Source organism: Somniosus microcephalus, chromosome 28, assembly GCF_052327205.1.
Source record: "Somniosus microcephalus isolate GS21.2 chromosome 28, FLI_Smic_1.0, whole genome shotgun sequence".
In the NCBI taxonomy this organism is placed as follows: Eukaryota; Metazoa; Chordata; class Chondrichthyes; order Squaliformes; family Somniosidae; genus Somniosus; species Somniosus microcephalus.
The window spans coordinates 26,344,578-26,488,756 of record NC_141014.1 but is presented as its reverse complement, the minus strand read 5'-3'; the positions used below and the strand labels follow the sequence as shown (position 1 = coordinate 26,488,756).

The 144,179-nt window shown below is 48.0% G+C and overlaps 1 long non-coding RNA gene across 1 annotated transcript; it reads right to left on the bottom strand.

Annotated features, from left to right (window-relative positions):
* Positions 1-51,694: 51,694 nt before the first annotated feature.
* On the bottom strand, positions 51,695-141,979 carry LOC147099465 (uncharacterized). The gene is made up of 3 exons (XR_015073913.1): positions 141,913-141,979; positions 53,149-53,248; positions 51,695-51,926 (listed from the first exon to the last, which is right to left on the bottom strand). It is a non-coding gene; the product is annotated as an uncharacterized LOC147099465 (long non-coding RNA).
* Between the last annotated feature and the right edge of the window lie 2,200 nt (positions 141,980-144,179).

The window sequence follows — 144,179 nt, the reverse complement described above, 5'->3', positions numbered from 1 at the left end:
CCAATTCTGGGCACCGCACTTTAGGAAGGATGTGAAGGCCTTAGAGAGGGTGCAGAAAAGATTTACGAGAGTGATTCCAGGGATGAGGGACTTCAGTTACGTGGATGGACTGGAGAAGCTGGGGTTGATCTCCTTGGAGCAGAGAAGGTCGAGAGGAGATTTGATCAAGGAGTTCAATATCATGAGGGGTCTAGGCAGTGTAGATAGAGAGAAACTGTTCCCATTGGCGGAAAGGTCGAGAACCAGAGGACACGGATTTAAGGTGATTGGCAGAAAAACCAAAGGCAACATGAGGAAAATCTTTTCATGCAGCGAGTGGTTAGGATCTGGAATGCGCTGCCTGAAAGGGTGGTGGAGGCAGATTCAATCGTGGCTTTCAAGAGGGAATTGGATAAGTACCTGAAGGAAAAAAATTTGCAGGGCTACGAGGAAAGGGTGGGGGAGTGGGACTAGCTGAAGTGCTCTTGCAGAGAGCCGGCACGGGCTTGACGGGCCGAATGGCCTCCTTCTGTGCTGTAGCCATTCTATGAGTCTATCTTTTGGTCCAGAAATCTATTGAATTGCTTCTTGAACCCATTTATATGCCTGGTTCAATGACTTTTCCTGGGAACCTATTCCCCAATTGTATTAGCGTTAGGATGATAACGACACAGCATCCCCTTCTTACTCCTAACGTTTAACCTTGTGTCTATACACTACCAGACTGGATTCCACCTCTACACAAGCAATAACAGCCTCGTTTTTCACTCAAATGAAAAGTGATTATCTCCGTGAAAGGGGGGAAAGAAGACAGAAGAGACTCTGAAAAGAGAAGGGGTTAATTGAGGTTGCCGAGTGGATAAGTTATTTGAAAGTGCAATGTTTGAGTGCCTTATGTAGCCTAACTATTCCGGGTGGACAGGGATGGTTGTAAGGAGCACTTGTGAATTGTGAATGACAGTTTAATCAGCATGTATACAGCAATCTCAAAAATGGAATGTCACACGCTGATACATTGCTCATGTTGATAGGGTGGATGGTAACTGCCTTTGAAATTAATGACCTCTTTTATAACCCTCCGTTAGACACAGACATTGCTTGTGAAATGCCAACCAGGGACCAGATGCAACACATTAAAAAGATGTCATCTTGTGCCATCCTCAGTAGAAATGAACTGTTGGGAAAATTTGAAGCATTTATTTTCCAATCAGGCTATGTAAACAAAAGAAAAAGAAGGTGTTTGCAATGTAAGAACGGCCAGCAATTGGACCATCCGGTTTCCCCCGACTTGCGCTGCCGCTAATTTTAATCGGTGAAGGGAAATTGTGCGACGCAGTAGACTAGAAACATAGGAACATAGAAAAACAGCAGCAGGAGTAGGCCATTTGGCCCTTCGAGCCTGCTCCGCCATTCAATATGATCATGGCTGATCCTCTCTCCCCATACCCCTTGATACCCCTTGTGTCTAGAAATCTATCTATCTCCTTCTTAAATATATTCAGTGACTTGTCCTCCGCAGCCTTTTGTGGTAGAGAATTCCACAGGTTCACCACCCTCTGAGTGAAGACATTTCTCCTCATCTCAGTCCTAAATGTCCTACCCCGTATCCTGAGACTGTGCCCCCTCGTTCTAGACCGCCCCCTCCGCCCGCCCGCCCTCCCGCCAGCCAGACCTTTCACCTCTGGGGACTTGGCTTCACATCTAGCTCAAACTAATGGGATGAAAGTGTCCTTTGTCTACTTCTTGGAAATAATGGCCCTACGCGAAAAGGATTCGGGTTCCCTAGCTTAGGTAGTTAACAGGCAGTTTTTAGCCTAATCCCTATTTTTATCCCTGAAGTGTGGGATTCCCGACAGCTCCAAACCATGCCAAGTTAGCGAGGCGGGCCGTCGGGCTGAAGGGCTTGGAGATGTCCAGTGTTCAGGTGAGTGATGGGTGCATGAGTGCAGAGATAAGTGTGTTTGGTGTGTTTAAAGTGTTTAAAGAAGTTTTACTTACCTTTACAGCCTTCCTTCCTTCAGGTCTCGGGAGTCCCTCATCTTACCGGCACAGAAAGCAGAATGGCCGCGATCTGTCAAAAATTGCAGCATTCAGCTTTCTGTTCCGGGCAGATCTCTAAATCATCCTGAGAGGAAGGAATTAACTTAGAGTATCGATTGTCAGTGTTTGACAGCTTCAAACAGCTGTGAAACGCTGATATTTCATCTGTCAAAAGGTCTTGACAGATGAAATGTCAATCTGTGACGTCACCTGTTGCCGGGTGGCCCTTAATTGGCCTGCTGAGCCCGCTGGGCGGGCTCAACAAGGTCAATCAAGTCAAAATCGTGTGGGTTGGCTAGAACTCGATGGAGGCGGGACTACAACCCCGAAAGTTGTAGTCCTGCCTCCTACCCGCCTCCTCAATGAAAATCCAGCCCTATGAGTGTCCAGGGTAATCACAAATGTCTCCATCTGGACTCACTTAAGATGAAAATCTTTAGGTTTGAACAGGAGCTGGAGACACTCCACAAGATACATGAGGAGGAGAGCTTCTGCACTGTACACTCTCAGCATTAACTTTCTCCTTACACCAATGTCTAAGGTTGCAATCCTCCAGGAAGTGAAGATTAATCTCCAGAGCACTTCTGCGAACAAACCTAGGAGAAAAATCACAGGGGGGGTTGCATTTAAAAAAATTGTGTTTTTTTTCAGTTTCTTTGAACATTTATTCAGTTATTAATGATAAAAATATTGGCAATGGGAGAGAAAAAAATGACGGTTTGACTGAGAGTCAAAAGTCATCCAATCGCGTAATGAGGCAACTGTTCGCTTCCCAATTGACCGTGGAAAGGCGGGGTGGGGGCACCGTGAGGATGGACATGTTGGTGGACCAATGGTGGGGGGGGGGAGCAGGGCAGTTAGAGACAGGAAGTCATGCGATGACTCCTCCAGGAATACATCAACCAGAGTTGGCAACCCAACCCCTCTGAAGAAGTGTCTTATATTTCAATGTTAAAAGCACTATGTAACAACAACAACTTGCATTTATATAGGGCCTTTAATGCAGTAAATCGCCCCAAGACGCTTCAGAGGAGCATTATCAAACAAAATTTGACACTGAGACACACAAGGAGATATTAAGGCAAGTGAGCAAAAGCTTGGTCAAAGAGGTAGGCTTTAAGGAGCATCTTAAAGGAGGAGAGAGAGGTAGAGAGGCAATTCCAGGGAGGGAATTCCAGAGCTTAGGGCCTTGGCAGCTGAAGGCATGGCCGCCAATGGTGGAGCGGTGAAAATCGGGGATGGGCAATAGGCCAGAGTTGGAGGAGCGCAGAAATCTCGGAGGGTTGTAGGGCTGGGTATAAATGCAAGTTGCTGTTGTTAAATCTATGGTCCACCAGTCAAATTGTTCGAGAAGGTGATTCGTGATCAGAAATCGAATATAGAACCTAAAAAACGCGCAAGGGGATATACTTCAAGGATGGTCTACGGGAGCAGCTCAGCAAAAAGAGGCTGATGGTAGAGGAAGCAATAGTGGCGTGAATGAGGACTGGATTATTGGAAGCCACAAAACAGAAACCATGAAAACAACAGGGCGGGCTAAAAGCAGGTATGCAAAAAAACACTTGCAGCTGGTGTCAAGGGTAACAGCAAAGGTGTTATAAGCGCAGCAAGGAAAATAGAGTAGGAAAGGAAGAGATCGGCTCATTAAAAGTGGATTTAAGTATGACAATGGATCAGCATAGCGACACAGAGCGAGTGCTAAATGAATATTTTACTTCTTTCTTCGCAGTGGCAAAGCCAAAAAAAAAGGAAAGACTTGCATTTCTATAGCGCCTTTTATGACCTCAGGATGTTCCAAAGCACTTTGCAGCCAATGAAGTACCTTTGAAACGTAGGGCGCGATTTTCCCATTGGAGGCGGGTTGGAGGCGTGTTTCGGTTTGGGTGGGTTCCAAATACGCTTCCACTGAGAGGTGGTAAAAAATTGGGATTTTCCCCGAATTGGCCAGTTGCTTTCAGAGGTGTGGGTTCCCCTGGGCCAATTAGTCTTTTGGGACTGAAACTCGCCTCTGCTGACATCACTTATCCAGCTTCATTTAAGGGCTGCTTGCTGCCTTGGCTCATTCTACTGGTTTTTGGTCGATGGTGCACCACCTCCAAACTTTTTCTGCTTCAACAATGGCCAACTCCAAGGTAAGGGCTTCCCCGAGGTTCTCAGATGAGGCGCTGGGTATGCTGGTTGAGGGGGCGAGAGCCAGCAGGGAGGTGCTCTTCCCCTCATCTGGGAGGAAGAGGCCTCCCAAAGAAACCAAGGCTGTGTGGGTACAGCTGGCAAGGGACAACACCTCCAGATCAGTGTGCAGCAGAACATGGCTGCAGTGCCGTAAAAGGTTCAATGACCTTGTAAGATCAGGCAAAGTGAGTATACCATCAGCTTGACCCTCCTTCTGCTCCCCTTCTCCTCTCATCACCAGCACTCTGCATTGTCAACCTCCTCTTCCACATCCCACTTTATCCTTACAACCCTTGCACCCTTCACCATCCCTCTCACTCTATGTCACTGTTGCAATGCAGGATACAATATACAGATACAGGGAAGACTACAGATTAGTGAAGTGGAGAAATGTAGAGGTCAATGTTATAAATCTCATCATCATGAAGAAACTACTCATGAAATAACACTGGATGGCCAGCTGGTGGCGCTGTCCAAGGAGTATAAATACTCGGGCGTGGGCCCAGCTTGCTCAGGGACATTTTGTAAGACAGGAACTAGTGAAGGACAACTAGACCTCCATGTTCTGAAACAAGTTGATTAAAGCCTTGCTTTATACTCAAACCAAGTGCGTAGTGAGTGTTATTAAATCAGTCAATATAAATAGAACATTCTGTAATGAAGAACAGAATGGAATTGAAGCCAGAACAATACCCTTCCACCCAAGGGAACGGCAAGAAATAGATGCGGAAACTGGCAAAAGCATTAGTTATAATCTGCCATACGTCACTGGATTTGGAGAGAATATCAGAGGATTGGACAGCAGCAAAGAAACTACAGAACAAAGAGTTCAATATTGGTGCAGAAATTGCTCAAATCCACCATCAGTGAGACTTGGAAAGATACATGCTGTTTAGGGAGAGTCAGGATGGTTTTGTGACAGGTTCTAACTAACTCAATAGAGTTCTTTTGAAAAACAAGAAAGTCTTGCGTTTATACAGCATCTTTCATGTCCTCAGGACGCCCTAAAGTGCTTTACAGCCAATGAAGTAGTTTTTTGAAGTGGAATCACTGTTGTAATGTAGGAATCGTAGCAACCAATTTGCGCACAGCAAGCTCCCACAAACAGCAATGTGATAATGACCAGATAATCTGTTTTAATGATGTTGGTTGAGGAATAAATATTGGCCCAGGACACCAGGGATAACTCCCCTGCTCCTCTACAAAATAGTGCCATAGGATCTTTTATGGCCACCTGAGAGAGCAGACAGGGCTTCGAATTAAGTAGTCACTGAGTCACTGTTGTAATGTAGGAAACGCGGTTGTCAATTTGCGCAGACACTGAGGTGGTGGGCAGAGCATCAATAGATATTACGTACATCGATTTTCAGAAGGCATTTGATAAGATTCTGCACAAGAGACTGCCAGCCAAAGTGAAAGCTGTTGTGTATGTACCTTTAAGAGAAGAACTGATTCTATACTGCAGTGCCAGCAGTGACCACCCCTGTATATAAAGCCATAGCAGGCTTCTGTACTTCAGTCTTAAGTTACCCTCTGTTCAGTAAATAGCTGTTTTATTGTTCTCCTGCAGTCCGTGTATTATTAAGGCGCGGACACTACAGTGACGACGAACAGGTTCGAACTCACCTGCAGTACTGCATCACCTCACGGGGATCTTTCCCTGAGAAGAAGCTTCTTGGAGGTCGAAGTCAGAGCAACGGGCGTCGACCGCGGGCATCCGCCCAAGGATCCCTCGGAGTTCGGAGAGTTGCAGGAGGGGCTGTGGAGAGCTGGGCTTGGCTCCCCAGTCAAGGTGTTCCAGCAAATCATGCTGGTAGCAGGTAGTGCGCTGACCCTTCCGGACTGCGGCGGGCTCGAGCTCGATCGAGCGGCTCTGCAAAGGGGCCGTGCAGCGTCGTCGGGAGGAAAAGAGAGAGAGAGAGGGTGGAGTGCACAGGGCGCGGTCGGTGCTCAAGAACCGGGCAGCGTAGAGAAAATAAAACAAGGGGAAGGAAAAGTGAGACGCGCCGAAGCCGCGGGTCGCCGCCATTACCCTGCAGAACGCTAGGAGCAGTGTGGCAGCAAGGGGAAGAAGGAAAAGCATGGGAGGCGCCATTTTATTCCATTGGGGAAGAAAGAAAAGCGCGGGAAGCGCCATTTTAAATCACCCAAGATGCCGAAAAGTGGCAGTATCACTGCTTTCGACAACGAGGTAGAAGACTGGACCACGTATGTGGAAAGAATTGAAGTGTACTGCAAGGCAAATGAGGTGGCCGATGGAAAGAAGGCGTCGGTATTATTAAATTTCATGGGCGCGAGAACGTATGGCCTATTGCGGAATTTAATTACCCCAGCTAAACCAATGGAGAAAAATTTTGAAGAGGTTGTTAATATCTTACAGGAACACCTAAACCCTACACCGCTGCTGATAGCAGAAAGATTCAAGTTCCATAAAAGAAACCAGCACAAAGATGAGAGCAATGCTGACTATCTTACGGAACTACGCAAGTTATCGAAGCACTGCCAGTTTGGAGCAGGACTGGCAGACACCTTACGGGATAAGTTTGTCTGCGGGCTCCAGAGTGAAGGAACCCAGAAACGACTACTTTCGGAAAAGGACCTGACGCTAGAACAGGCTTTCAGCGTGGCAGTACCCTACGAAGCAGCAGCACGGGGAGCTGCAGAAATACAACAGAAACCACAAGAATACAGCGCTAACGAAATGGCGTATGGAGCAGAAAAGTGCTATCGCTGCGGCAGAACAACCCATGAACAGAAGGACTGCTGGTTTAAGGACAAAGTATGCAGGCAATGTGGGAAAATGGGACACATAGCAAGAGTCTGCAGGTCAGGAAAGAAAACCAACACTACAAGAACTACTAAGGAAAAGTACAAGAAAGTAAAGAAATTGACAGACAGTAGTTCGGAAGATCAGGGGAGTGATAAGGACTCCGGGAGCAGGAGACTAAGTTGTCTAAAGTTACACAACATGATCGCAAAGGAGGATCACCGAACCATTTGGGTCACCCTCATGATAGCAGGGTCCCCAGTAAAGATGGAATTGGACACAGGATCAGCCCTAACTGTCATGAATCGACGAGACTATGAGCGGCTATTCTCACACATACCCTTGAAGGACACGTCCATTGTATTGAAGACATACACGGGGCAAAAAGTCTACCCCAGAGGAAAAATAAGGGTGCCAGTTGAATACAATGGCAAGGAAACACAGAAACTGTATCTATATATACTACCAGATGGAGGACCACCATTATTGGGACGTGAATGGATCCGAAAAATACAATTGGATTGGCATTCCATTCAGGCGCTAACTGTGACTGACAAAAAGGATGATGACGTCACACCTGGACGACTGTCAAAAATTCTAACTGACGCGAAAGAGGTGTTCCAACAAGGACTTGGGACTCTAAAAGGAGTAACGGCAACGATAAAAATCGAAGATAACGCAAACCCAAAATTTTTTAAGGCCCCTTACGCGATCCGCCCAGCCGTTGAAGCAGAGCTGGAGAGTCTGGAGCGTTCGGGTGTGCTGTCCAAGGTGGACTGGAGCGAGTGGGCCACACCCATCGTTCCTGTAATGAAGAAATCACTGAGCAGCACACCTGGGGAGCCGAAGAAGGTTCGCATCTGTGGGGACTTCAAGATAACTGTGAACCCAGTCCTGCACACAGTACAATATCCACTTCCACGGATAGACGATATTTTCACCGCACTATCTGGAGGGAAACGCTTTACAAAGATTGATCTGGCCCAAGCGTATCTACAAATGGAGCTGGAAGAAGCATCTAGGAAATACCTCACGATAAACACTCACAAAGGCCTTTACCAGTACAATCGACTGGTATTCGGGGTAGCATCAGCCCCGGCTATTTGGCAGAGGGCGATGGAACAAGTCCTGCAAGGGATCCCGGGGACCCAGTGTTATTTGGACGACATCCTGGTTACGGGCGAAAATGACAGTGAACACCTTGCCAACCTGGAGCAGGTGCTCACGAGATTACAGGAATATGGGCTACAAGTCAACCACCCCAAATGCGAGTTCTTCAGGAGACAAATCTTGTATTGTGGCCATATGATTGATGAGGAAGGGTTGCATAAGTCGCCGGACAAGATTAAGGCTGTAGTCGAGGCTCCAGCACCGGAAAATGTGTCGCAACTGAGGTCGTTCCTCGGGTTGGTGAACTACTACCATAAGTTCTTGCTGAATTTATCTACAATTCTGCACCCACTGAATGCCCTGCTGCAAACTGGAGTAACATGGAAATGGAGTGATGAGTGTAAGCGTGCCTTTCAGAAATGCAAATGCCTAATCACTTCAAAAGAAGTATTGGCCCACTACAATCCAACACTACCAATTCGGTTAGCATGTGATGCGTCTTCCTACGGCATCGGAGCGGTGCTGTCACACAAATTCCTTGACGGTTCAGAGAGGCCAATAGCCTCTGCGTCGCGCTCGTTAACCTCAGCCGAGCGTAACTACGCCCAGATTGACAGGGAGGCCTTCAGCCTGGTGTGGGGGGTGAAGAAGTTCAATCACTATCTCTACGGGCAGAAATTCACCCTACTGACTGATCATCAGCCCCTGGTCTCCATTTTTAACCCGAAGAAGGGCGTTCCGGTGTTGACGGCGCAACGGCTGCAAAGATGGTCACTTTTTCTAGGGGCACATCAGTACGACATAGAGTACAAGGGTACGAAACAGCATGGAAACGCTGGTAGGCTGTCGCGCCTACCGTTGCCTACAGCAGAGGAAGCACCTGCAGTGGACCCTGTTGAGATATTCCATGTGACCATAGTCGAATGTCTACCTGTTACAAACTCAAGTATAGAGAAGGAAACCCGAAATGACCCGACACTCTCTCGGGTCCATGATTTGACGGTGAAGGGATGGCCAGCACATGGCGACTCACTGTTGCCAGCATTCTCGCCAAGGAGAGAACAGCTGTCAGTGTGCCGGGGGACCTTGATGTGTGGATCCTGAGTGGTAATTCCACCCAAGTTGAGAGATAGAGCGCTCAATGAGCTTCATGAGGGTCATCTGGGAGGGGTAAAAATGAAGAGCCTAGCCAGGGCGTTTGTGTGGTGGCCGGGAATCGATAAAGAAATCGAGGATATGACCAAGAGATACACAGGATGCCAGAAGGTCCAAAACGCTCCACCACAGGCCCCACTACATCCATGGGAGTGGCCCTCATCTCCATGGCAATGGGTACACATTGATTTTGCTGGTCCATTTATGGACTCAATGTTCCTAATTGCCGTGGACGCCCATTTGAAATGGCCAGAGGTCATCAAAATGTCCTCCACCACCACGGAGAAAACTATTGCAGTCCTACGGACCATCTTCACCAGGAATGGCTTGCCAGAACGGATTTGCTCCGACAATGGGCCACAATTTGTGTCTGAGGATTTCCGGAGGTTTCTGAGGAATAATGGGGTGAAACATTACACATCTGCCCCATATCATCCAGCCACAAATGGATTGGCTGAGAGGTTTGTTCAGAACTTTAAAAATGCAATAAAGGCAATGTATAACGACGACATACCATTACAACACAAGGTGGATAATTTCTTGTTTGCTTACTGGAATGCGACACAGGCAGTCGCCAACCAAACTCCAGCCATAATGTTCTTCAACCGAAGGCTGAGATGTCGCCTGGATTTGCTCAAACCAAACATAAGACGAGATGTTGAGGATAAGCAATTCCAGCACATAAATGAGAAGCCAACCAGGAGCTTCAAGATAGGGCAACCAGTCTTGGCCCGTGACTACCAAACAGAAAAATGGCAGCCAGGAACGATATGCACACAGCAGGGACCACTAATGTACACAGTGGACGTTGGAGAGAGCATCGTGAGATGCCATGCTGACCAGATTCTAGAGTCACAGGAACAAGCCAAACCTGTACCACGAGCAGGTGCACCTGGTAATGAACCCGAAGTACAGATTGCGTCTACCTCAGAAGCAGTGGTATTGGAAGCTGACGAACCAACCAATGACAATGAGCCAGAATCAACTCCGCCGCAAGAACAGGATACTCGAGAAAGGCGCTATCCAGTCAGGATCAGGAAGCCTCCTCAAAGACTGAACTTATAAATGATTATTTCAGTTGATGTATATAGTACAGAGAAAATTGTAATTGTAATTAGTTATTATTTAGTTGTTAAATGAATGTTATGTACTGTTTATCTAAAAGGGGAGGAATTGTTGTGTATGTACCTTTAAGAGAAGAACTGATTCTATACTGCAGTACCGGCAGTGACCACCCCTGTATATAAAGCCATAGCAGGCTTCTGTACTTCAGTCTTAAGTTACCCTCTGTTCAGTAAATACCTTTCTTATTGTTCTCCTGCAGTCCGTGTATTATTAAGGCGCGGACACTACAAAAGCACTTAGAATCGGAGATAGCTCTTGGTGTGGATAGGGAACAGGTTGGAAAATAGGGGAGGGTGTGGGGGTTGATCTTAAATCTGCGATCGAAACAGGCACGAAGTGGACGACTGCACGGCCCACCCGCTCATGCCACTGTGAGGCCTGAGCCACGTTGAGGCCTAGGCCTCATTAGCATGCCGCTGATGAGCTCTAGCGCCTCACGTACACCTTGTCGCAGCTGCCTGGTTCTGGAAGGGTGGAAAATTGAACAAACTCCATGTTGGTTGGGCCTGTGGTGGGGGGAGGTGGGTGGAGGCAATCCTAGAGGGGCCCTTGAATGTTGTAGCCTTATCTCCAAACCACGCTCCCTGTGAGCACAGAGCATGGGACTGTAGAATGTTTCTTTATACCTCTTTACTTTGCATCGCCATCTTGTGATTCACAAATTGTGTAAAGAGCCAAGCCTGTTGCTTGAGCCCAAATCTACGCTGGCACTCCCAGTGTAGTGCTGAGGGAGTGCTGCACTGTTGGAGGTGCCGTCTTTCAGATGAGACGTTAAACCGAGGCTCCATCTACCCTCTCAGGTGGACGTAAAAGATCCCGCGGCACTATTTTGAAGACGAGCAGGGGAGTTCTCCCCGGTGTCCTGGGTCAATATTTATCCCTCTATCAACATCACTAAAACAGATTTTCTGGCCGTTATCACATTGCTGTTTGTGGGAGCTTGCTGTGTGCAAATTGGCTGCCGCGTTTCCTACATTACAACAGTGACTACACTTCAAAAGTACTTCATTGGCTGTAAAGCACTTTGGGACATCCTGAGGTCATGAAAGGTTCTATAGAAATGAAAATTATATCTTTTTCTTTTGCCCGTCAATAACAGATTCATAGGGCTCGATTTTCCAAGCCCTGAGGAGGCGGGTTTGGAGGCGGGAGTAGTGGGAAAATTGCAGAATCGGGGGTCAGGAACCCATCCCGCCGCTCCAAACCACGCCAAGTTAGCAAGGCGGGCCGTCGGACTGAAAGGCTTGGAGAGGTCGAGATGTCCGGTGTTCAGGTGAGTGATGGGTGCATGAGTGCAGAGGTAAGTGTGTTTGGTGTGTGTAAAGTGTTTAAATAAGTTTAATTACCTTTACTTACCTTTACAGCCTTCCTTCCTTCAGGTCTCGGGAGTCCCTCATCTCATCGGCACAGAAAGCAGAATGGCCGCCAGCTGTCAAAAGCTGCAGCCTCTGCTTTCTGGTCTGGAGAGATCTCTAACTGAGTCTGAGTAGAAGGACTCAAGTTAGAAGACAGATTGTCAGTGTTTGACAGCTTCACAGAGCTGTCAAATGCTGATTTTTCATCTGTCAAAAGTAATAAACAGTTCACATCATAGACTGTTAACAGCGACATACTAACTACTTCGCAGTGTATGGGAGGCTAATGGTTCTTGTAGTGGGCGATCGCCCCAGAGAAGATGAGTTCAAATCACACAATGGTAAGTTGGGATACTGAATTCCATGAAGTTAACATAGTGTAGGCTGGCACCAGAGAATCGACCAAGAAAACTACAGGATTGTTGTAAAAACCAAACCATTTTACTCATATCCTTCAGGAAAGGGGCCTGCCCCTATCCAGTCTGGACTACATGTGACTCCTGGAATTTTTTGAGGATGTAACTGGTAAAATAGATAAGGGAGAACCAGTGGATGTGGTGTATTTGGACTTTCAGAAGGCTTTCGAGAAGGTCCCACATAAGAGATTAGCGTGTAAAGTTAATGCACATGGGATTGGGGGCAAGGTACTGACTTGGATAGAGAACTGGTTGGCGGACAGAAAGCAAAGAGTTGGAATAAACAGGTCGTTTTCTGAGTGGCAGGCAGTGACTAGTGGGGTAGCGCAAGGATCGGTCCTAGGACCCCAGCTGTTCACAATATATATTAATGATCTGGACGAGGGAATTGGATGTAATATCTCCAAATTTGCAGATGGCACAAAGCTGGGTGGGAGGGTAAGCTGTGAGGAGGATGTCGTGAAACTCCAGTACGATTTGGACAGGTTGGGTGATTGGGCAGAAACATGGCAAATGCACTATAATGTGGATAAATGTGAGGTTATCCACTTTGGTGGCAAAAACAGGAAGGCAGATTATTATTTGAATGGCAATAGATTGGGAGAAGGGGAAGTGCAAAGAGACCTGGGTGTCCTTGTGCACCAGTCGCTGAAGGTAAGCATGCAGGTGCAGCAGGCGGTTAAGAAGGCAAATGGTATGTTGGCCTTCGTAGCAAGAGGGTTCGAGTACAGGAACAAGGATGTCTTGCTACAGTTGTACAGGGCCTTGGTGGGACCACACCTTGAGTATTGTGTGCAGTTTTGGTCACCTTACCTGAGGAAGGACGTTCTTGCCATGGAGGGAGTACAGCGAAGATGCACCAGGCTGATACCTGGGATGGCAGGAATGACGTACGAGGAGAGATTGTGTCGATTGGGCTTATACTCACTGGAGTTTAGAAGATTGAGAGGGGATCTCATTGAAACCTATAAAATTCTGTCAGGTCTGGACAGACTAGATGCAGGAAGGATGTTTCTGATGGCCGGGGAGTCCAGAACCAGGGGTCATAGTCTTCTATGTTTCTATGTCCCACATTATGGGGTGAATTGTAATGGGGGAGATTCTCCAGCTTGTCAGCCTATAACTTAGAATCATCGATGTTTCCGGCACAGAAGGAGGCCTTTCAGCCCATCGTGTCCGTGCCGGTATCTTCACCGGAAGAGCACTGGATAAATGGTTTCTGCACCATTTTCCCAGTTTTCCAATTGCTTTTCCGATGAACTTATGATGGCCAAACGGGAGGACCTCGGAAGAAATTCACCTCTTAAGTGGTCGCCCCTTAATACTTTCACGGTAACTGGGGTTGGGCAATAAATGTAGTTTTGCCAGTGTTGCCCACATCCCAAGAACAAATAATAAAAAAGTGCATGCACTTACCCTGAAGTAATGATGCTAAGAGGTGGGTCTTGACTTGGTAATCAGGGAGTTTATGGGGGTGCAAAGTTTTCTTGACCCAGAGATCAGATGAGATGATTGACTAGCTGCTATGGGGATAAATAGCTTCAGTTGGGCTTCCCTATAATGGCTCGCCTGGTACATTTCTGACCGGGCAGAAAATTTATCATTTCAGCCATTGGGGAAGCCCAGTTGTTATGGTTCTTGTGTGCGTCTGTTGCAAATTCAAGTTTCAGGAGATGCCTCCTCAGGTTCAGTAGCTCCCCTTGAGCTTTTGTGAGATTTCACTAACGCTGCTCCATATCTACTTGTACGATAGCATGACCCGGAAGTGTAATCCTCTGTGACCTGACCCAGATATTCGTGTCTTTGGCACGTGTACTTCTCCAACTCTCCAAAGGTGGACCAAGTAGACACTCGGTGAGGCCAGGCCTGTTATGTTTTTTTAAATTCGCTTATGGGATCTCAGCGTTGCTGGCAAGGCCCAGCATTTATTACCCATCCCTAATTGCCCTTGAGAAGGTGGTGGTGATCCACCTTCTTGAACCGCTGCAGTCCGTGTGGTGAAGGTACTCCCACAGTGCTGCTAAGGAGGGAGTTCCAGGATTTTGACCCAGCGACGATGAAGGATCAGCGATATACTTCTAAGTCAGGATGGTGTGTGACTTTGAGGGGAACTTGGAGGTGGTGGTGTTCCCATGCGCCTGCTGCCCTTGCCCTTCTAGGTGGAAGAGGTCACGGGTTTGGGAGGTGCTGCCAAAGAAACATTGGCGAGTTGCTGCTGTGCATCTTGTAGATGGTATACACTGCAGCCATGGTACACCGGTGGTGGAGGGAGTGAATGTTTAAGGTGGTGGATGGGTTGCCAATCAAGCGGGCTGCTTTGTCCTGGATGAGTGTTGTTGCAGCTGCACTCATCCAGGCAAGTGGAGAGTATTCCATCACACTCCTTACTTGTGCGTTGTAGATGGTGGAAAGGCTTTGGGGATTCAGGAGGTGAGACACTCGCCACAGAATACCTAGCCTCTGACTCGCTCTTGTTGCCACAGTATTTATATGGTAGCAGTATTTATATGTTTCAATAAGTGTGCAGCAAGATGAACATATAAAGCAACTATTATGACCAGGCCCATTTCATTCAATCCGTACAACTTATCCTCACATAAAGATACAAAATAAAGAACATGCCATGCTCACTCACATTACTTAACCTTAACAAGATATCTTCTTATTATCCTTTAGGATTTCTAACCTCCTTGGCTCAGTGAAGGCCTTACAGGTAAAGACTGACCTCCAAGCCTATCTGCCTGTTTCTGTGACTCTCTTTTTATCTTCTCCTTCATCGTCACACAGGGATCAAAGGACTTTCCAACACAATGGGCATGAGGTATTTTTCAATTGTCCAAAAAAGCTAACAATGACTGGGTGACCGCTCTGCAGGACAACTCAGTTCAGTCCACAAGCGTGACCCTGAGCTGCCGATCACCTGTCACTTTAATTCTCCGCTCCACTCCCACTCTGACCTCTCCGTCCTTGGCCTCTTACACTGTTCCAATGGAGCTTAACATAAGCTCGAAGAACAGCACCTCATCTTTTTATTAGGCACTTTACAGCCTTCTGGACTCAACATTGATTTCAACAATTTCAGACCATAACCTCTGCCCCTATTTCTTTGGATGAAAGCTGTTGCTGATGATTTCTGATATCCCAATTTACACCTCCTCTCGACCAATCTTTTGTTTCTTAACTTGCCCCATTACCATCTCCTTTTGCCTTGCACCATCATCCCTTTTGTCTCTTAATCTCTCCTGCCACCCTATCACAGACCTTCCCTTTTGTTCTTTCCTCCCCTCCCCACCTTTGCACTTGTTTAAAACCTGTTCCATCTCTAACTTTTTCCAGCTGTGACGAAAGGTCATCGACCTGAAACATTGGGCTGGATTTTCTCAGCCCCGAGGAGGCGGGCATGGAGGCGACACTACCGGTAAAGTAGCAGAAAGTGGGGGTGGATGGCAAACCCGACTCCATGCCCTTTTGCCAGGATGTGGGAAGATGTGCTGCTGTGGGTCCCATCTCCTGGAGGCGGGAAAGGGATTAAATCCTTTTAACTGCCTGTTAACAGGTAGTTAACAGGCAGAAAAAAGGATTGGTGCCATTTTACCTTCACAGGTGAAGGCTTCCCGACCTCAGAGAACCCCGACGGGTTGGAGGAGATGTGAAGGAGGTCTGCGGTGGTCGGAGGCACCTGGAAGTAAGATGTAGAGGTGAGTGATGGGTGCAAGTATGGAGTGGTAAGTATGTAAGGTGAGTGATAAGTGTTAAAAAATGTTCACTTACCTTGTTTTCTTCCTACAGCCTTCATCCACCCTGGATCGGGAGACATGACATCCTCCTTGTCGATTTCACAGACTGGCTGTTGGATCCTCCGACCCAACAGCCATGTGAAATTTACAAATTTGAAAGGTTTGATGAGTCCTGAACACAAGGACTCATCAAACTACAGAGAATGTCAGTGTTTGACAGCTTCACAGAGCTGTCAAACACTGACGTTTCTTCTTTCAAGAAGTCTTGACAGATAGCACGTCTGACGTTGACGTGCTCTGTCAGTGACTTCCTCCCTAATTGGCCTGCTGAGCCCCAGGGCGGGCTTAACAAGGTCAATCAGGGGAAAATCCCTCTGATTGGTCAGATGAGGATGGAGGCGGGACATTGACATGACAAGCAGCAGTCCCGCCTCCAACTTGTCTCCATTCACAAAATCCAGCCCATTAACTCTGTTTCTCTCTCCACAGATGCTGCCTGACCTGCTGAGTGTTTCCGGCATTTTCTTTTTTTATAACAAATTATTTACTGTTTGATCTCTGGGAGAAAGAACTTACATTTTAGTGCATCAACCACCTTTTTCTAAACTTGTGAGGATACACCTTGCTCAAAATAAATTAAACATAGCTCTTACTTGCAATCTCTTTCTATGGAGAAAGGATCAGTGAATCCTGAAATATGACGTATCTCCCTTCCCTTGGGTAGATCACTCAGGGCGCGATCTTGCCATCGCTGGGGAGGCGGGTTTGGAGGCGGGACTGCCAGGAAAATGCCAGAATCTGGGGGTGGGTGCCCATCCCGCCCCCAACCCGCCTCCATGCCATCTTCCCAGGAGGTGAGTAGCCGACCTGCGCCAGGTCCCATCTCCTGGAGGCGGGAAGGAGATTACAGTCACTTAACTGCCTGTTAACAGGTAGTTAACAGGCAGGTAAGAGGATTATCCTCATTTTTCCAACAGAGGTGCGAGCTTCCCGACGTCGGGAAACCCCACCAGGGTCAGTGAGGCGAGCAGTGGATCTGCGGGGGTCTGCAGGGTGCAAAAGTGAGATGTGGAGGTGAATGATGGGTGCAAGTGTGGAGAAGTGATTATGTGAGGTGAGTGGAAAGTGATAGAAAATGTTTACTTACATTTGTTTCTTCCTGCAGGCTTCAATCATTGGGGCTGCGGAGAGTCTCGCATCTCCGCGGCAGAGATGACAGATGGCTGCTGCATTCTCCGATGCAACAGCCATCTAATTTCTGCTCACAAAAGAGGTTTGATGAGTCTTGAATAAAAGAACTCATCAAATAACAGAGAATGTCAGTGTCTGACAGCTTCACAGAACTGTCAAATGATGACAATTCATCTGTCAAGAATTTTTGACAGATGAAACATCACTCGCTGACGTTCTCTGTAACCGGCTTCCCCTTAATTGGCCAGCTAAGCCCGCTGGGCGGACTCAACAAGGTCAATCAAGGGAAAATAGCGTGGGTTGGCCAAAATTCAATGGAGGCGGGACTAAAGCCCGACAAGCAGAAGTCCCTCCTCCAACACGCCCCCATTGGCAAAATCGCCCCCCTCAATGTGTAAGCCCTACAGCATACCTGTGAGGACCATGTGGTCCGCACTAGGTGCACCAGTAAGGCTGTCATCCTCCTGGGCCTCAAGTGCCCATGAACTACACGAAAAACTGCCTGGGAGCTATGGATCACTCCCCTGCCACCCCTTATTGCCTGCTACTTTCCTTACATTACGGCATTGAAGTCAACGGAAGTGAAAGTTGGGAGAGATGGATAACGGGCGACAGATCCGACATCGTCCATTTTCCACCATCGCACAAAGTCACAAAAATGCCCCCAGCACCTCCACACTCCCTCAGTACTTGCATTGAAATGTCAGCCTAGTTATTGTAGACTTGAACCCAGAACTTTCAGCCTTCAAGCCAAGAGTGCTACCAACTGAGCCAAGTTGATACCGTGGCTTCAACAGCACCTTCCAAACCCACGGCCTCCACCACCTAGAAGGACAAGGGCAGCAGTCGCTTGATCGGCACCCCATCCACCACCTTAAACATTCACTCCCTCCACCACCGGTGTACCGTGGCTGCAGTGTGTACCATCTACAAGATGCACTGCAGCAACTCGCCAAGGCTTCTTCAGCAGCACCTCCCAAACCCGCGACCTCTTCCACCTAGAAGGACAAGGGCAGCAGGCGCATGGGAACACCACCACCTCCAAGATCCCCTCCAAGTCACACACCATCCTGACTTGGAAATATATCGGCCGATCCTTCATCGTCGCTGGGTCAAAATCCTGGAACTCCCTCCCTAACAGCACTGTGGGAGCACCTTCACCACACGGACTGCAGCGGTTCAAGAAGGCGGCTCACCACCACCTTCTCAAGGGGCAACTAGGGATGGGCAATAAATGCTGGCATTGCCAGCGATGCCCACATCCCATGAATGAATTTAAAAAAAGGTTGGGTATATGAATCGCAGGACTAACTATATCACAGCCACGTGTTAAGGGAACAGTTGAAGTTCTCTGATGCATAAAGCAATGTACTTAAGTAAATTTGTACTCCTTTGAATCGTGATCTTTTTGGGTTCCTGCTGTCTGTACTCCCTCAGCCTTTCTCTTGCAATGTCTTTTTTCTCTTTCTCGCCAGCTGCTGTATCCAATTCAGTCTGAAGACTCCCTCTCCTCATTACTGAGCCGCCGAATGTCTTATCTCCAACTCAGTAATAAGTGAACCAGTGCTGATGGGAGTAATCTCTCTGCGGAGACTGCATTACCATTTATTAAGAGTAATGAATCTGTCGAGGGAGACAAGCAAAGTGACGGAGGCCTGCTCCGTCGCCCACTTTCCAAATCTCCTCAAATAATATCTCAGCATTTCAAGAGCAAATGAAAAAAAAAAGTCACTTCTAATTGAATCAGTCAACGTGTATTTTTTTTTGATTAAAGACAACCTGTATGTTAAAAATAGATTTTTAAGTCAGCTGGTATGAGGTGAAGCCTAGGGTTTGTAATGCCATATGGTGCACAGAATGGAGCATTTAAAGACACAAGACCTTGCGTTAGCTCCATTCATATCCCAGAGTAATTAGGATAAAAAAACCAGGGCAGGAGAGTTTTGTTGGCTTAACTTAATTATAGTTAATATTAATAGCTAGTTTTCTTCTTTTGAACAAGCCACCTGAGGGCTTAATTTTCCCTGTGAGCAAGTTTTACTCTACAGTCCGATGTGTCTGCCTGAAAGCTCCTGTCTCTGTTATTTTAACCCATAGAACCATCGAGATTTATGGCACAGAAGGAGGCCATTCGGCCCATCGTGCCTTTGCCAGCTCTTTGCCAGAGCAAACCGCAGCTGAACGCACTGCCCTGCTCTCTCCCCACAGCCCCTGTGTCTTCCTCTGCTTCGAGTGTTTGCCAATTTTCCCTTTCAAAGACGCAAAATGGCCTCTGCTTCAGCCACATCCCGCAGCAAAGCCGTTCAATGCTCCAACAGCCTTCCTCCCAACCTCTCTCCTCACTCCCGATTTTAAATCGATGACCCCCTTGTCACCGGCTCCCCAGCCAGAGGAAATAGTCTTTCCCGATTCATCTCAACCTTTTATAATTTTAAAAACTCAATTGTTCCCCCTATGGCTTTAATGTCCTTCTTCATGAGGACGCCATCATAAAACTGCCCACAGTACGCTAACTATGGCATCAACAATGTTTAGTACAAATTGATCACTTACTGTTGCACGCTGTGACCTATCATAAAGCCCAAAATGCTCTTGCCCATTTTTATTGCTTTATCTACCTGGACTTGCACTTCCAGCAAATTGTACCTTTGAAACTCTAGTTACATCTCACATCTACACCCTTCCACTGAATGTGCATTTAAATTCCTTGCTTTTCCTCCCAAAACCTTATACTTATCCACGTTAAACTGCATCTGCTGCCCGTCTGGCCATTCTACTAACCTGCTTACATCTTCCTGAAGTCTTTTATCGTCCTCCTCACTGTCTGACAGACTCCCTATTTTTGTGTCATCGGCAAATTCCGAGATTGTGCACCCGATGTTCAAATTTAAATCATCTGCGGAGACCAAAACCAAAAATGGACACAAAACTGACCTCTGGGGTACACTCCTTCCAACTCTCCTCCAATGTGGGCAACACCCATTTACCCTAATTGTTTGTTTCCTGCCTGTTAACAAACTTTCTATTCGTGCTGATACATTTTGTCTTATACGACACACCTGAATTGATCAAACAAGCCTCTTTTCAAAAAAGTTTATTAAATTTGTCAAACATGTTTGTTGGGACAGATTAGGCTGAGAGGAGATTTAATTGAGGTGTATAAAATGATGAGGGGCCCAGATAGAGTGGATAGGATTTCCCTCAGCAAGGAGCTCAATCACCAGGGGGCATAGATTTAAAGTCATTGGTAGAAGGATTAGAGGAGTGTTGAGGAGAAATGTTTTCACCCAGAGGGTGGTGGGGGTCTGGAACTCACTGCCTGAAAGGGTGGTAGAGGCAGAAACCCTCTTTGGATTTAAAAAGTACTTGGATGTGCACTTGAAGTGCTGTAACCTACAGGGCTACGGACCAAGAGCTGGAAAGTGGGATTAGGCTGGATAGCTCTTTTTCGGCTGGTACAGACACGATGGGCCGAACGGCCTCCGTTCTGTGTCATAAAGTTCTATGATTCTATGATTTGGAATGCACTGCCTGTAAGGGTGGTGGAGGCAGACTCAATCATGGCTTTCAAAAGGGAATTGGATAAGTGCCTGAAGGAAATAAAACTGCTGGGCTAGGGGGAAAAGGCGGGGGAGTGGGACTAGCTGAAGTACTCTTGCAGAGAGCTGGCACGGGCTCGACGGGCTGAATGGCCTCCTTCTGTGCTGTAACCATTCTATGATTCTATGATTGTATGACTTACGTTTAAGAAATCCATGCTACTTGCCCATGATTAGCCCATGCATTTTTAAATACTCATTAATGTTAACTTGAATTATCGATTCTAAGGGGGCGAAATTTCCCTTGTTTGCGCCTCCGATGGGAGGCGCTAACGGGGAGCGAATGGCTCTGCGTCCCCACCGAGACGATAACCGTGCCTCCCGAGATATTCGGCGGGAGGTTAGCGGCGGTGCTGCCGGTTTTCGCCCCGATCTTCTGCGCCCGGAGATCATGACGTCATATCCAGGCGCATCGTCCCGTTAGCGCTCCCGGTGCAAAATTCCCCTGCCTGTGGCGCCTCTGCTTTTTAGCGACAGGTTCGGCAGGCATTTTCTGGTTGGGAGGCCTGTGGGGGAGCGCTATTTAAGGCCGTCCACTTTCGGTTGTTGTTTGTGTCAGCCCCGGGACATCGAACTTTTTGCTGCTCAAAAGCAAAGAGCCCTTTTGATCATTGGAAGCGTTTTTGAGATTTCAGAGTTTGCTGCTGAATAAGGAATCTTCATTTGCATTCGAGTGTGATTTGTTGGTTATTAGGCAGTTCTTCTCAGAGCAATGAAAAGGGTCTGCGGTGTGTGTCTGTTCTCCCCGAAGCAAGCAAAGCTGCAAATGAGCATCTGGTGAATGATCGGACCTCCCCTAGTGATCAAATCCGTTTGGAACTCACCTGAAATTCGGCAGCTCTCTGGTATTAGTGCCCCTGTAGCGCACCACTGAGGACAATAGTGCTTGATTTAGCACCCCTCTCCCTTCCTGGGGTGAAGTCAGGGAACTTAGGTGAGTCTCAGAATCATTCGCGCCAGGCGCCAACTTTTCAAACTTTTTCCAGTTAGTGCCCCAAATGGCCCTCTAGGGGAATTTCGCCCCCCTAAGAGTTTGCCTATGACTGGCATTAGACTAACTGGCCTGTAGTTACCCAATTTATCCTTCTCTCCCTTCTTTAACAAATGTATTTCGTTGACTACTTTCCAGTCAAAAGGCACACGTTGCATGTTTAAGGAGGATTGAAATATTGTGGTCAAAAAGGCTTGCACAAATGCAAGGAAAAGTACAAATCCAGCAGACTGGGAGAACTATACAAAGCAACAAAGGGATTCAAAGAAAGTGATACGAGGTGCAAAAAGGGAATGTGAAAAAAAATTGGAAGGGATATTAAAGCTAACAGCAACATTTTTAATAAATCTATTAAGAGAAAGAAAGGTAAAGGGAAATGTGTCCATTAAAGACAGGTACAGGCGAGACAATAATGGACAATAAGGAAATGGCAGACTTGCTAAATGAATATTTGTCATCACAGTGAAGCAAGAGGACAAAATACCAGTGGTACAAGGGAACCTAAAAATAAGTCTACGGGAGGAACTTAATATAAGTAAAATAAATTGGTAATGGAGAAAATAATGGGACTTAAGATAGACAAATCTCCAGGACCTGATTAGTTTCCACCCCAAGGTATTTAAAGAAATAGGTGAGGAAATTGCAGGTGAGTTAGTCATAATTTTCCAAAGCTCTCTAGATTCAGGAATTGTGCCTTTGGAATGAAAAATTGCAAATGTCACTCTATTATTCAAAACAAGGGAGGGAGGGAGAAACCAGTCAACTACAGAGCCATCAGTTTAACCAATTGTGGAGGAGTTACTGGAATCTGACTGAGCACTTGGACAAGCAACAGCTGCTCAAAGAGAAGCCACATGGATTTATGATGATTAGGTCAGAGAATCATAGAATGATACAGCACAGAAGGAACCCATTCAGCTCATCGTGCCTGTGCCAGAATGTCTGACTAATCTACCTGAATTTTCTGAGGAGATCATTAGAATGGTCGATAGGGGAATGCCACCTATGTTCTCTATGTGGACTTTTGTTTTATTCATTTATGGGATGTGGGTGTCACTGGAAAGGCCAGTATTTATTGCCCATCCCTAATTGCCCTTGAGAAGGTGGTGGTGAGCCGCCTTCCAGAAGGCATTTGATAAGGTTCCGCACAAGAGATTATTCGCAAAAAGGAGAGTGCATGGAACAAGAGGTAACCTTGTGATATGGGTCGGTAATTGGTTGGGAGGTAGGAGACAGGCAGTGGCGATAAATGGAATGTATTCTGATTGGCAGGATGTGACAAGTGGTGTTCCCCAGGGATCTACCTCAGCTTTTCATCATACATTAATGACTTGGATAAAGGAATAGAGAGTTGTATATCCAAGTTACGAGGCATAGTAAGTTGTATGGATGGGAGGAGGAAGCTACAAAAGGGACACAGATAGAATAAGTGAGTGGCAGATGAAATTCAATGTGGGGAAATGTGAGATCAGCCACTTTGGAGCTGAAAAAGACAAATTGCAGTATTTTCTCAAGACTAGGAAGTGTGGAGCACCAAAGGGATTTAGATGTCTCTGTACACAAAACACTAAATGCTAGTGCACAAATGTAATCAAAAGCTAACAGAATATTGGCCTTTGTCTCACTGGGATTGGAATTCAAAAGTGAGGAAGTGATGCTTCTGTTGTACAATGCCTTGGTCAGACCCATCTGGAGTGCTGGGTTCTGTTTTTGGCACTGAACCTCAGGAAAGATAATAGAAACAGAAAATGCAGGAGACACTCAGCAGGTCAGGCAGCATCTGTGGAGAGAGAAACAGAGTTAACGTTTCAGGTCGATGACCTTTCTTCAGAACTGGAAAAGGTTAGAAATGTACCAGGTTATAAGCAAGTGCAGGGGCAGGGAAAGGGGGGAGGAGGAGAAAAGAACAAAAGGAAAGGTCTGTGATAGGGTGGGAGGCAGGAGAGATTAAATGACAAAAGGGGTGATGATGCAAGGCCAAAGGAGATGGTAATGGGACAAGTAAAGAAACAAAAGATGACTTGAAATGAGGTGTAAATGGGAATGGCTGAAACGTCAACAGCTGCCATCCGAAAAAATAGGGGCCGAGGTTATGATCTGAAATTGTTGAATTCTATGTTGAGTCCGGAAGGCTGTAAAGTGCCTAATCGAAAGATGAGGTGCTGTTCCTCGAGCTTACGTTGAGCTTCGTTGGAGCAGTGCAAGAGGCCGAGGACGGCGAGGTCAGAGTGGGAGAGAAGCGGAGAATTAAAGTGACAGGCGACCGGAAGCTCGGGGTCACCCTTACGGACTGAACGGAGGTGTTCCGCAAAGCGGTCACCCAATCTGCGTTTGGTCTCCCCAGTGTGGAGGAGACCGCATCATGAGCAGCGAATACAGTATATTGAATTGCAAGAAGTGCAAATAAATCGCTGTTTCACCCGAAAGGCATGTTTGGGGCCCTGGACAGTGGGAAGGGAGGAGGTATCAGGAGAGATATATTGGCATTGGATGGAGTACACCAGAACGATACCAGGGCTTAAAGAGTTAATTTATGACGATAGGTTGCATAAAATTGCCTTGTATTCCGTTGAGTTTAGAATAGTGAAGGGGTGATCTAAGTGAGGGGTTTGAAATGATGAAGGGATTCAGTAGGGTAGATACAGCGAAACTGTTTCCTCTAGTGGGGGGAAATCCAGAATAATAGGGGATAATCTTAAAATTAGACCTAGGTCACTCAGGAGTGAAGTCAGGAAACACGTCTTTAAGAATATAAGAAATAGGAGCAGGAGTCGGCCATACAGCCCCTCGAGCCTGCTCCGCCATTCAATGAGATCATGGCTGATCATCGGCTTAGGCTCCACTTACCCGCCCGATCTCCATATCCCTTGATTCCCCTAGAGTCCAAAAATCTATCTATATCAGCCTTAAATATACTCAATGATTCAGCATCCACAGCCCTCTGGGGTAGAGAATTCCAAAGATTCACAACCCTCTGAGTGAAGAAATTCCTCCTCATCTCAGTCTTAAATGGCCTACCCCTTATCCTGAGACTAGGCCCCCTAGTTCTAGACTCTCCAGCCAGGGGAAACAACCGCTCAGCATCTACCCTGTCAATCCCCCTCAGAATCGTGTATGTTTCAATGAGATCACCTCTCATTCTTCGAAACTCCAGAGAGTATCGGCCCATTCTACACAATCTCTCATCACAGGACCGCCCTCTCATCCCAGGAATCAATCTAGTGAACCTTCGTTGCACCGCCTCTAAGGCAAGTATATCCTTCCTTAGATGAGGAGACCAAAACTGTGCACAGTACTCCAGGCGTGCTCTCACCAAGGCTCTGTATAATTGTAGCAAGACTTCCTCACTCTGATACTCCAACCCTCTTGCAATAAAGGCCAACAGGCCATTTGCCTTCCTTATTGCTTTCTACACCCATCCTTATCCACGACAGTAAAAGGATCTTCATGAGAGAGCATATAGCCTGCAAGAAGAGAAAAAATAGGAGAAAGCAATGGCAAGTTCTTTGAAAAGCTGTGCTTGTAAAGGCCAGAGAGAAAATTAAATGTACTGACCTGTTCCAACACAGTCATGATTCAGCTATGAGGTAAATCCGATATCCTCAACTAAAAAGGATTACGTGTGCTTTTGATATACTGTACAGTTCACTGTAACATCTCTATAAATTGGATAATGGACCTTTGTATAAGGTAGCTCTTGCGAACTATAGGAAAAGCATGATATAAGGAAGATGCTGGATAATGGTTGTATAATGGGGACACAGCCATGAACAAAGTGCCTTTCACCAGAGGTCATGACACTTCAATAAGCCTTATAAAGGTTTTTGTCAGAAAGCCTTAAGGATCCTTTTCAGTTGGTGGATATGTTGTGTGAATGAAAGAATAAGCAAAGTAATCTGGTCAAAGTTAATCCGAACAGAACTGCACGAGCCGCAAAATGCATTTTGGAAATTTATTAACTAGAGGTCTCCATGGAACGCAGGGGCTTGTGGTTGGGTTCATAGAGGTGATTTTAAACCTGAGCGCCCGGCAGAAAATGGGCGGACAGGTTGTTAAAATCGGCCGGGAGGCTTGCCCACCAACATCCCGCTCCCTCCCCGCAGTCTGGAATTTTGTCCTGCTCTTCTGAGCAGGCGGCAAGGACCCCTATCTGAAACCGACGGGGTCCTTCATTCTACATGAAGATCAGGGTCTGATGACGTCACTGGGGTCTGGTAACTGTGCACAGTTTTGGTCTCCTTATCTAAGGAAGGATATACTTGCCTTGGAGGCGGTGCAACGAAGGTTCACTAGATTGATTCCTGGGATGAGAGGGCTGTCCTATGAGGAGAGATTGAGTAGAATGGGCCTTTACTCTCTGGAGTTTAGAAGAATGAGAGGTGATCTCATTGAAATGTACAAAATTCTTAGAGGGCTTGACAGGGTAGATGCTGGGAGGATGTTTCCCCTGGCTGGGGAGTCTAGAACCAGGGGTCACATCTCAGAATAAGACGTCAACCATTTACGACTGAGATGAGGAGAAATTTCTTCATTCAGAGGGTGGTGAATCTTTGGAATTCTCTACCCCAGAGGGCTGTGGAGGCTCAGTCGTTGAGTATATTCAAGACGGAGATCGATAGATTTTTGGATACTAAGGAAATCAAGGGATATGGGGATCGGACGGGAAAGTGGAGATGAGGTGGGAGATCAGCCGTGGTCTTATTGAATCACAGGCTCGAGGGGCTGAATGGTCTGCTCCTGCTCCTATTCTTATGTTCTTATGACATCATTGGGGCCCAGCTTCTATTTTGGACGCGAGACTGAGCGAGGAAGACACCATGGCTTTCCCATCGGATGAAGCTACTGGGAAGTGGAGTCGGGGCCGGATGAGGCCCAAATAGTTTTGAACCTTTTTTTCCCCCTGTGGAGCTTCTCCAGGCTCCAGAAGGAACGTGTAGGCCAGCCCTGGCCTTGGGCTCAGAGATGGAGGGAGTACCTCAGTGCCAGTAGTTTCAAATGAGGCTCCACTGATTCTCCACATCAAACGCGGGCAAGCAAGCACGGGCTTCCAAACGCTCACTGTACTGGGAAAAAAAAAACATGGATCGTTGGCACAGGTGTGCTCTGTTGGCCTCAGTACCACGCTGGGCTACCCACTGAAACATCACGGAAGCTAACAGTCCATCTTCAGTGACACCCAACAAACATATTCAAGGAATACTCAAGGAAATAAAGAAAAACTGTTTCGAATGGCTGAAGGGTCAATAACCAGAGGACATAAGAACATAAGAACATAAGACGTAGGAGCAGGAGTAGGTCATTTGGCCCCTCGAGCCTGCTCCGCCATTCAATAAGATCAGGGCTGATCTGATCTTGGCCTCAACTCCACTTCCCTGCCCGCTCCCCATAACCCTTCACTCCCTTACCGTTCAAAAATCTGTCTATCTCCACCTTAAATATATTCAATGACCCAGCCTCCACAGCTCTCTGGGGAAGAGAATTCCAAAGATTCACGACCCTCTGAGAGAAGAAATTCCTCCTCATTTCCGATTTAAAAGGGTGCCCCCTTATTCTGAAACTATGCCCCCTAGTTCTAGATTCTCCCACGAGGGGAAACATCCTCTCTGCATCTACCCTGTCAAGCCCCTTCAGAATCTTATATGTTTCAATAAGATCACCTCTCATTCTTCTAAACTCCAATGAGTATAGGCCCAACCTGCTCAACCTTTCCTCATAAGACAACCCCTTCATCTCCGGAATCAACCTCGTGAACCTTCTCTGAACTGCCTCCAATGCAAGTATATCCTTCCTTAAATAAGGAGACCAAAACTGTACGCAGTACTCCAGGTGTGGTCTCACCAACGCCCTGTACAGTTGTAGCAGGACTTCCCTATTTTTATACTCCATTCCCTTTGCAATAAAGGCCAACACTCCATTTGCCTTCCTAATTACTTGCTGTACCAGCATGCTAACTTTTTGTGATTCATGCACAAGGACCCCCAGACACAGATTTAAGGTGATTGGCAAAAGAACCAGAGGCGACACGAGGAAAAACATTTTTTACGCAACGAGTGGTTAGGATTTGGAACGCGCTGCCTGATAGGGCGGTGGAAACAAATTCAACAGTGGCCTTCAAAAGGGAATTGGATAAATACTTGAAGGAGAAAACATCGCAGGGATCTGGGGAAAGAGCGGGGGAGTGGGACTGACTGGATTGCTCTTCGAAAGAGCCGGCGCAGACTCGATGGGCCGAATGGCCTCCTTCTGTGCTGCACTGTTCTATGATTTTAACAGCGAAAGCAGCAATTGCCAAGTGTTTGGGGTTCTGAGGAGACTTTGTGCAATGTTCCTTTAACAACAGTCGAGGTACAAAAAAAATAACAAATTGCAAACTGGACATTGATGCCAAGTAGACAGATTTGTGTCCCGAATCCTATTCTATTTTTTTTCGGTAATTCCATGTGAAAGGAATTATTTTCTTTCAATGGAGAATTCAGACAGGCTGCCAAAAGGCACTCATTAATTTTAATACTACTTATGGTGTCAGAGCTGGTTGAGGGAATTTTAAAGACAGAAAGAGCTTAAAAGATTACAAAGAGAAAGATATTAATAAATTGCTTTTTGATCTGTCGTAACATGACATATATTCAAAACTGAGATGGGAACTGTCAGAATCGCTGCCGGAGAACAGATTATTGAGCCTGGCTCCCACGGTAGCTCAGCTGCATGAGACATGGCATGGTAGAGTTTCCGCTCGGTCGCGCCAAATTTTATTGGCGCCATTTGCCAGAAATCGATGTAAACCCACGCAAAATATCGCGGAATTTTAAGCGCATGTTAGGGTCAGCGCAAATCGAGTTTCCATGACCTCTTGCACTAGTTTAAAAATTGCACGCTAGAAGCCTGCCCCGCCCACAAAACTGGCCACGCCTCCTCCCAGGATGAATGAATCATCAATGGGAGTTTCCGCTAATTGTGCTCATTTGCGCCTTCGAGGAGGCTTCATAAATTATGCTGGTTCTTTCGGGCGCAAGGACAGGTTTTAAAAGGTTTTGGGGAAAAAATTTGGTTGGTTGGCGCCTCCCTAAGAGGGCGCTAATGGGGCGCAAAGCAGCTGGCGCCCGGGCGCGGCGATGTTAGCAGCGCTCGCGAAATTGGCCAGTTGTTTTGCGGCGGCGCTAAATACTACCGCCACGATCTCCTGTGCCCGCAGATTGTGACATCAGTCGAACGTGCAACGCCCCGGTAGCGCCCCAGACCGGATATTGAGTCGCTCCCCCTGCCTCAGCGCCTCCCGCTAAGAACGACAGGTAGAGGGGAATGTTTTCAAGTCAGGAAGGGTCTCGGGGAGCGCTATTTAAAGGCGGCCGCTTCCTGCCTTTTCTTGTCGGCAAGATTTTTGGTTTTAACACTGTCCGAAGGAGTTTTGGCCCCCAGCACCACTTTTGAGGTTCCTAAGCGCCGAGCTCTTTCCCTGGGCCTATCCATTAGTGCTTCCAACACAATTGCTTTTGAGGTCTCTCCAGGCCGAGATTCAAGGCTGCAATGAGCAGGGTGAGGCTGGCCAGCAAGATGGCCCCTCCCCTTTAAGAACTGGATGGCGCCATTCTGTCTGGTTTCCATGGTAACGGACATCGCCTGAGCTTCGGTAGCGTTCTGAAGTAGTGCCTCGCTCCCTGACGTTTGCGCCTTAGGAGAGGCGTGTAGCGCCTGATATAGCACTCAAATCACCTCCAGGGGCGATAGAGGCGAATTTTGCAGTCGGAGGCGATAATTAGCGCCGGGCGCTAAACTTTGCGACCAGCCGATATTAGCCCCAAAATGGGCGACACCCAATTTTCCCCCCTTTGAATATAATTTTTATTTATATAAAGTATGTGTCTATACTTAATGCAATAATGACGAGACAGCTTGGAAGATTCAACGTAGGTCTTTACTTAATACCAACAGGTGGGAAAACTGAGGGGAGATCAGTACCCACAGTACTATTTATACCCCTATGGCCAGGAGCGGTACTACGGTATCACTACGCCCTACAAAGTAGTGCTGCCCTGGCCATAGGTTTAAAGTAACATACATATTACATACACAACATTCCTCCCCTTTTAATTAAAACGTACCCGTGCAATTAAGTCAATAGATGCCCCATAACTAGGGCTAGTAACATTTGGTAACACAATATACATAACATATTTACATCAAGAGTTGTCTACTTATATATATATATATAAACAGAAACATGTTATAGATTCAGTCTCTGAGGAGGCCTCCTGTCTCGACTAGGATAACGTCTTTCTCTAGTCGGTCTTGGTGTAGGCGGCGGTACTTCCGTCACCACTTCATCGCTGGACTCGTCGGTGTCTGATGGCACATCCTGTGCCGTGGAGATCACTGGAGTGCTGAACTCCTCGCAATCCTGAGACCTCTGTAACGACGAGCTGGGCCGTGATTCCGCTGTAACAATGTGCTGAGACGTTTGAGGTAGTGAATCAGTTGGGTTTCTGGACTCCACAAGTTGATCAGCATGTCGTCTGATTATGCCTTCCCCTGTCTCAACTGTGTACATCAAGGGTCCCTGGCGGGCCTTTATCGTACCAGACCGCCACTTTTCATTCCTATAATCACGGGCCAACACTTGCTGCCCCTCCTCGAAGCTCTGTGTCTGTCTGTCAGGAGCCCTACGAAATACTCGGTTTTCCACATCTCTCCGAATGTTTGGTCTGAGCAATTCAAGGTGAGACCTTAACCTTCTATTAAAGAACATGACGGCGGGGGCCTGGTTGGTCACCGTATGTGCAGCATTACGGTATGCGAATAGGAAGTTGTCCACCTCCCCCATCGCCTTGATGGCCTTTTTAAAAGTCTGTACAAATCGCTCTGCCAGCCCATTTGTAGCTGGATGATATGGTGCGGACGTATAATGTCGCACTCCATTCCTTTTTAGGAATGCTTGAAATTCTTCTGCCACAAATTGTGGCCCATTGTCTGAACAGACTTGCTCGGGCACCCCGTTTCGGGCAAAAATGGTCCTTAAGACTGCGACCGTCTTTTCGGCTGTCGTTGATGACATCTTTATGACCTCCGGCCATTTTGAATGGGCGTCCACTACAATAAGGAACATCGCATCCAGGAAGGGGCCAGCGAAGTCCACGTGGATCCTTTGCCATGGCGTTGAGGGCCACTCCCACGGATGTAGTGGGGCTTGTGGTGGTACGTTCTGTACCATCTGGCACCCTTGGCACGCTTTTGCTACTTCCTCAATGTCCCTGTCAATGCCGGGCCACCAGACGTAGGCTCTGGCGAGGCTTTTCATTTTGACACCCCCCAGATGACCTTCGTGTAAGTCCTGCAACACTTTATGTTGTAATTTTTGAGGGACCACCACCCTGGCTCCGCACATCAATGTGCCCCGGCAGACGGACAACTGGTCCTTCCTTGCCGAAAACGCCGGCAATGATGCGTCACCCTGCGCCGGCCAGCCTTTCACGGTTAACTCATAAACCCTTGCCAATGTCGGGTCGTTCCGTGTTTCCCGCTCAATACATTGGCTGGTGATGGGCAAGTGTTCCATAACAGCCGTATGATATATTTCCACGGGGTCCTGTACTATCTCTTCGATCTCGGCCGGCAAGGGTAGCCGCGACAGGCCATCCGCATTGCCATGCTGTTTGGTACCCTTATATTCGATAAGGTACTGGTGTGCTCCTAAGAACAGTGACCATCTCTGTAGCCTTTGGGCCATCATCAGGGGCACCCCTTTTGTTGGATTAAATATCGACACCAACGGTTGATGATCCGTCAGTAGTGTGAAACGTTGCCCATGCAGGTAGTGGTGGAATTTCTTTACACCCCACACCAGACTGAGGGCCTCCCTGTCGATTTGCGCATAGTTTCTTTCGGCTGTAGTTAACGACCTTGAGGCAAATGCTATTGGCCTCTCCGTCCCGTTGAGAAATTTGTGTGACAACACTGCCCCTATACCGTACGGGGAGGCGTCACATGCCAACCTCATTGGCATTTTTGGGTCAAAGTGTGCGAGCACTTCCTTTGATGTAATGAGTTGTTTACCCTTTTTAAAAGCAGCCTCACACGCTTCGTCCCAATTCCAGGAGACTCCCTTTTGCAGCAATGAATTTAGTGGATGTAAAATGGACGATGAGTTCGGGAGGAACTTATGGTAATAGTTTATAAGGCCTAACAATGATCGTAACTGAGATATATTCTCAGGGGGCGGGGCCTTCACTACTGCCTCGATCTTTTCCGGGGACTTATGCAGGCCTTCCTTATTTATAATGTGACCACAGTATGAGATACGTTCCTGGAAAAACTCACATTTCTGCTTGTTCGCCCTGAGTCCGTATTGTTGTAACCGCAGAAGTACTCGCTCCAGGTTAGCGAGGTGGTCGTTATCCGTTTGTCCTGTCACCAGGATGTCATCCAGGTAGCATTGCATTCCTGGAATGCCCTGTAGGACCTGTTCCATGGTCCTCTGCCATATTGCCGGGGCGGACGCCACACCAAATACCAGGCGATTGTACTGGTACAATCCCTTGTGTGTATTAATCGTTAGGAGCTTTTTCGAGTCCTGCTCCACCTCCATCTGTAAATAAGCTTGACAAAGGTCAATCTTCGTAAAGTGTCTACCCCCAGCTAACGATGCGAATATGTCCTCTATCCGCGGCAGCGGATACTGTACCGTGTGCAGGACTGGGTTAATAGTTATCTTAAAATCCCCGCAAATGCGAACCTTCTTTGGTTCCCCCGGTGTGTTATTTGCAGATTTCTTTATAACTGGGACGATGGGCGTGGCCCACTCGCTCCACTCAATCTTTGTAAGGACACCTGCACTCTCTAAGGCATCCAGTTCTGCTTCCACCGCTGGCCGAATGGCATAAGGCCATTACAAAACTTGGGGTTTGCGTCTTGAGCAATAGTTATTTTTGCTCTAATGTCCTTTAAGGTCCCCAGCCCTTGTTGGAACACCTCTGGCGTTTTTGCCAATAGTTTCGACAGCCTGCTTGTAATGGTTGTATCATCCGTGGTGGTCTCTACTTTTAACTCGTGTATCGACTTCCAGTCGAAATGGATTTTTCTTATCCATTCCCTACCCAAAAGTGGTGGTCCACCGTTTGGTAGGACGTATAAATAAAGTCCTGGCACTTTTCTGCCGTTGTATTTAACTGTTACTTGCATTTTTCCCTTCGGGTAAACTTTTTGTCCCGTATATGTTTTTAATTTAATTTCCGTATCCTTTAAGGGAATGCGTTTGAACAGCCTGTTATAATCTTGTTCATTAATTACTGATAGGGCTGAACCCGTGTCCAGCTCCATATTAACTTCGACACATGCTACCTTCATTTTAACCCACATTGTGCTGTGGTCCTCCGTTTTGTCTACACCATATAACTTGAGACATCCCAGACCTTTAGGCTCTGCTTTTGTGCCTTCCTGTGACTCGTCTGAGCTACTGTCAGACATCTTATGTATTTTTGTCCTTGCCTTGGTACTGCTCGGATTGCCCCCACGATTGGGTTTCGTACCAGACCGACAAACTTTCGATATATGCCCCTTTTTCCCACACTGCCGGCATATTTTATCACAAAACCAACAATTACTTTGGTCGTGGGTGGTTTTGCCACAACGGTAGCATTTACCTTTGTGAAATGTCACCTCATGGGTGTCATAGCCGGTTGTGTTTTGTCGTATTTGAGCAGCACCCTGTGCTGCTGCTTCGTGGACCGATGCTATTTCAATCGCCTGATCTAGGCTGAGCTGTTTCTTGGCTAGCAACCGTTTACGTGTATTCTCATTTAACATGCCACAGACAAATCTGTCTCTGATCGCGTCCGCCAATATGGCTCCAAACTGGCAATGTTTGGACAACCTTCTGAGCTCAGCTAAATAGGCTGCCTATGACTCATCATTCCTTTGGTCGCGCCTGTAGAAGCGGTACCTTTCCGCTATAAATGGTGGCTTAGGGTTTAAATGTTCCCTTAACGTATCAACAATTTGGGCGTACGTTTTGTCTGCTGGCTTTGCTGGAGTAAGAAGATTCTTCAGCAGACCGTATGTTTTTGCCCCCATAAGATTTAATAAGGTTGCTACCTTTTGGTCATCTTCCACCTTGTTTACTATGCAATAAAGTTCATGCCTTTTGATATAGGCATCCCACTCTTCTGTGTCCTCAACAAATGCTGACAAACAACCTTCTTTAGCCATTTTAAACTTTTGAAGAGAAAAAAAAAACTTTTCCCGCTTTCTCCACTAGATGGCGTTTTTCCCACCTTTTCTCCCTCTGCTGTCAACGACCTCTCTCCAGCGTCGTTATTTTTGGCCCTTGCAGCTCCCGTTATTGCCACCACCGCTATTAACAACGACCTTCCCCTCTCGTGGCCCGCTAGTCCTTGTGGCTCCGTTTGTTCCCCAGATCGCCTGCCCGTTCTGGCCCTTGCAGCTCCCGTTCCCGGGAAGGATTTCAGTTTACCTGGCCCTGGGTGGACTTTTGCCCCGTGGCTGGAGCGCCCGTTCAGCCTCTTCTCTCAGCTGCCGCAGCCTCCACTGGAAACCTCTCTCTCTCGCTCCGTTGCTGCCGCTCCTCCCGAACCCGGAGTGCTGGGTGGCCTCCTTCAGTCGACGCTGGACTCTGCAGGCTGGCTGGTAAGAAGCCTCTCTCCTTCTCTCTCCGTACTGCTACCGTTCCTTTGTTGCACCGTGTACTGGTGAGTTCGAACCTTACTCGTCGCCAGTATAAAGTATGTGTCTATACTTAATGCAATAATGACGAGACAGCTTGGAAGATTCAACGTAGGTCTTTACTTAATACCAACAGGCGGGAAAACTGAGGGGAGATCAGTACCCACAGTACTATTTATACCCCTATGGCCAGGAGTGGTACTACGGTATCACTACGCCCTACAAAGTAGTGCTGCCCTGGCCATAGGTTTAAAGTAACATACCTATTACATACACAACAATTTATAACTTATTAAGAAACTGAATACACTTCCCCAACATAACCAGCAAGTGGTTCTGTATATTTTATTTAAAGTAATTTTCAGGAATTTAAAACCGGGTTTCTCACAGGTTGACACTGTGTTTAAAAATGCTTATTTTTTGTGATAAACCCAGTTTCAGCTGTATGGATCAAATGGAACCCAGTTACCACTCTGAAATATATCAAGAAATATTTTGAAAGAGTTTTTTTTTAACTTGACATTTGAAGATGCTGCCCGTTTGCAGGGAAGATTTTGCGTTTGTCGATACGCAAATGAGTTTGAGCGGAAACTCCAGAGGAAAAAAAACACTGCTTAAAACAATTTTGGGGGCAATTTCCTCCCGGATCACCAATTGTGCCCAATGTGGAAACTCTACCTCGGAGTGTCTGAGACTCACAGATCAGGAAGGCTCCAAGGTTTGATCCCTGCTCTATGTTGAGCGAGCTGATCACAGCCAGGACACTGGTAGGGATGTTCCGATTCACCTCAGCTCCCCCTTATTTGGAGGACTTTGCATGCACAGCAGTGTCATGCTCTTCTTCTTCTTCTTAGGCAGTCCCTCGGAACCGAGGATGACTTGCTTCCACGTTAAAAATGAGTTCTCAGGTGACTGATGAGTCCAATGCGGGACCTACAGTCTCTGTCACAGGTGGGGCAGACGGTGGTTGAAGGGGCGGGTGGGTGGGGTGCTTGGGTTGACGTGCGCTCCTTGCGCTGCCTGCGCTTGGCTTCCGCTTGCTCCCGGCGAAGAGACTCGAGGTGCTCGGCGCCTTCCCGGATGCTTCTCCTCCACTTTGTGCGGTCTTAGGCCAGGGATTCCCAGGTGTTGTGCTTCAGGTCCTGGACTAGCAGTCCACAAATCGTGAGTTCATATCCTACCACGGGCAATCTGTGAAACTGTAGGCTAGCTCAAAAAGATGGCCATGAAAGCCGCCGGATTGTTGTAATAATCAAACTAATTTCTTCCAGGTTTAAGTGAACATGCCACCTCCCGCCCAGTCTGGCCCACATGTGACTCTAGTCCCACACTATCTGGTTGACTCTTAAAGCCCCCTGACGTGGCCTAGCAAGCCACCACCATCTCAGGACAACTAGGAATGGGCAATAAATGTAGCTTTGCTAGTGTCGACCGCATTCTGAGAGTGAATTAGCACAAATATGATGGTCAGGTGAGCTCACGATTATACTGATCTGTAATAAACATAGAAACATAGAAGATAGGAGCAGGAGTAGGCCATTCGGCCCATCGAGCCTGTTCCGCCATTCAATGAGATCATGGCTGATCATCCAAATTCAGTGCCCTGTGTCATAAATCTCATCATCATAAAGAAACTACTCATGAAATAACGCTGGATGGCCAGCTGGTGGCGCCGTCCAAGGAGTATAAATACTCGAGCGTGGGCCCAGCTTGCTCAGGGACATTTTGTAAGACAGGAACTAGTGAAGTACAACTAGACCTCCATGTTCTGAAACAAGTTGATTAAAGCCTTGCTTTATACTCAAACCAAGTGCATAGTGAGTTTTATTACGTCACCCTGTCCCTGCCTTCTCCCCATATCCCTTGATCCCTTTAGCCTTAAGAAATATATCTAACTACTTCTTGAATATATTTAACTAGCTGGGGGAGCCCGGCTTTGCCAGGGCTGTTTTGGGCCGGGCGGTTTAAATCGAGTCCCAGGCTTTGGGGCCTGTCTGTCTGTCCCTGTGTGAATCTGCTGCCGGGCAACATTTCTACCTTTTAATAGCTTCAAAGATGAAAGTGAAAGTACTTATAAAACGTTTTTGGTAAATGTTATGTAATTTTTAAAAGAGATACTAACTTTTTCGAAGCTGAATTAGCAGATTTTGAGCTGGAAGTAGTGAAGCAATGGCTGCCCGATGCCTGAGTTGAAAAGCATTAGTCCCGCCCACAGACGCAGCGATTGGCCAACCATCAGGTGACTGAACTGTAGGATTGGTCAATCATGCCGGCACAGGATTGGTGGACCTTGACGCCAGTCAATCAATGCTATTAGCAGATAATGAGTTTAATTTTGAAGGTTTTTTGCATTTGCAATTTTTGTCCAACCGAAAAGTAAATACGCTTATGACGGTTCTGGAATCGTAAGCTCTCTTTCGATGTAACACACGTGTAGGTACACTCTATAACTTTCGAGTTTATTGAAGACAGACAGACAGACGGAATGACAGACAGAAGTATCCTTTTATATATATAGATGAATTGGCCTCAACTGCCTTCTGTGGTAGAGAATTCCACAGGTTCACCACTCTCTGGGTGAAGAAATTCCTCCTCATCTCTGTCCTAAATGGCTTACCCCTTATCCTTAGACTGTGACCCCTGATTCTGGACTCCCCGCCATCGGGAACATCCTTCCTGCATCTAGTCTGTCTAGTCCTGTTAGAATTTTATAAGTTTCAATGAGATCCCCTCTCATTCTTCTAAACTCTGGCGAATATAGGCCTAATCGACCCAATCTCTCCTCATATGGCCTATCAATGCGCTCTCTCCAGGCTCTTAGAGGAAGGATGCATAAGGTACTTGAGAGGGGACTGCTGCTCTGGGTAACGGAGTTTCTCCTGAATTGCTTATTGGATTTGTTAGTGACTAACTTATATTTATGGCCACTGAAAACGCTGGAAACACTCAGCAGGTCAGGCAGCATCCATGGAGAGAGAAGAACAGAGTTAACGTTCAGGTCTGTGAGGAGGACATCTCTAACTTTTTCCAGTTCTGACGAAGGGTCACAGACCTGAAACGTTGACTCTGTTTCTCTCTCCATGGATGCTGCTCTGGCCTGCTGAGTGTTTCCAGCATTTTCTGTTGTTATTTCAGATTTCCAGCATCCGCAGTATTTTGCTATTGTCTTATGGCCCCTAGTGTTGGTCTCCCCCACAAGTGGAAGACTCGGTTAATCCCGGGGATGAGGGGATGGACATATGAGGAGAGGTTGAGTAGATTGGGACTCTACTCATTGGAGTTCAGAAGAATGAGAGGCGATCTTATTGAAACATATAAGATTGTGAAGGGGTTGGATCGGGTGGATGCGGGGAGGATGTTCCAGATGATGGGTGAAACTAGAACTAGGGGGCATAGTCTTAGAATAAGGGGCTGCTCTTTCAAAACTGAGATGAGGAGGAACTACTTCACTCAGAGGGTGGTAGGTCCATGGAATATGCTGCCCCAAAAAGCTGTCGAAGCTACATCATTACATAAATTTAAAACAGAAATAGACAGTTTCCTAGAAGAAAAGGGAATTAAGGGTTACGAGGAGCGGGCAGGAATTTGGACATGAGTTTAGGTGCGGATCGGTCATGGCCCTGTGGGTAGCGGAGCGGGCCCAGGGGCCGTGTAGCCTGATCCTGCTCCTGTTTCGTGTGTCTAATTCTGTTAGATTCAGGAGATAGTCCTGTCATAGTGGATTGGCGGTTAGGATCAGATCAGCCATGATCTTATTGAATGGCGGAGCAGGCTCGAGGGGCCAATTGGCCTACTCCTGCTCCTATTTCTTATGTTCTTATGTTCTTATCTTCTCTACGTCTACCCTATCGAACCCTTTCATAATTTTGAAGACCTCTATTAAGTCACCTCTCAATCTTCTCTCTTCTGGAGAAAAGCGCCCCAGCCTGTTCAGCCCTCCCAGGTCTTAGCAAAGCTCGGCAGTACTCCCCTGAACCGCAGTTTAAAATTTACAGACGCTTTTCCAGCCTGCAACGTTCCCTCGCTGCACAACAGTTAAACTCTGATTGGCCTGAGGCTGTGTATTTATGACAACAATCCGACTCTGTGGCCTTAAAAGGGATGGCGCCACCGTAGCAGCAGAATAATGCATTGCGCGATACTCGGCCGAATACCTGCCCTCGTTAAGCCTGACTTGCTGTGAGCAATGCCATGGGAGATGTTAGAGAAGCTGTGATAGGTGATGTTGCATTCGGATTCCATTTGGCATTGGAGACTCCAAGTTGTGGTTATAACACAGTTGGGTATGAAGTTGGATTGGGCCTCCCTGCCGGAACGATCTCTGATTTGGAGCAGGTAGGCCCGAGGGCCGATCAAAATTGGGCCTTGTTTAAATTGCATCGTCAGAGAGCTCACTGGCCAAATGAACATGAGCCACTGTGACGCTGGTAATGGACCTCAGTTATACCCTGGGGGGGGAGCGGGTGAAGGCAGTCAGGAGGGAGGGAAAGCGATTGGGAGGGGAGGTGATTGGGGTGTCAATCGGAACAGGGGGAAGTGATCAGGAGGAAGGGAAGGTGATTGGGAAGAGGGAAGGTGATCGGGAAGAGGGGAAAGTGATCGGGAAGAGGGAAGGTGATCGGGAGAAGGGAAGGTGATCGGGAAGAGGGGATGGTGATCGGGAGGAGGGAGGGTGATCGGGAGAAGGGAAGGTGATCGGGAAGAGGGGATGGTGATCGGGAGGAGGGAAAAGTGGTCGGGAGAAGGGAAAAGTGATCGGGAGGAGGGAAGGTGATCAGGAAGAGGGAAGGTGATCAGGAGAAGGGGAAGGTGATCAGGAAGAGGGAAGGTGATCGGGAGGAGGCACCGTGATCGGGAGGAGGAAAGGTGATCGGGAGTAGGAGAAAGTGATCGGGAGGAGGGGAAGGTGACCAGGAGAAGAAGAAGGTGATCGGGAGGAGGGAAGGTGATCGGGATGGAGGGAAGGTGATCGGGACGGAGGGAAGGTGATCGGGAGGAGGGAAGGTGATCGGGGAGGAGGGAAGGTGATCAGGAGGGAGGGAAGGTGATCGGGGAGGAGGGAAGGTGATCGGGAGAAGGGAAGGTGACCGGGAGGAGGGAAGGTGATCGGGGAGGAGGGAAGGTGATCGGGAGAAGGGAAGGTGATCGGGACGGAGGGAAGGTGAACGGGGAGGAGGGAAGGTGATCGGGAGGAGGGAAGGCAATCGGAAGGAGGGAAGGTGATCAGGACGGAGGGAAGGTGATCGGGACGGAGGGAAGGTGATCGGGAGAAGGAGAAGGTGATCAGGAGGAGGGAAGGTGATCGGGAGGAGGAGAAGGTGATCGGGAGGAGGAGAAGGTGATCGGGAGGAGGGAAGGTGATCGGGACGGAGGGAAGGTGATCGGGAGGAGGGAAGGTGATCGGGACGGAGGGAAGGTGATCGGGACGGAGGGAAGGTGATCGGGAGAAGGAGAAGGTGATCAGGAGGAGGGAAGGTGATCGGGACGGAGGGAAGGTGATCGGGACGGAGGGAAGGTGATCGGGAGGAGGGAAGGTGATCGGGAGGAGGGAAGGTGATCGGGAGGAGGGAAGGTGATCAGGAGGGAGGGAAGGTGATCGGGGAGGAGGGAAGGTGATCGGGACGGAGGGAAGGTGATCGGGAGGAGGGAAGGTGATCGGGACGGAGAGAAGGTGATCGGGACGGAGGGAAGGTGATCGGGAGAAGGAGAAGGTGATCAGGAGGAGGGAAGGTGATCGGGACGGAGGGAAGGTGATCGGGACGGAGGGAAGGTGATCGGGAGGAGGGAAGGTGATCGGGAGGAGGGAAGGTGATCGGGAGGAGGGAAGGTGATCAGGAGGGAGGGAAGGTGATCGGGGAGGAGGGAAGGTGATCGGGACGGAGGGAAGGTGATCGGGAGGAGGGAAGGTGATCGGGACGGAGAGAAGGTGATCGGGACGGAGGGAAGGTGATCGGGAGAAGGAGAAGGTGATCAGGAGGAGGGAAGGTGATCGGGACGGAGGGAAGGTGATCGGGACGGAGGGAAGGTGATCGGGAGGAGGGAAGGTGATCGGGAGGAGGGAAGGTGATCGGGAGGAGGGAAGGTGATCAGGAGGGAGGGAAGGTGACCGGGGAGGAGGGAAGGTGATCGGGAGAAGGGAAGGTGATCGGGATGGAGGGAAGGTGATCGGAAGGAGGGAAGGCGATCGGGAGGAGGGAAGGTGATCGGGACGGAAGGAAGGTGATCGGGACGGAGGGAAGGTGATCGGGAGAAGGAGAAGGTGATCGGGAGGAGGGAAGGTGATCAGGAGGAGGAGAAGGTGATCGGGAGGAGGGAAGGTGATCAGGAGGAGGAGAAGGTGATCGGGAGGAGGGAAGGTGATCGGGGAGGAGGGAAGGTGATCGGGAGGAGGGAAGGTGATCGGGACGGAGGGAAGGTGATCGGGAGAAGGAGAAGGTGATCGGGAGGAGGGAAGGTGATCGGGACGGAGGGAAGGTGATCGGGAGAAGGAGAAGGTGATCGCGAGGAGGGAAGGTGATCGGGGAGGGGAGAAGGTGATCAGGAGGGAAGGAAGATGATCGGGAGGGAGGGAAGGTGATCTGGAGGGAGGGAAGGTGATTGGGAGGGAGGGAAGGTGATCAGGATGGAGGGAAGGTGATTGGGAGAAGGAGAAGGTGATCAGGAGGGAGGGAAGGTGATCGGGAGGGAGGGAAGGTAATCGGGACGGAGGGAAGGTGATCGGGAGAAGGAGAAGGTGATCAGGAGGGAGGGAAGGTGATCGGGAGAAGGAGAAGGTGATCAGGAGGAGGGAAGGTGATCGGGGAGGGGGCAGGGCCACCCAGTACAGGAAACTCTCTGGTATCCGGCACCGACGGGACCGGCGTGTTGCCGGTTGATTAAAAATTCCGGATGACGGAGAGGTTTAACTACCGAGGCTACTTTTAACAAACAAAGACTCAGACTCCTGTTATTGAGGTGTTCGGATCGGAAGAGACTTCCGACAGCGCCAAGAAGCCGAGTAGTGGCAGTTTGGAGAACTACCCCCACTGACTAACTCGGCCACCGCGGGAGGCTCGGACTCGGCAACATTTCCGGTTATTGAGGTGTTTTCGGAGTATGAATTTTGCCGGTTAATAGAGAATTCCAGATATTTAGGTGCCGTTTAAACGAGAGTTTCCTGTAGCTTGAGCTCAGCAACTGTAAGGCGTGGCCTCCTGCAGCCTTTGCATCGCCGTCTGTGAGTGTCATTTTCCTGTAATAAAACCTGTAAATGAAGACTTTACGTCTGGAAACCGCATTCCCTGACACATAGACAACAGCTTGAGGCTCGCCTCTGTGGTGTCGTCTCCAACAGGAGCTCCACGAACAAATGTCCCATTTAAAAACCTGTTAGCGAGTCCAGGCCATTACCGGGCCGCGCCTTTACTTTCTCCTTTGTCCGGTTCGAATAAAAAGGTCACCGGGACAACTTGAAAACTGCCCAAACATTTGATGGAATTAAAATCCCTTTCGCAGCCGATCCTGATGCGCGGGGTCCGTTCCACAGACAGGTGGCTGTCCTGTTAAAACGAGAATCAGCATAAAATCGAGCCCGGAGTTAACGAGAAGCATTAAAACAAAGTGATGACCGAAGCTTGTTGCAATCCCAGCATTAAAATGATGGTGCAGCGTCGGCAATAGTTTGAAAGGTCGGCGTGAGGACAGATGGTTAATTTGTTTGTCTTATGCCAAATGTGCACAAATTGCCAGCTCAGAAACAAACGTGCTTAATAATTAATGCTCGCTGGATGTTATTCTCCCCTCAGCTACAGATCTTCGTAACTGCATTTTCCCCCCCATTTTGTTATTGCAATCTCAGCAGTCTGTGGGCAAACCCGTAGCTTGCATCTCAAAGGCCCCATCTTAAAACAGCTTGACGCATACATTTCTAACACCTTGTCCCTTGCCAGTACATCGAGAACCGCTAGCACTTCTACAGTACCCTAGAATGTTATGTCAAGATGTTATTGCAGGGTCTCAGTGGATGCCATCGCAGACATTCGAGATAAAATATGCAATAAAAGTGAGTTACTGCAAACCGGTCGTGGACTGGAAAGTAATTAGCGTAAATGCTGACTCACCTTGAGGTTAAATCTGCCTTGTCTTGACTATCATCTATATACGAAATGAGTCCCTACTATTTAAAAAAAAGTAGTTCCACTGTAGTGAATCTGTGGATCTGTAGTGAATGAGAATGTATCGCACTGAAATGTAGAACAGTTTAAATTTTGAGACAAGTTGCTCGGCAGCAGTGGGCAGAGGTGGTAGAGTGGGTTAGCACCAAGAGCATTGCCCCACCGACATGGCGGCAATGCCACAAGAAGTTTAATGACCTGACGAGGGTTGCTAAGGTAAGAGAAGTCTCAGATCTGAAGCGATCGCAAAGTCTCTGTTTGAAGAATGGACTCAGTCGAGAATATTTTGTGGACTTTATGGGATTTTTCTGAGGGTATTTTCCCTGTGGTAGGATCGCCCTGTGCAGATAGGTGAAAAACTGGTTTGTTAAAACTCCAGAGAACACATGGCGGTTGGCTGTGACAAAAGAACTGTCAGTCATCTCGAATGTATGGGTTCGCCCGACAGTCCTGGATAAAGGAAGGGGGGCCATTGACGAAGGGGGCTGAGGACCCTGAGGCACCCATTAAACTTGATCCTATTAGAAAGCCACTCTAATATGCAAAAGCACTTCTCACCTCCATCTCAGAAGAGAAGCAGAACAATGAACCCACTAGCCTAGCCAGCCGAAGAGGAGCCAGTTTTTCCCGACACAAAGACCGAGAGATGTCCCAGACTTAGGGCCATTAGTCCAATCATGGAATACTCATGGGTCTGATGATGGCCCATCACTGAATAAGCACCAGAGTGCTTAGAAACAAAAGGATTTTAAAGATTGGCGGGAAAGATAGGGGTAGCAAGACTCCTATAAAGATGGATCCTTTTCCACCATTCTCTCTCTCTCTCTCGCTCTCGCTCCACCAAGATCGGCCTAACAAGAAGTACCAGAGGAAGAAGCCACTGAGACTGAGAACCGCATACCCCTCACAGGGAACGGCCTCCGGGCAGTGACTTCCCACAGCTGAGCGGAGCGATCGAGACCGACTGTGTGTGGTGGTAAGCATGGTCTCGAGTGTCCCAAGCCGGTAACCAGATATCCAAGGCAAGCTGGGTCAGGTGTAAGGGCTCAGGGTTTTTCTCAGAAGTGAAGTTTTTGGGCTATTCTGGGGTGGGAGCTTCATTTGGTTGAGCCAGGCGAAGGGGTTTATGTGACTGGGTAATTCGTTGGTCGGTGTGGAATCAGCGTCCACCATAGCAACAAGGGAATTACTGCTTGTTATAGTCCCCAGTTGTGTACTGTATGTATGTTGTTTGTAACCTGGATCTTATTCTCCACAGAGACAGTGATTTTGTTTAGTAGTGCATGTTTTAGTCAGTGTACGTTAGACCAAATAAATATAAGTATGATTTTTCACCGAAGCAGTCCTGTCCGTGACTTATTCCATTTACACTTTGAATAATAATTCCCGGGTATAGGACTTTCGTAAGGCGGGGGCGATTCGAACCGTCCGTCTAGCAATTGGGCTAGGATCAAAAACCGCTTACATCTCTCACGTTACTCTCTGTTTAACCCTGCACCATCTGCAGCCCCAGCACTCACAACCGTTCCCTCCCCCTCCACCCCCGATGACCAGCGCTCTGCTCCAATCGCCTGAGCACACTTCTCTCCGCCTCCGTCCGCTCTTAATGCCACACTCTGCACCTGCTACTCTCCTCACTAGCACTTCACCTCAGCCCCTCATACCTCTGTCACCCGAGACATACCAGCAACACGATGCTACCTTGATATGCACATCCTCAAAGGACCGATTTAGTGTGGTCCTCTTGAGCATTAATTTTGATACGGTGAACTGTGCTGCATTCAATTTTTAGGCCTTTGTATACAGTTTAGATGACAAGGGGAGCCTATTTTCACACTTTCAGGTTACATTATTATATAATTAGATATTGGATAGTGTGGGCACACTCCTGAATGTAAGATGCTCAGACCACTTATGGAAGAGACCCGTGTGAAGACCAGAAAAACTATGAGGACCCTAAATGCAAAGTGTTTGACGCTACAGTGCTAGAATCCGTCACCACGATGAATACAAAATTCAGACGGATAAAGAAGTAAAAGTAGGAACGAGTTTTCAAAAACAACATTCAGAATATATCATAGAGTCACACAGCACAGAAGGAGGCCAATCTGCCCATCGTGCCTGTGCCTGCTCTTTGAAAGAGTTATCCAGTTAGACCCATTGCCCTGCTCTTTCCCCATAGCCCTGCAAATTTTATCCCCTTAAAGTATTTATGTCCTTTCAATTCAGTATACTGTATTCACTGCTCATGATGCGGTCTCCTTTATATTGAGAGACCAAATGCAGATTGGGTGACCACTTTGCGGAACACCTCTGTTTAGTCTGTAAGGGTGGCCCCGAGCTTCCGGTTGCCTGTCACTTTAATTCTCCACTCCACTCCCACTCTGACCTCTCTGTCCTCGGCCTCCTACACTGTTTCAGTGAAGCGCAACATTAGCTAAAGGAACAGCACCTCATCTTTCGATTAGGAACTTTACAGCGTTCTGGACTCAACATCGAGTTCAATAATTTCAGATCATAACCTCTGCCCTTTAGACAGCAGCTGTTGATGTTTCTGCTATTCACATTTACACCTCTTCTAGATCCATCTTTTGTTTCTTAACTTGTCCCATTACCATCTCCTTTTGCCTTGTACAATCATCCCTTTTGTCTCTTAATCTCTCCTGCCTTCCGCCCTATCACACACCCTCCCTTTTGTTCTTTCCTCCCCTCCCCCCTTTCCCTGCCCCTGCAGCTGCTTAAAACCTGTTACATCTCTAACTTTTTCCAGTTCTATTGAAAGGTCATTGACCTGAAACGTTAACTCTGTTTCTCTCTCCACAGATGCTGCCTGGCCCGCTGAGTGTTTCCAGCATTTTCTGTTTTTATTCCTGAGGTTAGGGTATCAGTAGCATGGGGTAATCAATTTAAAGTTATCAGAGAGTGAGGAGTGAAGTTAGGAGCAATATCTTTGCACAGAGGGTAGTTGGATAATGGCATGTTTTACTGCTAGTAATAGTTGATGCAGAGACCATGTAAGAGAAATGAGATAAATATTTGAAGCAGAGGAACATACAGGGCCACGTGGAGAGAGCATTAGTTTTAGATTTCCATGTCTCCTCAGATAATGAAGCAGTCCATGCCCGTATGCAACAAGGCCTGGGCGACGTTCAGGCTTGCGCTGATAAGTGGCAGGTAACATTCGCGCCACAGAAGTGCCAGGCAATGACTATCTCCAACAAGCGAGAGTCTAACCATCTCCCCTTGACATTCAACAGCATTACCATCACCGAATCCCCCACCATCAACATCCTGGGGGATCGCCATTAACCAGAAACTTAACTGGACCAGCCACATAAATACTGTGGCAACAAGAGTAGGTCAGAGGCTGGGTATTCTGCGGTGAGTGTCTCGCCTCCTGACTCCCCAAAGCCTTTCCACCATCTACAAGGCACAAGTAAGGAGTGTGATGGAATACTCTTCGCTTGCCTGGATGAGTGCAGCTCCAACACCACTCAAGAAGCTCGACAGAATCCAGGACAAAGCAGCCCGCTTGATTGGCACCCCATCCACCACCTTAAACATTCATTCCCTCCACCACCGGCATAGCGTGGCTGCAGTGTGTAGAAACATAGAAGATAGGAGCAGGAGTAGGCCATTCGGCCCCTCGAGCCTGCTCCGCCATTCAATGAGATCATGGCTGATCATCCAAACTCAGTACCCTGTTCCTGCCTTCTCTCCATATCCCTTGATCCCTTTAGCCTTAAGAAATATATCCAACTCCTTCTTGAATATATTTAATGAATTGGCCTCTACTGCCTTCTTTGGTAGAGAATTCCACAGGTTCACCACTCTCTGGGTGAAGAAATTTCTCCTCATCTCTGTCCTAAATGGCTTACCCCTTATCCTTAGACTGTGACCCCTGGTTCTGGACTCCCCCGCCATCGGGAACATCCTTCCAGCATCTAGTCTGTCTAGTCCTGTTAGAATTTTATAAGTTTCAATGAGATCCCCTCTCATTCTTCTAAACTCCAGTGAGTACAAGCCCAATCGACCCAATCTCTCCTCATACGTCATTCCTGCCATCCCAGGTATCAGCCTGGTGAATCTTTGCTGCACTCCTTCCATGGCAAGAACATCCTTCCTCAGATAAGGCGACCAAAACTGCACACAATACTCCAGATGTGGTCTCACCAAGGCCCTGTACAACTGCAACAAGACATCCTTGTTCCTGTACTCAAACCCTCTCGCTACGAAGGCCAACATACCATTTGCCTTCTCAACCGCCTGCTGCACCTGCATGCTTACCTTCAGCGACTGGTGCACAAGGATGCCCAGGTCTCGTTGCACTTCCCCTTCTCCCAATCTATTGCCATTCAGATAATAATCTGCCTTCCTGTTTTTGACACCAAAGTGGATAACCTTGCATTTATCCACGTTATATTGCATCTGCTATGCTTCTGCCCAATCATCCAACCTGTCCAAATCATACTGGAGTTTCTCGGTATCCTCCTCACAGCACACACGTCCACTCAGCTTTGTGTCGTCTGCAAACTTGGAGATATTACATCTAGTTCCCTCATCCAGATCATTAATATATATTGTGAATAGCTAGGGTCCAAGGACTGATCCCTGCGGTACCCCACGAGTCACTGCCTGCCACTCGGAAAAAGAGCCGTTTATTCCAACTCTTTGCTTTCTGTCTGCCAACCAGTTCTCTATCCAAGTCAATACCTTGCCCCCAATCCCATGTGCCTTAATTTTACATGCTAATCTCTTATGCGGGACCTTATCGAAAGCCTTTTGAAAATCCAAATACACCACATCCACTGGTTCTCCCTTATCTATTTTACCAGTTACATCCTCAAAAAATTCCAGTAGAATAGTCAAGCATGATTTACCTTTTGTAAATCCATGTTGACTTTGTCCGATCCTGTCACTTTTTTCCATGTGCTCTGCTATTACATCCTTTATAGTGGACTCTAGCATTTTCCCCACTACCGATGTCAGGCTTACCGGTCTGTAATTCCCCGTTTTCTCCCTACCACCCTTTTTGAACAATCCATGGGTACTGTTCCAGAGTCTATCGAATGTTGGAAGATGATCAGCAATGCATCGACTATTTCTAGGGCCACTTCCTTAAGTACCCTAGGATGTAGATTATCAGGCCCTGGGGATTTATGAGCCCTCAATCCCATCAATTTCCCTAACACCATTTCCCTACAAATACTGATTTCTATCAGTTCCTCCTGTACCATCTACAAGGTGCACGGCAGCACCTCCCAAACCCGCGACCTCTTCCACCTAGAAGGATAAGGTCAGCAGGCGCATGGGAACACCACCACCTCCAAGTTCCCTTCCAAGTCACACACCATCCTGACTTGGAAATATATCGGCCGTTCCTTCATCGTCGCTGGGTCAAAATCCTGGAACTCCCTCCCTAACAGCACTGTGGGAGCACCTTCACCACACGGACTGCTGCGGTTCAAGAAGGCGGCTCACCACCACCTTCTCAAGGGTAATTAGGGATGAGCGATAAATGATGGGCCTTGCCAGCGTCGCCCACAACCCATAACCGAATTTTTAAAAAGCACAGAACTGGCACAAATGGCCTCCTTCTGTGCCGTGAGCTTCTATGGATCTGTTATGTGCCGTTTTGAGCCTCCTGCCCATAAATTGACATTGCTACATTTGAGAGAGCATGGAGTTAAGACCCGGGCCTCGATGTTATGAAGAGACTCCGAGATCTGATTCTGTCTTCAGCACAGAAAAATAAGATTGAGAGGGCTTTGATTCCTGTGAGTTAAAATGATGAGAGGAATGGATAACATAGATGTGGGCAGGCTACTTGGTTTAAGCAGCAAGAGCAGGACCACAGGATATGAGTTCAAAATTAACAAGCCTCGAGCAAGGCTGGAAATTAGAATGTTGTTGTCCTCCACAGAATCACTGATACATGGAGTGGGCCGCCAGCGAAACATTCATTAAATCATTTTAGAAAATAGATGGATAAATATCTGTTTGAGAGCAGTGTTAAAGATTATTAAGGGGAAGATGGACATCAATGATCGAATTCTCCACAGAACAAGATGGTTCTCTTGCTACTGGCACCTTGGGCGAATCATCTATGTAGTGTAGCTGGTTCAGTGCGGGCTATAAAATTGGATTAACATACTGCAGTCTCGCTGGATTACCTTTGGGCATCAGGGAAATATCATAGCGTTTTATCTTCTCGGTGAGTTCCTCGCGAGTGGGTTCCTGCTTTTTGAGAGGTGGAGTGGGCTGGGTCGAGTCCAGAGTAAAGGTACATTTCGCCGGGAGGGCTGGCCGTTCTCGCGACCGGTCGCTGGCAACGTAGGCAGAGGAGCCGCGGAAACCCCCCCGGGAAAAAAAATTGCGTAAGTACCACTTAAACGGTGTCTTTGTCCTGAGTTTCCACAGCTCTTCCTCCAAAGTTGCGGCAAATTAGCCGGGAAAACACAACGGGAATTCAGCCCCTCCGGTCTGCGAAGGAGGAAGCCTGACTGGTGAATGCCCTTTCCTCATTTCAATCTTTCTTATGTTCTTATCTTTCTAGGGGTGAGGTCGAGTTTCCCACTATCATCCATTCTCTTCAGCGTCTTCATCAATGATGCATCGGATGCCATGGTAGAGAACGGGTGTTTCTGAAAGAATTTCTGTTGTCGACGGGCTCAGCAGGGATCTGATGCGCCTCGCTTGTTCTCTTTTTTAATTGTTTAGTCTTTCACGGGATGTGGGCGTCGCTGGCAAGGCCGGCATTTATTGCCCATTCCCCCAATTGCCCACGAGAAGGTGGCGGTGAGCCGCCTTCTTGAACCGCTGCAAAGAGCGAGAGTGAGAAAGAGCGATAAAGAGAGCTGTAGAGATGGCATCAGAAGAAAATGTATGGGAGCCACACAGAGAAAGAAAAAGGGTGAAATGGAAAGAATTAAGGAGAAAGGAAGACTTGCATTTCTATAGCGCCTTTGGCAACATCTGTCCCAAAGCTTACAGCCAATGAAGTACTTTTGCAGTGTAGTCACTGATGTAATAAAGCTCACTACGCACTTGGTTCGAGCATAAAGCAAGGCATTAATCAACTTGTTTCAAAACATGGAGGTCTAGTTGTACTTCACTAGTTCCTGTCTTACAAAATGTCCCTGGACAAGCTGGGCCCACGCCCGAGTATTTATACTCCTTGGACAGCGCCACCAGCTGGCCGTCCAGCGTTATTTCATGAGTAGTTTCTTTATGATGATGAGATTTATGGCAGTCACTGTTTTAATGTAGGAAACACGGCAGCCAATTTGCGCACAGCAAGCTCCCACAAATAGCAATGAGATAACCTGTTTTAGTGATCTTGATTGAGGAATGAATATCGGCCAGGACTCCCCTGCTCTTCTTTCAAATAGTACCGCGTGATCTTTTAGGTTCACCAACAGTGACTACACTTCAAAAGTATTTAATTGGCTGTAAAGCGCTTTGGGACATCCTGAGGTTGTGAAAGGCGCTGTATAAATGCAAGTCTTTCTTTTTAAGACTTAGTCGGCTGGATTTTCCACTCTGCTATGGCAGGTCAGGAGTGCGAAGCATGGCCCGGAGATGATCGGTCAGCTCACCGATCAGAAGTGACGGCAGATGTTGACTACATCTGGTCTCAGAGGGCGGACATTTTCAAATAATGGCAGGGATACCTCATCCAATGTATTTCCCATCATCAATGCTTTGATGCTTTGGTAAAGTGTCTTTATAGATGTGATGTCCTGGACTGGTATCCATCACCTGACTGGGTGAGAGAGGAACTTTCCAGAGTATATTTTCCTGTTTTTTTTTCTCCTAGAGTCAGAGAATGACACAGCAAAGGAGGAGGCCATTCAACCCATCGTGCCTGTGCCGGCTCTTTGAGAGAGCTCTCCAATTAGTCCCACTCCCCCGCTCTTTCCCCATAGCCCTGCAAATGTTTCCTCTCCCCGGAGATTACATGGAAGGATGTGAAGGCCTTAGAGAGGGTGCAGAAAAGATTTACAAGAATGGTTCCAGGGATGCGGGATTTCAGTTACGTGGATAGACTGGAGAAACTGGGGTTGTTCTCCTTAAAGCAGAGAAGGTTGAGAGGAGATTTGATAGAGGGGTTCAAAACCATGAGGGGGGTCTAGACAGAGTAGATAGAGAGAAACTGTTCCCATTGGCGGAAGTGTCGAGAACCAGAGGACACAGATTTAAGGTGATTGGCAGAAGAACCAAAGGCGACATGAGGAAAAACTTTTTTACACAGCGAGTGTTTATGATCTGGAATGCACTGCCTGAAAGGGTGGTGGAGACAGATTTAATCGTGGCTTTCAAAAGGGAATTGGATAAGTACCTGAAGGAAAAATTTTTTGCAGGGCTACGGGGAAAGGGCGGGTGGAGTGGGACCAGCTGAAGTGCTCTTGCAGAGAGCCGGCACGGGCTCGAGGGGCCGAATGGCCTCCTTCCGTGCTGTAACCATTCCATGATTCTATGTGGTGGCGGGGAGAGGAATGGGGGCGAGATGTGGGTTGGGTGGGTGGGCAGCGGAGAGGTGTAGGGAGGAAGTGTCTAGTCATGATGCTCCGACCATTATGATGTGGGGCAGGCTTGATGGACCAGCTGGTCTTTTTCCAGCCCATCTTTTTTATTGGTTCGTATGTCTAGCAACTCCAGGCATCGGGGATGTTGTTGCTGAGATGAATTAATGGACCGCCTGTCACGAGGCAAGGTTTGACTTTGTAGAACATTTGGTTTTAAATGCAATTTTCTGTTCCAATCCATGGAAAGTGACAGCACATTAGCGCAACATGTATTGGAGCTTATAATACAGGTAGATCAGTATGTGTTAAGGATGCTGCACCCAATCCTACAGGAAAAAACAGGGGAGCAGAGCCTTTCTTGGCCACTCAAGCTTCTCATCTCAATTACTGCCGTGTATCTCCCTGCCAGTCATCCATTATCCAATGCAAGTGTCTACCTTTTGCGGGTGGAGTGAAGAGGTTTACTAACACAGAGCCTGAAACACCAACGCCACTTAACACGTTGAATGGCCAGAAAAATTCGATGTAAATGTATATTAGGCTTGGCCAGAGAGTGAGGAGGTGATTGGTACAATGCGAGAGAAACTTCTCAAACCCACCCCCGCCCCACCGAGATAAAATTCATTACCAAAGCTGCTCCGGGACCAGCTTATCGGTTTTTAGTAGCTTTATACAGTCTCAAAGCAAGGTTTGACTCCATAGGTTTTAATGAAGTGTCAGTCAGATGCAAGAAATCAATTTATTACAGAACGAGCTGTGTAATTGCAATGTCCGTCAGCGGAGATGTTGGACTGCGTTCCAATTGGGCTGATCCCCTTTTCACTTTTATTTCAGCCATTGGCCCAAACCAGCCAGCTTTACACTGCAGATGCGCACAGATGACGGGGCCTGGGTCCAATCTGCTCCTCCTACACCATCCAAAAACTTCAGCAAGCTCTGAAAGGCACAAAGCCCAGTTTAAAGAGACGGTTAAATAGTGAATTACTTTTGGCGGGCAGTCGCTGTTATTCAGGCAGATGTGGCGGCCATTTTACACACGGCAAGATCCTGCCAACAGCAGTGACCAATTCATCTGCTTTTTGTGGTATTGGTTGGGAAAGGAACGACGGGCCAGAAAACCAGGAGAACTCCCTGCTCTTCTTTAAATGTTGCCGCGGGATGTTTAATATCCACTTGGACCGCCAATCAGGGGGCTTGTTTTAACACCTTATCCAAAGGACCGCATTCCCCATAGTGCAGCACTCCTTCAAGACTGGGCTGGAGTATCAGACTAGAAATTTGAGTTAACTGGTTGGTGTGAAGCGTTAACCCACAACCTTACGAGCTACAAGGTGGAGTGTTATCAGGCGAGGCAGTAGGAGTTGCCATCTCTGATTCGACAGATTTCTGGAGGTGTCATCACCCGACATCCGACCTCCAACCGCCCCGCCCCACACTCCCGCCATTGGCCGCCCAACAAGCCCATACTCGCGGTGCCCTGCCTTCCCACGCCGACTGGATGATTCTTGACTGTCAGTCAAACAGCCTTTGTTTCCCATGTCCAATATTTTTATCGCGAGCAAACAAAAGTGTTTTTTTTTTAATTCGCTCCTGGGATGTGGGCGTCGCTAGCAAGGCCGGCATTTATTGCCCATCCCTAATTGCCCCTCGAGAAGGTTGGTGGTGAGCCGCCTTCTTGAACCGCTGCAGTCCGTGAGGTGAAGGTGCCCCCACAGCGTTGTTAGGGAGGGAGTTCCTGGATTTTGACCCAGCGACAATGAAGGAAAGAAAATTGTATAACAAAGCACCATTTGTTAATAACAACAGAAAATGCTGGAAAAACTCAGCAGGTCAGGCAACATCCGTGGAGAGAAATTTGAGTTGACGTTTCGCCTCTATGATTTCTCTCCCGGGCGTTGCTCGCAGCGAGTGCCCTGGAGATTGGTCTTGAATTCCTGGAGACTCCTGGCCAATCCCGGAGGGTTGGCGACCCCAGGAGACGGGCGGCCAAGCCCTGATGACGCTTTCGGCGTGAGTGCCGCGCGATTCTAACTCTCAGGGCTCTTTATAATTTGATGGACGGGCTTGCCCTGCTATCCGCGTCTCCACCTTGAATTCAAACATAACATTGGGGGGAAGGGGTCTGTGGGGGGAGATGGGGACAACATGGACCTCTTACCTTGCTAGCTCTCCTCAGTCACATAAAACAACAGGACGCCGGTGGAGTCGAAGTAGTTGCGCGCGCGCGCAGTTTCAATGTTTTTTCGGTTGTCCGCTAACTGAAAAGAAAATATTGTCAGCATTACAGAGAAAAACACTTCCAGAGAGAAAGGAGGGGCGGCGGAGGGTGGTGAAAGGAGATGGCTACTGCCGAGCAGAGCCGCTCCAGGGAAAGAAAAGATGCTCCAGCAAAACACAGTAAAGGTCCATTTTTATTCATTATCTTCTCCTTTCCCTTCACACGGAGCTCACGCACCGCACAATTAAATCTCCCCAACGCCCCCCCACCGCCAAAAATATCACACATTAATACTTAAACCAACCCGCGCTATTATTATACATTATTAAACTACATTATTAAAATACATTATTAGTTTCAACAGTGATTCAGTTGTAGCACTCTCGCCTCTGACTCAGAAGGTCGTGGGTTCAAGTCCCACTCCAGAGACTTGAGCACAAAATCTATGCTGACGCTCCAGTGCAGTGCTGAGGGAGTGCCACACTGTCAGAGGTGCTGTCTTTCAGATGAGATGTTAAAACCAAGGCCCCAGCTGCTCCCTCAGGTGGACGTAAAAGATTCCCATGGCCACTATTTCGAAGAAGAGCAGGGGAGTTATCCCCGGCGTCCTGGCCAATTTTTATCCCTCAATCAACATAACAAATACAGATGATCTGGTCATTATCACATTGTTGTTTGTGGGAGCTTGCTGTGCGCAAATTGGCTGCTGCGTTTCCCACATTACAACAGTGACTACACTTCGAAGACAGTACTTCATGGGCTGTAAAGTGCTTTGAGACGTCTGGTGGTCGTGAAAGGCGCTATAGAAATACAAGTCTTTCTTTCTTAAACCAACCCATAGCTCCATAGATTCCATAGATTTAGGCCTGCGATGTGCCTATATCTATCTATATATATAAAGCGGTTCTTCTGTCTGTCCTTCTGTCTGTCTGTCTGTCCTCACCTGTGCGTCTGTCCGGCTATGCGCTCGAAAGTTATAGAGCGTACCTACGCGCGCGTTACCTCCAAAGAAAGCTTACGCTTCCAGGGCGCTGGTAAGCATATTTACTGTTCGGTCGGACGAAAATTGTTCGCGCCTTATGCAAAAAACCTTCAAAATTAAACTCATTATCTGCTAGCATTGATTGACTGATGTCAAGGTTCGACCAATCCTGTGCCGTCACGATTGACCAATCCTACAGTACAGTCCCCTGATGGTTGGCCAATCGGTGTGTGTGTGTGTGGGCGGGACTAATCGTTTTCATCTCGGGGATCTGGCAGCCATTGTTTCAGTGCTGCCATGATTTCAGCTTCCAGCTCAAACTACTTTGAAAGTTAGTATCTCTTTTAAAAATAACATAAGATTTACCAAAAACGTTTTATAAGTACTTTCACTTTCATCTTTCAAGGTATTAAGTGTGTGTGTGGGCGGGACTAATCATTTTCATCTCAGGGATCTGCCAGCCATTCTTTCACTGGTTGCAGCTCAAACTACTCTCCTTATCCAGCTTTGAAAAAGTTAGTTTCTCTTTTAAAAATAACATAAGATTTACCAAAAACGTTTTATAAGTACTTTCACTTTCATCTTTCAAGGTATTAAAAGGTAGAAATGTTGCCCGGCAGCACATTCACAAAGGGACACAGACAGGGCCCTAAAGCCTGGGACTCGATTTAAAATGTTGCCCAGCACCAGATTCACAAAGGGACACAGACAGGGCCCCAAAACCTGGCACTCGATTTAAACCGCCCGCCCCAAAACAGCCCTGGCAAAGCCGGGCTCCCCCACCCCAAAACAGCCCTGGCAAAGCCGGGCTCCCCCAGCTAGTTATTATATACATTCATACTTAAACCACCACAGATTTATGTGCAGAACGCTTCTGCGCAGCTTCCGGTCCGTTGGCAGCAGCTTCCGGTCCATTGGCAGCAGCTTCCAGCTCGTTGGCAACAGCTTCCAGCTCATTGGCAGCAGCTTCCAGTCCGTTGGCAACAGTCACTCCGAAAACATTGGCCCAGAAATTTGGGTCGGGGGCTTCCCGCAGGTGCAAGCCTCCGACCTGCACTTACCTTGCGCGCCGGCCGTTGAGCTGTGGGCCCGCGTGGAATTCCGATCCTGGGCCTCCTCCAACTGCCAGCGTGCAATGCTTGCATATCCCAGGGGCGCAGTTAGTTCGAAGCGTCCCCTGGGATCACGTGGGCCATGGAGAACCAATGGTAGCAGGGAATGCTTCATTCATAAGTTTGACAGGAAGGGCTGTCAAACCGATAAATACTATAAGCCCCAAAACATCACTAAATCTTCAAATAAATTTTAAAAAACATCACATTTTTAAAATAAACTATAAATTACATGAAATAACTATTTTAAACAATAATTTAAATTTTTGAAAAACATAATTTTATTTTCTAACGGGGCTAAAAATAAACTTACCTTTCTTTAAAGTATTTAAAAATAATAAACCTGTGGAAAAAATGTTTTAATTTTAATTAATTCACCACTTACCTTGTTAAAAGCAGGCCCTGCAACTGCTTTTTACATGTCTAACTTCTGGAGACTTACCTTCCCGGAGAAACCTGGAAAAAAAACGTAAGTTCGATGCGCACGCGCTGCTTCTCCCGCGCACACGTTCCACCTCTTAACTCCTTCTTTCAGGGGAACGGAAGTGCCGGTTTCCCGCGCATGCGCAGTGCATGCAGGAAACCAGCACTTCCATTGGGCCTACGGGTGAGTACCTCGTGCGTACTCACCCGTGGAGACCCGAATTTCTGGGCCAATGTCAGCAGCTGGATGCTGGCTCTGAACCTACTCTGCGTGATGATGCTTACTAAAAATCTTTAGTTTGTTCAACCTCTGGGACTCCTAGTTGAAGCATTGGCCTTGGAGGGAGTGCAGCGTAGGTTTACCAGAATGATATCCGAACTTCATGGGTTAAATTACGAGGAGAGATTACACAAATTAGGGTTGGATTCCCTAGAATTTAAAAGTTTAAGGGGTGATCTGATCGAAGTTTTCAAGATATTAAGGGGAACAGATAGGGTAGATAGCAGAAACTATTTCCGCTGGTTGGGAATCTAGGACTAGGGGGCGTAGTCTAAAAATTAGAGCCAGGCCTTTCAGGAGTGAACAAATGTAAGAAGTCACACAACGCCAGGTTATAGCCCAACAGTTTTATTTGAAATCACAGGCTTTCGGAGCGCTGCTCCTTCGTCAGGTGAAGTGGAGAGATGCATAAAGACTCAGCTTATATAGTCAGAGAATAATGCCAGATGATTACAGGTAATCTTTCTAACTGCCATTTATCACACCTCGGCAGAGAGATAATCACAGCAATCAAAGGAGTGAAGTTAGGAAACACTTCTACACACAAAGGGTGGTAGAAGTTTGGCACTCTCTTCCACAAACGGCAATTGATGCAAGGTCAATTGTTAATTTTAAATCTGAAATTGGTAGCTTTTTGTTAACCAAAGGTGTTAAGGGATATGGGGCAAAGGTGGGTATGTGGAGTTAGGTCACAGATGAACCATGATCTCACTGAATGGCGGAACAGGCTTGAGCAGTTGAATGGCCTGCTCCAGTTCCGATGTTCCCATTGCAAAAAAAACAATTAGTAAAGACGGAGCTACATTTGCTTTGCGTAATTTTGCACCAAAAGTACATTCCGCTGGGAGTCTACAGCCCCGTCTCTAAATATCTTGAACACGTACTGCAGGAGGTTGCCGTACCTCCATCACAAGGACGCAATTCCACTGTGTGTGGGTTTTTTTTCTGAATTATTAATAGTTAAGTTTTCTTACTTCAGCCAAGATAAATGATTTCAATTTTAGCCTTGACCTGAGAATGTTTGTTTTGCCAGAATGAGTTTAACACCACTCTTTAAATACAAGTGGGAAGTAAGGCAGGCCGAGCTAACTCAATTATATTCTCAGTATATTGCATGGCATTTCACTTAACTTTGTAATTTCTTTCGATTGGCAAAGCTCGCTTCTTGAAACAACTATCTACAGACCATAGCATCCAGCTATTCAGCTTACTGGTCACCAAGGTAACGATATGCAGGAAGAGGCATTACCAGAATTATATATTTTTTTCCCACTTCATTTTGATGTTGTTTGCCTGAGGACAATATTCAATGCTTTCGCACGTTGGTGTGCTTAGAAACATAAAAACATAGAAGATAGGAGCAGGAGTAGGCCATTCGGCCCCTCGAGCCTGCTCCGCCATTCAATGAGATCATGGCTGATCATCCAAATTCAGTACCCTGTCCCTGCTTTCTCCCCATATCCCTTGATCCCTTTAGCCTTAAGAAATATATCCAACTCCTTCTTGAATATATTTAATGAATTGGCCTCTACTGCCTTCTGTGGTAGAGAATTCCACAGGTTCACCACTCTCTGGGTGAAGAAATTCCTCCTCTTCTCAGTCCTGAATGGCTTACCCCTTATCCTTAGACTGTGACCCCTGGTTCTGGACTCCCCTGCCATTGGGAACATCCTTCCTGCATTTAGTCTGTCTAGTCCTGTTAGAATTTTATAAGTTTCAATGAGATCACCTCTCATTCTTCTAAACTCCAGCGAGTATAAGCCCAATCGACCCAATCTCTCATACGTCATTCCTGCCATCCCAGGTATCAGTCTGGTGAATCTTCGCTGCACTCCCTCCATGGCAAGAACATCCTTCCTCAGATAAGGTGACCAAAACTGCACACAATACTCAAGGTGTGGTCTCACCAAGGCCCTGTACAACTGCAGCAAGACATCCTTGTTCCTGTACTCGAATCCTCTCGCTATGAAGGCCAACATACCATTTGCCTTCTTAACCGCCTGCTGCACCTGCATGCTTACCTTCAGCAACTGGTGCACAAGGACACCCAGATCTCGTTGCACTTCCCCTTTTCCCAATCTATTGCCGTTCAGATAATAATCTGTCTTCCTGTTTTTGCCACAGAAGTGCATAACCTCGCATTTATCCACATTATACTGCATTTGCCATGCATCTGCCCAATCACCCAACCTGTCCAAATCATTTGTTGAGGGCTGCCAGTGTTGCGGGAGTGCAGGGGGGATGTTTCTTCCTCTTAGCACCCACTGTTGCCGTCAGTAATGTCCTTCAGCCAGGATAGCAAAGATGAAACGCAATATAGTGTCCCCTGCACACTGCCCCGTAACACCCACATCAAAAGAGGCCCTCCCACTCTTTTGGGATTGGTCCATGATATCACATGGTGCACGTGGACTCGTGTCAGACCTGATAAGATCCGTGATGTAAACACAAACTAATGGCAGTATCTGTTTGGTTCATGCTGTCATGTGGTTAACATGCACCAATCAGCAATGGTGATAGTTCATTACACTATTACAATAGTACCGATGCACAGACGTAAAACTTTTAATTCGATGGCGGCTTTATAATTTTTTTCAATCGATCTTGTTGCCGACACTCCTTATAGTTATGGAGACTAAAAGGGTGGGATAGAATCCGTGATCGATTAGATTGCACGCCGCGGACTATGGAAGGATTGGGTCCCATGGGCCAGTTATAGCCTTCTCCTGGGCAAGTCCCACACTCAGCGGAGACCGTGGAAAAGGGCTGAAGACTGGCCCAAATTGGATTGGCGAGGCCCGTGAAAACCTTCAGGCATTTTCTCAGTGCTCAGTTCTATCGAGAGGCCTGAGTGAGTGAGGGGATGTTACATAGAACTGCATAGAATTTACAGCACAGAAACAGGCCATTCGGCCCAACTGGTCCGTGTCGGTGTTTATAAGCTCCACACCAGCCGCCTCCCATCCTACGTCATCTCACCCTATCAGCATATCCTTCTCTTCTCCCTCATATGCTTATCTAGTCTCCCCTTAAATGCATCTATACTATTCGCCTCAACCACTCCCTGTGGTAGCGAGTTCCACATTCTCACCACTCTCTGGGTAAAGATGTTTCTCCTGAATTCCCTATTGGATTTATTAGTGAATATCTTACATTTATGGCCCCTAGTTTTGGACTCCTCACAAGTGGAAACATCCTTTCTACGTCTACCCTATCGAACCCTTTCATAACCTTAAAGACCTCTATCGGGTCAGCCCTCGGCCTTCCCTTTTCTAGAGTAAAGAGCCCCAGCCTGATCAGTCTTTCCTGATAGTTATAACCTCACAGTTCTGGTATCATCTTTGCAAATCTTTTTAGCACCTTCTCCAGTATACTTTTTGCAATACGGAGACTGGAACCATGCACAGTACTTTAGTTACCAAGTGAGAAAATGAGGGAAAGAAGAGACACGATACGAAATTAAATTAAAAAAATATAGAAAATCTTTTAAAATCTGTGATAAAGAAAAGTAATAAAAACATATTTTTTTCCCTCTCTTTATTTGATGTTCTTCTTCCTGGAAGTATAATAAAGGTATATTTTTTCTAGAAGTCAATAGGAATTCCTCAGAGTTTTCAATGCTTCAAGGTGTTGAAATGTCATACACGAATCTGAATCTGTCAAACCAGCTCCAAAGTCTTTCTTTGTTTGTCCTGCATTTTTTCTCCCCCAAATGTGCTCTCTGTTCTACTGCCTGCGTAATTACATATTGAAGCGTTCTAATTGTTGTCAAACTCCTTTGGGTAGCGCTGGGACAGAGTGATAAGACTCTTGTCAAGGTTGAGGTGAAGCCGTCTAACACAATTAGGAACGTCGGATTTTTTAACAGAATAAAGCAGTAACACCATTCTGCAACAAATTGTACACAGCAGTGAGCCCCTTGTGTTGGGCCTCTTTATGCAATGTGTTTATTGACGCCACTGTGTCAACCGAGGAGTTGGAGGCGGGACTTACGGCAAACAGAGTCTACCAGAAAAGACAGTCTATTTTGCAGCAAACAGAGTCTATTTATTCAGCAAACAGCAAACAGAGTCTATTTACTCAGCAAACAGTAAACAGAGTCTATTTTACAACAAACAGTCTATTTACTCAGCAAACAGCAAAGTGAGTCTATTTACTCAGCAAACGGCAAACAGAGTCTACTTTACAGCAAACAGAGTCTATTTAAACCGAGTCCCTACAAACTACAGCAAATGGAACTCATGACCGAAACTGCAGCGACATCTCCTGGTAAAAGTAGGGTGACTTCTCCAGAAAAATGCAGTGAGTGGAGGATAGTTTTACAAACACAGTTACTTCAATCCCAGTCAGTGACAGCAGTGATTGATGGGGGAATTACCCAATCATCTCCATTCTGTCCGGGAATAGTGGTGCCATCACATGCGGTCTTCTTTATGACACTGCTATTGGCAAATATGGCAGAAACTTCTTGTAATGATCCGAGGCAAGTCACAGAGACGACATTATTTCCACACACCCCCCTGTGAAGGACAAGGCAGCCAAGCCCGACTACTGTCCTTGCTCAATTCCCACGAGTGGAAGGCCCGAGTTAAAATGGCGGTGAAGCGGGAAGGGGGCCTGCTACACCAACCACCCACCTCAATTTTTAACTCCGCCATCACCCTGCTTCCGCCGACTGGAGGGAGTTAAAATCGCCCTCTACAGGTTCAAATGTCAAGAGATAGGTTGCCAATTTGCTACTACTCTTGGTTGGACACACACTAGAAACTGGGTTGTGTAGGAATACACAGACCATTAATTCTTAATTCTTAATTTTGATATTCATTGAAATGCTTTGCCTGGCCAATGGGTTTTTTTTCAAAGTGAAATATAAAGTTGTAACAAACAGTTTTTTCACTGATAAGTGGACATGGAATGTGCTTTGATGTGCTTTACTAAAAGGCAGCAAACATGGCTGTGGCTGCAGGGGGTAGTCATAGACAACAGAGATAAACAACCCCCCTCAAATTTGCAGACATCACGTCTCTAATGATTTTCTTGGTGGCTAAAGGGGTTTGACTGAATGAGGAAAAATCAAATCCCCCTCTTGCTGTTAGTTCTTTGCTGATAAATAGCAACCCCACCTCCTCTTTGACCTACTCTATTCTTTCTCAAGCACTTGTAGTCTTTTAGGTGAATTTCTGTCCCATCACTTTCATGTAGCCACGTCTCAGAAATGCACAATAGGTCTAATTTTTCCAATACAGCGTAGGTTTGAAGTTTTTGAAATGCAGAATACGACGTATCACATGAACTGTAACCAAGTGGTTTTCTGCCACTTTTGTAACCTTTTAGGAGTGGATGAACAATTTTGGGCTATGATAAAGACAACTAATGGATCGCCGCACAGGATGTGTGAGCGTGAACGTTTGACAGCTCAAACAGCTCAGGCCGAACATTAAAGGAACGTTTCACTATCTCTGAATCATTGATTTACTGCAAAAGGCACGGAAACCTGTATAAAACACCGTGGCTAAAGAATATCAGCACCGCAGTCGGAAGAAGGTGGATTGGCCAGTCATCTGACCTACGAGGATCAGGCTGCAGTGGGAAGGAGGGGCCTGGCCAGTCTTTCCGCTTACGAGGACCTACAATCAACGCTGGACTGATCATCCGCGGGTGGTTGTACGTACGATTTCCTGTAACATTATTGGTGGACTGCTGGAATAGTGGTTGGGGTTGTGAATTTGTCTTAGGAACAATAAAAGGCTAAAGTCAGAGCCCGTGTGTCTGGTGTAATTTCTCGTAAGTCTCAAGTCCGAACTCTATAACCTGTTGGGCGGGGAGAGGGGTAATTTCGCACATCTTACAGTTGAGACAGCCCAGAGTCGTTTCGCTATGAATCTTTACAGCTGACAGAGTGAGGAAGGAGGGATGGATTTGCAACTTGTCACCAGGGTGTAATACTTGCCTGGCATTTCCAGTCACCTGTCATTGAACCTGGTGTACTTTCACACCCGGGTGGCAGATTGAAAATGTTGCCTTTATATAGCGCAATTAACTTGGCAAATACCCCAAGGTGCTGCACAGGAGCGATTATCAAAAAAATTTGGCACTGATGGTTGAGCGATCCTTAGCATAATCTTTGGAAACACCTATTCCTCCTGCTCAGTTGCTTGAAAACATAGGAACATGCAAAATGGATGGGCAGAAGACCAACTGGTCCCTTAAGCCTACCGCCACCCCCGCCATGAAGGACGGAGCATCATGACTAAAATCTTCTTCCAAACCCCCACCCCTCTTCCCTCCACCCCTAATCTCCTCCCCCTAACACCCACCCACCCCAGCCCTGTAATCTCCTGGGAAGAGGTGAAAAAAAACACAAGAAAAGCCCCAGGGCCAATCAGGGGGAAAAAAATACTAAAATATTGTGGAAAATTCCTCAGACGATCGAAACCAGTCCAGGAGATCTCTTGGACCAAGCGTTACCTTCCCCAGTCAGGAACCGGTCCAACTCCATCTTGAAGGCAGGCACCTTCCCGTGCAAGCGGAGGAGATGTAACACCTGCCCCTATATCTCCCCCCTTCCCACTGTCCAGGGCCCCAAACACCCCTTCCAGGTGAAACAGCGATTTACTTGTACTTCTCGCAATCTAGTATACTGTATTCGCTGCTCACGATGCGGTCTCCTCTACATTGGGGAGACCAAACGCAGATTGGGTGACCGCTTTGCGGAACACCTCCGTTCAGTCCGTAAGGGTGACCCCGAGCTTCCGGTCGCCTGTCATTTTAATTCACCGCTCCATTCCCACTCGGACCTCACCGTCCTTGGCCTCTTGTATTGTTCCACGGAAGCTCAACGTAAACTCGAGGAACAGCACCTCATCTTCCGATTAGGCAGTCTGCAGCCTTCCGGACTCAATATCGAGTTCAACAATTTCAGATCATAAGCTCGGCCCCCATTTCATTTTCTCTTGTAATTGTTCCACTCCTTTCCTCCCCCCCCCCCCTTCCTTTTGTTTCTCTCTCACACCTGGCAGCTATCTTTTGCCCTGCCAGTACACTTTACACCTAATCCCAGCCTATCACCATCTCGTCTAGCTTCTAATCTCTTTTACTTCTTTTGTTTCTTTTATTCTTTTGTCCGATCGCAGCCCTGCCTCCGATCTAGTTTCTTTTCTTTCCAGTTTTGAAGAAGGGTCCAACCCGAAATGTCAACTCAAATTTCTCTCCACGGATGTTGCCTGACCTGCTGAGTTTTTCCAGCATTTTCTGTTGTTATTTCGGATTTCCAACATCTGCAGTATTTTGCTATCGAAAGAGTCAACACCACTGCACCAGCTGGCAAAGTATTCTACAAAACATACCTGTGGCGAGGGCTGGGGAAAGTCTACATAGAAACATAGAAGATAGGAGCAGGAGTAGCCCATTCGGCCCCTCGAGCCTGCTCCGCCATTCAATGAGATCATGGCTGATCATCCAAACTCAGTACCCTGTCCCTGCTTACTCCCCATATCCCTTGATCCCTTTAGCTTTAAGAAATATATCCAACTCCTTCTTGAATATATTTAATGTATTGGCCTCAACTACCCTGTGTGGCAGAGAATTCCACAGGTTCACCACTCTCTGGGTGAAGAAATTAAGAACATAAGAACATAAGAAATAGGAGCAGGAGTAGGCCAATCGGCCCCTCGAGCCTGCTCCGCCATTCAATAAGATCATGGCTGATCTGATCCTAACCGCCAATCTACTATTACAGAACCATCTCCTGAATCTAACATAATTAGACACACAAAATAGGAGCAGGATCAGGCTACACGTCCCCTGGGCCCGCTCCGCTACCCACAGGGCCATGACCGATCCGAACCTAGACTCATGTCCAAATTCCTGCCCGCTCCCCGTAACCCTTAATTCCCTTTACTTCTAGGAAACTGTCTATTACTGTTTTAAATTTATGTAATGATGTAGCTTCTACAGCTTTTTGGGGCAGCATATTCCATGGACCTACCACCCTCTGAGTGAAGTAGTTCCTCCTCATCTCAGTTTTGAAAGAGCAGCCCCTTATTCTAAGACTATGCCCCCTAGTTCTAGTTTCACCCATCATTGGGAACATTCTCCCCACATCCACCTGATCCAACCCCTTCACAATCTTATATGTTTCAATAAGATCACCTCTCATTCTTCTGAACTCCAATGAGTAGAGTCCCAATCTACTCAACCTCTCCTCATATGTCCATCCCCTCATCCCCGGGATTAACCGAGTGAACCTTCTTTGTACTGACTCGAGAGCAAGTATGTCTTTTCTTAAGTATGGACACCAAAACTGTATGCAGTATTCCAGGTGCGGTCTCACCAATACCTTGTACAACTGAAGCAATACCTCCCTATTTTTATATTCTATCCCCCTAGCAATGAAAGCCAACATTCCATTGGCCTTCTTAATCACTTGCTGCACCTGCATACTAACCTTTTGAGTTTTGTGCACCAGGACCCCCAGATCCCTTTGTACTTCAGTACTTTCCAGTTTCTTGCCATTAAGATAATAACTTGCTCTACGATTTTTCCTGCCAAAGTGCATAACCTCACACTTTCCAGTATTGTATTCCATCTGCCAAATCTCTGCCCACTTACTTAGCCTGTCTATGTCCCCTTGCAGGTTTTTTATGTCCTCCTCACTCACTACTTTCCCCCCCATCTTAGTATCATCTGCAAACTTTGATATGTTACACTCGGTCCCCTCCTCCAAATCGTTAATATAGATTGTAAAGAGTTGGGGACCCAGCACCGACCCCTGCGGAACACCACTAGTTACTGATTGCCAGTCTGAGAATGAACCATTTATCCCAACTCTCTGCCTTCTGTTAGATAGCCAATCCTCTATCCATGCCAGAATATTACCCCCAATCCCGTGATTTTTTATCTTAAGCAATACTCTTTTGTGTGGCACCTTGTCAAATGCCTTTGGGAAGTCTAAATACACTACGTCCACTGGTTCCCCTTTATCCACCCTATATGTTACTTCCTCAAAGAACTCCAGCAAATTTGTCAAACATGACTTCCCCTTCATACAACCATGCTGACTTTGTCCTATTAAATTATGATTATCCAAATGTCCTGTTACTGTCTCCTTAATAATGGATTCCAAAATTTTACCTACCACAGATGTTAGGCTAACCGGTCTATAGTTTCCAGCCTTCTGTCTACTGCCCTTTTTAAATAAGGGTGTTACATTAGCAGTTTTCCAGTCTGCCGGGACCTTTGCTGAGTCCAGGGAGTTTTGGAAAATTATTACCAATGCATCCACAATCCCTACCGCCACTTCCCTCAAGACCCTAGGATGTAAGCCATCCGGTCCAGGTGATTTATCCGCCTAGAGTCCCATTATTTTACCGAGTACCACTTCCTTAGTGATTTTGATCGTGTTTAGCTCCTCCCCCCCTATAGCCCCCTGTTTGTCCAGTTTTGGGCTATTCTTAGTGTCCTCTACTGTAAATTCCTCCTCATTTCTGTCCTAAATGGCTTAACCCTTATCCTTAGACTGTGACCCCTGGTTCTGGACTCCCCAACCATCGGGAACAGCCTTCGTGCATCTAGTCTGTCCAGTCCTGTCAGAATTTTATAAGTTTCAATGAGATCCCCTCTCATTCTTCTAAACTCTAGCGAATATAAGCCCAATCAACCCAATCTCTCCTGATACGTCATTCCTGCCATCCCAGGTATCAGCCTGGTGAATCTTCGCTGAACTCCTTCCATGGCAAGAACACCCTTCCTCAGATAAGGCGACCGAAAATGCACACAATACTCAAGGTGTGGTCTCACCAAGGCCCTGTACAACTGCAGCAAGACATCCTGTACAGAAAAATACTTGCACCAGACGTCCCAAAGCGCTTTACAGCCAATGAAGTACTTTTTGGAGTGTAGTCACTGTTCTAATGTGGGAAACGCGGCAGCCAATTTGCACACAGCAAGCTCCCACAAACAGCAATGTGATAATGACCGGATAATCTGTTTTTAGTGATGTTGATTGGAATAAATATTGGCCAGGACACCGGGAAGAACTCACCTGCCACTTCTTCGAAATGGTGCCGTGGGATCTTTTACGTCCACCTAAGAGGGTAGACGAGGCCTCGGTTCAACCAAAAGGCGGGACCTCCGTCAGTGCAGTGCTGGAGTGTCAGGCTAGATTTTTGTGCTCTGGTCTCTGGAGTGGGACTTGAATCCACAACCTTTCAAACTCAGAGGCAAGAGTGCTACCCACTGAGGCACGGCTGACACCTTGCAGTCAGCAAACGATGTTAGCTACCTACAGTGACGGACCAAATGTAGATTCCCCTCAGCCATAGTGGTTGGGGAGGGTTGCGTTCTGCTTCCAGCAGAAAGCCACCTCTTCTGCAGTTCTGGAGGCTGCAAAACCCGATTGTTCCCCTCACAGCACTGCGGCACGGTAAAAGCATCGCTGCGCCATTTCCTAATTCAGAGCTTGGTCGACGATAGGCCTGGACATCTAATTAGCCTCTGTTACGAAGCAGATGTGCAGTGGAGCAGCAAACACGACTCAGTCACCACTGTTAGCCCAGGCTTCCACGAGCTATGGTCGGGATTTTGAACTCCGTGGGAACAGTCGGTCCCCAGGTCTGGCCCACAACCAGCTGAGCCACTCAATCCCCAAGTGCTTGAAGAGAGGACAGGAAGCCGAATAGAAGAGCCAGTTTATCGAGGAGAAATTGCCTTCGGCATTAATGCGGGGACGGTTCTCTCAGAACAGAATTCAAATGCATCCCGTCACCTACACCTCATTAATATTCAAATTTAATGAGAGCAGAGCATTCTTAATGAGGCATAATTTGAATAACGCTATGATAATTTTAAATATTGCTCTTTCTCTGAACAGTTGAAGAGTCATTTGTCAAAGAGGTAATTTTAATCAGCTAAGATTTTTCTTCTTTTTAAAAGGTCAAATCTCATTGATGAGATTTTTACCTAATTGGGTTTCAGGATTGATTTTTATTATAACGATGATTTTCATTACTTTGATTTTTTTTATCCAAATGTTGTCATCTCTAATTGTCGCAATAAAACAGATTACTTTTTATAAATATTCATTGCGGGCGCGGCAGCTTTGCTGGGAATGCATTGTTGAGGTGCACAGATGTGCATCCCGATGGAAGAGCCAAGGGGGCAATGTTGGCCGAATGTAAGTCTCTGAGGTGGCCAAGGTGGGGTCTTCAGCTGAAACACTGGTTCAGCCCGCGTTTGGCGCAAGACGCCATCTTGGTAAAGGAGTTGAAGTTTGCACTAGGAATGGCCGCCTGGAGGACTGTTAAACAGCTGATTAAGATGCCCGCTAGCGCTCATTAAAGAACATCAGAACATAAGAATTAGGAGCAGGAGTCGGCCATATGGCCCCCTCGAGCCTGCTCTGCCATTCAATAAGATCATGGCTGATCGTCGACCTCAACTCCACTTTCCCGCCCGATCTCCATATCCCTTGATTCCCCTAGAGTCCAAAAATCTATCGATCTCAGCCTTGAATATACTCAACAATTCAGCCTCCACTGCCGAATGGGGCAGAGAATTCCAAAGATTCACAACCCTCTGAGTGAAGAAATTCCTCCTCATCTCAATTTTAAAAGGCTGACCCCTTACCTTGAGACTATGTCCCCTAGTTCTAGGCTCTCCAGCCAGGGGGAAACAACCTCTCAGCATCTACCCTGTCAATCCCCCTCAGAATCTTGTATGTTTCAATGAGATCACCTCTCATTCTTCTAAACTCCAGAGAGTATCAGCCCATTCTACACAATCTCTCATCATAGGACAGCCCTCTCATCCCAGAGGCTGCACAGAATTTCGGTGGCTAACACTTCAACTAACGCCCTCTCTGAACAGCGATCAGCTGTTTGGGAGTAAACGGCGTTGATGTCGATTTCAAGCGCTACTTAAAGGAATACTCACCGCTTAAAGGGCTACTCGCCACTTAAAGGGATACTCACCACTTAAAGGGATACTCGCCACTTAAAGGGATACTCACCACTTAAAGGGATACTCGCCACTTAAAGGGATACTTGCCATTTCATGTTCATTGCTGCTGGAGCTGCAAAGAGGGCCTCTGAAATAGACTTTCTAGGAGACTTTTTCAAGGTTTCACCAGCAATCTAGCAACATTTATTCTGGAAATTCTCTGAGGACCTCCCCTAAAAAGAGTGAGTGCTGTGCTACTCCACCTTATTGGACACCTTGTAGGAGTCACCAGGGGAAAGGGAGTGCTTGGTCATGGGCATTTTGCTAAGGGTACTCCCCCCCTCGGTCTGGGCGAGGAATGGGAGGAGGACGTGAGGCGAGGCACCAGCTGCTGGAGGAGAGAGAGTCAGGAGGGTGAGGCAGTGTGCTTTCCCCCCTGTGGGTACAGGATGTCCCTCTTCCTCTGAACCTCCTCCACCAGGGCCTCCAGTGCCATATCCAAGAACCTGTGCGCCCTCTCCCTCGGTCCCTGAGCTATCCTGCAAAGTGCCGCTGTGCGCCTGCCAGAGCTCTCCACGCCTTTGGTGGAAGTGGGTGCGAGGAGCCAAGACGAAAATTACATCCAATCAGCACTTGGGTGCTAAACTGGTTTCTGGTTTAGCACTTCTATGCAAATTCAAATTATGTTAATCAGCAATTAGGGCCAAAATTGTGTGCTAAATCCAGACTTTCAATGAGGCGTGTCTTATTAGCACTGCACCCCTTTAGCGCCTGTTTTCAACCTTTGGCAAAAATAAATCCCTAGGACTCGATGTATCTGCCGGAAGGCCAATCAATGTCAGCCATGGCTCAGTGGGCAGCACTCTCACCTCTGAGTTGTGGGTTCAAGTCCCACTCCAGAGACTTGAGCACAAAAATCTAGGCTGACACGCCAGTGCAGTGCCGAGGGAGCACCGCACTGTCGGAGGCGCCGTCTTTCAAATGAGATGTTAAACTGAGGCCCCATCTGCTCTCTCTCAGGTGTGTAAAAGATCCCCTGACACTATTTCATAGACCAGCAGGGGAGTTCTCCCCGGTGTCCTCGCCAATATTTATCACTCAATCAACATCGCTAAAAACAGATTATCTGGTCGTTATCACATTGCTGTTTGTGGGAGCTTGCTGTGCACAAATTGACTTCAACGTTTCCTACATTACCAAGACTAGATTTCAAAATATTTAATTGGCTGAAAAGAAAAAGACTTGCATTTATATTGCACCTTTCATGACCACCGGATGTCAAAAGCGCTTTACAGCCAATGAAGTACAGTCGCTGTTGTAATGTAGGAAACGTGGCAGCTAATTTGCGCACAGCAAGCTCCCACAAACAGCCAGGGATAATTCCCCTGCTCATCTTCGAAAAAGTGCCATGGGATCTTTTACATCCACCTGAGAGAGAGCAGATGGGGCCTTGAATTAACTTCTCATCCGAAAGACGGCACCTCCAACAGTGCAGCACTCCCTCAGCACTGCACTGGAGTGTCAGCCTAGGTTTTGTGCTCAAGTTTCTAAAGTGGGGTTTGAATCCACAACCTTCTGACTCAGAGTCAAGGTTGCGACTATTGGAGCCACGGCTGACACTTTGGGTCTTTCTAGGGTCGTGAAAGGCACTATATAAATGCAAGTCTTTCTTCTTTTCAAAGGTGTTGGGCTGATATGAGGCCACTTGGAACTGTGCTTAAATATATACAAGTGATGTTCTGTGCCACGCTGTACAGATTTTCTAGACTTTGAGGAATTTAACTATAAATCTGTTCAGGCCTGCAAAAATGTATTGGCTGTACAGACACTGTCACTGCGACTAAACGAAAACATAACATTATAGGGCGGCCGCAGTGCTTGACATAGAGCTGGGGCCTCTGAATATTCCAAAGCTCTCCTAGCTGGCCCCCTCCGTAAACTTGAGAGCCAAAATGCTGGTGCCCGTATCATGACGCGCACCAAGTCCCGTTCACCCATCACCCCTGTGGTCGCTGACCTACATTGGCTCTTGGTCCGGCAGCGCCTTCATTTTGAAATCCTTGTTTTCAAATCCCTCCATGGCCTCGCCCCCCACTCCCTATCTCTGCAACCTCCTCCAGCCCCACAACCTTCCGAGATCTCTGCGCTCCTCCAATTCTGGCCTCTTGCGTAAACCCAATTCTCATCACTCCACCATTCAGCTGCCAGTTAGTCCCACTGCCCCGCTCTTTCCCCACATCCCTGCAATTGTTTCTCCTTCAAATATTTATCCCATTCCCTTTTGAAGGCTACTATTGAATCTGCTTCCACCACCCTATCAGGCAGCGCATTCCAAATCCTCACCACTCATTGCTGTGGTGTATGTAACCTGTTCCACCTTAAGAGAAGTTAAGCCTGTTCCACCTTAAGAGATGTACTACTTTCTCTGGCTGCTGTATACGTAATACCGGTGGTGACCACCGGTATATAAGCACTGTGTAGTAATATTGTATTTAGTATAGTCCTGACCTCCAACCAGTAAAGACCTGTTGAACTTTAATCTTGTAGTCTGTGTTAGTAATTACAACTAGAACACACAGACTTAACAGTGGCGACGAGTCCGATTCTTACCCTGCGGCAGTTTATATCCACGGCGGCTTCGTCCACAGAACGGACGTCGAAGAGAGGCTTCCACCCTCATCACCCTGCTGGAAGACACGTCGCGCGGCAGACATCGAGAAACCAGAGTGCAGAAGACATCCTGAAATCGAAGCCTCCATCAGCGGCTGTCAGCTATCTTCTTTCTACCTCGGTGGTGGGTAAGCCGGGCAGCGACGCGACCAGAAAGTCGGCCGCGTTGGCTGTACAGACGGGGAGGGAAGACGGAGGAATAAGGGCGGTGAGATCGATCGCGACCGGAGATAAGGGCCGGGCCGCATTCGGGCCGAAAGGCGCAGCGCGGGGACATCGATCGCGGCTGGTGATAAGGGCCGGGCCGCATTCGGGCTAAAAAGGCGCAGCGTCTGGGGCAACTGAAGGCGCGAGAGCCGCGGTGAAGCGGAGACAGCGTCGGGGGACGGGTGAAGACCGCCAAGCGCGGGAAAACCGCCATTTTGTAGGTGGAGGACGAAGACAAGAGCGGGAAGCTGCCATCTTGGATAAAAATAAAAATAAATTAAATTGCAACGATGCCTAAACATGGGAACATTAATACCTTTGATAGCGACATCGAAGATTGGGCCATGTATGTAGAACGCATACAAAATTATTGTAAAGCAAATAAAATCCCAGATGAAGAGAAAGCACTAACATTATTAAACTTAATGGGTGCGAAGACATACGGGCAATTGAAACACCTTTTATCACCAGATGAACCGGCGGATAAGACGTTCGAGGAGATTGTTACTGTCCTGAAAAATCATCTAAACCCCACGCCGCTGATGCTAGCGGAACGATTTAAATTTTACAGCAGAAGGCAGCTGAAGGATGAAAGCAATGCTGAATATTTAATGGAATTGCGTAAGCTGGCAAAGTACTGTCAGTTTGAAACGAGACTGACAGAGACGCTACGAGATAAATTTGTGTGTGGTTTATTAAAAGAAGATACACAAAAGCGACTGCTCGAGGAGAATGAGCTGACGCTTGAGAAAGCGGTCACTATGGCAGCAGCACACGAAGCCGCAGCGAGAGGCACGGCAGTAATGCAGCTACGGTCACCGGAACTCAGTACAAATAAATTGGGTTTGAGCACTGTAAAATGTTATCGTTGTGGAAAGACAACGCACGATCAGAACCAGTGTTGGTTTAAAAACCAAGAATGCAGAACGTGTGGCAGGCTTGGCCACATAGCAAAAGTATGCCGGTCAGGAAAGAAGACCAGCAACAAAAAGTCACCGCAAGGAAAATACGTAAAGGTACACAAGGTGACAAAGAACAGTTCGACCGAACAGAAGTCAGATTCAGACGCTAGCAGTAATGAACTGGGTAGCTTAAGAGTACACAACGTTGGTAAGGATGCAGATCTCCAGACAATTTGGGTCACCCTTCAGATAGCAGGAGTCCAAGTAAAGATGGAATTGGACACTGGATCGGCATTGACGGTCATGAATAAGAAAGATTACAAAAGGTTATTCCAACATATTCCCCTACGGGATACGGAGATTATATTGAAAACATACACGGGGCAAAGAGTGTACCCCATTGGAAAGATAGAGGTAAAAGTGGTCCACAAGGGCGAAGAAAGCCAAGTAATGGACTTATATGTGCTACCTGAAGGAGGTCCACCACTACTGGGACGGGAGTGGATTAGGAAAATGAATATGGACTGGCACTCCTTGAAGGCACTAATGGTAGATTCCGGGGAAACAGATGTCAAACCTAAACGATTGTCCAAAATATTGGATGATGCTAAAGAGGTGTTCCAGCAGGGACTGGGAACACTGAGAGGAATTACGGCAAACATCAAGATTGATGAACATGCACACCCAAAAATTTTTAAAGCCAGACCGGTACCCTATGCAATACGACCTACTGTAGAAGCGGAACTGGAAGCGCTAGAATGTTCAGGTGTACTCTCTAAGGTAGATTGGAGTGAGTGGGCTACGCCCATTGTTCCCGTTATGAAACGTCCTGCGAGCAACAAGCCAGGAGAACCAGGGAAGGTTCGCATCTGTGGAGATTTCAAAATCACCGTTAATCCGGTGCTTCACACGGTGCAGTATCCGCTTCCGCGGATTGAGGATATTTTTGCTTCGTTGTCTGGCGGGAAACACTTCACCAAGATAGACCTGGCGCAGGCGTACTTGCAGATGGAGGTTGAAGAAGAGTCACGCCAATACCTCACGATCAACACGCATCGAGGTTTGTACCGGTACAATAGGCTGGTTTTTGGAGTGGCATCGGCTCCAGCAATTTGGCAGAGGGCCATGGAGCAGGTATTACATGGAATTCCAGGCACACAATGTTACCTGGACGATATTCTGATTACAGGTGATGGTGATGAAGAACACCTCGCAAACTTGGAACTGGTGCTCAACAGACTGAAAGAGTATGGACTTAGAGTTAATCGGCAGAAATGTGAGTTCTTCCAGAACTGGATCTCGTACTGTGGTCATGTCATTGACCGGGAGGGGCTTCATAAGTCTCCTGACAAGATAGAGGCAGTTGTAAAGGCTCCCGCTCCGGATAATGTCTCTCAGTTGAGGTCGTTTCTAGGATTGATTAACTATTACCATAAATTTCTACCAAATCTATCCACGGTACTGCACCCGCTAAATGCTCTTTTACAGAAGGGGGTACAATGGGAATGGAGCGAAAACTGTAAGAAGGCATTTCGCAAAAGCAAAGAATTGATCACCTCAGAGGAAGTGTTGGCTCACTTCAACCCGACACTGCCTATTCGGTTAGCTTGTGATGCTTCTCCATATGGTATTGGGGCAGTACTCTCACACAAGTTACCAAATGGCACGGAAAGGCCAGTCGCGTTTGCATCCAGATCATTGACCTCCGCTGAGCGCAACTATGCGCAGATCGATAGGGAGGCTCTCAGCCTTGTATGGGGAGTGAAGAAGTTTAATCATTACCTGCAGGGCCAAAAATTCACACTTCTGACAGACCATCAGCCGTTGGTATCCATTTTTAACCCTAAGAAGGGTGTTTCAGTGATGACAGCACAGCGTCTCCAGAGATGGTCCCTTTTCCGAGGGGCACATCAATATCAAATAGAATTCAAAGGTACGAAGCAGCATGGCAATGCTGATGGGCTGTCGCGCCTGCCACTACCTGAAGAAGAAGAAACAACGAAAGTTGACCCTGTTGAGTTATTTCATTCGACCATCAAGTGTTTACTAGTCACCAATGCAAGTATTGAAAGAGAAACCAGGAACGACCCGACACTGTCCAGAGTCTACGAGGTGACAGTGAAAGAATGGCCAACACGTGGTGATCCTCTGTTACCGGCATTCTCGGCAAGGCGAGACCAGCTGTCTGTCTGCCATGGTACTTTGATGTACGGGACAAGAGTGATTATTCCTCCCAAGTTAAGGGAAAGAGTTCTAAAAGAACTGCATGAAGGTCATCTGGGGGGAGTTAAGATGAAAAGTCTTGCTAGGGCTTATGTATGGTGGCCGGGTATTGACCAACAGATAGAGGAGTTGACGAAAAGCTGCGCTGGGTGCCAAAAAGTGCAAAATGCACCTCCGATCGCACCACTACACCCATGGGAATGGCCTTCAGCCCCATGGCAACGCGTACATATTGACTTTGCTGGTCCATTCATGGACTCCATGTTCCTAATTGCGGTAGACGCACATTCCAAATGGCCAGAAGTGATCAAGATGAATACCACTACTTCAGAAAAGACAATTGCGGTGTTAAGAACAATATTCGCAAGGAACAGATTGCCAGAACAGATCTGTTTGGACAACGGACCACAGTTCGTGTCGGAAGAATTCCAAAAATTCTTAAAGAAGAATGGGGTGAAACATTATACCTCTGCCCCATATCATCCGGCGACAAACGGGTTGGCCGAGAGATTTGTCCAAACATTCAAAAAGGCAATAAAGGCCATGAACGATGATCAGATTCCGCTACAGCACAAGGTGGACAATTTCCTAATGACATATCGAAACGCCGCTCATGCAGTGACTAAACAAAGTCCTGCCATGATGTTTTATAACAGGAGGTTGCGGTCCAGGTTGGACTTGTTAAAACCAAATGTGCGGAGGGAAGTGGAAAACAAACAGTTCCGGCATATTAATAACAAGACCACTCGAAGTTTCGACGTAGGACAACCAGTGTTGGCAAGGGACTATGGAAACGAAAAATGGCAGTCCGGAACAATTCGGGCCAGACAAGGACCTCTGATGTACACAGTAGATATTGGTAACAATGTGATAAGGCGTCATGCGGATCAACTGGTAGAATCGAGAGCAAGGGTCGAACCCATGGTTGCGACAGAGACAACTGTGGAAGGCGTTAATGAACCTGAAGCATCTACCTCGGCAGGGAATGTACCTGATGATGATAACACCCAATGCATGGGAGACCAACTAGAGGAGTCACCTCAGCAACAGGAATCAGAGACCACTGAAAGGCCTTATCGAAACCGAATCAGAAGGCCTCCTGAGAGACTGAACCTTTGAACTGTTTATACCTGAAGTTATATATGTTATTATGTTATGTTAAATGGGGATATGACTGTTAAGCTAAAAAGGGAGGATTGTGGTGTATGTAACCTGTTCCACCTTAAGAGAACTTAAGCCTGTTCCACCTTAAGAGATGTACTACTTTCTCTGGCTGCTGTATACGTAATACCGGTGGTGACCACCGGTATATAAGCACTGTGTAGTAATATTGTATTTAGTATAGTCCTGACCTCCAACCAGTAAAGACCTGTTGAACTTTAATCTTGTAGTCTGTGTTAGTAATTACAACTAGAACACACAGACTTAACAATTGCCTCAAAAGGCTGTTCCTCCCGTTGCCTCTGGTTCTTTGGCCAATCACCTTAAATCTGTGCCCTCTGATTATCGACCCTTCAGCCACTGGAAGCAGTTTTTCTTTATTTACTCTCACTCACCTCTATCAAATGTCCTCTTAGCCTTCTCTGCTCCAGGGAGAACAACCCCAGCTTCTCCAGTCTATCCACGTAACTGTAATCCTTCATCCCAGGAACCGTTCTCATTGTTGTTTGTGGGACCTTGCTGTGCGCAAAATGGTTGCCGCATTTCCTAAGGTGACTCCACTTCAACTGTACCTCAATGGCTGCAAAGCGCTTTGGGACATGCTGAGGTCACGAAAGACGCAGGTTGTTTTCTTGTTTTAATAGTGAAGCCGTCTGAGATAACAGATACTCGGCCTTTCGCAGCTCCTGGTGAGCTGCCTCATTACAGCAAAATTGGTAAATAAATAAACTGCATGCGTTCGAATTGTCCCAATGTTAAAATGCCTTAATCAATGAAAATTAGCTCTTTCAATGCTTGGGCAACAATTCCTTGAGAAAACAATAATTAAAAGAATTGTTTTGCTATTCGAGTGATTCCCTCATTAGCAGTGTTGCAGGATCGTTACTCTTAATATTAGTAATTTCACTGCCCAGTTATGATGCAAGCGATGGTCTGGGTTGTAAAGATACCACAATTGATGACTGCTCCATTTGACTTTGAAGACGGGCGTGTGGGTTTATGTCCGCTTTGTTACAGTCCAGCTCCTATCTTAATTATTAAGTGCTATATGTCAACAGTTGCCAAAATGAACAGGGTAATAAACAGTTCACACATGCTGAGCAAACAGGCTGTGTGATTTTTACACTCTGTTTTATTTTACAGGAATAATTTCAGCCACTTTAATAGGACAGATGTTTGTACATAAAAATGAAAATGGCTAGCATTCCTTCATCTTTATCTTCATGGCCTAGCCCCTCCTTATCTCTGTAAATCCATTGGCAGGATAGGCGCACCAACATCAGTGTTCTCGCTCAGGCCAACATCCCCAGCATCGAAGCTTTGACCACGCTCAATCAGCTCCGATGGATGGGTCACATCGTCCGCATGCCCGATACAAGACTCCCAAAACAAGCGCTCTACTCGGAGCTCCGACACGGCAAGAGAGCCCCAGGTGGGCAGAGGAAACGCTTCAAGGACACCCTCAAAGCCTCCTTGAAAAAGTGCAACATCCCCACTGACACCTGGGCATCCCTGGCCCAAGACCGCACAAAGTGAAGGAGAAGCAGCTGGGAAGCGCCGAACACCTCGAGTCTCTTCGCCGGGAGCAAGCGGAAGCCAAGCGCAAGCAGCGGAAGGAGCACATGTCAACCCAAGCACCCCACCCACCCGCCCCTTCAACCACCATCTGCCCCACCTGTGACAGAGACTGTAGGTCCCGCATTGGACTCATCAGTCACCTGAGAACTCATTTTTAATGTGGAAGCGAGTCATCCTCGGTTCCGAGAGACTGCCGAAGAAAATCTCTGTAACCAGCTCGAGCCCCATAATCCCACTAGATCTCTGCGCTCTGCCTATTCTGGCTTCTTGAACATCGCTGATTTTAAGTGCTCCACCATTGGTGGCCATGCCTTCAGCTGCCTGGGCCCTAAGCTCTGGAATTCCCTCCCTAAATCTCTCCGCCTCTCTACCTCGCTTTCCTCCTTTTAGATGCTCCTTATAACCTACCTCTTCAACCCAAGCTTTTGGTCATCTGCCCTGACATCTCCTTATATGGCTCGGTGTCAAATGTTATTATTTTTTTGATAACACTCCTGTGACGCTCCTTGGGACTTTTATTACATTAAAGGCGCTATATAAATTATAAATATAAGTTGTTGTTGTTTCCAGGAAACAATGGGCTGATAATCTCACCGCTTCAACTGCTGTCAGGTCCAGGGACACTCTGTCTCCATGGGTCATAAGAATGTAAGAACATAAGAAATAGGAGAGGAGTCGGCCATTTGGCCCTTCGAGCCTGCTCCGCCATTCAGTAAGATCATGGCTGATCTTCTACCTCATTTCCACTTTCCTGCACTGTACCCATATCCCTTGATTCCCTTAATATTCAAAAATCTATCGATCTCTGTCTTGAATATACTCAACGACTGAGCCTCCACAGCCCCCTGGGGTAGAGAATTCCAAAGATTCACCACCCTCTGAGTGAAGAGATTTCTCCTCATCTCAGCCCTAAATGGCCAACCTCTTATTCTGAGACTGTGACCCCTGGTTCTAGACTCCCCAGCCAGGGGAAACATCCTCCCTGCATCTACCCTGTCAAACCCTGTAAGAATTTTGTATGTTTCAATGAGATCACCTCTCATTCTTCAAAATTCTGGAGAATATAGGCCTAGCCTGCTCAATCTCTCCTCACAGGACAATCCCCCCCGTCCCAGGAACCAGTCTGCTGAACCTTCATTGCACTCCCTCTATGACAAGTGTATCCTTCCTTAGGTAAGGAGAACAAAACTATACACAATACTCCAGGTCACCAGGGCCCTATATAATTGCAGTAAGACATCTTGGGGGAGAAATTGGGTAAGTAGCGCCACTTGTTAGCGCCTAAAGAGGCAGGCAGTGGCTGTAGCGCCACTGGCTGCGCCTCCCGCGATATTGAGTTGGGGCGATAATGGTGACGTTAGTCTTTTGCGCTGCGCCGCCACCGATGACGTCATCGGTGTGCGCAGCGCCCCATTTGCGCCCCGTTCGCGATATTTGGTAGCGAACGCCGCAGTTGCGCCGTTCGCTACCCGCGCCCGGTTCACGGGGCCTTACTGTGCCGGCAGTGCTGCAAGTTAAGGTGGAGGTGTGGGGCGGACGCCTTCTCCTTGGTGCCGGGCTCGTTTGCCGGCACTCGCGATCGGGGTTCGCGCTGTTGCAGGCACCTCCCCCTTAACAGTGGGAGGAAGGCCTGCAGTACCGCAGCGTGCCGTGCCGCAGCGTGTGGCGCTGCGGCACGTTGCGCTGCAATATTCAGTTTCAGCACCCTAAGAGGGACGCGGAGCGCCTCGAGCCTCGCCCCGTGTCCCTCGAGGGGCAATGAAACTGAATATCGGACGATCGCTGAAGCCGCGAACGCTGCGCTAAATCCTGCGCTCAGGCGACTTTTGCGACACTTTGGCGCCCCAACCCAATTTCTAGGCCCTTTACTCTTATACTCAAATCCTCTTGTAATAAAGGCCAACATAACGTTTGCTTTCCTAATTGCTTGCTGTGCCTGCACAATACAGGCCCAGTCTACTCAATTCAGGTCAGCCAGTCTTGGATGCTTTCACATTACACAGTGGGACTCAGAGACAAACGCTAATATTACAGTACGAAAGCGATTCAAATGTCAAGCAGGGTTTTACTTACGTGACATTAAAGGAAGGAAAGGAAAAGAACTTGCATTTATGTAGTGCCTTTCATGACCTCAGGATGTCCCAGAGCGCTTCACAGCTAATGAAGAACTTTTGAAGAGTAGTCACTGTTGTAATGCAGGAAATGTGGCACAGCAAGGTCCCACAAACACCAATGAGATAATGACTGGATAATCTGTTTTAGTGAAGTTGGTTGAGGAATAAATAATGGCCAGAAGAGAAATCCGCTGCTCTTCTTCTATATCCACCTGAGAGGGGAGACGGGGCTTCGGTTCAATGTCTCATCTGAAAGACTGCATCTTCCGACAGTGCAGCACTCCCTCAGTACCACACTGGGAGTGTCAGGCTAGACTTTGCATTCACATCTCTGGAGTCGGGCTTTGAAGCCACGACCTTCTGGTTCAGAGGCGAGAGTGCTGCCCACTGAGCCACAGCTGACCCCTGACACTGGACTGCTGAAATGAACACTAATGGGGCGATGTTCTGTGTTCATTCGAATGGACGGAACTATTTGGGCAGCATGCTCATGATTTCATTAAATGTGCGGTTGGTGGACAATAGTTTCCTCCCACCCCTCTTCATCCAACTCAATCCGCATATCCTGCTGGAGCCATGTGCTTTTCCTTTGCCTAAAAATGACTAGAACTAGTTTTGTCCAGTTGTATAGTACAGACCTTTGGCCTCATCCCTTATCTCTTCAAGGTTTCTCGGTCCAGTACTTTTCCAGGACAGCACTTCAATTGTTTGGTCCATGTTCGGCTCCCCTCCTCCCCTTTGGCCATGTTGACTGAAGTCAAGTGATGTGTAAGTTCCGCCAACCCAGTTTTACTGCAGCTGATTATTTCTACACCAGCTACCTTACTTTGCTCAGACTGACATCTGCACAAAGATGTATCTGGCATTTGCTTCACTCTCTCTCTGTGGCTCTCTATACCAACCAATCCATAATGCTCTTTACCCAATATTAAAAGAAAGATTTGCATTTATATAGCGCCTTTCACAACCACATAGATACATAGAAGATAGGAGCAGGAGTAGGCCATTCGGCCTCTCGAGCCTGCTCCTCCATTTAATGAGATCATGGCTGATCATCCAAATTCAGTACCTTGTCCCTGCCTTCTCCCCATATCCCTTGATCCCTTTAGCCTTAAGAAATATATCCAACTCCTTCTTGAATATATTTAATGAATTGGCCTCTACTGCCTTCTGTGGTAGAGAATTCCACAGGTTCACCACTCTCTGGGTGAAGAAATTCCTCCTCATTTCTGTCCTAAATGGCTTACCCCTTATCCTTAGACTGTGACCCCTGGTTCCCGACTCCCCAGCCATCGGGAACATCCTTCCTGCATCTAGTCTGTCTAGTCCTGTTAGAATTTTATAAGTTTCAATGAGATCCCCTCTCATTCTTCTAAACTCCAGCGAATATAAGCCTAATCGACCCAATCTCTCCTCATATGTCATTCTTGCCATCCCAGGTATCAGTCTTGTAGTGTATGTAACCTGTACCACCTTAAGAGGATACCTTAAGGTGATGGACTACTTTTTGATGGCTCCTGTACATTGTAGTACCGGTGGTGACCACACCGGTATATAAACCCTGCGGAGCAAAGTGTATCCCAGTTCAGCCCTGACCCTCAATCACTAAAGACCTGTTTAATTACTTCTGTCGTCTGTGTCCTGTTATTCAGCATAACTACATTTGAAAACACAGACTCAACAAGTCTGGTGAATCTTCGCTGCACTCCCTCCATCGCAAGAACATCCTTCCTCAGATAAGGCGACCAAAACTGCACACAATACTCAAGATGTGGTCTCACCAGGGTCCTGTACAACTGCAGCAAGACATCCTTGTTCCTGTACTCGAACCCTCTCGCTACGAAGGCCAACATACCATTTGCTGCACCTGCATGCTTACCTTCAGCGACTGGTGCACAGGGACACCCAGGTCTCGTTGCACTTCCCCTTCTCCCAATCTATTGCCATTCAAGTAATGGTTTATGGATCCTGCATGTGTTTGACTTTGTTGGGGGCTGGAGGTTTGGCAGTAATCAGCATCCATTCCAGGTTTCCATTATCATTTGGAACACTGTGAAGGGCAGCTTAATCCCACTCGGGCAACTTCCGGATGTCTCAAAGTGCTTTACAGCCAATGAAGTACTTTTGGAGTATAGTCACTGTTGTAATGTAGGGAAATGCGGCAGCCAAATTGCGCACAGCAAGCTCCCACAAACAGCAATGTGAGAATGACCAGATGATCTGTTTTTGTTAAATGGATTGAAGGATAAATATTGGCCAGGACACCGGGGATAACTCCCTTGCTCTTCTTCAAAATAGTGCCTTGGGATCTTTTATGTCCACCTGAGAGGGCAGACGGAGCCTCGGTTTAACATCTCATCTGAAAGACGGCACCTCCAACAGTGCCGCACTCCCTCAGCACTGCGCTGGGAGTGTCAGCCTAGCTTTATGCGCTCAGATTCCTGGAGTGGGGACTTGAACCCACTCAGCGGCGAGTGTGCTACCAACTGAGCCATGGCTGACCTGTTACATTACACACTATCCTACAAGGACAAAAACCACAGCACTTTACAGAGCCATTGAAAACATGCAGAGAATGACGTTGCCCGAGTGGGATTAAGCTGCCCTTCACAGTGTTCCAAATGATAATGGAAACCTGGAATGGATGCTGATTACTGCCAAACCTCCAGCCCCCAATTAAGTCAAACACATGCAGGATCCATAAACCATTACTTGCTCCCGTTGCTGTGTATCAGCAAATAGCCTAGCAGCTAACCATGCAAAATGGAGCAATCATCTGATCATATGCTCAGAGATACTTCCCACCGTTGAGGCAGATTAGAGGGAGGCTTGTTCTGTATCTAACCCTTGCTATGCCTGACCTGGCATTGATTGATTGATTGATTGATTTATTGATGCTGACACTGTATAAAAACAGAGAGGCAGCGGTGAAATAATTCGCTTCCACTGCACACGTTAACTCTCTCGCCTTGAACAGCAACCACAGGCGCAAAGTGCAACAGAGATTGTTCTTGCGTTCCGCACCTTCCGGCCTCCACAATCTACTCTTCGGAATCGCAAATCAGTCAGGAGGGGAATTCTTTATCAATTAACGGGTAATTGAGAACATCCGGAGAGTAACTGAAAGCACGGTGTGTGAAGCAAGCAACTTTCATCGCAGCCATTTTCCATCAATTTATATGAAAATTACATAGAATTTACGGCAGTGAATCAGGCCATTCGGCCCAACAGGTCCGTGCCGGTGTTAATGCTCCACACGAGCCCCCTCCCACCTTACTTCATCTCACCCCATCAACATAACCTTCTAATCCCTTCTCCCTCATGTGTTTATCTCGCTTCCCCTTAAATGCATCTATACTATTCGCCTCAACCACTCCCTGTGGCAGCGAGTTCCACATTCTCACCACTCTCTGGGTAAAGACGTTTCTTCTGAATTCCCCATTGGATTTATTAGTGACTATCTTGTATTTGTGACGTCTAGTTTTTTGAGTCCCCCACAAGGGGAAACATCTTCTCTTCATCTATCCTATCAAACCCATTCATATATAGGCCCGTATTTTCCGATCCCTACGGGGGTGTACAAGGTGTGTACACTCCCGCAGGGACTTCGCAAGTGCCTGAAAACCGGCATTTCCGATCTGTCGAGAATCCTCTTGACAGATCGGACACCTGCCCTGGAGAAGGGCCTCTGCGGGGGGAGAGTTCCGCTTTCTGCAGAACCTCCGCCCGCTGAAAACTCGGAGAAATCTTACGCCTGGTAAAAGCCTGTGTAAGGTCTGCTTTTACCAGCATAAGAGTTTAAAAAAGTAAAAAAATATTTTTTTCACTCATTTTTAATTTAAAAATACTTTTAAAAAAGGGAAGTTTATTTTTAGCCCTGTAAAAAGCTTTAATTATTTTTTCAGAAAATTACATTTTTGTTTAAAATATTTAATTTAATGTAATTTTAACTAATTTTAAAAACATGTCTTTTTTTAAATGTATTTAATGTTTTGATGTGTTTCTTCAGTGTTCCCCATTCATACTTTTGACAGGTCTTCCTGTCAAGTGTATGAAGGGAAATTCCCTTCTGCTATTGGTTCCCCATGGCCCACGTGATCCCAGGGGCGCTTGCGAACCACCTGCGCCTCTGGGATATGTGGGCCCTGCGCATTTCGACTGTGGAGAGGCCCAGGAGCGGAAGTATACGCACCTCGGGAGCCCTCGGGTAAGGGCGTAGATTTTTTCCAGATTGGAGGCTGTTGGATCCGTGGTTCAGTGGATATGCTGTTATTAAATAATCACACGGATGCTGTACATGAACAATAAACAGGTCTTTACTGGAGGAGGGTAGTCTCAAGACTGGGGGTACAGCGGCATGCGCAAAGCTTATATACAGGTGTGGTCACTGCCGGTACTACAGTATACAGGAGCTGTAAAAGTAGTTCTGACTTAAAGGCACATACACTACAGAGGCCTCCGCACGCAGGAAGCCTCCGATCGGAAAATACGGGCCTAATGTTAAAGACATCTATTAGATCACCCCTCAGCCTCCCCTTTTCTGGAGAAAAGAGCCCCAGCCTGATTAGTCTTTCCTGATAGTTCTACCCTCTCAGTTCTGGTATCATCCTTGTAAATCTTTTTTGCATTTTCTCCAGTGCCTCGATATACTTTTTGTAATATGGCGACCAGAACTGTGCACAGTACTCTAACTGTGATCTAACCAAGGTTCTATATAAGTTTCACATAACTTCTTTGCTTTTCAATTATAATCTTCTGGAAATGAACCCCTGTGCTTTGTTTTCATTTTTATGACCTTGTTAACCTGCGATGCTACAATTAATCATTGGTAAATCTGTACTCCTAGATCCTCTTGCTCCTCTATCCTTGGTGTGGAGATGCCGGAGTTGGACTCTTATTTCCCAAGGAGTAGGTGGCCTCCATATTCCTCCTACCAAAATGCACCACCTCACACTTACCGACATTACCCTCACTTATCTATATTGCTCACACTGAACTGGCAGCCCTGGCTCAATTGCCTTCAAGAACTTTGTATGTCAATATGCCTCACATCTGTCTGGACTAGATCGCAACCCAGAATGGTAGTATAGTGGTGTGTTACTTGACCAGTAATTCTAAGAAGCCTGGACTAATGATCTCATTGAATCGTGAGTTCAAATCCCACCATGGCAGCTGGGAATTTATAATTCAGTTAATTAAATAAATCTAGAAAAGGGGAAAATGCTAGTATCAGTCAATGGTGACCATGAAACTATCAAATTGTTGTAAAAACCTATCTGGTTCACTAATGTCCTTTAGGGAAGGAAATCTGCCGTCCTTACCCGGTCTGGCCTATATGTGACTCCAGACCCACAGCAATGTGGTTGACTCCTAACTGCTCGCTGAAATGGCCCAGCAAGTCACTCAGTTGTACACAACCTTTCCCACAATGACTGCAGCAGTTCAAGATGGTGGCTCGCCATCACCTTCTCATGGGCAGTTAGGGGTGGGCAATAAATGCTGGCCCAGACATCCCAGGAACAAATTTAAAAAAAAAATTCCAGATTCAAAGAAGACCAAATCCACTCCCCAAATGGCAAACCAGAACTCTGTCCCACCTGCTTGGGCCTGGCATTCAAACATAGAGTTGATGCTCTAACACAGAGTTGACGTTCTAACACAGCCTGACTTTTTTTTTAGATGAGTGAAGAAGAAGCCTTTGAAAGCTTTTGACTGTAGGTCTTTGACAGAAGGTTTGTGGTGTCTAATCTCATCGAAAAAGATTAAAAGCAAGTATGATATCTTGTTATCTGCAAAGCCCAATGGTATGACAGCAATGTGAAAAAAATTGAATCTCCACAGCAAATTGGAAGATATCGATCCTCCAACGATGGTCTGGTCTCCCGGGCTCATCTGTCAGTCTTGGCCAGAGTGCAATAAGCTCTATTTCCTTCCCCTCTTTTTATTATACTAGATGAGATGTAACTGCAAAGTAGAAATCTTTCTGCCACTGTGATCCTCAACAATGTTTTCTCTTCTGCGGCCTTCGGTTACGGAGATTGAAGAACCTCAAATGGCAACATGTCCATTGTTTCAAGGTGACGTTGCAAGCGAGGTACCCGGCCTGAGCCCGGAGTAAGGCGTGGTGGAACACTGGGATAATTCCAGTTCCGTCTTCGTACACGGCTGAGTGTCGAATCCAAAATCAGCCTGATTCGTATTTATGCAGAGTTTTTAAAACAGGATTTGGCCCGACTGTGACTCAGCCAAGAGTTTAAACAAAATGGTGGCATACGTAGGCAGGGAGAGGTTTTTCTCCAGTTAATAGGTATTTGGTTTCTCATCTCAAACAACAACAACAACTTGCACGTAGATACAACAACAACTTACATTTACACAGCACCTTTAACGTAGTAAAACATCCCAAGGTGCTTCACAAGATCATTATCAGACCACATTTGACACCGAGCCACATAAGGAGATATGAGAACAGGAAGCTTGGGCCAAAGAGGTAGGTTTTGAGGAACGTCTTAAAGGAGGAGGGAGAGGTAGAGAGGTTTAGGGAGGTATAGAGGTTTAGGGAGGGAATTCTAGAGCTTTGGGCCTTGGCAGCTGAAGGCACGGCTTCACAAGGTATGAACTAGGGGTAATTCCTCTAAAATAGAAATTTTATTGGGTAATAGTGTTTGATTGGGTAAGTGTACCCATTAACTGCTACTGGAGCGAGAGTGGAAGTGGTCAGTGTGGGGATGGGAATGTGGGAGAGGGAATGTTATTTTTCCGTTTGAACTGTGTAGTCTAGTGGTGGTGTATAAAGCAATTCTCTCCCGATCCACTGGTTGATGTATCTCAATTCAAACCACCGGGAGACAGGAAGGAAGCTGTTAAAAATTTCAAGCCCTGCATACCCACCCACTTCCCATTTTAACGGAGGCGGGACGGGAGTCAGGAGACCAACCCGCTCTCAGCAGGTGGGTTCCTCATTTAGATATTTTAATGAGGCTGCCTGTCGAAGATTTGATCTTCCTCCCAGCTTTAACACTGGTCAACCGGGTTTCCCGGGCCTCGGGAACCGTGGCAGCTGAAGAGAGGCGTGGACTGATTCCTAGCACTGCTTGTGGGCCAGGAGGAGCAAGAGGGCTTTCCCCGAGGCACCCAACTAAACCTGTTAACCTCCACAATGATTGGACCTCCCTGTGATCTGATGCCCTCCTGATGTGCTCCCCAGCCTGCGATATCCTCTCTTCTCCCCCGTTCCTTCCACGCCCCCTGCGATCTTCTCCCTCCCCCACCACCCAATCTCTCCGGGACCCCCATCAATGTCTGCGCCACCAGCCCACCCACCACCTGATCTCTCCGGACCTCTCTATCGACGACGCCCCCCCCCCCCACAACCACCTCCACCCCGACCCACGCTCTCTCCCTCCCTCCTCTCCGCTGCCTGGCTACGGCCTGGTGCCGCAGGCCTACCTGCCCGACGTTCAGCCAGCCTCTCGATCTGGCAGGAAACGGATTCCAAAGATGGTAATCAGGTCTTGCCGTTAAATTCGATAGGACCTGCGGGAAACCCGATCTTCCGGGCTTCCTGGCCAATAAACTGCACTCCTGCTCCCTCCCCGCCTCTCCATAAATATCGGGGCCCAAGTCTTTAAACATTGACATCTTTCTAGATAGAGAGAGCCTGTTCGTCTTCTAATGCTTAGCTGAATAATTAGCAAATTGTGTGTCAGCCGTGGCTCAGCAGCACACTTGCCTCTGAGTCAGAAGGTTGTGGGTTTAAGTCCCACTCCAGGAAATTGAGTACAAAAATCTAGGTTGACACCCCAGTGCAGTGCTGAGGGTGTGCTGCACTGTCGGAGGTGCTATGCTTTGGATGAGACGTTAATCCGAGGCCCCGTCTGCTCTCTCAGGTGGATGTAAAAGATCCCGTGGCACTATTTTGAAGAAGAGCGGGGGAGTTATCCCCGGTGTGCTGGCCAATATTTATCCCTCAATCAATTTATGCGCAAATTGGCTGCCGCGTTTCCTACATTACAACAGTGACATAGAAACATAGAAACATAGAAGATAGGAGCAGGAGTAGGCCATTCGGCCCCTCGAGCCTGCTCCGCCATTCAATGCGATCATGGCTGATCATCCAAATTCAGTACCCAGTCCCTGCTTTCTCCCCATACCCCTTGATCCCTTTAGCCTTAAGAAATATATCCAACTCCTTCTTGAATATATTTAATGAACTGGCCTCCACTGCCTTCTGTGGTAGAGAGTTCCACAGGTTCACCACTCTCTGGGTGAAGAAATTCCTCCTAATTTCTGTCCTAAATGGCCTACCCTTTATCCTTAGACTGTGTCCCCTGATTCTGGACTCCCCGACCATCGGGAACATCCTTCCTGCATCTAGCCTGTCTAGTCCTGTTAGAATTTTATAAGTTTCAATGAGATCACCTCTCATTCTTCTAAACTCCAGTGAGTACAAGCCCAATCGACCCAATCTCTCCTCATACGTCATTCCTGCCATCCCAGGTATCAGCCTGGTGAATCTTCGCTGAACTCCTTCCATGGCAAGAACATCCTTCCTCAGATAAGGCGACCAAAACTGCACACAATACTCAAGATGTGGTCTCACCAAGGCCCTGTACAACTGCAGCAAGACATCCTTGTTCCTGTACTCAAACCCTCTCGCTACGAAGGCCAACATACCATTTGCCTTCTTAACCGCCTGCTGCACCTACATGCTTACCTTCAGCGACTGGTGCACAAGGACACCCAGGTCTCGTTGCACTTCCCCTTCTCCCAATCTATTGCCATTTAGATAATAATCTGCCTTCCTGTTTTTGCCACCAAAGTGGACAACCTCACATTTATCCACGTTATATTGCATCTGCCAGGTTTCTGCCCAATCACCCAACATGTCCAAATCATCCTGGAGCTTCTCGATATCCTCCTCACAGCACACACACCCACCCAGCTTTGTGTCATCTGCAAACTTGGAGATATTACATCTAGTTCCCTTGTCTAGATCATTAATATATATTGTGAATAGCTGGGGTCCAAGGACCTATCCCTGCGGTACCCCACTAGTCACTGCCTGCCACTCGGAAAAAGACCCGTTTATTCCAACTCTTTGCTTTCTGTCTGCCAACCAGTTCTCTATCCAAGTCAATACCTTGCCCCCAATCCCATGTGCCTTAACTTTACACGCTAATCTCTTATGCGGGACCTTATCGAAGGCCTTCTGAAATTCCAGATACACCACATCCACTGGTTCTCCCTTATCTATTTTACCAGTTACATCCTCAAATAATTCCAGTAGATTCGTCAAGCACGATTTACCTTTTGTGAATCCATGTTGACTTTGTCCGATCCTGTCACTGTTTTCCAAGTGCTCTGCTATTACATCTTTTATAATGGACTCTAGCATTTTCCCCACTACCAATGTCAGGCTTACCGGTCTGTAATTCCCCGTTTTCTCTCTACCACCTTTTTTGAATAGTGGGGTAACATTAGCTACCCTCCAATCCATGGGTACTGTTCCAGATTCCATTGAATGTTGGAAGATGATCAGCAATGCATCTACTATTTCTAGGGCCACTTCCTTAAGTACCCTAGGATGTAGATTATCAGGCCCTGGGGATTTATCGGCCTTCAATCCCATCAATTTCCCTTACACCATTTCCCTACAAATACTGATTTCTTTCAGTTCCTCCCTTTCATCAGACCCTATGTTCCCCGGCATCTCTGGGAGGCTATTTGTGTCCTCCTTTGTGAAGACAGAACCAAGATATGTATTTAGTTGGTCTGCCATTTCTTTGTTCCCCATTATAAATTCCCCTGATTCTGACTGCAAGAGACCTATGCTTGACTTCACCAATCTTTTTCTCTTCACATATCTATAAAAGCTTTTACAGTCAGTATTTATGTTCCCTGCAAGCTTACTCTCATATTCTATTTTCCCTTTCTTAATTAATCCCTTTGTCCCCCTTTGTTGAATCCTAAATTGCTCCCAATCCTCAGGATTATTGCTTTTTCTGGCCAATTTATATGTCCTCTCCTTGGATCTTATGCTATCCCTAATTTCCCTTGTTAGCCACGGTTTTGTCACCTTTTTTGTTTTATTTTTATGCCAAACTGGGATGAACAAAATCTGTAGTTCATCCATGCGGTCTTTGAATGTTTGCCATTGCCTATCCACCGTCACCCCTTTTGAGTGACATTCCCCAATCAATCCTACCCAACTCACGCCTCAGACCATCGTAGTTTCCTTTATTTCAATTGAGGACCCTTGTCTCTGAGTCAACTACTTCATTCTCCATCTTAATGAAGAATTTGATCATATTATGATCGCTCTGACCCAGGGGGCCTCGTACAACAAGATTGCTAATTAATCCTTTCTTGTTACATAATACCCAGTCTAAGATGGCCTGATCTCTGGTTGGTTCCTCGACATATTGGTCCAGGAAACCATCCCGTAAACACTCCAGGAATTGCTCCTCCACAGTATTGTTACTAATTTGGTCAGCCCAATCTATATGTAGATTAAAGTCACCCATGATGACTGCTGTGCCCTTATTGCACGCTTCTTTAATTTCCCTTTTAATGCCATCCCCAACCTCCGCCTTACTGTTTGGAGGTCTATATACCACTCCCACTAACGTTTTCTGCCCCTTGGTATTTCTGAATTCTACCCATACAGATTCCACATCATCAGAGCTAATATCCTTCCTTAGAATTGTGTTAATCCCTTCTTTAACCAGTAATGCTACCCCACCTCCCTTTCCTTTTTGCCTATCTTTCCTGAATATCGAATACCCCTGGATGTTGAGTTCCCAGCCTTGGTCATCTTTGAGCCATGTTTCCGTAATCCCAACCAAATCATATTCGTTTACCTCTATTTGCGCAGCCAATTTATCCACCTTATTACGAATGCTCCTCGCATTAAGACACAAAGCCTTCAGGCTTATTTTTTTAATGCTCTTAGACCTATTAGAATTATTATTTACTGTGGCCACATTTGATTTAAACCGTTGATTTCTCTGACTGCCACTTTTGTTTTTCTCCTTCCTTTCTTTTGCTTTTATCCTTGTTTCCCTTTCCTCTGTCCCCCTGTTCAGGTTCCCAACCCCCTGCCATCTTAGTTTAAACCCTCCCCCAGAGCACTAGCAAACACTTCCCCTCGGACATCGGTTCCAGCCCTGCCCAGGTGCAAACCATCCGGTTTGAACTGGTCCCACCTCCCCCAGAACCGATTCCAATGTCCCAGGAACTTGAATCCCTCCCCGTTGCACCATTCCTCTAGCCACCTATTCATCTGAAATATCCTTCTATTTCTACTCTGACTAGCACGTGGCCCTGGTAGCAATCCTGAGATTACTACCTTTGAGGTCCTATTTTTTAATTTACCTCCTAACTCCCTATATTCAGCTTTTAGGACCTCATCCCAATTTTTACCTATATCATTGGTACCTATATGCACCACGACAACTGGCTGTTCACCCTCCCCTTCCAAAATGTTCTGCAGCCGCTCTGAGACATCCTTGACCCTTGCACCAGGGAGGCAACACACCATCCTGGAGTCTCATTTGCGGCCGCAGAAACGCCTATCTATTCCCCTTACAATAGAATCCCCTATTACTATAGCTCTACCCCTCTTTTTCCTCCCATCCTGTGCAGCGGAGCCACCCCTGGTGCCAGGAAGTTGACTGCTGCTGCCTTCCTCTGATAAGCCATCCCCCCCAACAGTATTCAAAGTGGTGTATCTGTTTGAGAGGGGGATGTCCACAGGGGACCCCTGCACTACCTGCCTGTGCCTAGTACTCTGTCTGTTGGTCACCCCTTCCCTTTCTGCCTGTCCAACCTCTACCTGCGGTGTGTCCAACTCCATAAACGTGCTATTCACGACGTCCTCAGCATCGCGAACGCTCCAGTATGCATCCAATCACAGCTCCAGCGCTACAATGCGGTCTGTCAGTAGCTGCAGCTGGATACACTTCCTGCACACGTAGTTGTCAGGGACACAGGAAGTGTCCCTGGGTTCCCACATATCGCAGGAGGAGCATACCACATGGCCGGGCTGTCCTGCCATGATTTACCCTTTAATTAATTGAAATTAAATTAAATCAAATCAATCCCACCAATTACACTTTAAATGGTGACTACACGCCAAAAGGTACTTCATTGGCTGTAAAGCGCTTTGAGATATCCGGTGGTCGTGAAAGGCGCTACATGAATACAAGCCTTTCTGCTTTCAAATCAAACAGCTTGGCCATTTCATTGTTGCCTGACATTCTTTTTGTAATGAGTTAGGAGAAAAAAGCTTGGCTATCCCGATGTATATTTTCTTCAAGTGTGATGAAAGTCATTCGAGAACAAGTATCCAGAGACAGTGGCAATCATGATCGGGCAACACGAGTATTTGTAGCGATCACAAAACAAGCCAGATACAAACCCTTATAAAGGGGGCAAGAGAACAAGATAAATATCTGATCACAAATCCAATGAAGTCACAATGTTCACCACAACAGGGCGATTGCTCTCCAAAGTTGACACATTCCCTTTAAACAGAATGGTTTTTTGATGTGGTTGCCCTGAGCTTATTATCTGAATTTTAATTATTTTTAGCACCTTAGGAATCTTAAGAAGAACCAGCCTACTTGCAGGTTGAATAAATTGAATAAATCAAGATGAAAGCCAGCGCATCAGCGAAGCAGCTTCAATAGATAAAGCAAATCTCATTGTTCACTCATGATTACACTGAGCTTCAAAGAATATTCTAATTACTTCTAGTTTTTTATCACCTCTCGCACCCTCTTAGGCTGGGGTACAGCCTTTCAGTGCCATTAGGGATGGTCCTTTTTGGTGGGTGGGAAAACGGCAGAAGTGTTGGGAAAATAAAGCAGCGAGGTCTACCTAAGGAAGGATATACTTGCCATAGAGGGAGTGCAGCGAAGGTTCACGAGATTGATTCCTGGGATGGCGGGACTGTCGTATGAGAAGAGATTGAGTAAACTGGGCCTGTATTCCCTTGAATTCAGAAGAATGAGAGGGGATCTCATTGAAGCATACAAAATTATTACAGGGCTTGATAGGGTGGATACTGGGAGAATGTTTCCCTTAGCTGGGGAGTCTAGAACCAGGGGCCACAGCCTCGATAAAGGGTAGGCCATTCAGGACTGAGATGAGAAGAAATTTCTTTACACAGAGGGTGGTGAATCTTTGGAATTCTCTACCCCAGAGGGCTGTGGAGGCTCAGTCATTGGGTATATTCAAAACAGAAGATGATAGATTTCTGACCAGTGGTCACCCAGTCTCCGTCTTCTACATATAAACACTGGCAGGGGATGCGGAGCCTAGCCTCGCAACTTATTTCCCTACGATTCTCCCCAATTACCTCTCATCCAAAACTCTACTGCCCGTATCCTAACTCGCACCAAGTCCCATGTGTCCATCACCCCTGTGCTCACCGACCTACATTGTCTCCCGGTCCGCCCATACCTCGATTTTAAAATTCTCATCCTTGTGTTGAAATCTCTCGATGGCCTCGCCCCCTCCCGACCTCCGTAACCTCCTCCTGCCCTACAATCCTCTGAGAACTCTGTGCATCTCCAACTCTGGCCTCTTGTACAGCCCCCATGGCGGGGGAAGAAGTCCTCCTATGTTCTTTTGCCTTTCCAACATGGAAGATTGCCTCGGCCTGCAGGAGTGACTGGTGAGAACAGTGACCCAGGAATTGAGTTGCCAACTCTGGTCGGACATCTTCCTGGAGAATTCATCACGTGACCTCCTGACTCCAAACGCCCCGCCCCCACACTCCCGCCATTGGTCGCCTGACACGTCCATCCTCACGGCGCTCCGCCTTCCCGCACCAATCGGGAAGCAAACCGACTCCTCATTACCTGATTGGATGTTTCTTGACTCTCAGTCAAACAGTCAATTTTCCCCCCATCGCCAATATTTTCCTACCTAATCTTCTTCTTAGGCAGTCCCTCGGAACCGAGGATGACTTGCTTAAACACTAGAAATGAGTTCTCAGTTGACTGATGAATCCAATGCGGGACCTACAGTCTCTGTCGCAGGTGGGGCAGACGGTGGTTGAAGGGGTGGGTGGGTGGGGCGTTTGGGTTGACGTGCGCTCCTTGCGCTGCCTGCGCTTGGCTTCCGCTTGCTCCTGACGAAGAGACTCGAGGTGTTCGGCACCTTCCCGGATGCTTCTCCTCCACTTTGTGCGGGCTTGGGCCAGGGATTCCCAGGTGTCGATGGGGATGTTACACTTTTTCAAGGAGGCTTTGAGGGTGTCCTTGAAGCATTTCCTCTGCCCACCTGGGGCTGTCTTGCCGTGCCGGAGCTCCGAGTAGAGCGCTTGTTTTGGGAGTCTTGTATCGGGCATGCGGACAATGTGACCCGTCCATCGGAGCGGATCGAGCGTGGTCAGAGCTTCGATGCTGGGGATGTTGGCCTGAGCAAGAACACTGACGTTGGTGCACCTATCCTGCCATTTGGATTTGCAGGATCTTGTGGAGGCAGCGTTGGTGGTACCGCTCCAGTGCTTTGAGGTGCCTGCTGTCCATGGTCCATGTCTCTGAGGCATACAGCAGGGTGGGTGTGGTGTATGTAACCTGTTCCACCTCAAGAGAACTTAAGCCTGTTCCACCTTAAGAGATGTACTACTTTCTCTGGCTGCTGTATACGTAATACCGGTGGTGACCACCGGTATATAAGCACTGTGTAGTAATATTGTATTTAGTATAGTCCTGACCTCCAACCAGTAAAGACCTGTTGAACTTTAATCTTGTAGTCTGTGTTAGTAATTACAACTAGAACACACAGACTTAACAGTGGCGACGAGTCCGATTCTTACCCTGCGGCAGTTTATATCCACGGCGGCTTCGTCCACAGACGAAGAGAGGCTTCCACCCTCATCACCCTGCTGGAAGACACGTCGCGCGGCAGACATCGAGAAACCAGAGTGCAGAAGACATCCTGAACTCAAAGCCTCCATCAGCGGCTGTCAGCTATCTTCTTTCTACCTCGGTGGTGGGTAAGCCGGGCAGCGACGCGACCAGAAAGTCGGCCGCGTTGGCTGTACAGATGGGGAGGGAAGACGGAGGAATAAGGGCGGTGAGATCGATCGCGACCGGAGATAAGGGCCGGGCCGCATTTGGGCCGAAAGGCGCAGCGCGGGGACATCGATCGCGGCTGGTGATAAGGGCCGGGCCGCATTCGGGCTAAAAAGGCGCAGCGTCTGGGGCAACTGAAGGCGCGAGAGCCGCGGTGAAGTGGAGACAGCGTCGGGGGACGGGTGAAGACCGCCAAGCGCGGGGAAACCGCCATTTTGTAGGCGGAGGACGAAGACAAGAGCGGGAAGCCGCCATCTTGGATAAAAATTAAAATAAATTAAATTGCAATGATGCCTAAACATGGGAACATTAATACCTTTGATAGTGACATCGAAGATTGGGCCATGTATGTAGAACGCATACAAAATTATTGTAAAGCAAATAAAATCCCAGATGAAGAGAAAGCACTAACATTATTAAACTTAATGGGTGCGAAGACATACGGGCAATTGAAACACCTTTTATCACCAGATGAACCGGCGGATAAGACGTTCGAGGAGATTGTTACTGTCCTGAAAAATCATCTAAACCCCACGCCGCTGATGCTAGCGGAACGATTTAAATTTTACAGCAGAAGGCAGCTGAAGGATGAAAGCAATGCTGAATATTTAATGGAATTGCGTAAGCTAGCAAAGTACTGTCAGTTTGGAACGAGACTGACAGAGGCGCTACGAGATAAATTTGTGTGTGGTTTATTAAAAGAAGATACACAAAAGCGACTGCTCGAGGAGAATGAGCTGACGCTTGAGAAAGCGGTCACTATGACACACGAAGCCGCAGCGAGAGGCACGGCAGTAATGCAGCTACGGTCACCGGAACTCAGTACAAATAAATTGGGTTTGAGTACTGTAAAATGTTATCGTTGTGGAAAGACAACGCACGATCAGAACCAGTGTTGGTTTAAAAACCAAGAATGCAGAACGTGTGGCAGGCTTGGCCACATAGCTAAAGTATGCCGGTCAGGAAAGAAGACCAGCAACAAAAAGTCACCGCAAGGAAAATACATAAAGGTACACAAGGTGACAAAGAACAGTTCGACCGAACAGAAGTCAGATTCAGACGCTAGCAGTAATGAACTGGGTAGCTTAAGAGTACACAACGTTGGTAAGGATGCAGGTCTCCAGACAATTTGGGTCACCCTTCAGATAGCAGGAGTCCAAGTAAAGATGGAATTGGACACTGGATCGGCATTGACGGTCATGAATAAGAAAGATTACAAAAGGTTATTCCAACATATTCCCCTACGGGATACGGAGATTATATTGAAAACATACACGGGGCAAAGAGTGTACCCCATCGGAAAGATAGAGGTAAAAGTGGTCCACAAGGGCGAAGAAAGCCAAGTAATGGACTTATATGTGCTACCTGAAGGAGGTCCACCACTACTGGGATGGGAGTGGATTAGGAAAATGAATATGGACTGGCACTCCTTGAAGGCACTAACGGTAGATTCCGGGGAAACAGATGTCAAACCTAAACGATTGTCCAAAATATTGGATGATGCTAAAGAGGTGTTCCAGCAGGGACTGGGAACACTGAGAGGAATTACGGCAAACATCAAGATTGATGAACATGCACACCCAAAATTTTTTAAAGCCAGACCGGTACCCTATGCAATACGACCTACTGTAGAAGCGGAACTGGAAGCGCTAGAACGTTCAGGTGTACTGTCTAAGGTAGATTGGAGTGAGTGGGCTACGCCCATTGTTCCCGTTATGAAACGTCCTTCGAGCAACAAGCCAGGAGAACCAGGGAAGGTTCGCATCTGTGGAGATTTCAAAATCACCGTTAATCCGGTGCTTCACACGGTGCAGTATCCGCTTCCGCGGATTGAGGATATTTTTGCTTCGTTGTCTGGCGGGAAACACTTCACCAAGATAGACCTGGCGCAGGCGTACTTGCAGATGGAGGTTGAAGAAGAGTCACGCCAATACCTCACGATCAACACGCATCGAGGTTTGTACCGGTACAATAGGCTGGTTTTTGGAGTGGCATCGGCTCCAGCAATTTGGCAGAGGGCCATGGAGCAGGTATTACAGGGAATTCCAGGCACACAATGTTACCTGGACGATATTCTGATTACAGGTGATGGTGATGAAGAACACCTCGCAAACTTGGAACTGGTGCTCAACAGACTGAAAGAGTATAGACTTAGAGTTAATTGGCAGAAATGTGAGTTCTCCCAGAAGCGGATCTCGTACTGTGGTCATGTCATTGACCGGGAGGGGCTTCATAAGTCTCCTGACAAGATAGAGGCAGTTGTAAAGGCTCCCGCTCCGGATAATGTCTCTCAGTTGAGGTCGTTTCTAGGATTGATTAACTATTACCATAAATTTCTACCAAATCTATCCACGGTACTGCACCCACTAAACGCTCTTTTACAGAAGGGGGTACCATGGGAATGGAGCGAAAACTGTAAGAAGGCATTTCGCAAAAGCAAAGAGTTGATCACCTCAGAGGAAGTGTTGGCTCACTTCAACCCAACACTGCCTATTTGGTTGGCTTGTGATGCTTCTCCATATGGTATTGGGGCAGTACTCTCACACAAGTTGCCAAATGGCACGGAAAGGCCAGTCGCGTTTGCATCCAGATCATTGACCTCCGCTGAGTGCAACTATGCGCAGATCGATAGGGAGGCTCTCAGCCTTGTATGGGGAGTGAAGAAGTTTAATCATTACCTGCAGGGCCAAAAATTCACACTTCTGACAGACCATCAGCCGTTGGTATCCATTTTTAACCCTAAGAAGGGTGTTTCAGTGATGACAGCACAGCGTCTCCAGAGATGGTCCCTTTTCCTAGGGGCACATCAATATCAAATAGAATTCAAAGGTACGAAGCAGCATGGCAATGCTGATGGGCTGTCGCGCCTGCCACTACCTGAAGAAGAAGAAACAACGAAAGTTGACCCTGTTGAGTTATTTCATTCGACCATCATCGAGTGTTTACCAGTCACCAATGCAAGTATTGAAAGAGAAAACAGGAACGACCCGACACTGTCCAGAGTCTACGAGGTGACAGTGAAAGGATGGCCAACACATGGTGATCCTCTGTTACCGGCATTCTCGGCAAGGCGAGACCAGCTGTCCGTCTGCCATGGTACTTTGATGTACGGGACAAGAGTGATTATTCCTCCCAAGTTAAGGGAAAGAGTTCTAAAAGAACTGCATGAAGGTCATCTGGGGGCAGTTAAGATGAAAAGTCTTGCTAGGGCTTATGTATGGTGGCCGGGTATTGACCAACAGATAGAGGAGTTGACGAAAAGCTGCGCTGGGTGCCAAAAAGTGCAAAATGCACCTCCGATCGCACCACTACACCCATGGGAATGGCCTTCAGCCCCATGGCAACGCGTACATATTGACTTTGCTGGTCCATTCATGGACTCCACGTTCCTAATTGCAGTGGACGCACATTCCAAATGGCCAGAAGTGATCAAGATGAATACCACTACTTCAGAAAAGACAATTGCGGTGTTAAGAACAATATTCGCAAGGAACGGATTGCCAGAACAGATCTGTTCGGACAACGGACCACAGTTCGTGTCGGAAGAATTCCAAAAATTCTTAAAGAAGAATGGGGTGAAACATTATACCTCTGCCCCATATCATCTGGCGACAAACGGGTTGGCCGAGAGATTTGTCCAAACATTCAAAAAGGCAATAAAGGCCATGAACGATGATCAGATTCCGCTACAGCACAAGGTGGACAATTTCCTAATGGCATATCGAAACGCCGCTCATGCAGTGACTAACCAAAGTCCTGCCATGATGTTTTATAACAGGAGGTTGTGGTCCAGGTTGGACTTGTTAAAACCAAATGTGCGGAGGGAAGTGGAAAACAAACAGTTCCGGCATATTAATAACAAGACCACTCGAAGTTTCGACGTAGGACAACCAGTGTTGGCAAGGGGCTATGGAAACGAAAAATGGCAGTCCGGAACAATTCGGGCCAGACAAGGACCTCTGATGTACACAGTAGATATTGGTAACAATGTGATAAGGCGTCATGCGGATCAACTGGTAGAATCGAGAGCAAGGGTCGAACCCATGGTTGCGACAGAGACAACTATGGAAGATGTTAATGAACCTGAAGCATCTACCTCGGCAGGGAATGTACCTGATGATGATGATAACACCCAATGCATGGGAGACCAACTAGAGGAGTCACCTCAGCAACAGGAATCAGAGACCACTGAAAGGCGTTATCCAAACCGAATCAGAAGGCCTCCTGAGAGACTGAACCTTTGAACTGTTTATACCTGAAGTTATATATGTTATTATGTTATGTTAAATGGGGATATGACTGTTAAGCTAAAAAGGGAGGATTGTGGTGTATGTAACCTGTTCCACCTTAAGAGAACTTAAGCCTGTTCCACCTTAAGAGATGTACTACTTTCTCTGGCTGCTGTATACGTAATACCGGTGGTGACCACCGGTATATAAGCACTGTGTAGTAATATTGTATTTAGTATAGTCCTGACCTCCAACCAGTAAAGACCTGTTGAACTTTAATCTTGTAGTCTGTGTTAGTAATTACAACTAGAACACACAGACTTAACAGTGGGTATCACTGCTGCCCTGTAGACCATGAGCTTAGTGCTGGGTTTGAGGTCCTGGTCTTCAAACACTCCCTTCCTCAGGCGACCGAAGGCTGCACTGGTACTCTGAAGGCGGTGCTGGACTTCGTCATTACGCAATAAGCATAAGTGAAAGAAAGAATTTTTTTTTAACTCCCTGATGATTTTTCTCCCGAGTTGCTGCCCGCAGCAATGTCCTGGAAATGAATCTTCAATCCCGGGAGACTCCAGGCCAATCCTGGAGGATTGGCATCCCCACCCAGGCTCACGGCTTCAATGCACAAGAGTCACTGCAGCAACTCGCCAAGGCTTCTTCGGCAGCACCTCCCAAACCCGCGACCTCTACCACCTAGAAGGACAAGGGGCAGCAGGCGCATGGGAACACCACCACCTCCAAGTTCATCCTCCCCAAGTCACACACCATCCTGACTTGGAAGTATATCGGCTGATCCTTCATCGTCGCTGGGTCAAAATCCTGGAACTCCCTCCCTCACAGCACTGTGGGAGTACCTTCACCACGTGGACTGCAGCGGTTCAAGAAGGCGGCTCACCACCACCTTCTCAAGGGTAACTGATGTGCCTCAATGAAACCGAGACTCAACGTTAACGGAGCAAAGCAAGGCTATATTAACTCAGAAAGTAAAACACAGTGGAGAAGTGTCTCTCATCCAGAGATCTGCTGTACTGCCTGTGAGACACGCTGGGGCCTGCTTAAGTAGGGGCCAGGTATGGGCAGAGCCCTACACACAATACAATACAGGTAAGGAAATGAAACTGAAACTAAACTCCCCTGCTTGTCACAGTCACAGGCACAATCAAACACAGAGAATACAGAGTGCCTGATGAATGGCATATTTCATCACATTCACCCCTTCTACAGATCTAGTCTGTTCGGGGGTTTGATAGTCCTCTGCGACCGACGTAGCTGTTGTGGTGCCGCGGGTGTCGGCTGGGTGTCCCCGGTGGCCTCCTGGGTCTCTGCTGGGGGCGCCGCCAGGGTTGTTGAAGGGGTAGTTGGTGGGGGCACTGTCGGTCGATGTTCTTCCGGGGGTGATGAAAGGATAGTGGGTGGGTGAGAGTTGCTGTGATCGTTGTTGCTGTTGTTGTCGTGGTTGTTGTCGTTACCGGCTGGGGCGACGTCTTTTATGGACACGGTGTCCTCCCTTCCGTCGGCGTGCCGGACATACGCGTATTGGGGGTTGGCGTGGAGTAGGTGCACTGACTCCACGAGAGGGTCCATCTTGTGGCCCCTCACATGCCTTCGTACAAATACCGGACCTGGGGTGGAGAGCCATGACGGCATGGATACGCCTGAGGTGGATTTCCGGGGAAAGACAAACATTCGTTCATGAGGCGTGGCATTAGTGGCAGTACACAATAGCGACCGTATCGAATGGAGCACATCTGGGAGGACTTCCTGCCAGCGGGAGATAGGGAGGCCCTTGGTCCTTAGAGCTAGAGTGACTGCTTTCCATACTGTCACTGTAGTGTCCGTGTGTAGATAAAGACACTGAAGACAGGAGTTGGTTCATAGGTATTTACTAAGCAAGTCTGGGGGGGGGGTTCCTAAAGGATATACACAATACACAGGTGACTTATGCAACCCTTCCTTATTAATTATGTGGCCACAATATGATATCTGATTTTGGAAAAATTTGCACTTGGGGCAATTTGCTCGTAGGCCCCGTTCTTTCAGCCTAGTGAGCACCTGCTCCAAATTGGCAAGGTGCTCGTTGTCGTTTTCTCCTGTTATAAGGATGTCGTCTAGGTAACACTGAGTCCCCGGAATCCCTTGCAGGACTTGCTCCATAGCTCTTTGCCAGATAGCTGGAGCTGATGCTACTCCAAAAACCAGTCGATTGTACTGGTACAGGCCTTTGTGTGTGTTTATTGTGAGATACTTTTTAGAGGTCTCCTCAACCTCCATCTGTAGATATGCCTGTGCCAAGTCAATTTTTGTGAAACGTTTTCCTCCGGATAGTGAGGCGAAAATATCTTCTATCCTCAGAAGAGGATACTGTACCGTGTGAAGGACCGGGTTTACAGTCACCTTAAAGTCCCCACAGATGCGAATTTTTCTCTGTTCCTCAGAGTTATTTTTCAATGCTTTTTTCATGACTGGAACGATGGGTGTTGCCCATTCGCTCCAATCTATTTTGGATAATACGCCTGCCTTTTCCAAATTCTCCAGCTCTGCCTCGACTGCCGGACGTATTGCGTATGGCACCGGTCTTGCCTTAAAAAATTTTGGAATTGCTGCATCTTCCACTTTTATTGAGGCGGTGATGCCTTTCAAGGTTCCTAGTTTCTCTTGAAACACTTCTTTGGCGTTGGCCAAGATGTCTTTTAATCGTTCAGGTATGATGTCATCATTGTTTTTTTCCTTACTGGTCACCGTCAGTGCCTGAATGGAGTGCCAGTCTAAACGTATCTTCCTTATCCATTCACGTCCCAACAACGGTGGACCACCATCTTGTAGAATGTATAAATACAACTTTTGTATTTCTTTGCCGTTGTATACCACAGGCACCTTTATTTTTCCTTTGGGGTATACTTTCTGCCCCGTATATGTTTTTAAGATAATGGATGTGTCTTTTAGAGGTATATGCGAAAATAGCCTCTCGTAATCGCGTCGATTTATTACGGTTAGAGCTGATCCTGTATCTAGCTCCATTTTAACTGGGGACCCTGCTATTATGAGGGTAACCCAAATGGTCTGGTAATCTTCATTGGCAATTACATTATGTAATTTGAGAGAGCTTAGTCTCTTGTTCCCGGAGTCGCTATCGCTCTTCTGGTCTTTGGAGCTACTGTCCGTCATCATTTGTACCTTTCTGTGCTTTTCCTTATTGATTCTTTTCCCGTTAGTGGATTTTTTTATTTTTAGATCAGCATACACGTGGAATGTGTCCCATCTTTCCGCATCGCCTGCATGCTTTTTCTTTGAACCAGCAATCCCTCTGGTCATGGTTGGATCTGCCGCAGCGATAACATCTCTCGAAACCGCGTGTCATTTCATGGGTGCCGAAGTCCTGGGGCCTTTGCTGTATCTTTGCCGCTCCTATTGCACTGAAAGCCTTGTCCAGTGTTAAATCTTTTCCAGAAGATACCTTTTTTTGTGTTTCTACACTTAGGGGATCGCAGATGAATTTGTCTTGCAGAGAATCTGCCAGTCCTGCCTCGAATTGGCAGTGTAGGGTATCAACAATCTCCTCAAAATTCTTGTCCATCGGTTCGGCTGGAGTGATTAAGTTGCGTAACAGCTTGTATGTTTCTGCGCCCATTAGATCCAGAAGCACTGAAGCTTTTTTTTCATCTTCTATTCCATTTGCGGTGCAAAACACCTCCACTCTTTCTACATATGTGGCCCAATCCTCTATCTTGTTATCAAAAACATCAATATTGCCAAAGTTAGGTTCTGTTTCATTATCAAAAGCATCAATATTGCCAGACTTAGGCATTTCAAAAAAAAAAATATGGCGCTTCCCGTGCTTTTTTTTTCTCTCTCTGTCGCAACGATATGGCGCTTCCTGCGCTTTCCCACCGCTGCTACCGATAACAACGCTGTTTAAATGTGGTTTCCGTTTATTCACTGTTGGAGACTCATTCCCGACGGAGTTCTAAACGCTGACCTGCTTGCTGCGCCGGCCGTCTCCCGAGTGCACCCTCCCAGTCCGTTCTTGCTTGCCTCCGATTTCGCTGCCTGTCTCAGCTGTAGAGCCCGCCACTGGAGCCCCAGCCTGATGCCCAGGAAGGATTAGCGCAGTACCTGCCACCAGCTTGGCCAGCTGGTGAAACCACAGTTTCTATTACTTCCTTGAGTCTTTTGGACGCTGGAGGAATCGATGTCCTTGAGGTGCTGCCGAATTGCAGGTAAGTCCGTTTCCACTTCGTCGCCACTGTAGTGTCCGTGTGTAGATAAAGACACTGAAGACAGGAGTTGGTTCATAGGTATTTACTAAGCAAGTCTGGGGGGGGGGTTCCTAAAGGATATACACAATACACAGGCTTATATAGCCCAAGTGGCAATTACCGGCATTACGCACACCTGGGGCTCTTAAAGGCACATACACCACAATTGCTTTTAAAGGCACATACACCACAGTCCCGTTCTCTCGCTCCACCTGGCCGTTACCCTGGGGGTTGTAGCTGGTGGTACAGCTCGTGGCGATCCCCCTGGACAGCATGTACTGGCGTAGCTCTTCACTCATGAAGGACGCCCCCCTATCCGTATGGATGTAGCTCGGCATACCGAACAGCCAGAACAGGCTGTTGAGGCATTTAATGACTGTGGCGCTGGTCATGTCTGGGCAGGGGAAGGCGAATGGGAAACGGGAGTATTCGTCCACAACGTTCAGGAAGTAAACATTGCGGTCGACTGACGGGAGGGGGGCCCTTGAAATCTAAGCTGAGCCGCTCAAAGGGCCATGTAGCTTTGATTAAGTGGGCTCTATCTGGGCAGTAGAACTGAGGCTTGCACTCAGCGCAAGTGCGGCAGTTCCTGGTCAGAGACCGAACTTCCTCAATCGAGTAGGGTAAGTTGCGGGACTTTATGAAGTGGAACAGCCGTGTGACCCCTGGGTGGCAGAGGTTGTTGTGGAGGGTCTGTAGCCAATCCCCGGTGGCGCTGGCACACATCCCTCGTGAGAGGGCGTCGGGGGATTCGTTAAGGGCCCCTGGCCGGTAAATGATGTCATACTCGAAGGTGGAGAGCTCGATCCGCCACCTGAGAATCTTATCATTTTTAATCTTCCCCTTCTGTTTATTATTGAACATAAACGCTACCGACCGCTGGTCGGTAAGTAGGGTGAAGCGTTTGCCGGCTAGGTAGTGGCGCCAGTGGCACACTGCCTCCACGATGGCTTGGGCCTCCTTTTCGACGGAGGAGTGTCTGATCTCGGGCCCTTGGAGGGTCCTCGAGAAGAAAGCTACGGGCCGCCCCGCCTGGTTGAGGGTGGCCGCCAAGGCAAAGTCAGACGCATCACTTTCCACTTGAAAGGGAGTGTTCTCGTCCACTGCCTGTAGCGTGGCCCATTCAATATCCCGCTTAATGCTTTTGAAGGCGGCATGGGCCTCAGCAGAGAGCGGAAAAGAGGATGCTTTCAAGAGGGGGCTGGCTTTGTCGGAGTAGTTGGGGACCCATTGGGAATAATAAGAAAATAACCCCAGGCACCTTTTCAGGGCTTTGGGAGTGTTGGGCAGGGGCAGCTCTCATAGGGGGCGCAATCGGTCGGGGTCTGGTCCGATTTCCCCATTCTCCACCACGCTGCCTAGTATGCAGAGGCGCGTGGTGTTGAAAATGCACTTGTCCTCGTTGTAAGTGAGGTTGAGTTTTTGTGCGGTTTTCAGGAACCTCTCGAGGTTCGAGTCGTGATCCTGCTGGTTGTGACCGCAGATGGTGACGTTGTCAAGGTAGGGGACGGTTGCCTGCAAGTGGTGGTCATCGACCATGCGGTCCATCTCCCTCTGGAAGACCGAGACCCCATTCGTCACCCCAAAGGGGACTCTGAGGAATTGGTAGAGGCGTCCGTTCACCTCGAAGGCGGTGTACGGGTGGTCCTCTGGTCTGATAGGGAGCTGGTGGTACGCTGACTTGAGGTCGATGGTGGAGAACACCCGGTATTGGGCGATTTGGTTCACCATCTCGGATATGCGGGGTAGCGGGTAGGCGTCTAGTTGGGTGTACATGTTGATCATTTGGCTATAGTCGATCACCATCCAATTCTTCTCGCTACCCCTCACCACCACCACTTGGGCGTGCCACGGGCTGTTGCTGCGTTCAATAACGCGCTCCCTCAGCAGCCTGTCCACCTCGGTCGCGATAAACCGCCTGACCTCCTGCTTTTGGTCGCTATTGGCCGGCAGTTGGGAGTAAGGTTCGCGAATAGCGAAGGCGGCTTTACCTTCAGGGTAGCCAGACCGCACACTGTGAGGGGCGGCTGGGACCCACCGTAATTGAGCGTGATGCTTTGGTGGTGGCACTGGAAATCCAGGCCCAAGATTACGCTCGCACATAGACTCTTCATGATTAGTAATTTAAAATTATCGTATACAGTTCCGTTAACGGACAATTGTACCGCGCAGTAACCCATAATGGTCAATGTCTGGGTTTTATTAGCCATAGAGGTGGTGCCCTGAGCAGGGACCACCGTTAGAGAGAGTTGTTGTGCTAGTTCAGGGTGGATAAAACTCTCCGTGCTTCCACTGTCAATTAAACATTTAACCCCGCACCCGTTTACCTCGATGTCCACCATTGATTTGGATAGCGGGTGCGGTCTGGTCTGGTCCACTGTGACCGATGCCACTGTAGGGCCCTGATCGAGACAAGATGGCGTCCACGCTGTCTGCTCACAAGATGGCGGACCCCACGAGGTCGGGCAAGATGGCGTCCAAGATGGCCGCTCCCACGGCGCACACGCGGCGGTGGCGGGTTTTCCAGCAGGGTTCCCTCTGCACACCTTCCCGAAGTGCCCCTTCTTACCGCACTTAAAGCAGGTGGTGCCTTTCGCTGGGCACAGGTTTCTGGTGTGCTTCGGCTGCCCGCAGAAGTAGCAGTTGGGGCCTCGACGCGTCGCGGCTGTCGTAGGGCTTCTGGGGGGAGAGTGGGGCCCCAACGGTGTCGGGCTGCCGGGCGGGGAAGATGCCTTCCAAGATGGCGGCGCCCTTGGTGCACACGTGGCAGCGTGGGGGGCGCGGGCTGAAGAGTAGGCGTCCGAGTTTCTCTGGGCCACATCCAGGGATCGCGCTGTGTCCACAGCCTGTTTCAGGTCCAATCCCGTTTTTTCCAGTAGTCTCTGCCGGATGTAAGTGGAGCTGAGGCCTGTGATAAAGGCATCACGAACAAGCTCGTCAGTGTACACTGCGGCTTTTACATCTTGGCACTTGCAGTCTTTGCCAAGCGTTTTCAGGGTGACTAGGAACTCATCCAGCGATTCCCCAGGTCGCTGTGTGCGAGTAGCGAGCAGATGCCTAGCGTACACCTCGTTCGTAGGCTGCTGGTAATGCACCTTTAGGATGTCGCAGGTGGCCGGGTACGTGTCGGCGTCTTGGATGAGGGGGTAAACCCGGTGGCTTACCCAATTCCGCAGGATTCTGAGTTTCATACTTTCAGCGTCCGTAGCGTCTGTGATGGCTGCGGAATTGTCCAGGAAGAATTCCATACACTTAAACCAGTGTCCGAATCGTGCCGATGCGTCCGAAGCATGCGGGTCCAAATCCAAATGTTCGGGTTTCAAGAGTTGATCCATTGCGTTGAAAATTGAGTTAATAAAATTGATGTGCCTCAATGAATCCGAGACTCAACGTTAACGGAGCAAAGCAAGGCTTTTATTAACTCAGAAAGTAATACACAGTGGAGAAGTGTCTCTCATCCAGAGATCTGCTGTACTGCCTGTGAGACACGCTGGGGCCTGCTTAAGTAGGGGCCAGGTATGGGCGGAGCCCTACACACAATACAATACAGGTAAGGAAATGAAACTGAAACTAAACTCCCCTGCTTGTCACAGTCACAGGCACAATCAAACACAGAGAATACAGAGTGCCTGATGAATGGCATATTTCATCACAGTAACTAAGGATGGGCAATAAATGCTGGCCTTGCCAGCGAAGCCGAGATCCCATTAGCGAATAAAAGAAACCAAAAAAATTCTCCAATTGATAACACTGAATGACTCTTTTGTTATGTCTGACATTGGGGATAGGTACTCGATTGCCTTGGCCTGAGCACATGAAGTTTGATAGTGCTGTTATCGTTATATTATGTCTGACATTGGATATAGGTATTCGATTGCTTTTGGCTGTAAGAGTGTGGTTGCATCAGCATTAAAAGTGACATGAGTTGAGCTCTGCATACGGCCTCTGGATTATCTTTGCAAACGCAACATTTGGCGATGAGGATGGCTGAAATCTCTCTTCCACAACCTCCTCCCTTCCTTGCACTACCCAGTGAGACCCCGATCCCATGGGTTCACTGGTTACAGTCCTTTGAAACCTACCTCATCGCTCTCGGACTAGAAAATATGAGTACAGCATGGAAAAAGGCAGTGTTATCCCATTGCTTGGGAGCAGAGGGCCAGCGTGTTCTTGGGACATTATGCACAGCAGGCTCAATTCAAACATGTGATGTGGCTGTGGCTCTGTTAAGCACACACTTCTCTGCCCCACAAAGTGCCCTGCTGCAGCGATTCATTTTTAGACAGCGTCACCAACTCCCCGGCGAGTCTGTGCATCAATACGTAGCTAATTTGAGGGGGTTAGCTAGCTCGTGCAAGTTCGGTGCAATACAAGAAGAGATGGTGCATGATCAACTAATAGAGAACACCAACAACGTGAGAGTGCGTGAAAGACTGTTACTCGAGTCCGACGATCTGTCGTTGTCACAGGCAGTTAACATTGCCTTTCAAGTGGAGTCTGCAGTCGAATGTGCAGCAAAACTAACACACACACCCAGTGACAGCGCCCTCAGCCCCGACAGCTCTGACACTGTAATGCTCGCGCGACGGCAGCAACGCGCGCTACCATGGCAACAGTGTGGAAACTGTGGATCTCATTCACATGCTACCAGAGCGCAGAATTGCCCCGCGCGCGGCCAAGCCTGTCGCAATTGTGGAAAACAAAATCACTTTGCCAATGTCTGCCGCTCTGCCCCTGTTGCTACAAATGAACACTCTCAGTCCTCAAGCACTATAGTTCACAACGTGAGCTCTGGGCCAGTAGTGGCTTTCAAGTCATGCACAATTAACCTGAATGATGTGTGCATCCCTCTGTTGTTGGATACCGGTGCCAGCGTCTCATTGCGGAATGTGGACACATTCAAACATTTTTCAGCTCCCTGCCACTCTCTGCGCCCTCCACTGTCCTTTGCGGGTATGGTAATTCGAAAATTGGACTAGTGGGCTCAGTCAACCTCACTGTACGCTATGGAACAAAAGTTTTGCTAGATTTTTGTTTTCATGTGGCACGCCAAGGAGCTAACCTGATGGGACTGGATCTTTTCACTGACCTGGGTTTTTCTCTCTTGGACACCGGCGGGTCTGCGATTCTGCACGTCGCCTCACCGTGGCGCCAAACATGGCCAGCAGTCTTTGAGGGTCTGGGCTGCCTGACTGCCTTCACCCACCAGCCCATGGTTGACTCCACCGTTACCCCTGTCATTCAGCCACTGCGCCGCATCCCGCTTGCTCTCCATGACAGGGTCACAGCTGAACTAAAGCAGCTACTGGAAGCTGGCATCATCGAATCAGTTGATGCCTCCCCATGGGTCTCCAACCTGATTGTCGCAAAGAAAAAGCCAGGTGGTCTATGCGTCTGTGTCGATCTTCGAGCAGTGAATAAGGCCGTAATCCCTGACAAATATCCACTGCCCACGTCAGAGGAACTCACAGCGCAGTTCTATGGTTCCATCCTGTTCTCGAAACTGGACCTTCGACAGGGCTATCTACAGGTTCCCCTCCACCCCAGCAGCAGGGACCTCACTGCTTTTGTGACACATGCTGGCGTCTTTCGGTACACCAGGATGCCATTTGGACTTAGCTCTGCACCCAGCTGCTTCCAAAAGGTGATGTCCTCTGTGCTCGCGGGCATTCCTGGGGTGGCCATCTACCTGGATGACATCGTCGTGCATGGGCCCTCGGCCTCCACTCACGACGAACGCCTTCACAGAGTTTTCACAGCTCTAGCAAAACAAGCTCACACTGAATGGCGAAAAGTGTGTCTTTGCTGTTTCAGAGATCGAATTTGTGGGGTTTCGGTTGTCTGCTGACGGTATATCCCCACTCCAGTCAAACGTGGATGCCATTCACTGCATCCCAGAACCCAGCTCTGCAGCACAGGTTTCCTCCTTCCTTGGCATGACTGGGTACTACCTGAAGTTTTTGCCCCAGTACTCAGCCACCACAGCCCCACTGTGCCAGCTCCTGCGAAAGGATGAGCCCTGGGTGTGGTCACAAGCCTGTATGGAAGCTGTTCGCCTCCTCAACTCGCAGCTCACGGCGCCTCCAGTGTTGGCTCACTTTGACGTCGCCAGCCCCACCCTCGTCACCTGCGACGCGTCCGCTGCAGCTGTGGAGGCAGTGTTATCGCAGATACAGAATGGAGTGGAGAAACCAATCGCCTTTGCCTCCCGAGCCCTTAGCCCCACTGAACAGAAGTACTCAGTAGGCGAGCGTGAGGCGCTGGCGTGCGTCTGGGCATGTGAGCGGTGGCACCTGTACACGTATGGCCGTGCCTTCACCCTGCGAACTGATCACCAGGCTCTCACTGCCCTGCTGTCGACATCCGGCACGGGCCACAGACTACTGCGTCTACACTGCTGGTCTGACCGCCTCCGCCAATACAATTTCAGTCTCCAGTTCACACCAGGACGTGACAATGTTGTTGCAGATCTGCTCTCCCGCGCTGTCTCTGCCCCAGCCCCACTCGTCGGGTTTGAACATGTGGAACAGGATATCGTCCAGATGCTGCACATGCCTCTCCAAACCACAGTCGCTCTCCAGGAGCTCAAAGAGGCCTCTGAACAGGATCCGGCCCTCTCCCAGCTGTGCACCTTCATCAGAGATGGCTGGCCTCGCAAGGTGCCTGAGGAACTGTCTGCCTACTCCAGAGTTAAAGAGGAGCTCTCCTGCTGGAATGACTCCTGTGTTGCACATGGGCTCTGCACTGTGGTTCCAAGTGCCCTTCGTGCGCGTGTTTTATCCATGGCGCACGAGGGCCACTTGGGCATAGTGAAGCTCAAACAACGATGCCGAGACCTAGTGTGGTGGCCGGGTATCGACAGGGAAATTGAGGCCCTGGTCAAGGACTGTGCAGCCTGCCTTGTAAGTGGCAAGACTGGCCACCAAGCTCCTCCACCCCTGCAACCCCTTGCCTGGCCCTCTCAGCCCTGGGAGCACCTGCAGCTGGACGGCTGCGGGGAGATCCATGGTGTCCCCCACCATCAACGGTTCCTAGTGGTGACCTATGACCTGCACTGAAAATGGCCAGAGGTCACTGCCGTGGGCTCTGTCACCTCTCAGGTCATCATCGATATCCTTGAGTCCCTCTTCTCTCACTGGGGGCATCCAAAGGCCATCACCACAGACAATGGCCCCCAAATGGTCTCTTTGGAACTCTCCTCTTACCTAGAGAGCAAGGGCATCCGTCACATATACCACCCCGAGTCAAATGGGGGGGGGTGGAGTGTTTTAACCAGACACTGAAAAATGGCCTCAGAGCACACCTATCCCAGGGGTGTGCGTTTGACAAGGCCCTCCTCCACACACTGCTGCACTACAGAGCCTCCCAGCATTCCACTACAGGGGTCTCACCTGCATCCCTCATGCTAGGCCGTGAGCTCATGCTGCCCCTTGGCAGGCTCCGCCCCTCGCTAGCTCAGAGCCCTGCTCCACGGGCTCAAGCCACAGTCGCTAGACAGCAGGAGAAGATGAAACTCCGCTTCAACCAGTCGAAGGGGGCCAAGGCGCCCAACATCTCAGTCTCCGATTGGGTCAGAGTCCACAGGCCTCACCGCAGCAATAAGATGGCCTCATTCTGGTCCTCCCTTCTCCAAATCAGCCGCCAACTTAGACCAGCCACTTTCTGCCTCACTGACGGCTCTCGGTGGCATGCCAGCTGCCTTCGGAAGGTGCCAGCACCCACTGATGCGGGATTACACGGATCTAATCCCCAAGCCTTACCCCCAGAGTGGCGGGATGCACATGTGACTCAGCCAGCCAACCCTCAAGCAGATATTGTGCCTCAGCCTGTTCCTCACCAGTCCCCACCTCGGCCTGCTCTTCACCAGTCCCCACCTCGGCCTGCTCTTCACCAGTCCCCACCTCGGCCTGCTCTTCACCAGTCCACACCTCAGCCTGTTCGTACACGTTCTTGCCCTGGCCACCTACAGGACTTTGTCACTACATTTCATGTTTGAAATTCTGTGAGGGGGGAGGAAATGGTATGTCTGACATTTGGGATAGGTACTCAATTGCCTTGGCCTGAGCATGAAGTTTGATAGCGCTGTTATCGTTATATTATGTCTGACATTGGATATAGGTATTTGATTGCTTTTGGCTGTAAGAGTGTGGTTGCATCAGCATTAAAAGCAACATGAGTTGAGTTCTACATACGGCCTCTGGATTATCTTTGCAAATGCAACATCTTTATTGGTTCCAAGTGGAATTCTGGTGATACTTAGCTGTTTTCCCTTTTGTATCCGTGGTCACTTGCCATCCTCAGTGGAAGATGCCCTCTCTATGCTATTTTATGGAAAAACCATATAAACATGATCTTCATGCAGAGGGAGCTTTTTCCAGCCTGTGTTGTACAAAGCTGGCCCCAACCTTGTCATTGTCCATATCAACAGCTTCTCACTGGCGCACAGCATAGGGATGGACTTCATCACGCATTCTGACTCCAGTTCGAGAGCACTCAAGTGTAATTTTTATGTATATAAGCCACATGCCTGAGCCTTTTCACAGCCTAACAGCACTTGGTAGAATCAATTGCATGTGTTGTGTAGCTGTGCCTGAATCTGATTATCGACCCTGAACATAGAGGAAGTGGCAAAGACACAATAACAATTTTTATTGCGCAAGCCTTTTGAATTTGAAATACAACAATTCAACAATTTTTACAGCTGGTCTTCAGGCAGAGATAAGTGAAAGAAAGATTTGCATTTGCATTTCTAAAGCGCCTTTCACGGCCACTGGATGTCCCGAAAGACTTTACAGCCAATGAAGTACTGTCACTGTTGTAATGTAGGAAACGCAGCAGCCAATTTACACACAGCAAGCTCCCACAAACAGCAATGTGATAATGACCAGCTAATCTATTTTTTAAGTGATGTTGATTGAGGGATAAATATTGGCCAGGACACCAGGAAGAAATCCCCTGCTCTTCTTCGAAATAGTGCCGCGGGATCTTTTACATCTACCTGAGAGAGCAGATGGGGCCTCAGTTTAACATCTCATCCGAAAGACGGCTCCTCTGACAGTGCAGCACTCCCTCAGCAATGCGCTGGAGTGCCAATCTAGATTTTTGTGCTCAAGTTTCTGGAGTGGGACTTGAACCCACGACCTTCTGACTCACAGGCGAGGGTGCTACCAACTAAGCTACAGTTGAAACTACTGCTTTCTGTTTAGCGATAAATGGACAGAAAGAAAGCCTTTCCCGAGCCTTCATTTTCTTCATTTTGTTTTGGTTGAAAGCTTCCAGATTCTAACCTGAATCTTTCAATATAACATTTACTTCGAGGGAGCTCAGTGGAGAGGTCCATCCTTTTAGCTTGTTATTCTTTTGCTCTTTCCTCCCATTCGCTGCTATTTAAAGCTATAACGGCCTGGATTTTGCATGAAGAATAACGGTGAGGGTATCAGCGCTCACCGTTGTTACGGAGTAAGTCGGACAGCAACCTGCGGCATCTAGTTAAACGCGAAAATCAGGAAGTTGTTGTCCGAGTTGCCCTGCTCTTCCACAAGCTTCGCTGCATCAGTACCTCAACAATAGATTCAGCATTAAAATGCACGAAGGGCGTGAGGTTGAGATACTTACCCAGTGGATGTCCACCAGACACGCCAGAAAAAGTTAGAGCTTGTCCATTCAAGTCTACTCTTTTGTGCTAAGAAATAACCTGTAACTTAACTTAAAACATTAAAGGAAACTTAATAAATTGAATTAAAATACCATTACCGCTGGTGATGATGCGCTCCAGTCCCTGCGGGGCCCACCAGTCGTGGAAGGCCTCGAGCGTGCCGGCGGACACCGCGTGCTCCATCTCCAGGGCCACCCGGGTGCGAACGTGGCCGCGGAAGAAAGGCAGGCAATCGGGTCGAACGACCCCCCCCTCGACCGCCCGCTGCCCAGACCCAGTTGATGGCCATTTTGGCCAGGCCCAGGAGCAGTCCCACGAGGAGGTCCCCCCACGCCCCGGCCTACCCGCTTCCCCTCGTCCGCACCGGGTGACCAAAGATCAGGAGCGTGGGACTGAAGTGCAGCCAGAAATTGAGGAGCAGCTCCATTCAAGTGTAGGTGAATTTTTAACAGCGTGGCAAGTCTTAAATATTGCCAAACAACCTCTCTGGCATTGAAAATTAACTTTTACAAGTGTGGAGTCGCATTCCTTCAGATGTTAGTTATCATTGAAGACTTTTTAAAAGGTTAATAAATAAAATATTTTTTAACTTTTCCTTTCTGCCTCTTTTATCTCTCTCTCTTAATCCCATTTTACGATCCCTCTCTTTATTTTGCTTTCACTTCAGGATTTTACTTTGAATTAAGTATTCTAACTTGCTCTTCCTGCTTCAGACTCTGTGTGGCTCAGTAAGGATTCTTCAATCTGATTGGTTGAGGAGACACGCTGTTGCTTGGCCTGCTCACACAGGCCCCAGATCCCCTGTAGAGGGCGCCGCACCGAAATGAGTCTCTAATTACCGTAAGCTGCCGTGCAAAAGCCCACGAAAAGTCTGTGGGCAGCTGTAAGAGTAATGAACAGCGAGCGCCGTTTGTTGGCCACTGATTGCAAAAATCTGGGCCTTTGTGATGTGTCACGAACTCAGCTGGACAGACATGAGTGCGATGTGTGGTACTTGCACATTGTAAACAGAGGTCACCGTGCTGGGAGTAACTACAATTGCACTTCTCTTGTATTGTTCTCCACTTGCCTGGATGAGTGCAGCTCCAACAACACTCGAGAAGCTCGACACCATCCAGGACAAAGCAACCTGCTTGATTGGCACCCCATCCACCACCTTAAACATTCACCCCCTCTGCCACCGGTGCACCATGGCTGCAGGGTGCACCATCTACAAGATGCACTGCAGCAACTCACCAAGGCTTCTTCGGCAGCACCTCCCAAACCCGCGACCTCTTCCACCTAGAAGGACAAGGGCAGCAGGCACATGGGAACACCACCACCTCCAAGTTCCCCTCCAAGTCACACACCATCCTGACTTGGAAATATATCGGCCGTTCCTTCATCGTCGCTGGGTCAAAATCCTGGAACTCCCTCCCTAACTGCACTGTGGGAGCACCTTCACCACACGGACTGCAGCGGTTCAAGAAGGCGGCTCACCACCACCTTCTCAAGGGCAACTAGAGATGGGCAATAAATGCTGGCCTTGCCATAAACGAATAAAAAAAAACTTTTGTATTCTCTTGAATTACCCTATTGGCTTTGGAGGTGGAGTCTATCAGGCCACCCAACTAGATTGCAACAAGAAATATGATGCTGCTTCTTACATTAGGAAAGTCCACATGATGGGCATAATGCCTAAGAGTCAGGACGGAGGAGATTGCCCACAGGAGGTGTCAGAGCTCAAAATCTCTGCCAGAACCTGCCCAGCACTTCAACACCAAACTGACTATCAATGGAAAAACTTTGGGTGTCTGCTGGGGCTCAGTTGGTAGCGCCCTTGCCTCTGAGTCAGAAGGTTGTGAGTTCAAGGTGTGATACAAAAATAGGCCGTGTGGTTGATAATGCAGACTGCAGGAAGATATCAATGGACCGGTCAGGTGGGCAGAACAGTGGCAAATGGAATTCAATCTGGAGAAGGGTGAGGTAATGCATTTAGGGAGGGCTAACAAGGAAAGGGAATACGCATTAAATGGTAGGACACTGAGAACTGTAGAGGAATAAAGGGACCTTGAAGTGCATGTCCACAGATCCCTGAAGGTAGCAGGCCAGGTAGATAAGGTGGTTAAGAAGGCATACAGAATACTTGCCTTCATTAGCTGAGGCATAGAATATAAGAGCAGGGAGGTTATGCTTGAACTGTATAAAACACTAGCTAGGCCGCAGCTGGAGTACTGCGTACAGTTCTGGTCACCACATTACAGGACGGATGTGATTGCACTAGAGAGGGTGCAGAGGAGATTTACAAGGATGTTGCCTGGGCTGGGGAATTTTAGATATGAGGAAAGATTGGGTAGGTTGGGTTTGTTTTCTTTGGAACAGAGGAGGCTGAGCAGAGACCTTATTGAGGTGTATAAAATTATGAGGGGCCTAGATAGAGTGGATAGGAAGGACCTATTTCCCTTAGCAGAGAGGTCAATAACCAGGGGGCACAGATTTAAAGTAATTGGTGGAAGGATTAGAGAGGAGTTGAGGAGAAATGTTTTTCACTCAGTGGGTGGTGGGGGTCTGGAACTCACTGCCTGAAAGTGTGGTAGAGACAGAAACCCTCATCGCGTTTAAAAAGTACTTGGATATACACTCCAGTGGTCATTCCTCATGGTTGAGCCATGACACTGAGCGGTGAAATGCATCTTGGACAGTAGTGTAAATGGGAAATATTGCAAAATGGGCGATAGTGTAAAATGGGTGATAGGGTAAATGGGCGATAGTGTAAATGGGTGCTAGTGTAAAATGGGCATTAGTGTAAAATGGGTGAGTGTAAATGGGCGAGTGTAAATGGGCGATAGCGTGTAAATGGGTGCTAGTGTAAAATGGGTGATAGTGTAAATTGGCAATCGTGTAAATGGGCGATAGTGTAAATGGGTGATAGTGTAAAATGGGTGATAGTGTAAATGGGCGATAGTGTAAATGGGTGCTAGTGTAACATAGGCATTAGTGTAAATGGGTGATAGTGTAAAATGGGTGAGTGTAAATGGGCGATAGCATAAATGGGTGCTAGAGTAAAATTGGCATTAGTGTAAATGGGTGATAGTGTAAAATGGGTGAGTGTAAAATGGGTGATAGTGTAAATGGGCGATAGTTTAAATGGGTGCTAGTGTAAAATGGGCATTAGTGTAAATGGGTGATAGTGTAAAATGGGTGAGTGTAAAATGGGTGATAGTGTAAATGGGCAATAGTGTAAATGGGTGATAGTGTAAAATGGGTGAGTGTAAAATGGGTGATAGTGTAAATGGGCAATAGTGTAAATGGGTGCTAGTGTAAAATGGGTGTTAGTGTAAATGGGTGATAGTGTAAAATGGGTGAGTGTAAAATGGGTGATAGTGTAAATGGGCAATAGTGTAAATGGGTGATAGTGTAAAATGGGTGAGTGTAAAATGGGTGATAGTGTAAATGGGCAATAGTGTAAATGGGTGCTAGTGTAAAATGGGCATTAGTGTAAATGGGTGATAGTGTAAAATGGGTGAGTGTAAATGGGCGATAGCGTAAATGGGTGACAGTGTAAATGGGTGTTGTGTAAATGGGCGATAGTGTAAAATGGGTGATAATGTAAATGGGCGATAGTGTAAATGGGTGATAGTGTAAATGGGTGATAGTGTAAATGGGTGATAATGTAAATGGGCATTAGTGTAAATGGGTGATAATGTAAAATGGGTGATAGTGTAAATGGGCGATAGCGTAAATGGGTGACAGTGTAAATGGGTGATAGTGTAAATGGACGATAGTGTAAAATGGGTGATAATGTAAACGGGCGATAGTGTAAATGGGCGATAGTGTAAATGGGTGATAGTGTAAATGGGTGATAATGTAAATGGGCATTAGTGTAAATGGGTGATAATGTAAAATGGGTGATAGTGTAAATGGGCGATAGCGTAAATGGGTGACAGTGTAAATGGGTGATAGTGTAAATGGACATTAGTGTAAATGGGTGATAGTGTAAATGGGTGCTAGCGTAAATGGGTGCTAGTGTAAAATGGGTGATAGTGTAAAATGGGCGATAGTGTAAATGGGTGATAGTGTAAAATGGGTGATAGTGTAAAATGGGTGATAATGTAAATTGGCGATAGTGTAAATGGGCCATAATGCAAATGGGTGATAGTGTAAAATGGGCAATAGTGTAAATGGGCGATAATGTAAATGGGTGCTAGTATAAAATGGGTGTTAGTGCAAATGAGTGATAGTGTAAAATGGGTGAGTGTAAATGGGCGATAGTGTAAATGGGTGATAGTGTAAACGGCTGCTAGTGTAAAATGGGTGTTAGTGTAAATGGGTGATAGTGTAAAATGGGTGTGTGTAAATGGGTGATAGTGTAAAATGGGTGATAGTGTAAAACGGGCGATAGTGTAAAACAGGCGATAGTGAATCGGCAGCCTGTCATACACCCTGCCCGATTGTCCTCTCCGTTGACTTCAATGAAAACGTGCTGCCGATTCCCTATCGACCCTTTTGCCCTGCACTAACCTCAGCCCCTGAGAGTTGGTGAGCTATTGGCCGCACAGCTAGGCTGGATCCTGCCTTCACCCTGCATCTGCTTACCCGCAGTCCCAGCAGGAAACAGAGCTGAATTTTCCACTCCCTAATGCAGGGGGAGTCTGAGGCCGGATCGGGAACCCCGGCCGGGACCAGCTAACCCAGCCCAGACCAGGGCTTGAATCATGAGATTATCTGTACGGCTCTGCTGCTTCGTGGGGAAGTCTGCTGAGCCATCAGGGAGTTTGCAGGATTGTCAAAGTAGATAGTGGGTGTGGGGTGAGCTAGTCCATCCTGGGTGCAAACTATAGCTATGCAATCATGAGTAGAAACCTCACCTAATGGCCAAACATGCTCCCTTTCCAACACAGGCAGTATCTTCACCATTCGAGCCATTGAGGGGGCTGTATATAATTTTATAAGAAGTCATTATTAAAAAGAAAAAGACTTGCATTTGTACACCGCCTTTCACAACCACCGGACATCCCAAAGTGCTTTACAGCCAATGAAGTACTTTTTGAAGTGCAGTCACTGATGTAATGTAGGAAACACACCAGCCAATTTGTGCACAGCAAGCTCCCACAAACAGCAATGTGATAATGACCAGATAATCTGTTTTAGTGATGTTGATTGAGGGATAAATATTGGCCCCAGGACACCAGGGAGAACTCCCCTGCTCTTCATCGAAATAGTGCCGCGGGATCTTTTACGTCCACCTGAGAGAGCAGACGGGGCCTCGGTTTAACATCTCATCCGAAAGACATCAATTAAGCTTAAGAGGCTGTTCAAGGCCACAGCAAACCAGGTAAAATGACTGAGCTTCAATCTGGCAGCTTATGGGGCTGTGATTGCCCCCAATGGTCAGAAGTGGGACTTCTACAGAGAATTACTAGAATATACGGCACAGAAACAGGCCTTTCGGCACAACCAGTCCATGCCGGCGTTTATGCTCCACTCGAGCCTCCTCCAATCCTTCCTCATATAACTCTATCAGCATATTCTCTTCTCCCTCATATGCTTATCTAGCTTCCCCTTAAATGCATCTCTGCTGTTCACCACAACCACGCCCTGTGGTAGCGAGTTCCACATTGTCCCCACTCTCTGGGTAAAGAAGTTTCTCTCAAATTCCCTATTGGATTTCTTGGTGACTATCTTATATTGACGGCCTCTAGTTTTGCTCTTCCCCACAAGTGTCTAGTCTATCAAGAGTGGTGTAGAGCTGAGCGGAGAGTAAGAGTGATTGCGGAGTCTTATCTTGACATTTCTGGTGCGGTCATTGCCATTTTTCCAGCATTACTGCCAGGTCAAAGGGCAGTCTTCCGCTTCGGGGCATATCAAGAGCACATATCAGGAAATAATACTCTTGCGGCCCATAATTTTGCATCTGTTTAGTTTAATGGAAGGAAAATCATGGGCTGGGAGGGCTGGGGGAGGGTGCAGTTTCCTGCTAGGTGCACACAGCAAGTGTTTGGAGCACTGAAACAGATCCACTCTTCACTGCCTCAGCTTGCACATAAAGAAAGGCCACTTGGAGTGTCTTACTCACGGTAACATGCGCCCAGCTATCATTTACTCTCCCTATAAAGTGCTTCTCTGTATAATTTTTGCATTACACTGTTGATATACTAGAATGAGGTGCAGTCAGGCAGATCTTGCTCATCACCGCCTTTATAGGGGCTAAAAATCGAGGCCTGTGACGGCAAAAGGCGCTGTTCACGCTTCTGATTCACCCATTGAAGGGATGGGAATTCCGACAGGGCTGTTGCGATTTAAAGGCAGCCTGCACCTCTTAAAGGGGCGGTGCACTTTTTGTCTGGAGAGCATTGCAGCTGAACACGCAAACTCAGTGGACAGAATGACTGCAGCCAGGTTCTCCGATGGCGCTGTGGAGGTGATTGTTGAGCAGGTAAGCAACGGAAAGGAGGTCCGCTTTCTCAGTGATGAGCCAGGCAAGTAGAGCAGCAGTGGTGGAGGGAGGTGGCTGCCAATGACAATGGAAGCAGCATTCCTGGCAGTGACGCTAGAACAAATTCAATGACCTCACCAGAGCTGCTAAGGTAAGATCCCCATTCACATCTCTCTTATTCCTTCCCCACCATAGTCCCAGTACTGTGCACAGTTTTGGTCTCCTTTTCTGAGGAAGGATAAACTTGCCTTAGAGGCGGTGCAATGAAGGTTCACTCGATTGATGAGAGGGTTGTCCTATGATGAGAGATTGAGTAGAATGGATCTATACTCTCTGGACTTTAGAAGAATCAGAGGTGATCTCATTTAAACATATAGGGGGAAAATTTGGTTGGTTGGCACCTCCCGTTAGTGACTCCAGGGGGCACTAGGAACTTAGCGCCCGGGCACGGCGATTTTAGCGGCGCTCACAAAATTGACCAGTCGTTTTGCGGCGGCGCTAAACACTACGGCCACAATCTCCTGCGCCCGCAGATCATGACGTCAGTCAAATGTGCTACGCCCCAGTAGTGCCCCGGACCGGATATTGAGTCGCGCCCCCTGCTTTAGCACCTGCCGCTAGCAACGACAGGTAGAGGGGAATGTTTTCAGGTCGGGAAGGGGCTGGGGGAGCGCTATTTAAAGGCGGACGCTTCCTGCCTTTTCTTGTCGGCAAAATGTTTGGTTTTAACGCTGTCCTAAGGAGTTTTGGCCCTCAGCACCACTTTTGAGGTTGCTAAGCGCCGAGCTCTTTCCCTGGGCCTATCCATTAGTGCTTCCAACACAATTGCTTTCGAGGTCTCTCCAGGCCGAGATTCAAGGCTGCAATGAGCAGGGAGTGGCTGGCCAGCAAGATGGCCCCTCCCCTTTAAGAACTGGACGGCGCCAGTCTGTCTGTCTTCCATGGTAACGGACATCGCCTGAGCTTCGGTAGCGTTCTGAGGTAATGCCTCGCTCCCTGACGTTTGCGCCTTAAGAGAGGTGTGTAGCGCCTGATTTACCGCTCAAATCACCTCCAGGGGTGAATTTTGCAGTCGGAGGCGACAATTAGTGCCGGGCACTAAACCTTGCGCCCGGCCGATATTAGCGCCCCAAAATGGGCAACACCCAATTTTACCCCCATAAGATTCTGAGAGGGCTTGACAGGGTAGATGTGGAGAGGCTGTTTCACCTGGCTGGAGAGTCTAGAACTAAGGGACTTGGGGGGAGAAATTCCCCTCCTTTGCGCCTCCCGTGGGTGTCGCTAACGGGGCGCAAAAGCCTTTTTGTTCAGCCATGGCACTGGCTGCGCCTCCTGCCATATTCTGCGGGAGGTTAGCGGCGGCGCCACCGGTTGCGATCCGATTTCATGCGCCCATAGATCATGATGTCATCCCCGGGCGCATCGCCCCGGTAGCACCCCGGCAGAAAAATTCCCCTTCGCCTGCTGCAGGAGCGCCGGGCGATGGCAGCGACCGCTGCAGGGGTCGTGAGCAGGGCGGCCGGCTGCTAGCAGGGCGGAAGTTAAAGGTGAGGTGACCGGCCACCCTGATAAAAATGTCGGCTTTTTTGAAAAATGTTATTTTTTTTTGCTCCGGATGCGGGGTCCGTGCCGCGATTGGTGAGCCTGGCAGTCTGCTTGAGCACCGGGCTGATCACACAGTACCCCCGCTCCCCGGTGCTGCGGGTAAGTTAAAAAAAACTGCAGAGTTCGCAGCGTGGGGCCCTTCTCTTTAATTCAGGGGAGAGCCCCTGCAATGCGTCAGCGCCATGCTTGGCCACTTGTGGCGCTGCTGAGCCGTGCACCCCGGGTCGCTCCACTTCCCTCTTGGAGCAAAAAGTGGGAATTTTAGAAAGGCCGGAAGAGGTTAGCACCTGGTGCTAACTTTTCTAGCTTTTCTGATTTGGCGCCCCAAACGGGTCTCAAGGGGAATTTCTAGCCCATAGTCTCCGGATAAGGGATCGGCCATTGAGGACTGAGATGAGGACGAATTTCTTCACTCAGAGGGTTGTGAATCTTTGGAATTCTCTACCCCAGAGGGCTGTGGATGCTGAGTCGTTGAGTCTATTCAAGGCTGAGATCGCTAGATTTTTGGACTCTAAGGGAATCAAGGGATATGGGGAGTGGGCGGGAAAGTGGAGTTGAGGTCGATGATCAGCCATGATCTTATTGAATGGCGGAGCAGGCTCGAAGGGCCTTATGGCCTACTCCTGCTCCTAATTCTTATGCATGTATGTACTGATAATCCTTGCCTACTCTGTTGCCATGCCAGGAGTGACCCTCCGGGTCCGACAATGAAGCCTTGGAACTCCCCTGCTCTAGGATTCCCTCACTCCCCATTTACTTTAGCGCCGGGTTCCGTTCCCTTTGGTCCTCGGCAGCTTCCTGGCCATTTTGGTTGGGAAGTCGGCAAGCGCCATGCAAATGCCTCCTGCCACCCCCGGGCGGGAACGGCACTCGCCAGGCCATGTTCCCGCACGGGAGTAGAAAGTGAGGCCTGGTGATGGCAACAGGCAAGGCTGGACTAGTTGTGGGAGTTGGCTGTAAGAGGCCCCACCACTTTAGCACTGACCTCCTGGAGAAGTGCTGCCTCTTTATCCAGTGCTGATTTGAGAACTCCAGGAATCCTGCTGTGCCTTATTGGAGACCTTCAAGGGATCACCAGGAGAAAGGGAGTGCTTGGTCACTGGCATGCTGTCCTGGGTCCAATAACTCTGGGAGGGAAAGTATTCCTGAGAACTTTCCTCCTTCCGCCCTGCAGCTAAACCTCTGTGTGCCCCTTCCTGCTGTTCCTCCCTCCTCCAGCCATAGTAGAATTCCTAGCCGGACCACCACCATGGCAGAAGCGGGTTGCCAGAAGCCCCTGACCAGTTGTCAACGGAATAGCGACAGTGGCAGCAATTGCATAAGTTCTAAGTAGCCTAAAATCAGAAAAACCTCCATCTAAACTTTCCAGCAATTTACCTGACAATGACTGGGGAGTAGGGATCCCTTTAAGTATCGCTCGAAATGGCCCCCTTCCCGGCTCGCACTGCCCATGGTTTGTGGACGGGTTGTACAACTGTCGATGGCAACACAGGTGCCAACTAAAATGCTGACTGGGCCTTGAAACCAGTGCACGGTACCGATTCCCATGCGGTATTTAGGTCCCCGCCGGTTTCGGGCGGGAGAGCTGGCCGCCTAAAGTGGGGCCTACTTTTCTTTCAATTTGCATGCCACGGTTTGAGCAATAAAAAGCCCCGGGGTGGTAGGCAAACAACAATCACCCTTAGTGCATCTGCAATGACAGAGCAGTATTTGTAGCAGTCATGGAGGAACCTGAGGCCTCAGGCTGGATGTTACTCACCAAGACCGGACTGCTGCCTTCCGGGTTCTGGTCCCGCCCCCAGCAACGTCCGATGCACAGACGCTATTTTCCTCTGATTGGCCTTGTTAAGCCCCGCCCTGCAGGCTTTCCGGCCAATTAAGGGAAAGCCAGTGTCAGATGACATCAGTTGATGACACTTCATCTGCCAGTTTTCTTAAAGGGACATGCAGCATTTATTTTTGACAGATGATTTGTCGGTGTTTGACAGCATTGAGGTGCTGTTTAAACACTGAAAATCACTGTACAAAGGTGAGCCCTTGGACCCAGGCTCTCCAATGACTCTCTCCTTAGAAGAAAACAGATGGCAGCTGCAGGTGAGGGTACAGAAGTGATCTGTCACTTCTCCCAATGAGGTGAGGCCACACAAACACTTCAAAGCTTGTCACCTACAGAAAAATCTAAACACATTAAAAATGACTTTCCCAATATTTCCTTACCTCTGATACTCACCAGTGTCCCATTGGACCCTTCACACCACTTCTGCAGCTGTCATCAATACACAAACATTACAACAGACCCACAGCGCGCCTCACTTACCCTGGCGGGGTTCCCCGACATCGGGAAGCCTGCAGTAGAAGTCTCAAAATTGGAAAAAGCCTCTTACCTGCCTGGTAATTACCTGTTAACAGGCAGTTAAGTGGCTATAATCCTCTTCCCGCCACTAGGAGTCGGGTCCCTGTGCAAATCGGGGACCCGGCTCCCGGGAAGATTGTTTGGAGGCGGGTTGGGAATGGGTTTGGGACCCGCTCCCGTTCTTTTTGATTTTGCCAGCAGCGCCGCCTCCAAACCCGCCTCCTCAGGGCTGGTAAAATCCAGCCCCTAGTCTCTGTCCCCTGACCCCCTCCCCAGCCCCAACATGCTAGATGCTGCGCCGAGACGGTGGAGTCGGTTTTGGTGTTCTCCCGCCTGGTGCTCAGAGCCTCAAAACGGGGCCATAACATTCACCGGCCATCAACACCGCTGATTCCGCCGGCTTTATTTTACAAGGGGCCTTCCCTGCTGGGTCTCCAAAGCGCCAGCCTGATTTAGGGGCGATTGTCCCCCTCTTAAGATGGAAGTCGAGGTCCAATGAAGCAAGTAGGACCCCCCGATTGCCATTTTAGGTCGGGCCGGAGCCTGCGCAGTGGCAGTGCTAGGCCGATTTTCAGTGTTCAATCTGGCGAGCTACATCAAGATGCCTGCTTGACGCCCTGCAGCTCGGCTGCTGAAATTAAATGAGGCCGGAGCCTCAAAATCAAGAGTAGGAGAGAACGTCTGTTCTTGCTCTCTCTCTCTCTCTCTCTCTCTCAGATTTCTTCTTTCTGGCCAAGCAGCTTTGAAAGTTCCTCCGCCCCCGCATATGTATAATTTTTATTAACCATTCTCATCTGCCATTTGCTTTACTCTGTTGCTCGCTGGCTGCTGACAGAGACAAGATGTGTGAATTTAAAGGAATTCTACGCCGTGGAGTTTCTGTATTGGGACATTAATGTCTCTCATCGCTTATTCCGTCACACTGTTGTTCCTCCATTTTATTGCTTTTTACATTCATGAGTTAAGCACTGCCGGTCACTGACAGAGCCGCTCATTTCTCTTTAGAATCACCAGGGAGGCACTTTTTAACTCTTTTGCTGGGGGGGTTCACTGTTTAAAAAATAAGGGGTCGCCCATTTAAGACAGAGATGAGGAGAAATTTTTTCTCACAGAGGGTCGTGAGTTTTTGGAACTCTCTTCCTCAGAGGGCGGTGGAAGCAGAGTCTTTGAATATTTTTCAGGCAGAGGTAGATAGATTCTTGATAAGCAAGGGGGGGGGTGAAAGTTTATCGGGGGTAGGCGGGAATGTGGAGTAATCAGATCAGCCATGATCTCATTGAATGGCGGAGCAGGCTCGAGGGGCCGAGTGGCAGACTCCTGCTCCTAATTCGTATGGTCGTATGTTGCCAGTAAGTAAAAAACTGTCGTCTAAACTGAGGTGCATTTCCCCTGCTGGTGCGCTCGCGTTCGTTGATGGGAAGGTTTAATTTTCTCATCCAGTTTGCTCCCTCGCCTGTCCTTACTTGGATTGAGGAACTGGACCGTCTCCGGGCTACTTTGTCCAAGTCAGCTGTGGCTCAGTGGGCCAGCCCTCTGCTCTTTGCCTCTGAATCAAAAGGGTTGTGGGCTCAAGTCCCACTCCAGAGAGCTGAGCACAGAATCTAGGCTGACACTCCCGATGCGATGCTGAGGGAGCGCTGCGCTGTCAGAAGGTGTTGTCTTTCGGATGAAATGTTAAACTGCCCTCGCAGGTGGAAGTAATAGATCCTGTGGCACTATTTCAAAGAAGAGCAGGGGGAGTTCTCCCCGGTGTCCTGGCCAATATTTATCCCTCAATCAACATCACTAAAAACAGATTATCACATTGCTGTTTGTGAGAATTAGCTGTCATGTTTCCTACAGTGCAACAGTGACAACACTCCAAAAGTACTTCATTGGCTGTAAAGTGCTTTGGGACGTGCTGAGGTTGTGAAAGACGCTGTAGAAATGCAACTGGCACTGTGCCAGTGCAGCCGTCGGTCGCCTGAGGAAGAGAGTGTTTGAAGACCAGGACCTCAAATCCAGCACCAAGCTCATGGTCTACAGAGCAGCAGTGATACCCGCCCTCCTGTATGCTTCAGAGACATGGACCATGTACAGCAGGCACCTCAAAGCACTGGAGAGGTACCATCAACGCTGCCTCCTGCAAGATCCTGCAAATCCAATGGCAGGATAGGCGCACCAACGTCAATGTTCTCGCTCAGGCCAACATCTCCAGCATCAAAGCTTTGACCATGCTCGATCAGCTCCGATGGACGGGTCACATTGTCCGCATGCCCGATACGAGGCTCCCAAAACAAGCGCTCTACTCGGAGCTCCGACACGGCAAGAGAGCACCAGGTGGGCAGAGGAAATGCTTCAAGGACACCCTCAAAGCCTCCTTGAAAAAGTGCAACATCCCCACCGACACCTGGGAATCCCTGGCCCAAGACCGCACAAAGTGGAGGAGAAGCATCCGGGAAGGCGCCAACCACCGCGAGCCTCTTCGCCGGGAGTAAGCGGAAGCCAAGCGCAGGCAGCGCAAGGAGCGCACGTCAACCCAAGCACCCCACCCACCCGCCCCTTCAACCACCGTCTGCCCCACCAGTGACAGAGACTATAGGTCCCGCATTGGACTCATCAGTCACCTGAGAACTCGTTTTTAGTGTGGAAGCAAGTCATGCTCGTTTCCGAGGGACTGCCTAAGAAGAAGAGAGGAGAGGTGCAATTTCTTTCTTTATGTCTGAGTGTCGGTGAATATCAGCTTTGGGATTGGTAAACAAAAGTAGGAATGTTGAGGCCAACCATACCTCATTGGACTAGGCTGAGCACAGATCAGAGATGAAACTGGCCTATGTAGCTCACTACTGCACTAAGTGGTCCTTTTACTCAATGGGTCATTGGCTTTGTTTCTCCGTGTGTTTCCATTTCTCCCTGTCTGATTCAAGTCACCTGGGGAAGGCCTTTGAGGATGTAGCATTTGTTGCTACAGGCCAGGCAGTAACAAATGACAATGGTCTACGAGCTGACTAAAGGTTGCAGCCATTTTAATTCAACAAAGTAGCTGAATGGGAAGGATATACTTGCCTTAGAGGAGGTGCAACGAAGGTTCACTAGATTGAACCCTGGGATGAGCGGGCTGTCCTATGATGAGAGATTGTGTAGAATGGGCCTATACTCTCTGGAGTTTAGAAGAATGAGAGGTGATCTCATTGAAACATACAAGGTTCTGAGGGGGATTGACAGGGTAGATGCTGATAGGCTGTTTCCCCCTGGTTGGAGAGTCTAGAACTAGGGGGCATAGTCTCAGGATAAGGGGCCGGCTTTTTAAGACTGAGATGAGGTGGAATTTCTTCACTCAGAGGGTTGTGAATCTTTGAAATTCTCTGCCCCAAAGTGCTGTGGTTGCTCAGTCGTTGAGTATATTCAAGGCTGAGATCGATAGATTTATGGACTCCAGAGGAATCAAGGGATAAGGAGATCGGGCAGGAAAGTGGAGTTGAGGTCGATGATCAACCATGATCTTATTCAATGGCGGAGCAGGCTCGAGGGGCCGAATGGCCGACTCCTGCTCCTATTTCTTATATTCTTATGTAAACAACTGTCAGGTCAGAAGGAAAGAGTCTGAGAACTTCCTCTTCTATACAATTGCTCTCGAATAAACTCTGTGCAGCTACAAATGCTGGCATTGGTAAGTTGACAGGTGAAACTTTGCATTTTATGTTGATTTTGCAATATTATCTGAAAGGCTAGATCGGGTGTTCGGATTTCATGTGCGTTAGTGTGAGAGGGAAATGAAAGCCAAGAGCAGTAGAGAAAGGGTTAATTGAAAAGAACGACCTCGTGGATGGACTCGACCATCATTCAAGTAAGGAAGGGGGTGGGGGGGGGATGGTGGGCTGGATAAAACAGGCCCACTGCCGCACTGTCAGGACCACAGCCGTTCAGGGGCTTCTGCTCCGATAATACAAGGTCAACTCGGTAAGTGGCATTGTTAGCGCTTTGTACTGACCCACTGGGGGCACCATGGAGGTCAGGGGTCAAAATGCCAACAGCTAGTGAAGGAATGCTAGCTGCCCCAATAGTGCCCCACTGAAGTATTGACCATTCAAAGCGGGCACGAAAAAAACGGATGGTTAGATTGGAAATGGGCGCCTAATGTCGCGAGCGCAGTTCAGAATCTCCAGCCACATTATGAAGAGGGCTCCTAATGTACATGATGTTTGAGCCCTGTTCTCATTTCATAGAATCATAGAAGTTTACAGTACAGAAGGAGGCCATTTGACCCATCGTATCTGTGCCAGCCGAAAAAGAGCCATCCTGCCTAATCCCGCTCTTGGTCCTTTGAGTGTATAAGGAAGCAAACTTCTGATGCCCTGTACGAGGATTGAACCCGTGACCTTGGCGTTATTGGCACCACGCTTTAATCAACCATGATAGGAACAGGAGGAGGCCATTCAGCTCCTTGAGCCTCTTCCGCCATTCAATGAGATCATGACTGATCTGTAATTTTTTAAAATTCATTCACGAGATGTGGGCGTTGCCAGCAGGGCCAGCATTTATTGCCCATCCCTAATTGCCCTTCGAGAAGGTGGTGGTGAGCCGCCTTCTTGAATACAACTGAGTGACTCGCTCGGCCATTTCAGAGGGTGGTTAAGAGTCAACCGCATTGCTGTGGGTCTGGAGTCACCTATAGGCCAGACCGGGTAAGGGCGGCAGATTTCCTTCCCTAAAAAGAACATTAATGAACCAGATGGGGTTTTTACCACAATCCGTGGTCACCATTACCGATACTAGCTTTTTATTCCAGATTTATTGAATTGAATTTAAATTTCCCAGCTGCCATGGTGGAATTTGAACTTATAGCTCCGAATTGTTAGCCCAGTTCTCTGAATTATTACTCCAGTAAAATAATCACTAAGCTACTGTTCCCAGAAAATGTTCTCCAACATCTTAAATGTCGAACGGTCTCGACCTGAAATGTTAACTCTGTTTTTCTCTTCACAGATGCTGCCTGACCTGCTGATTATCTGCAGCACTTTCTGTTCTTATTTCTTAAATGTAGTGACTGTTATAGAGAAAAACATGGCAGCCATTTTGTAGATCATCTCACTGTGAAATAAGGGGTGAAAGTTCCCAGCGTACACCAAGGGCGCAAATTGTGATATTCCACATAGCAGCCCTTGGGGGCTAAATTTGGTTAATTTGCGCCTCCTGTTATTGCCTTCTTAGGGCGCGAACGGGGCGCAAATCAACTAGCGCCTGGGCGTGGTGCCGCTAACGCCTCCTGCGCCCTGCTCGTGCCCTGGCTGTAATATTGGGTGGCGCCCCCTCCCCGACTTACCGCCGGACGCTATGTCCGACGGGATCGGGGGTGGGGCCTACCTGCGGCCGGGGTGGCGCTACTTAAAGGGGAGGTGACGGGCGGCCATTTTTGTTGCTGGCCGCCTGCCAGCACCTGCCCCCGTTGCTGTCCCCGGCCCCCGTGAAGCCCCCCCCACCCGAGGGGTGCCGGATGGTCTCCAAAGGGGGTGCTACCCAATTTTTACCCCCTTGACTTTCCACCTATTGGTAGAATAATCAAAATTAATTTGTAGAATTCTTGCCCTTAAATAACCAATTTGGTGGGATTGGGCTGAGGAATGGTTGTCGGTCAGGAGCCTGAGCAGACTCCTTGAAATAGTGCCTGAACAGGCAGATGGGATCTTAGCTTAACATCTCATCCAAAGAACATTACAGATCCTGACAGCGTGAGTGCCTAACATCTGCAGATGCGATAATCCGCAGGGGGCTTTAGTGAGCCTGTCATTTCCATTTTACTTCGAGGTGACTGAATCTCTCTCTTGTGGGGATCTCGGCCAGCAGGCCTGTCTGTTCAGCTACATCACGCTGCTGGGTCAGTAACTCCTCCACTGAGTCGGGCAGACAAGGCCTCGGTTCAGTGTCTCGCTCGAAAAACCGCTACTCTAACATTGCTGCACCTCTTCGCTGAAGAGCCAGAGTGGCGGCCTAGATTGTGCACTCAGGTCCTAGAGCGGGTCTTGAGCTCTGCGGCCTCCTGGCACAGAGGTGGCAGTGCCTTCAACTGAAGCAAACTGACACAATGGCCTCGATGTTAACCCACCTCCAAGGGCGGGAGGGGTTGGAGAGGGGTTTAAAACCATCAAATGTGCAAAACGTGACACTAACCTGCCACGCACGCACTCGCCGCTGTTCTTACGGCAGCGGGTTTCGTGGAGTCCCAGTGTCCCGCCGACGAGAGGTGGGACACCTCATTAACGTGTTTAAGCGGGCTCCTACAGTGCAATTGGGAGCCCGGTTTAAAACCAACGGCTGCCGCCCGGGTTTCCCGGGACTCGGGAAACCCGGCAGTGAAAGGGAAGCGGGAGAGGCCGGCTCCAGAAGGTACGTGCCTTTTCCAGCACTTCTTGTGGGCCAGGAGGAGCAGGAGTGCTTCCCATCACCGTCCCCCACACCTCTCACCCCTCCCCCCCGGTCCCTCAAGGACGCCTTCGGCCATCCCACTGCCAATCACGGCCTCTCGGTTCACCCTACCAATCGCCGACCTCCCCCGATGACCTCTCTGACCCCTTGCTGCGATCGCCGAATTCCACCCCACCCCGCCCCGCCCCCCGCCTGTTGCTGGGGCCGTTGGTTTTCCCTCCCAGCCGGATTGTCCACTTGGCCGGCTGCCAGGCGGGAAATGGAAGAACAAAATGATAATGAGGTCTTGTCTGCCGTTAAGTTTGGCGGGACCTCCTCGTCCCTGGCTCCTTTTCAGCCCCCCCGAATCCTCCCCGCCTCCCTGTAAATATCATGGCCAGTCTGTATTATATCCTTGTAATATAAAGGAGGTTGGGTTTACACTATCAGGATTCATGCCCTCAAAAATGAAATGGAAAATTCTCTTCATTGAATGACGAAGGCAAAGGTTCACTCTCCAAGGTTCATTTTTCTTATTCCAGTTTCCCCCCACTGCTGTCCTTGTAAAGTCTGTGGGTTGTACTGTTAATAACGACACAGACTTCAGGAGTAACAAACAAACAGGTCTTTACTATTCGAAGGTCAGGGCGAATCTGCCCCAGCAATCCTGCCACAACACTTATATACTGGTGTGGTCACTGTCGGTATTACAGTATACAGAAGCCAAACAAGTAGTGCCACACCTAAAGTAGTTCTCTTAAAGGTGAACGGTTACATACAATAGTTTCCTTAAAGGTAGACGGGTACATACACTACAATCCTCCCTTTTTAGCTTATTACTTACAGAGTCCCATTAACATACATATCTTCAACTTCATATAAAACACTTTACAGATATAATCTCGGTGGGAAACAGTTCACAAAGTCAGTCTCTGCGGGAACAGTTCACAGATTCAGTCTCCGATCTTGATTTGGTCCGAACAACATCTCTTTGGTGTAGCCGGTTCACATGGATAATGTGACTCCTCCATAGCCTTTTCCTTGACGTAACAGCTTGAACTTTCGTCCTGTTGAACCGGCAGTGCCGACTTTTATAACCAACTGGCTGTCTTGATAATTTCCCACTTTTCAACTAATTTAGCTCTTTTCGTAGGTCCCCTCCTGAGCTGGTAGAAGTGATAATATTTTAGATAGTTATTGTCTTCTGCCTCTTCTTTTTCTTTTCTGCCTTTTTGAGACTCTCGGGGCTCCTTTCTCGGCTGCCAGCTGTAGCGCCACCAACTCTCTATGTTCCTTAGACCTTAAGTGTTTCATCCTGATTTCAGCACTTTGGGAGTTTTCCTCACAAACTGGGCAGACCAGATCCTCGTAATATTCAGTGTCAGTCAACAGGTCATGGTAATATTCGGGGTCGTCCTGAGTTAGGCCAGCGAGAGGGCCTTCTACTTCCTCCTTACCCATCTGGACGTTAGCCGACTGTGGTTCCTTCCCTAGACATCTTTCTTGAAAAGACTTCCTCATACATTCATATTCATCATGCTCTTCCTGGGTTGTCTGCCATTCCTTCACTACTGTCCTCATTTGTGAGTTCAATACCTTCCCTTCCATCGGGGATTGCGTTATCCGGCTATTTACTCCTTCTACTGGAGTAGCTGTTTCCCCATTCTTCTGTTCAATTTGACGTAATTCAGCGTCCTTTTGGCATCCTTGTAAAAGCTGTGTTGCCACCTCAGCTATCTCCATCCCTTTTGGAAGCTCCGAATTCCTTCCCTTTGAAGCCTGAAGCTCGTGTTCCCCTTGTGGAGTCTTGTCACTCCGCCTGTGAAGGAGTTGGCTGGTCGTTAACTCTTCCCCGGGGACACTGTGGATCAGCTTCTTCTCTATTTCATCCCCCTTTCCCTCTGGTGCTTGGGTTTTAAGCGCTCGAAGAAGTTGCGCCTTGATGCTCTCTAGCTCCAGTTCAGGGGCCATTCTTCCAGTCTCTGTTTCTCTTCCAGTTGCCTTTCCTTCCACTGCCCGGATTCCCAGTTGACTATGTTCTTCAAGTTGTTGAACCCTGGTCATTTCCGCCTCATATTTGTCTTGGGTTTCCTTCAGTACTTTTATGAGTTCTTGAACCTCTTGGATTCCATGTTCTGCCATGTCTTCCACCTCCAATTTTTCATCGATGGATGGAATCTCTACCGATGAGTCTGTCTTGGCCTGGAGCTCCTCAAACATTTCCTGCATCCTTTGGACTTCTTGCTCATGTTCAACCTTTAGTTGCTCATATGCTTTCACTAAAACTAGCTTTTCGGAGGTTGCCGAGTTAACCCCTCCAGAATTGTAGCCTGGGCCTGTTCATACTGTTCTTTCAACTTCTTACACTCTGCTTGTAAGGAGTCGTAGAGAGGAACTGGGATAAAATCCTGGCTGCCTGAAGATTCCTCTTCATTTGTTTCGTTCTGCAAATATTCTAACTCTTGAACAGCATCAGGGAGATGTGATCGATACTTAGCCATGATGGCCCTATGGTCGCTCTCAGCTTGAGCTAGCTGCCTCTGTTGTCTTTCCAGGTTCTCCCATTCGGTGTCCCAGAATTGTTCCATTGTTTTCATCTCTTGTACGAGACAGTAACTCAACTGTTCTAATTGTTGTTGTATTTTGCGATACGTTTGAGTCCGGGCTCTGTGTTCTTCCGTCGTGGATAAGTCCTTAACTTGGACAGGCTCAGAATTCTCTGTCAACCTGGAGTTCTGCTCTGAAGCTTTATCCTTCTCGGTAGCATAAGCCTTTATGCCTGTCTTCGTTTTCTCCACCATAGTCGGCAAGTCCATTTCAGCCTTGTCTTCCATATTTGAGTTAGTCTTATCGTCATCCGTTCCAGAATCTGAGCTGATTGCTCGTACCGAGTCCTCACTCGTGATGGCTTTTAGATAGTGCCATTCCATGTCTATTTTCTTAATCCACTCCCGTCCTAGAAGTGGTGGTCCTCCCTCAGGTAGTACGTACAAGTTCATTCTTGGGTGTTCTTTACCCCTCTCTCTCACCTTGACTCTTATCTTCCCCATGGGGTATACTTTATGCCCCGTGTATGTCTGTAATACGAACTTGGTATTCCTTAAGGGTATGTGAGAGAATAGCCGGTGGTAGTCCCTTCGATTGATGACTGATAGAGCTGATCCAGTGTCCAACTCCATTCTTACTTGGACTCCAGCTATTCTTAGCATGACCCAGATAGTTTGTCGATCAGCTTCCCTCCCCACATTGTGAATTCTCAGACTACCCAGCTCCTGGTTGTTTGGGTCTGAGTCTGAATTCTGGTCGTCTGAACTCTTCTCAGCCACCTTGTGTACCTTGCTGTACTTTTCTTGTGGTGGCTTCCTTTGGTTGTTGGTCTTCTTCCCTGACCGGCATACCTTTGCGATGTGACCCAGTTTGCCACATTTCCTACATTCTTGGTTCTTAAACCAGCATTGATTCTGGTCGTGCGTTGTCTTCCCACAACGATAGCATTTTGTTGTATTCGAGGTAATTTGGTCCACCCCGAGTGCCGCCGCCTTCAGCTGCATTTCTGCCGTTCCTTTCGCTGCGGCTTCGTGCGATGCAGCTATAAGAACAGCCCTGTCTAGTGTGAGGTCGTTCTCTTCCAGTAGTCACTTTTGCGTCCCTTCTTTGGACAATCCACATACGAACTTGTCTCGCAGTGCCTCTGTCAGATTCCCTCCGAACTGGCAGTATTTCGCCAGCCTACGCAGTTCGACCAAGTATTCCGCGTTACTTTCGTCTTTCCTCTGCGTTCTTGCATAGAATTTGAAACGTTCAGCCAGCATCAACGGTGTGGGGTTCAAGTGGTCCTTCAGCACAGCCACAATCTCTTCGAAAGTCTGATCCGTCGGTTTATCTGGTGCTATTAGATGCTTCAAGAGCCCGTATGTTTTTGCCCCCATCGAGTTTAGCAATGTTATCGCCTTGTCGTCTTCCTCTATTTTGTTGGCTTCACAATAAATCTCTATGCGTTCCACGTACGTGGCCCAGTCTTCTATCTCAGAATTAAAATCGTTAATATTCCCTCGCTTAGGCATCTTTCTTTCCTTGGGAGCAGCACAAGTATTTCTTTAAGTATTCTTATTTATTTGTTTATTTCTAAGATGGCGGTTTTTCCCGCGAAAATGGCGGTTTCCCGCTCTTTCCTTCTCTCTCCGCCCACTTCAATGGCAGTTAAGATGGCGGTTTTCCCGCGAAAATGGCGGTTTCCCGCTCTTTCCTTCTCTCCCCGCCCACTTCAATGGCGGTTTCCCGCTTCTGTCGTCTTCTCCGCCTAATGGCGGCTTCCCGCGTTTCTTCCCTGGTGGAAGGGGTACGCTTTCCCCACAGTGGACAGGTTCAGCCGCTGGCTGGCTTCCGCACAGCTCCCCTTACTCGGCTCTGTCTTTCTCTCCCGCTCGCACGGCTCTACCGGCGCTGGGTACACCCCGTTCACGGATAACAGTTCAGCCGCTGGACTGGCTCTCGCGCAGTCTCTCTCCCCTTGCTCGGCTCTGTCTCTCTCTCCCGCTCGCACGGCTCTACCGGCGCTGGGTATACCCCGTTCACGGATAACAGTTCAGCCGCTGGACTGGCTCTCGCGCAGTCTTTCTCCCCTTGCTCGGCTCTGTCTCTCTCTCCCACACGTTCGGCTCTACCGGCGCTGGGTACCCCGTTGGCGGAGAACAGTTCAGCCGCTGGACTGGCTCTCACGCAGTCCCTCTCCCCTTGCTCGGCTCCGTCTCTCTCCCACACGTTCGGCTCTACCGGCGCTGGGTACCCCGTTGGTGGAGAACAGTTCAGCCGCTGGACTGGCGCTTGCGCAGCCTCCTTTGGTCAGCTCTGCCTCTCCCACACGCTCGGCTCCCGTTCGCCTCCCAGCCCTCATGCAGTCCGGTGCTTCCCTCCCCGGCTGCGGCTGAGTTTCTCACTTCCCGCGCCTGCTCCCGGTCTCAGCGCTTCGTGGCTTCGGCCACTGCCCGGCTTTTCCCGTCGATCGTGGTCCGGCTATCTCACGACGCCGTTGGACCCGACTTCCTGACCAGCTCTGCTCCCCCTCGACCGTGGTCGAGTGCACAGCCCTTATCCTCCGGATTTCGTTACACTTTCCCCTACTCACAGTCTCCGCGGCCGCCTTGTTTCCTGCTGATCGGCTCACTCCGCACCGTGGTAGAAGGGTAGTCAGTGCCTGTTGCTGATGGAAGCTTTTGTTGCTAAGTCTTCTTCCTTTCTATTGCTGCAGCCTCGCGTTTTCTCCCAGCATAACGACGAGGGCGGTTGCCTCTCTTCGACGCTCCTTAGTTGCTTTGGTAGTCTTGCCGCAGGGTACGATCGGACTCGTCGCCACTGTAAAGTCTGTGGGTTGTACAGTTAATAACGACACAGACTTCAGGAATAATAAACAAACAGGTCTTTACTATTCGAAGGTCAGGGCGAATCTGCCCCAGCAATCCTGCCACAACACGTATATACTGGTGTGGTCACTGTCGGTATTACAGTATACAGAAGCCAAACAAGTAGTGCCACACCTAAAGTAGTTCTCTTAAAGGTGAACGGTTACATACAATAGTTTCCTTAAAGGTAGACGGGTACATACACTACAGTCCTGACCTACAGCTCCATGAGCACCAGGCCTCCCAAACCCGCGACCTCTTCCACCTAGAAGGACAAGGGCAGCAGGCGCATGGAAACACCGTCACCTCCAAGGTCCCCTCCAAGTCACACACCATCCTGACTTGGAAATATATCGCCTTTAGTTCATCGTTGCTGGGTCAAAATCCTGGCACTCCCTCCCTAACAGCACTGTGGGAGTATCTTCACCACACGGACTGCAGCAGTTCAAGAAGGCGGCTCAACAAGACCTCGATGACGTTCAGGCTTGGGCTGATAAGTGGCAGGTAACATTTGCACCACACAAGTGCCAGGCAATGATTATCTCCAACAAACGAGAGTCTAACCACTGCCCCTTGACATTCGGAGATGGTATTACCATCTACGAATTCCCCACCATCAACATCCTGGGGGTCACCGTTGACCAGAAAATTAACTAGACCAGCCACATAAATACTTTGGCAACAAGAGCAGGTCAGAGGCTAGGTATTCTGCGGCGAGTGTCTCACCTCCTGACTCCCCAAAGCATTTCTACCATCTGTAAGGCACAAGTAAGGAGTGTGATGGAATACTCTCCACTTGCCTGGATGAGTGCAGCTCCAACAACACTCAAGAAGCTCGACACCATCCTGGACAAAGCAGCCCGCTTGATTGGCACCCCATCCACCACCTTAAACATTCACTCCCTCCACCACCAGCGTACCATGGCTGCAGTGTGTACCGTCTACAAGATGCACTGCAGCAACTCGCCAAGGCTTCTTCGGCAGCACCTCCCAAACCCGTGACCTCTTCCACCTAGAAGGACAAGGGTAGCAGGCACATGGGAACACCACCAGCTCCAAGTTCCCCTCCAAGTCACACACCATCCTGACTTAGAAGTATATCAGCCGATCCTTCATTGTCGCTGGGTCAAAATCCTGGAACTCCCTCCCTAACAGCACTGTGGGAGTACCTTCACCACACGGACTGCAGCGGTTCAAGAAGGAGGCTCACCACCACCTTCTCAAAGGCAATTAGGGATGGGCAAGTGTATCCTTCCTTAGGTAAGGAGAACAAAATTGTACACAGTACTCCAGGTGTGATCTCATCAAGGCCCTATATAATTGGAGTAAGACTTCTTTACTCCTGTACTCAAATCCTCTTGTAATGAAGGCCAGCATACCATTTACCTTCCTAATGGCTTGCTGCACCTGCACATTCACTTTCAGTGACTCATGTACAACGACACCCAGGTCCCTTTGAACATTTGCATTCTTCAATCTTTCACCTTTTAGGAATTAATCTGCCTTTCTGTTTTTTTCTACCAAAGTGGATTACTTCACATTTATCCACATTATATTCCAACTGCCATGTTTTCGCCCACTCACTGAGCCTATCGAGATCCCCTTGAAACCTCTTCACATACTCTTCGCAACTGACACTGCCACCTAGCTTTGTATCATCAGCAAATTTGGAAATGTTACATTGTGAATAGCTGGGGCCCAAGCACTGATCCTTGTGGTACCCCACTAGTCACAGCCTGCCATCCTGAAAAAGACCGGTCTGTTAACCAATTCTCAATCCATGCTAGTATATTACCCCCAATTCCATGTGCCCTAATTTTGTTCACCAACCTCTTGTGTGGGACCTTATCAAAGGCCTTTTGAAAATCCATATACACCACATCTACCGGTTCCCCTTTGTCTACTCCACTAGTTACATCCTCAAAGAGCTCCAATAGGTTTGTCAAACAGGATTTCCCTTTCATAAATCCATGTCGACTCTGCCCAACCTTACTATTAGTTTCTTAGTGCCCAGTTATTGCATCCTTTATAATAGATTCCAGCATTTTCCCAACTACTGATGTAAGGCTAACAGGTCTGTAGTTCCCCGTTTTCTCTCTCCCTCCTTTCTTAAATAGCGGGGTTATATTTGCTATTCTCCAATCTGCAGGAACCGTTCCAGAATCTATAGAATTTTAGAAGATGACAACCAATGCGTCCACTATTCCAATGGCCAAAAACCCTAGGATGTAGATCATCCAGTCCTTGGGATTTATCGATTTTTAGTCCCATTGATTTTGCTAGTGCTGTTTTTTCACTAATAATAATTTCTTTAAGTTCCTCATTCTCGTCACACCCTTGGTTTTCTCGTATTTCTGGGAGGTTTTTTGTGTCTTCCTCCGTGAAGACAGAAACAAAGTATTTATTTAATTTCTCTGCCATTTCCTCATTCCCCATTATAAATTCTCCTGTCTCTGACGGTAAAGGACCTACATTTACCTTCGCCAGTCTTTTCCTTTTCACATACCTACAGAAGCTTTTACAATCCGTTTTTATATTTTTCGCCAGTTTGTGCTCATATTCCATTTTCCCTTTCTTTATCAATTCCTTGGTCCCGCTTTGCTGATTTCTAAAAAGATCCCAATCCTCAGGCTGACTGCTTTTTCTGGCAACTTTATAAGCTTCCTCCTTTGACTTAATACCAGCTTTAATTTCATTTGTTAGCCATGGTTGGATCACTTTTCCTTTTGGGTTTTTATGCCCTAGAGCAATATATGTTTGTTGCAAATTATGCATTATTTCCTTGAATATTAGCCATTGTATGTCCAACTTCATACCTTTTAGTGTAGTCTCCCAATCTACCATAGCCAACTTGTCCCTCATACCCTTGTAGTTTCCTCTGTTTAGATTGAAGACCTTAGTTTCAGATTGGACTACATCACTCTCAAACTTAATGTAAAATTCAATCATATTATGGTCACTTGTCCCTAAAGGCCCCTTTACTACAAGATTATTGATTAGCCCTTTCTCATTACACAGTACCAGATCCAGAATAGCCTGTTCCCTGGTTGGTTCCTCCACATACTGATCCAGGAAACCATCTTGCATGCATTCTAAGAATTCGTCCTCCACACCATTAGTGGTAATTAGATTTGCCCAATCAATATGTAGATTAAAGTCCCCCATGATTACCGTATTGCCCTTGTTACATACACTTCTAATCTCTTGATTGATACTGTGCTCTATATTACCATTACTGTTTGGTGGCCTATACACAACTCCCACCAATGTTTTCTGCCCTTTGCTGTTTCTTAGCTCCACCCAAACTGATTCCAGTTCTACATCACGATCTGCCAAGCCAAGATCTTTTATCTCTACCGTACCGATCTCATCCCTTATTAACAGCGCTACGCCATCTCCTTTTCCATTTGTCTGTCCTTCCTAAATGTTGAGTACCCTGGAACATTCACTTCCCAACTTTGGTTACCCTGCAACCATGTCTCTGTAATGGCAATTACATCATACCCATTTACAGTACTTCTATTAGTGCCATTAATTCATCCACCTTGTTGCGAATGCTACGTGCATTTAGATAAAGTGCCTTCAACTTTGCCTGTTTAATATTTTTCTGCACTTTAACCCTCTTTACTGTTGGCCTTTGTTTCTGCTCCCTACTAATTTTGCTCCGAGAGTTAAGCTCCCTCTACACTGTCCCATCAAACACTCCCAGGGCAGGTACAGCATGGGTTAGATACAAAGTAAAGCTCCCTCTATACTGTCCCATCAAACACTCCCAGGGCAGGTACAGCATGGGTTAGATACAAAGTAAAGCTCCCTCTACACTGTCCCATCAAACACTCCCAGGGCAGGTACAGCACGGGTTGATACAGAGTAAAGCTCACTCTACACTGTCCCATCAAACACTCCCAGGGCATTTACAGCACGGGTTAGATACAGAGTAAAGCTCACTCTACACTGTCCCATCAAACACTCCCAGGGCAGGTACAGCACGGGTTGATACAGAGTTAAGCTCCCTCTACACTGTCCCATCAAACACTCCCAGGGCAGGTACAGCATGGGTTAGATACAAAGTAAAGCTCCCTCTACACTGTCCCATCAAACACTCCCAGGGCAGGTACAGCATGGGTTAGATACAAAGTAAAGCTCCCTCTATACTGTCCCATCAAACACTCCCAGGGCAGGTACAGCACGGGTTGATACAGAGTAAAGCTCACTCTACACTGTCCCATCAAAGATGCCCAGGGCAGGTACAGCACGGGTTAGATACAGAGTAAAGCTCTCTCTGCACTGTCCCATCAAACACTCCCAGGGCATTTACAGCACGGGTTAGATACAGGAGTAAAGCTCCCTCTACACTATCCCATCAAACACTCCCAGGGCAGGTACAGCACGGGTTAGATACAGAGGAAAGCTCCCTCTACATTGTCCCATCAAACACATCCAGGGCAGGTACAGCATAGGTTAGATACAGAGTAAAACTCTCTCTACACTGCCCCATCAAACACTCCCAGGGCAGGTACAGCACGGGTTAGAAACAGAGTAAAGCTCCCTCTACATCATCCCATCAAACACTCCCAGGGCAGGTACAGCACGGGTTAGAAACAGAGTAAAGCTCCCTCTACACTGTCCCATCAAGCACACCCAGGGCAGGTACAGCACGGGTTAGATACAGGGTAAAGCTCCTTCTACACTTCCCCTGAAGCACAACCATGTCAGAATAGCACTGACAAATGCACAGTAAAGCTCCCTCCCTCCTGGCTGCCCCAATAATATGCCATAGCCTTAACATAAGAACATAAGAATTAGGAGCAGGAGTCAGCCATATGGCCCCTCGAGCCTGCTCCACCATTCAATAAGATCATGACTGATCTTCCACCTCAACTCCACTTTCCCGCCCAATCCCCATATCCCTCGATTCCCCTAGAGTCCAAAAATCCATCTATCCAAGTCTTGAATACTCAATGACTCATCATCCACAGCCCTCTAGGGCAGAGAATTCCAATGATTCACAACCCTCTGAGTGAAGGAATTTCTCCTCATCTCAGTCTTAAATGGCCGACTGCATATCCTGAGACTATGCCCCCTAGTTCTAGACTCTCCAGCCAGGGGGAAACAACCTCTCAGCATCTACCCTGTCAATCCCCCTCAGAATCTTATGTTTCAATGAGATCACCTCTCATTCTTCTAAACTCCAGAGAGTATCGGCCCAATCTACTCAATCTCTCCTCATAGGACAGCCCTCTCAACGCAGGAATCACTTAACCTCAGAGGTGAACCCTGTACTGCACCAGTGAGAACTTCCCATTTCCATTACCAGTGTTTCTGAGTGAACTGTGCTGTGGGGCCCATGCCCACTACAGACTAGTTTGAGTCTCATGTTACTCAGGACTCTCTTTGCAGCCAGAGCCCAGAGCTAAAGAGCAACGAACTGGTCCACTCTGCCAGCTATTCTCTCCTCCTGTGTACTCCGACTGACCTTTTAAATGGGTTTGTTCCAATAATGAATCCTGATTATTGGCTGAAGGAATGGGAGGCGGGGTGGGTTAGGAGATAAAAATAATGAGCCGTATATTCCAATCCCTAAGGGTGTGTACGGGCTGTGTACCTACCCGTAGGGACATCAGAAATGCCGGTTTCAGGCATGCCAAGCGCATGCGCTGAAACCGGCATTTCCGTTCTGTCAAGAATTCTGACAGATCGGACGCCTGCCCTGGAGAAGGGCCTCTGCGGGGGGAGAGTTCCGCTTTCTGCACAACCTCCGCCCGCAGAAAACCCTTAGAAATCTTACGCCTGGTAATACCAGGTCTGCTTTTACCAGCATAAGATTTGAAAAAAGTTTTTTAAAAAAGTGACTCATTTATCATTTAAAAATACTTTTAAAAAACGTAAGTTTATTTTTAGCCCTGTAATAAACTTTAATTAATTTTTTCAAAAAATTTAATTTTTGTTTAAAATATTTAATTTATTGTAATTTCAACTCATTTTAAAAATGTGATTTTTTTTTTTACATTTATTTAATGTTTTACAGTGTTTTTGGGGTGATCTCCATTCATATATTTGACGGGTCTACCTGTCAAGTGTATGAAGGGAGATTCCCTTCTCTCATTGGCTCCCCATGGCCCACGTGATCCCAGGGACGCTTGCGAACCGCCTGCGCCCCCGTGATATGTGGGCCCTGCGCATTTCGAGTTGGAGAGGCCCAGGAGTGGAAGTGTCCGGACCTCGTGACCCCCTCAGGAAAGAGAGTAGATTTTTTTCCAGATCAGAGCCCTCCGCTCGCAGGAAGCCTCCGATCGGAAAATACAGGCCAATACATGCCAGCATTTATTGCCTCAAACATCATAACGGTCACCTTAACAGACAGGCAAGATAGGATGTGTGTTTAATGTATCATCTGAAGAACGGATGTTACTGATAGCCTGACCATGTGAGTATTTAAGTTAGCATTGGTAGATGAGGCCATTGACTCAGGGGGGGAGAAATTCGGTGGAGCCGCCAACAGGGCGCCAAGCTCGCCTGGGCGCCGGATTTAGCGCAGCGTTTGGAGCAGTAGCGACCGCCAGAAATTCAGCTTGAGCGCCCCAAGAGGGACACGGGGCAAGGCTCGAGGCGCTCCGCGTCCCTCTTAGGGCGCTGAAACTGAATATCGCAGCACAACGTGCCGCAGCGCCACACGCTGCGGCACGGCGCGCTGCGGTACTGCAGGCCTTCCTCCCATTCTTAAGGGGGAGGGGCCTGCACCAGCGCGATCGGAGATCACGAGTGCCGGCAAAAGAGCCCGGCACCGAGGAGAAGTGCCGGGCTCTCGGAAAACAGCCGGCAATGCCGCGGGGGGCGATCAGGAGGCCGGGGACAGAGGTGCTGGCAGGCGGCCGCCGAAAAAAACGGCCGCCCCGCACCTTAATTTGCACCACTGCCGCCACAGGAAGGCCCCGTGAACCGGGCGCCATTTGCGAACGGCGCTACAGAGGCGGTCGCTGCCAAACATCGAGATCGGGGCGGTAGCGGGGCGCTGCGCACACCGATGACGTCATCGGAGGCGGCGCAGCGCAATAGGTTAACGCCGCCATTAGCGCCCCAGCTAAATATCGCGGGAGGCGCGGCCAGTGGCGCTAAAGCCACTGAGTGCCCTCTTTAGGCGCTAACTGGTGGCGCAGCCCACCGAATTTCTAGGCCAGGGTGTTTTAGCAAGCTTGTCACTTTATCCGCGCTGGTCCCTTCAGTTCTGTCGCACTGGCGCATTCAGCAACTCCTTCCAAGCTAGTTTATGAGATGACATGTCATAAGGACTCAGGATTTCAACAAGAAATATTTCAAGGAGAACTATTTTTTTTTAAATTACATCACGATTAATCTTCAGACTGCTGGCAGATCTAAGCGAAGTCGTGATCGTCCTACGCTGACCAGTTTATAAAATTTAAAACTTGCACACAAATAGCTGAAACAAAACTTATATAGCAATATTAAAAGCGAATGAAATATTAGAAACTGATTTATGACTCCAATATAAACCATAAAATATGAATATGAGCAGATAAAAATTAATTAAAACTTCACCCTTTTTTTTCCCATTACCTCTTTGCCATTTTCTCAGTCCTATTTTTATCTTTCAGTTCTCAATCTTATGTTCCTTTCCCTTTCCACCTATAGTCTGCTGGCATGCCTGGGGGAAATGACTGCCTCCCTGGGCTGGCAGGTTTAGTAAATTTTCAGGTCGCAAATCTTTTCTTTACCTTTTATTCTCGAAAACATTCAAACGATGATCAGCTTCGTCGGCCATTTTGGAGCTGCTAAAACAAGGTCATGAGTTTCGATTGGCTAAGTACTGACTGCAAGGTTTTCTTCAGCCAATCCCAAGCCCAGATACTGAAGATAGGCATTGTTGGCATAGAGCCAACCAGGTCAATCTCTGATGCTTTCTTTAAAAAAAAATCAAATTTAACAATGGTCCAGAGAGAAAAGGAGACCCAGATGTGAGAATGTGATTGTGGCACACTAAAGGTTAATTAGGTCCGGTTAGATTTGCAAAGAAGCATTCCTGAAGGTTATACTTTCTCGGTGAAAAGGATTTTCAGTGTATCCATGTAAAGGAATAAAACTATTAACGGTCCAAATTCTCGTGAATATTTTCCTAATAGAGGGGAGGATTTCCTCCAGTTAAAAGAAAGACTTGCATTTCTATAGCGCCTTTCACGATCACCGGATGTCACAAAGTGCTTTACAGCCAATGAAGTACTTCTGAAGTGCTCTCACTGTTGTAATGTGGGAAACGCGACAGCCAATTTGCGCACAGCAAGCTCCCACAAGCAGCAATGTGATCATGACCAGGCAATCTGTTTTAGTGATGTTGGTTGAGTGATAAATATTGACCAGGACACCGGGATAACTCCCCTGCTCTTCTTCGAAGTAGTGCTCTGGGATCTTTTACATCCACCCGAGAGAGCAGACGGGGCCTCGGTTTAACGTCTCATCCGAAAGACGGCACCTCCGACAGTGCAGCGCTCCCTCGGCACTGCACTGGGAGCGTCAGCCTAGATTCTTGTGCTCTTATGTGTCAGTGACATTGTAAAAATAACGGGACTGTATCTTCTGATGGTAGATTGCAAGTCTGTTCTTTAGAAATATTTCACAATTTCTGTGGAAACAGCAAGCCGAGGAAACCTTGCTGCTCCCTTTACTCTGTCGTCAACATAGCTAGTCAGAGGAAATCGTCCCCTGTTTCTAAGTTTCTTTGGGAAACATACGGTTGCTCATAAAAACATATGAGAAGGTCAGGAAAAGAACCAGAGGGGCGATGAGCAGAATTTTTTTGCACAGCAAGTTATTATGACATGGAATGCACTGCCTGAAAGCGCGGTGGAAGCAGATACAATAGTAACTAACTTTCAAAAGGGAATTGGATAAATATTTGAAGGGAGGAAAGAAAATGGCAGGTAATGGGCAGGGGGAGTGGGATTAATGGGGTGAGTTCTTTCAAAGAGCCTTCACAGGCACGATGGGCCGAATGGCCTCCCTCTGTGCTGTATGCAGTGTCAGCTGTGGCTCAGTGGGCAGCACCCTCGCCTCTGAGTCAGAAGGTTGTGGGTTCAAGCCCCACTCCAGAAACAATCCAGGCTGACCCTTCCAGTGCAGTACTGAGGGAGTGCTGCACTGTCAGAGGTGCTGTGGGAGGTGCTGCCACACAATACTGCATCCCGATTATCAAAATCCACGATGAGGCCTTGGACAACGTGGACCACTTTCCATACCTCGGGAGCCTACTGTCAACAAGGGCAGACGTCGATGACGAAGTCCAACACCGCCTTCAGTGTGCCAGTGCAGCCTTCGGTCGCCTGAGGAAGAGAGTGTTTGAAGACCAGGATCTCAAACCCGGCACCAAGCTCATGGTCTACAGAGCAGTAGTGATTCCTGCCCTCCTGTATGCTTCAGCGACATGGACCATGTACAGCAGGCACCTCAAAGCACTGGAGAGGTACCACCCAGGCTGCCTCCGCAAGATCCTGCAAATCCATTGGCAGGATAGGTGCACCAACGTCAGTGTTCTCAGGCCAACATCCACAGCATCGAAGCTTTGACCACGCTCGATCAGCTCCGATGGACGGGCCACATCGTCCGCATGCTCGATACGAGACTCCCAAAGCAAGCGCTCTACTCGGAGCTCCGACATGGCAGGAGAGCCCTAGGTAGGCAGAGGAAATGCTTCAAGGACACTCTCAAAGCCTCCTTGAAAACGTGCAACATCCCCACCGACACCTGGGAATCCCTGGCCCAGGACCACACAAAGTGGAGGAGAAGCATCCGGGAAGGCGCCGAACATCTCGAGTCTCTTCGCCGGGAGCAAGCGGAAGCCAAGCGCAAGGAGCGCACGTCAACCCAAGCACCCCACCCACCCGCCCCTTCAGCCACCGTCTGCCCCACCTGTGACAGAGTCTGTAGGTCCCTCATTGGACTCATCCGTCACCTGAGAACTCATTTTTAGTGTGGAAGCAAGTCATCCTCG